The following is a 121,896-nucleotide window of genomic DNA, read 5'->3' on the forward strand; positions in this document are numbered from 1 at the left end:
AATAAACTGCAACTTAGTATTGTCGAAAGTAGAACTATTTCCGGAATCTTTTTCTCGCCTACAACCCAAACTCGCATATTATGTTTTCGCATATTACAGAGTTATCTGCACTCGTAGGTAAATATTGATTGTGACGCCATGTGTTTGCGAGCGTAACGTCATAAATTTCCGAGAAAACTTTGTGAATTGCGCTCACAAACGTCACAATGTTTACTTACTCTATAATATGCAAATACGGAATAATCTGTAGGTAACGGTGTCGCCTCCGTGTGGTAATTCGGTATCCCTTTGAGTGATAAAACTCGGAGACTTTCCATACCGACAGTTATTGCTTAAGGTTGTTTCCAATATTAGTTATTCATTGTTCTTAAACCTATAGTTTTCTATTCTACGAGGGACAAGATAATTCACCTTCAATAACTTTGGATGAAATTTTAAGTAACTACAAAAAGTAACGAAAGAGTATTTTTATGCATTCTAACGGTACTTTGGTGATTTTTGAGTATTGTATCATCGGTACACCGGATATTGCTACTTTGGTAAGTTGTGAAGGGTGCTGCCTTGGGCTGTCGAGACATCATCACATTTGTAGACAAAACATATCTATTTTTTCTGCGAAGTGCCTAGGAATTTTTTATAAGCAAACTTCAATTGTATCGAATTGCCGCGGTCCCTTACTTCAGGATCGTGAGTTCTAAACCCGCAGCGGCTGCCAGGTACTAACCGGCTTTCAGCCAACTCCTAAACCTGGCACGTCCTCCATTGGCACTGGCGTTACATCAAATAAACAAGTATATGGATGTTTGTGGACATTGTGTAAGTGTGTTGTCCAATACAGCATCATCAGCATTGGCATCCCCTAAAATATCATACACAGTAAGATAGGGGTCAAATTTGTATTGACTCAAGTTAATCATCTGATTCCGTGACTTTGTTTTTATGTGTTTGAGACTTGGTTCACATACACTGTGATTTATGACGCTGTTATCAGTCTTAATCATTCTGTAGTAGTTTTAGACGCCAGTCTTTTGAAGTAGTAAACACCTATATATAGATGTATACAGATTGCCTGTATTTATACATACATATTTTTGTTGTTGTGTACATAAACACATGCCATCATACGTGTCATTTTGTTGTAGTTGTTGACGCATGCACAGACGGTACCAATGGCGGATGTGCCCATACCTGTGTGAGTACCAGGAGTGGGGCCTATGTGTGTCTGTGTAACACTGGGTATGGGCTGGACTCGGACGGACACGACTGTTCCGATATCGACGAGTGTACGGACTACGGACCTTGTGAACAAATCTGCACGAATACAGTGGGAAGTTTCCAGTGCAGTTGTCGATCTGGGTTTACACAAGATAGTATCATCACCAGCACGTGCATTGGTAAGGCGCATTGAACACATGTAACGGTAAGGCTCACTAACAACGTGTAATGGTAAGGCGCATTGAACACATGTAACGGTAAGGCTCACTAACAACGTGTAATGGTAAGGCGCATTGAACACATGTAACGGTAAGGCTCACTAACAACGTGTAATGGTAAGGCGCATTGAACACATGTAACGGTAAGGCTCACTAACAACGTGTAATGGTAAGGCGCATTAAACACGCATAAAAGTAAGGTCCAATGGACTATGATAAATAACTCGTTATAACAGAAAAAAGATAAAGGTCGTAGGCTGAATTCACCCTGACGTAAGACATAACAACATCCACACGTTACACACTTTTTATAACATAAAATGTATCGTTTATTTTCTAATAACATATATTTATGTTTTTAAAAAAAGATTTGGTATCTTTTTCAAGCAATCTGTATTTTAACCTGTTTTAAAACAAATAACGAAAACCAGGCCTGGTACTTTATTATAGACGCTAATATTGACTTGACGGGGCAACGCAATCATTTGATATTAATTGGTAATTCGTTATATGCGAATTAATACATGAAACGTGAAACGGTAAGGCCCACTAAACACGTGTATTGATAAGGCCCACTGAGCACGTGCAACGGTTAAATACATATAACGGTGAGACAAACAAAACAGATATAATCGTAGGCACTGTTACCATATGTAACGGTATGGCACGCAGGCGTAAAACACGTGTGTGTATAATGTTGAGGTGCATTAAACACATGAAACTCTTAGAAACTAACCATATATGAGTTAAGCGTTTTAAACAAGTGATCGTATTATAGACTATCGGGTAACGTAGTCGAACATTTTGATCAAGTAGCTCAGACGTGGCAAAAACCATTATCTTACCCATGCCGAACAGCTACAGAGCTCCTTTGTGTTGTTACAGACGTGGACGAGTGTACCAACACCAGTCTGTGTACAGGGGGACAGACCTGTGTCAACTCCTATGGGAGTTACCACTGTTCAGCGTCCGCGTCTGGTATTGCCCCGGGGATACCGGGGGAGGAGGTGGAGGAGGAACAGGAGAGCAGAGTTTTCCTCACATGTATGTATACACACAGTGTAATACGTGAATTTGTGTTTTATTTTAAGGTGTATATATAACAACAATATTTCAAATAAAAAAATCGAATACCTGTAGTATTTTGAGCAATTCCCCATTATTTACACTTTAATGCAATCCCACTTTGTAACCTTACCAAACGCAGCTGGCGTTCATCAGTGCATGGATTGCCATCCGCTTATTTTGACGTTGTTGTCATTGTGACGTCACAATTTTCTGCCAGCGATCACGAAGATGGCTGAAATTGAATGAAGTGCTAGTTTGCAGTTATTATGGTTATGAGAGGATGAATGCCAACTGGATAACTGTAAATTCAACATAAAGCGCTAGCGCACTTCATTGAATTTGCCGTTGTACAGTTGGCATTAATCCTTCAATAATTGTCAACTGAATGCAGTTCAACGCTTAATCGGACAGCACTGGATAAGATTTCTAAAATTTCATCTGTGAAGCGTTCGTCTGTTTTAGTTGTTGACGCATGCTCAGACCGCACCAAAGGCGGATGTGAGCACGTGTGCGCCACCACCAGAAATGGCGCCTACTACTGTCTGTGTCACGTGGGGTACAAACTGACCAGTAACGGACACAACTGTTCGGATGTGGACGAGTGTACGGAGTACGGACCATGTGACCAGACGTGTACTAACACCCCCGGGACGTACACGTGCGGATGTCGGGAGGGATACGTACTGGACACAGACAACGTCACGTGTAACGGTGAGTAAACAGAACTTATTGATGTCCATTTTAGTATAGCTTTGACATCAAAGAAATTCCGTATAACTTCTTATTACATCACATATCTATAAAACGATATAAGGTTTAAATGCTATGAAAAAACGTTCTACCATAAAGACTACTGTTTCTGGATACTTCACAATGATACATACTATATCTATATTTCTTGCATCCATGATTTTAATAGCTATTGACGCATGCTCAGACGGTACCAATGGCGGATGTGAGCACGTTTGCGTTACAAACAAGAATGGCGCCTATGACTGCGTATGTCACTTGGGGTATAGACTAGCCAATAACCTACGTAACTGTACGGACGTGGACGAGTGTACGGAGTACGGACCATGTGACCAGACGTGTACTAACACCCCCGGGACGTACACGTGCGGATGTCGGGAGGGATACGTACTGGACACAGACAACGTCACGTGTAACGGTGAGTAAACAGAACTTATTGATGTCCATTTTAGTATAGCTTTGACATCAAAGAAATTCCGTATAACTTCTTATTACATCACATATCTATAAAACGATATAAGGTTTAAATGCTATGAAAAAACGTTCTACCATAAAGACTACTGTTTCTGGATACTTCACAATGATACATACTATATCTATATTTCTTGCATCCATGATTTTAATAGCTATTGACGCATGCTCAGACGGTACCAATGGCGGATGTGAGCACGTTTGCGTTACAAACAAGAATGGCGCCTATGACTGCGTATGTCACTTGGGGTATAGACTAGCCAATAACCTACGTAACTGTACGGACGTGGACGAGTGTACGGAGTACGGACCATGTGACCAGACGTGTACTAACACCCCCGGGACGTACACGTGCGGATGTCGGGAGGGATACGTACTGGACACAGACAACGTCACGTGTAACGGTGAGTAAACAGAACTTATTGATGTCCATTTTAGTATAGCTTTGACATCAAAGAAATCCCGTATAACTTCTTATTACATCACATATCTATAAAACGATATAAGGTTTAAATGCTATGAAAAAACGTTCTACCATAAAGACTACTGTTTCTGGATACTTCACGATGATACATACTATATCTATATTTCTTGCATCCATGATTTTAATAGCTATTGACGCATGCTCAGACGGTACCAATGGCGGATGTGAGCACGTTTGCGTTACAAACAAGAATGGCGCCTATGACTGCGTATGTCACTTGGGGTATAGACTAGCCAATAACCTGCGTAACTGTACGGACGTGGACGAGTGTACGGAGTACGGACCATGTGACCAGACGTGTACTAACACCCCCGGGACGTACACGTGCGGATGTCGGGAGGGATACGTACTGGACACAGACAACGTCACGTGTAACGGTGAGTAAACAGAACTTATTGATGTCCATTTTAGTATAGCTTTGACATCAAAGAAATTCCGTATAACTTCTTATTACATCACATATCTATAAAACGATATAAGGTTTAAATGCTATGAAAAAACGTTCTACCATAAAGACTACTGTTTCTGGATACTTCACAATGATACATACTATATCTATATATTTCTTGCATCCATGATTTTAATAGCTATTGACGCATGCTTAGACGGTACCAATGGCGGATGTGAGCACGTTTGCGTTACAAACAAGAATGGCGCCTATGACTGCGTATGTCACTTGGGGTATAGACTAGCCAATAACCTGCGTAACTGTACGGACGTGGACGAGTGTACGGAGTACGGACCATGTGACCAGACGTGTACTAACACCCCCGGGACGTACACGTGCGGATGTCGGGAGGGATACGTACTGGACACAGACAACGTCACGTGTAACGGTGAGTAAACAGAACTTATTGATGTCCATTTTTAGTATAGCTTTGACATCAAAGAAATTCCGTATAACTTCTTATTACATCACATATCTATAAAACGATATAAGGTTTAAATGCTATGAAAAAACGTTCTACCATAAAGACTACTGTTTCTGGATACTTCACAATGATACATACTATATCTATATTTCTTGCATCCATGATTTTAATAGCTATTGACGCATGCTCAGACGGTACCAATGGCGGATGTGAGCACGTTTGCGTTACAAACAAGAATGGCGCCTATGACTGCGTATGTCACTTGGGGTATAGACTAGCCAATAACCTACGTAACTGTACGGACGTGGACGAGTGTACGGAGTACGGACCATGTGACCAGACGTGTACTAACACCCCCGGGACGTACACGTGCGGATGTCGGGAGGGATACGTACTGGACACAGACAACGTCACGTGTAATGGTGAGTAAACAGAACGATATACATCATGTATCTAAGCTCAAGGATATAGTTAAGAACTTCGTATATGATATAACTAAAATGGAAATTCCAACATTTAAAACTTGTTCTGTTATTGATATATCTATATACGATATGTATTTCTGATCGTACCTAACATTGCACTTTTTATTACTTTGTCGCCAAGTTATCGATGCATGCTCAGACGGTAACAATGGCGGATGTGAGCACGTGTGCGCCACCACCAGAAATGGCGCCTACTACTGTCTGTGTCACGTGGGGTACAAACTGACCAGTAACGGACACAACTGTTCGGACGTGGACGAGTGTACGGAGTACGGACCATGTGACCAGACGTGTACTAACACCCCCGGGACGTACACGTGCGGATGTCGGGAGGGATACGTACTGGACACAGACAACGTCACGTGTAATGGTGAGTAAACAGAACGATATACATCATGTATCTAAGCTCAAGGATATAGCAAAGAACTTCGTATATGATGTAACTAAAATAGAAATTCCTACCTTTAAATCTTGTTCTGTTATTGATATATCTATATACGATATGTATTTCTGATCGTACCTAACATTGCACTTTTTATTACTTTGTCGCCCAGTTATCGACGCATGCTCAAACGGTAACAATGGCGGATGTGAGCACGTGTGCGCCACTACCAGAAATGGCGCCTACGACTGTCTGTGTCACGTGGGGTACAAACTGACCAGTAACGGACATAACTGTACGGACGTGGACGAGTGTACGGAGTACGGACCATGTGACCAGACGTGTACTAACACCCCCGGGACGTACACGTGCGGATGTCATTCCGGATTTTTATTGAATACAGATAACACGACGTGTAAAGGTAAAGTAAGATGAAAGCGATAAATTTTATAATTCTACTAAAGCTGGTGAATATACAATAATTTCAAAGTTCAGAGTGTCACCATACTGATATCAACTAGCAAGACTATTAAGCTTATATTCCAATTATTTTGTTAGAATATCTGCCCAAAAAGTTATGTTATAGCTATGCATTATAATCAAGGATGCCATAAATGCAACTTTTGTAAGGAACAAAAAGTGTTTCCCCTTTGTAGTTAACATCACAGAATAGTAGGTCATGACATGTTTTTTCATTAAATAACAAAATTAAAGAGTTCTTAGAGTGTATTTTCGGTAAATAATCACTATACCATAGTCTATTCAGCTTCATGGAAAGAATTTATTTTCAAATGACGATATGATTATAGAACTTCTTCACGAGAGGTATTTTGATTGGCTATATAATTTCTTCACAAGAGGTGTGTTTTGTGATATCATGTCTTGCTTTCAAGAACATACGTACAGTTAGTGTTAACTAGTGTATGCCTAAATTTGATCAAACCGTATAAGGTACCATCTTATGTATCCACCTTTAACTGTGTTTTCCAGATGTAAACGAATGTGATAATTCGTCCGCCTGCCCGGAACCGGAAGTAGGTGTACCTATATGTATAAATACGCATGGTTCTTACTACTGTCTCACCTTTAACGAGAAGTCATCAGTGGTCCACGGGGGAAAACTCGTGTCGGACCAAAGTGAAAACCAAGAAACATTTAACGATGATCATTACTCAGAACAGGAAGGTAAACCTCTTAGTTCCATCAACACCCGTACATATAACATAATAAATAAATATATGGATATGAAAATTAGTTACAGTTGATATTTATTTGACCCATAGACTGATTAATGTTTATACATTATTTAGGTCTATACCACAAATCGGTACTCTGCATATTGTATAACAGTTACTGTACATGTATAAACTGTAACTTATTCCCAGATCCCTGTGCCACAACCCTTTAACATTAATAAACACCTGTACCGTCAACTCCACCACTCGTCCAAACTAAACTTTATCACCATTCTAATATCACATTTCGTTTAAAAATATTGGTTTGCATTCTTTCTACCTTTAGACGTTTCTTTTAAATGGAATCACTTTAACCTTCAAAATCATGAGAGATGATCATGAATATAATATGGTTTTATCAACAATGTACATAGTATACTAATATATCAATTAGAGAGAATCATATGCGTGTTCACCTACGATCGTGAGAAATGGTACTTATGTACTACTGTCCAAAATAGCACCATTTTGCCCTGTATACATTGACCGAGTATAATGTAAATTGAAAGTAATACCACCAAACATAGACATAGCCAAGCTATTTTCATTGTGCTTGAGGTCGCGGTGGCCGAGTGGTTAAGATGTCCCGACATATTACCACAAGCCCTCTACCTCTGAGTCACGAGTGCAAATTCCATGTGGAGCAGTTGCCAGGTACTGACCGCTGGTTGGTGGATTTTCTCCGGGTAATCCGGCTTTCCTCTACCAACAAACCTGGCACGCCCTTAAATGACCCTGACTGTTAATAGGACGTTAAACTAATAAAACTAAAAACCGATGCATTGCACTTTGATAGACTCTCCGAGAAAATTACGTCATTTCCTGTGTAAGGTGATTTACGTCAGAATTTATGAGGTTGATTAACACTCTCACAAACTAATTTCGTCACAATGCTGCTGAAAACGGCAAAAAAAGGAAATACGAAATTTGTATTTACTGGTTTTTTCCAGATTACGAAGAATATTCGTCTCTTGAAAATGAAGATCACATTCTTGGAGAAATAATGGAATTCAAAAAAGAATCTACCACAATGAGTTATCAGATTTCTACACCGGAAGTCGGGGGGTACCCTAAACCTGAGAACATTGGCGATCTAAAAGCCGTGATTGGTTTCCTGGCCGGGGCGTTGTGTGTAATAATGTTCGGTAGTTTTATTGTTGTGTTACGTAAACGATGTCTTCTACGACGTCGAGGAGAACTGGAGAGGATGGAAGAATCACAAGCCTAACACAATCGGTTAAGGAGCACTTGAAATGTATTCTGGCATCACAGGCGCAATTTTCAAACTATGGCTTCTTATAATGTATCGAAATTGTTGAATTTGTCGATGGAAGAACAATAGATATTTTCGTTACATTATCATTATTGCTGACACGAAAGTGACGGTTGTACTTCCGGTTGGGTTTCAGTACACGAAGATAGAATGCTTCCGGTTATATGTTACATAGTGAAAAAATCTCATAACATTCCCTTCCCATTGCCTCCTGTCTGGTGTACACCGAAGTTACACATCTGGTCACGTGTTAATATAGTATATGGGCACGTGCTTCAGGTCACATGATTTTTTTGCAAGTATGCAGGTCAGATGATCATGCTGGTTTCTAAATTGTAAGAAGTTTACTTATATTGTGGCACAAACGTTAGTTGTAGAAGACAATTTAAAAATCAATCATTTCTAGTACTGCAAGATGTCCAAGTTTTTGTTTTGTGTCTATGTATATACATATCATACATATCTTTCTATTTATATGTTATATAAATTATATCATGTGATAAACAGCAGACATTTGTTTGTGTACATCTTTATATATTATGTTTATATGTTATATATCGTTTAATATAAGATATGCATGAAATCTATTTAATGTACAGTATAATGTATTTCTATATTTTTGTATAGAGTTAACAGAAGTTCTATATTATTAAAACAATACTATGAAAAGTCGGTGCTATAGTCAGTGCTATATTGTTAATCGTATAGTCAGTGCTATATTGTTAATCGTAAAAATACATGTACATAAATTGTTAAAGTGTATGTTTAGAGTTGGAGAGTAGTAGTTATATTTCTACCATTAGTAAGGATATACATGGTCTTTGTTAAATGTGAGTTGTTTGCAAAAGAATAACTTTTTTGCTATTTGCTAAGATGTTATTTTGTTATTTACTAGTATTAAAGTCCCTAAATAATAAACAAAGTCTGTATTTTTGTTTTCATTAATTTCTTGATTGACAACACTAAATGAAGATAATTACATGGTCAATGATTAATATCTAACTTTCTTCCACTAAAGTCCTAATATGAAGGATGGAGTTGATTACATGTTATACTGCGAGCGTGTGTGGTACAGTATGACGTTTTGTTGACCCTAGTTAGTTTTGAAGTATTTTTATTTTTATAACTTTCCATGTAAAAAATAACAAACGGCAGCGGAAAAACCCCATCACAAACAATAACAGTCTAAAGTTTATTTTACCTATTTGTGCTAGCATACTTCCAATTCTTCCGCGCATGCGCCTCCATATATTATCCGATTTCCACGTTGATGAGAGTGTGGGACTGACTGTGCAACATTCCTGGTTTCAAGGACACACTAACCTTCCGTTCATGTCCATTTCAGTTCCCAGTCCTTTTCTCTGTGCCACAGAGATGCTGTAGCTGAATTAATATTTTCCGTTATTTTACCTGCACTTACAAAGAACTTTTACCCCGGTTGTTGACTTTAGACACCTATTCCTTTCTTGGTCCACCGTTACAACCAGACTGCTGGAGTTACCTTCACTGTCGGCACTCTTTATATTCATCCCTTCGAAAAAGCAATTCTGAAGACAAAACATACCAAATACAGGCCAATGGATCGAGACTTCTTTAGATATTACAAAGGAGAAGCGTCCAACATCGAAACTAACACAAATAAAAGGACTAAGTTATGCTGTCTGCATATATTTCTGCAAAAAAGAGCTTTTCCAACGATACAAAATACCAATAAGAAGTATTACCATTTCTATGTTTGATTGGTACGTAGGATTGTAGCTAGATAACGTCAAACTACCAAGATAAACTTGAAATGCCTAACGGTCCCATTGGACCACGCAACTCACAAAGATATTGTATTTAATAATCACTAAGTGCAGTTAAAGGGACATATTGTGCTTCACCCGTTTGTACTAGTCTTGTCTTAGTAGTTGAGGCCTTGAATCGCTTTAATGTCAAATCAAATCAGGCTCATCAGATTCCTACTATAAGGCATCATTTCGTGAAGCAGTGATGTAAAGGTGTTAGCTATTAAAATTGGCATATCATAATAACACAATGCATTACAAGATACAACTTTATTACAAGTAACATTGATTTTTAACAGATTCCTACATATATAAAGTACATGTATGTCAACCATTCCACAACATCAGTCCATAAATATCATCAAATATTTCCTGTTTTACATTTTACAGAAAATGTCGTCATGGATATGGTACGTGTTTGTTGCATATAGTTAATTGAATCATATTCTAAATGTTAATTGTACATGATGAAAAACAATCATAAATTCTTTGCTGTTAATCTGCGATCTTATTTTACACATGTTAATCATTGCAAACGATTGAAAACCTGATATAGCGATATTTATGTAATCACTAGATGAAGCAGTGCAAGTCATATTATATTATTCAATATCATACTTCACAAGGACTTGGCACGGCCATTATCAAGCTACTATATATTTAAAGAAAAATCCTTACGGACGAAATCTACTATATATTTAAAGAAAAATCCTTACGGACGAAATCTATAAGAAATAAAAACAATAACGACTGACTAGTGAGCGCTTTCGCCCCATTCAATGGAGCTCTTCAGACTGTTTATATATATTGAACGTTGGTTTGAAATTCTTGCCATGTCACCATGCTTAACATGTGAAACGGCTTCCGATGGGCTCCCTGATAGAACTCCCAGTCCAAAAGTTAAAAGCACTTTAGAAAATGATCCTAACAAAAAGCCGGTACTGCATTGAAGGATGGGAGGGAGGATATCATATGATTATAAAATTGTGATTTTCTTTATTTTCTTGCTGCATAACAGTAAAATAAATGCATCATGCATTGGCGTCTACCAATCCAAAAGTAAATAAATTCTTTTTGGAAATGGTTTCAGGTTAGGTCAATTCTTTTCTTCGAATAAGTGAATTGGTTAATAAAAATGTGAATTTATATCACATCACTAGAGTAATACATAAACTACATTTTAGCCGCCGCTTCCTCGAACGTTTGCAGCCACTCGGCCAGTTCTTCAATATTGTAACCAATAGGTCCACGTTCACCTGCGTACACAATAACACCATCTTGGATTACATATAATCTCTCGAACAATGCCCCGTACATTGCGTTTGCAGTGTTCGACATTTGATCAACAAAGATAGGACACTTTGTACCAATGGTCTCAAGCTTCCTGGCAGCCTCCAGTCTATCCTCCATGCGTCTGTGCTTTTTAATTGGAACGTTATTATTGAAAAACCAACCGTCGGACGGATGGGCTTCCTCGATGTAAACTACTGCAAAGTCTGTTAATTGTCCGAAGCGAGCGGTTAAAGAATTAAATCGCTCAAGCTTCGCTAGAAATGGGGGTCAGGTGCAGCTACCGAAGTTGAGAACAAGAGGCCGACCACCAGCTTGGATGTCTAACAAGTTCACTACCTGATTCGTGCGCAGATTGACGACTGCAGCATCTGGTGCCTTCCCTCCTAAAAATGCTTCTTTGAAACAGTCCAGATACCTCGATCGCCAGATCGCCTTGACGAAGTGCAAGTTATACACAGAATCGGCATAATCATCCACTTTAAATGGAGTGTCGTACATAACTTGGCCCATGTGAGAAGTCATTCGAGCTTTCATTGAAGGAAAGAATTTCGAGGCAACGAGCATAATTGTCAGCCCTAGGGTACTGTATACACATTCCAAGAGTCTTGTGATCTTTGTTAACAAACCCGGCATCTGTAAATAGGGAAACCAGAACTTAAGAACGAGCTAACCAGCTCGGCATTTGTAAATGGGAAAACCAGAACTGAAGAAAGAGTTAACTAGCTCGGCATCAGTAAATGGGAAAACCAGAACTGAAGAAAGAGTTAACTAGCTCGGCATCAGTAAATGGGAAAACCAGAACTGTAAAAGTATTACCTCTAATGGATGGAGTTAAGACATTTATCTGTAAAGGAAAGACTTCGATTTTAACGAGTTATAATGCAGTTAGATTTGATTTGTATATGATTTAACTGTTAATTTCAATTTATTTATTATTTTGCTTGCTAAACATTTAACTTCAGTTTGTCGATTGTTTTTGATGATTTAAATTTTAACTTCAGTTTGTCGATTGTTTTTGTATGATTTAACATTAAAGTTCAGTTTTTTCGAATGTTTTTTTGTAAGATTTAACATTTAACTTCAGTTTTTCGATTGTTTTTGTATGACTTAAGATTTAACTTCAGTTTGTCGATTGTTTTGTGTGATTTACATTTAACTTCAGTTTGTCGATTGTTTTTGTATGATTTAACATTTAACTTTAGTTTGTCGATTGTTTGGTATGATTTCGATTGATTTTGTATGATTTAAAATTTAACTTCAGTTTGTCAATTGTTTTTGTATGATTTAACATTTAATTTCAGTTTGTCAATTGTCTTTGTATGATTTAATGTTTAACTTCAGTTTTTCCATTGTTTTTGTATAACTTAAGATTTAACTTTAATTTGTCGATTGTGTTTGTATAATTAAACATATAACTTCAGTTTGTCGATTGTTTTGTATAATTTAAAATTTAACTTCAGTTTTTCGATTGTTTTGTTTGAATTAACATTTAACTTCAGTTTGTCGATTGTTTTGTAGGATTTTACAGATAACTTTGATTTGTCGATTGTTTTTGTATGATTTAACATCTAACGTCAGTTTGTTGGTTATTTTTGCTTGCTCAACATTTAACTTCATTTTGTAGATTAATTTTCTGGTTTAACATTTAACGTCAGTCTATCGATTGTTTTGATTTGTTTGACATTTAGGTCAGAGTAATGTCGATCCACGATGTTATTACTAGCAGTAGGTAAACTACCCTCTGACGTCTGCCTGGCCACCAGCCTCTAGACTATAAAACTTATCAGCTTAATAATGTCTCTTCTAAGTTCTAAACTAGATAGGGGAGAGGTAATATAGTATAAGAATTCTGCAGTGAAAATCGATAACTTAGGGTCTGGTGGTCAGTTTAACACCTGCCTATAAAAAACACTGCACCAAGTACATCACCACAAGTTCTCTTACCTTTTCAATAGCTTTCTGCAGAGTCCCAGTTTACCGATCGATTGAGTATATCTTTGCTTGTCATGTAACACAAGGTGTACAAAGTCGGTGGATTAGATAGACTTGCTATAAATAGCTGCCCGTGTTCAGGCGATTTCACTTTACTGCCGTCCTAACAAATGGATTAGTGTAAAGTTTAATGCTTTCACGGCTTTTGTATGATTTTGCTTTAGTACTCCGTTTTTAAGGTGTTGCAGTGGCGTAGGAAGATGACACGTAGTGAGGGGGGGGGGGGGGTTCCTGGGAAAAATTGTATGATTTAGAATGGCAGAGATGAGTTTTACGATGCATTTTGTTGAATTTGCGAATTTGCGCGTTCTTTTGGTGTTTGGGGGGATCCGGGAGTCTCCCTCGGGCAAATTTTTTTTAACGATTTAGAATGGCTGAGAAGAATTTTACGGTGATGCATTTTGTTGAATTTGCGAGCGCAGTAGGCGCGAGAGTTTGGTGTTTTGGGGGTTCGGGGGTCTCCCCCGGGAAAAAAATACGATTTAGAATGGCTGAGATGAGTTTTACGAAGTTATAAAAAGGCACAATTTTAGAAAGTTTTGAAGTGAAATTTTGTCTATTTGGGGAAATCTGTACGACATCCCCCCAGCAGCCCCAGAAGTTGTCCTTTCCCTGCCTCTATGGTTCAATAAAGAAATAAAAATTAATAGAAAAACAATATTTTCAAAAATATTATGCAATGAAGGCGTTTTCTATTTCAACGACATAATAGACGAAAACGGAAATATTAATCTTGTTCAGAAATATCATGTAAATATCAATTTTATGTGTTATAATAGTATTATTAGCGCAATACCTAGAGACTGGAATAGAATGGTAAAGAACTATGGCAAAACTATTGAAAATGTTTTACATGATAATTTAAAACGGATCAGAATACTTGAAAAACCAAGTAGATATTTCTATCACAAAATATTGTCCTCGGTGTAAATGGCATGTTGTTTTAGATGTTTCCCTTAGTAAAGATCAATGGGAAAGCATTCATGCTCTTCCATTTCAGGAGACAAAGGAATCAAAATTACAAACTTTACAATTTAGAATAATACATAGAATCTTCTTCACAAATTCCATGCTTTTAAAACGAAATATTTTAGAACATCGGGAATGCAGTTTTGGTAGTGGGGCATCTGAAACAATATTGCATCTTTTCTGGAATTGTCCTTATAGCCAAGCACTCTGGACAGATCTAATAAATTCTGTTAATCTTAAAAATAATGTTGTATTAGAAAGAAATCCTGTTATTTTCCTATTTGGTAGAAAACATTCAATTCACAGGTCTAAATGTATGCATATTATTGGTTAAAAAATATATATCTTTAATGCGACAATATGATAATATTCCAAATTGGGAAATATGTAAGACATTTATTAGAAAATAATTCAATTTTGCTTGTTACGAGCATTTTCATTGGCTTAACAATTTACTTTATCAGCCCATAAAGGAAAAAATGGCGTCGCCGTTTGTAACGTCGCTTCTGATTGGCTGAAATGACGGCGTAATCATTTCATAGACAAAAGAGTCCCAAAATGAATTTTAAATGTTGAAGAGATTATCTTTAGTAAATTGAATTATAAGGATTAATTTGAATAGATTTTTTATGTTATGGAGATATAACACAAAAATCTGAGTGTACTCTCATCATAAACCGCTTCGCGTTTATTTAGAGTACACTCAGATTTTTGTGTTATATCTCCATAACATAAAAAATCTATTCAAGTTAATCCTTAATTACAGAGCCGTTGATCAGTATTCGACCTATATGCTTACTCCAAACGCAGCAAACAAGAACCGACAGAAATGGTATAGTATCAAGCTTATTTTAGAATGAAATATTATCATAACTTTATTAACATATATTGTATCTGTGATACATGTTTTCATGGAGAGCATTTAGAAAATTGTAACTTGTATATGTGATTGATGCAATAAAAAATATTAAAAAAAAGAGTTCTACGATGTATTTGATGAATTTGTGAGCACTGAAGGCGTGAGACTTTGTTGTTTTGGGGGTCCTGGGTTCTCCCCCGGGGAAAAATACGATTTAGCATGGCTGAGATGAGTTTTACGATATATTTTGATGAATTTGCGAGCACCGAATGCGTAAGATTTTGTTGTTGGAGGGTTCTTGGGTTCTCCCCCGAGAAAAAAAAAGATTTAGAATAGCTGAGATGTGTTTTACGATGTATTTTGATGAATTTGCGAGCGCCGAAGGCGCGATAATTTGTTGTGTGTGGGGTCCGGGGGTCTCCTCCGAGAAAAAATATTACGATTTAGAATGGCTGAGATGAGTTTTACATTGTATTTTGATGATTTTAAAGCGCTCTCAACACGATATTTTTTCCATTAAAAGTTAGTTGCATTTAGAAATGATAAATGTGAGTGCCGCCAGCTCGATCTGAAAATACTGGATTCACACCATCGGCACATTGTTGTGTAGCTCAAAATAATAATAAATTGGTTTTCTAGCTAAGACATATAAACAAATTAATCTTAAGAAGCATTTTTTGAAATAGTTTAATCCCTTGATGGACATTTTAGTCTAGTTCGTGTGTACTGAATTTTCATTACTAAAGTTTGAACACTACGTGCTTGAACATTTTAGGAAACGCGCCGCGCAGCGGCAAATTTTCTAAAATGAAGTAAATATGGAGGGTTGAGTTTTCGTGATATTGAATCGCACATCGCTATGTTTAACGTTAACTGGGTTAAACGATTAATAAGTGACTCTAACGAAAACTGCAAACTTATTTCCAAAGCAATTTATAACACATTCGGACAAAACTTACTCATATTTAAGATGAAAATGTGAAACATAAATAATATTCCTGAACATATGAATATTTCTGACTTCTATCAATCAATTTTGAATTCGTGGTTGAAATTAGGAGGAGGTAGTAAAAAAGAGTGCTTAAACTTTGCAGATATTCGAAGAGAAATTATCTGGGGGGCAACAAAAATATCAAATTAAATAATAAAGTGCTAATTAACAAAAATTGGGCAGACAGTGGACTAATAACAGTTGACGATGTCATTAATGAAGAAATGAGGATAGACGAAGTTATTATTTACACAAAATTATTGGATAAACGAAACTGGATTAGTGAAATAACCCAAATAAAGAAAGCAATCCCAGCGGAATGGAAAATAAAATTAATCAATGAAAACTCTGTAAAAACAGCGGTAAATCATCAAGCAAAATATACCCTGTTTCAAAAAAAATACCCATGCCTCATCATACTTACAGTAAAACAGCTGAAATTTCAAGTCTAAAATATAGAGAAATATATATGAGATAGGCATTTCAAACAAATTCATTCTCCCTATAACTAATGAATTATGGAAAAGAGACTTTAATATTGAATATACACAAGAGATAACAGTAAAACTTCTGTAAGAGGGAGATAATCTAGTAGTAAAAAACATGCGTAAATAGGAGAATAATTACAGTAAAAACATATGTAAGAGGAGATTATACAGTAAAACATATGTAAGGGGAGATCATTACAGTTAAACATCTGTAAAGGAGATACCAACAGTAAAAACATATGTAAGGGAGTGATAATTACCAGTAAAACTTCTGTAAGGGGAGATAAAACAGTAAAAACATGTGTAAAGGGGATATAAATTTAGTTAGTAAAAGCCATTATGTAAGAAGGAGATTATACAGTAAAAACATATAGTAAGGGGGAGATCATTACAGTTAAACACGCTGTAAATGGGATACCAACAGTAAAACATTATGTAAGGGGAGATAATTACAGTAAAACTTCTGTAAGGGGAGATAATAACAGTTAAAAAACTGTTTGGGGTAGATAATTGTAAGGGATAACAGTAAAACTTTTCCTGTAGAGGGAGAGATTAGAGTTAAAACATCCTGTAAAGGGATAACCCATATTGCAGTAAAACATTTAGTAAGAGGAGATAATTACAGTAAAAACTTCTGTAAGAGGGAGATAATTACAGTTTTAAAAAACTTTCTGTTAGGGAAAGAGGTTAATTACAGTAAAAAAACTTCTGTAAGGGGGAGATAATAGAGTAAAACATCTGTGTAAGGGAGATATATCTGCAGTAAAAACATCTGTAAGTAGGGAGATTAATACAGTAAAAACATATGTAAGGGGAGATCATTACAGTTAAAAAACATTTGTAATGGTATAGGGGAACAATATAATAAACAGTTAAAAAACATTTGTATGGGAGATAGATTTACAGTAAAACTTCTGTAAAGGGAAATAATTACAGTAAAAGCATCTGTAAGGGGATATTCAATTAAAAATGTAAAGGGCGAGATAAAACAGTAAAACATAATATTAATGTAATGGGATACCAACAGTAAAACTGTAAGAGGATACAAAAATTATACAGAATTTATAAAAACATATGTAAGGGAAAGATAATTTACAGGAAAAACATATGTAAAGGGGAGTATAATTTACAGTAAAACATATGTTAAGGGATTTACCATCAAGTAAAACATATGTAAAGGGATACCATCAGTATAAAATCATGTAAGAGAAGATAAATAGAGTAAAATTTATCTGCAAGGGAGACAAATTACAGTAAAAACAATATGTAAGGGGAGAGGCAGGGAGATTAATTACAGTAAAACATCTGTAAAGGGATACCAACAGTTAAAATAACTGTTAACAGGGGATAGATAATAACAGTAAAAGCATAATATTTATGTAAAGGGATACCAACAGTAAAACATATGTGAGAAGGAGATAATACAGTAAAATATCCTCTGCAAGGGGGGAGACAATTACAGTAAAAAACATATATAAAGGGGAGAATAATTACAGCAAAATATATGTAAAGGGATACCAACAGTAAAACATATGTAAAAGGGACACCATCAGTAAATCATGTAAGAGAGGAGATAATACAGTAAAATATCTGCAAGGGGAGACAATTACAGGTACAGTAAAACATATATAAGGGGTAGATAATTACAGTAAAACAAATGTATAAAAAGATACAGACAGTAAAAAACAAATGTAAGGGGATTACCATCATTTTAAATCATGTAAGAGAAGATAATAGAGTAAATATCTGGTAAACGGGTACCAACAATAAAACATCGTTTGGTCGGATGATATTAGAATCTGAGGGGAGGATAATTACAAAAACAATAACACAGGTGATAACCTCTCTAACACCTGTAAAGGGGATATAATTAGAGTAAACAACTGTAAAGGTGAGACACACATATATATAACTACAATAAAACAGTACTAAGAAAAGTGGGGAGTCATATTATTATTTGATTTGTAGAGAAAACGTGGATCCTAGTAATTCTCAGATATATAAATGATTTCTTTTCATTAACAAAGAGTGTGAAAATAACCAAAATACAAAGCAAAATGATGAACAATTAAGACAATAGAAGCCATGATAAAAAGGTCTTTTTCATTCTAAATTGCCTGAAAAATCAATAAATACCTTATCCACAACAAAATCCTTTCTCTTCTTGAGACAGCTCCCTCATTTTTGTAAGACACACCAAAGTTTTTTCCAGGGTCTCGTCGGGTTAATGAAATGGTCTCTCCATCAAAGTCTGAAAATTAAAGTTATCATATTAAAAAATACTTTTTTACAGTATATTATGTTATAAAGTAAATTAATGAAGCACTGTGCTATTATTATAAAAAAAAAAAAATTAATAAAATCTTTTTGAATCTGTGAATACACTGTAATCTTTATGGTATCAATTATTATAGTGTTTACAAATGAAATATCTTTAGTGTCTACTTTGAGTGATCAAAGATTGCTGTTTCTACCTATTATTTTAATGAAAACATCAAATTTTCATTAATTGTTCGACATATCTTTCAATACACTTTCTATGGAACATTGTTTTCTTCCCTATTGATCAATGTTTTTCTTACCATACAATCCTTAAAGGCATCACACTGTTTTTATGTCCCCTGGGAGCAGCATTCGGACTAGTACAGAAAACATATCCAGGAAATCATCAAAACGACATATCTCCTGTTCCATCCTCTGAAAACACCTGGCAAATAGTCGCTGTCGGAAAGGGTTTTCCTGAAAGGTTTTCACAAATAAATGATAAGAATCCAGACTTGACCTAATGTTACAATATGACAAAATTAATTTAACCAGGTAGTTTTAAACATGTTTTCTTCGAACGAAAATGATTGGGTACAAATTTTTTTAACTACGATAAAAAGCCCTCTCCATGTAGCAAATTTCATAAGGTAATTAAAAAATACCTGAGGATTTATGGGAAAAATTCCACACACATTTCTTTCCTAAATTGATTATAGAGCGTCTTCACCTTGATGTTCAGGGGCATTTTTTCCAGTTGATGTAGAGGAATCTTCACAGAGATGAAGCCTGGCCTCGCTTCATGTCAAGAGGAACATGTTTCAGGGTACAGAGCCTGGAAACGTCCCCCTGAAAATCCTACAAATAAACATATAAACAATAATTATAAATGGATATATATATTAAGAAATCTAATCTTTGGATTTTTGAAATCAATTGTAAAACCATATTGTTTTTAAGGGATATCTCAGGTAATTTATAGGTGATGAGTAGTTATAATCATTACATAACATAGATTTTTAAAATTAAAATTTCACATTGTACTTTCATAAATTTCATAATATATTTAATGGTATTTAAGATAATTTGATAATGCTGATTAAAAATCTTATCTTGATTTTCACATGGTTCTGGTAAAACCTTCTCACTGTTGTATCAAGATCTTGATGCAACAGAAAGAAGGTTTACTGTAACGACGTGAAAATCAAGATAGTGATTTTTAATCCGATTGAAGGCGCATAAAGATTAGTGAAAGATCATACACAAGTTATGGCAAGTAATCAAGTTTTTAGAATACTATTGTTTCTATTGTCCTATGTATTCATTATCACTATGGGTGATCTTATATGTGTGGCTTATGTAACATGATATTGCGATTTATTAAACAAGTGTTAATGATTTTATATGCCACTTAAAACTTAAGCCAAGTGGTATATCAAAATTATTTAACAAGTTTAAATCGTTACACAGTCACAAGTATAGATGTATAAGATTATATTTATTAATTTTGTTTATATTTCACATTAAAAACTAGCTTAACTGAAAAAAAACCCTTTTAATATCGATTCAATATAAGAGAGGCAAAATGAGACTCAAAATGTGACGTTTCCATCAACCGAGACAGACAATCACATGGATGTCATACAGGTATTTTGATTATGCTGTTACAATAGGGTAACCTACACATGTGCCTTATGATATTCAAATAATAGGACAGTGATTTTTCAGGGTATTTTGGGAAAAAGTTTTTGTAACAAATTGGGGAATTTTTAATTGCAAAAAAAGCAGTTTTGGGAAAACTTACCATTTACTGAACATGGTATAATAAGTGATTAGATATTGTAAAACAGTAAACTGTTTCATTTTATGAAAAGGTGACGACCATCACAACAGTTTCAGGGTAGTTTGTTTTTTTAACATTAAAAAACAAGGAGGAGAGATTTTCGTGTTTTGTTTGTTTTTCAGAGATTTTGATTTTGAATTTTTTCATTGTAACTGGGAATTAAATACGCCGATTCCGGATACAACATTCAGTCAGTTTAGTCATTTCAATCACCAACGTGACTTATTTAAGGGTTGAAACAAAATGGCGGCATATGTTGTAACACGGTTTACATATCATGACAGATTATTGTATTAAATTATGCACGAAAATGTTGATTTTTAAGGAAATGAACATGTTGCATCTGGGCCTAGCAGTTGAAAAATTAAACGTAGCTGACGTCTCACTCCACATTTATTGTATAAATATTACACTGGGTGCATTTTTTCCAAAACTCAAATAACAACTAAGAAACACAAAAACCTAACAGTTTTATCTTTAGTTAGTTGATTATTTCCGTTATCGAGCAAGTATTACCGACTAATGACCCTATACCCGACTGATGATATTCTCTGCCTATATAAGCGTCCCACCGCCATGGACAGAAAAATGAGGCCCTAAATTTTATCGGCGATCCACAAGACCAAAATCAACGTTTTTCTACCTCCTACCCAGAAGAGTTTCCCATTTATCCGCTGAATCTGGCGTAATTGGGGGAATGGGGCTCGATATACCGACCTCCAATTATATAAGGGAGAAAAAATCAACTGTATTATAAACATGATTAACAGAGGGCTTAAGCAGGCTAGTTTATGATAAATGATGGTTTTGACAATCAACAAAAACAGTACAGAGAGTAAGGGCCGTGACCAAAACTGTACAAAATAACTGAAACTTTTCAAAATATAAAGTGTCTGATAAGGTAGTTTAGTTCTTTTACCGAGTCTCTGGATTTAAAATTAACTCAAACTTTTATAAATTTTTGTTTACATACCTCAGCAATCTCCTTTCTTGTGAAGAACGTACAGTCCTAAAACAAATGTGAGAAATAAAAGTTAATACAGTAATGTTACTGTAACCCTCAAAATTACAGACTGAATATCATAGAATAGACATCTGTTGCAATGGATCAACTTTAGCAGCATTGAGATAAGCTGGAGGAATTTTGTAGTCTTGTACAGCATTGGTCTTAGTCAGGTATAATTTGGTAGAGGTAGCAAACCAGAGAAGAACAGCCAGGCCCACGGTCCTATATTTTTTATTAAGTGGGGAGGCCCGCTGTTTTTAGCCAATGCAAAAACAATTAAAAATCAAATATATTCTAAATTGGTACATCCAATATGGAGGGTTTTTGATATAATTTCAGTTTTTTCAAAAATAAACATAAACAAAAATGTGAATAGATATTACCAATACAGTGTGCTCCTCCTCCTTAAGAGCGTCTTATTGACCAAGGAAAAATGCTAGCAATAAACTTGAAGGAAAAATGCCATTGGCGCGGTTTTAGAGGCAAAAATAGTTGAAAAAATCCCACCTAATCTAAACTACACTATGATATTATTCAGCGTTTATTTTATGTGTGCAAATTGAGAGTAGAGAGTTCACTATTTGATGAAGGTCATAATAAAAAAATTGAGAACAGATATTCTAGACAATCATTCTCTTACTCATGCAATTTTGGGCTAAATATACAAGATATTTTGCAATTATTTCAGGTATTATTTTGTGTTACCATGGGTATTCTCTCATGCATGGAATAAGGCGCAGAAATATTGCCAGAGATTCTGTATCACAATAATCAAATTTATGAAATAGTGTCAAAAGTTGTGCATATTAATCATATATATACTTGTTGTACCGGTATTTTACAGTTAGAAATGCACTATATCTAATATTTTTTTTTTTTTTTCTTTTATCTCTTTTCTAAGGCGTTGCTGCCTTAATTTCATAGATTGACCAAATCTACTGTTTTATCTTCTACCGATAATATACTTCATTGAAAAAAGATATTTTCGAGAGGAAGTGGCAAAGTGACAGATTGTAAATAAGCCAGCGCCACTGTTCAATATAGCTGGGAACCACAAGAAAACAGTGTCATGATACAGGGATAAATCATGACATTTTCACATGGGATGGTGTAAGGGTGAGGTTTAATTGGCTAATTTTAGGCACTCATTTTTCATTGTCATTTTTATAACATGCTTCTTGTTAAATAATTTGTGCTAAAATATCATAATTGCATTCAAGATGTTTGAAAGACAAACTCCAATAAAAACTTATTGGATGTTAAACTCAACCCATAATATCATGTAATTCCTGAATAAATTTAACCTGATTAATTGCCCCGGATAACCCTATGGAATCTTAAGAGCAATAGTGTTATTTATGTGATTTGTTTTCTGAAAAAAAAAAACAACACTATTATACATTGTCTAGATCTCAAAAAATGCATGTATTGTTGTCCCAAAAATTGATTGTGCGGTAACGCAAGGCCGTTAATTTGTCTATTATAACGCAATATTCATACTTATCATGAGGAAAAGACAGTCAAATTTTTGATAAAAAATAGGTTTGGCAGGATGACTTATACAGATTATTCACAAGTAAAATGCATTAATTCCTTGGTTAAAGAAATATCAAAACCATAATGTCATATACATGAAAATTTCCAAAATCCAATGATGTCACTGTCATTTAATTAGGAATCACATAAACCGTTTATAATCAGTTTGGGGCAAGAGGCAACAGTATAAGTAGGGTTGTATTCTGACCTTATTTTTATTTTTGACTTCCATAGAGAAATTTTAATACGTCATATAGATACACAATCTGGAATAATGACAGTGGTTGACTTGATTACGTGTTCATCTTAAATTAGATACTTCATACCGTAGGTTCAAATATTGAAGAAATACTTGATTTGAGTTTTTCCACTGCACTGTCATAGAGAGAAGTCTCAAAAAAACAACGATTCAAATATTCAAATCCCTTGTTAAATCATAAAATGTACATAGAAAAAGGACTTTTAAAATTTAAAATAATTACCATCCCCATTATGGTTAGCTTTTTATGAGAGGAAAATTCAATCGAAAATGTACCTAATCATTGTTGGGAGGAAATTGTGGCAGTACTCGCTTACTCTGTGACATAAAAGATAACGCGTATAATCGTATATATGTCATTTTTGTTCGTGGGCAATCATGTTCCATGAGACAATAATTTGGTTTGTGTTTTCGAGAATGTCTTATATGAAATTTATAAACTTTAGTGTATAAGGAAGCAGACAAACCAAGGAGTGAAGAACAGGCCAGCCGCTGTTCGCTATATGTTTTATTAAGTGTGATGAGCCCCTGTTTTGAGCCATGCAAAAACAATTAAAAATCAAAATATATTCTGAAATATTGGTACATCCAATATGGAGGGTTTGATATAAGATTTTTCATTTTTTTTCAAAAATAAACATAACAAAAAATGGGGTTAGAGATTACAATTCTGGGCCACCTCCGGAAGTGCGTCTTGACCGGAAATGCTAGCTTTACTTGAAGGAAAATCCATGGCGCGGGTTTAGGCAAAAATATTGAAAAATCCACCTAATCGACCTATGAAATGAATTAGCTTATTTTGCCATTGTGATAGAAGTGCTCAATTTGAGGTAGGGTCTTAAGAAAAAAATTGAGTAACAATGTACAAATTTATCTGCAATTTTGAGGCTAAAAAATCATGATATTTTTGCAATTTTTCAGCAGGTATTTTTTTTGTTGTTACCATGGTATTCTCATGGCATGAATAAGCGCAGAATTATGGCCGGAAATCTGTATCCAAATATCAAATTGTAATTGCAAAAGTTGTGCTGATTAATAATATATCATACTTTTTGTACAGGTATTTTTTACAGTTAAATGACTATATCTATATTTCTAAGAAAGGCGTGCTCCTTAATTTCATAGATTGTCCAAATTCTACTGTGTTTCTGCTAGGGACCATTGAGAATAGAGTTGTGTGGTACTGTGTACATCTGGGTGGGTAGAGTTGGATAACATTGGTAGAGTTGAATGGCATTGGACAGGGTTGGGTGGCATTAGGTAGAATTGGGTGACATTGGGTAGAAATGGGTGACATTGAGTAGCATTGGGTAGTACTGGGTAGAGTTAGGCGACATTTGTACAGTTGGGTGACATTGCATAGAGTTGGGTGACAGTGGTAGAATTGGGTGGCATAGGACAGGGTTAGGTGGCATTAAGTAGAATTGGGTGACCTTAGCTAGAGTTTGGTGGCATTGTGTAGAGTTGGGTGGCATTGGGTAGAGTTGGGTGACATATGGGTACAGTTAGGTCACATAGGTGGGTAGAGTTTGCTTGGCATTGGCTAGAGTTGGGTGGCATTGGGTAGGGTTGGTTGACTTTAGGTAGGGTTGAATTGGGTGACATTGGATAGAGATAGGCATTATTTGCAGAGTTGGGTGACATCACGTAGAGTTGGGTGATAGTGGTAGAGTTGGGTGGCATTGGACAAGGTTAGGTGGCATTGGTTAGAGTAGGGTGGCATTGGGTAGGGTTAGGTGGCATTGGGGAGAGATGGTGAGATTGGGTAGGGTTAAATTGAGTTGCATTAAGTAGAGTGGAGTGACAGTGGTAGAGTTGAGTAACATTTGGTAGAGTTAGGTGGCATTAGGTAGGGTTGGGTGACATATGGGTAAAGTTGGGTGACAATGAATAGACAGGAGTGAGTATGGTAGAGTTGGGTGGCATTGAGTAGATTTGGAACTCATTGGGTATGTTGGCATTGGATAGAGTTGGTGAATTCATGTTGAGTAGGTTGAACATTTTATCAAAAAAACTAGAGTGATAAAGTTGAATGACATAAGGCCTAACAGCTATAAACATAACTGTAACTGACAATATTAGTTGTTAGGTTACCAGCATCAGTACCATCACAACATGCACATAAAATCAGAAGCCAATCATACAAAGAATACCTGATATGCTTCCAGCTGGTCTTCCGTAAATGTGGTTACCTTATTTCCCATTGTTACATTCAACTTCTACGCACATATGCGTAGAAATTGAGTGATCATCTCTTGTCTATTTTTGATATGTTGACAGTTCATGTGATAACATGTGACTTCCGGTTTTTCCACAGTTGACATTAAATTTATTAAAAACATTAAGAAAAGAAATATTATATGGTCATTATTAACATCTCAAATGAATAGATATGCGTTTAGATATAACAAAAATTCTTGACAACACTATTGTGAAGGAAAAAATGGAACAGAAATTTAACAAATACTCGGAACTAAATATTTGGGTATTTAACTTGTCCTGTACCGGAAATGAATTATCTCCCTTGAACTTAGGGAGGAGGACAGATGAAAATGAAAACAAACATCGGTTTAGGATGTGAATAGAGCGAACTTCTTGTTATCTCAGTTCATATTTTTTTAAACAGTAATATGTCGGTCATGGCTGATCGTTTCAACTATGTTTATAGTTGCGATCTGGACGTTAATGTGGAAATCAAAATGTAAGTTTCAGAAGTTAGAATCAGCTGATGATTCAGGCTTGTTTACATGTCATTTCGGACCTTATATCGTGAAACGGTTACACTATGCGCACTCCAGGTTTTATCTTCCATCATTCTTTCATGCATTCTATTACATATGGAATAAGGACATCTTGTTATCATTGATTGGATACCTAACATATTCTGATATTGCTTAAGTTGACGCTGGAATTTTTACATTTAGCATCGAAAAATTCTCAATCTTCTTCATTGAAGACCAGACCGTCGATGATGACGGTTGGTGGTCTGTGGGAATTGGCGCAGTGGCGTGTAAAAAGTTATATACAGGGCCTGAAAGTGAAGGGTGTTTTTTGTTAATTTTTGTGAAGCTTTAAGATGACAATGGGATAAAAGGTGTAGAATTTAGTTATTTGTGAAGGCTTTAAGGACTGTATATGATGAGTGCCTTGAAGACTTCAAGTGTTGTGTTTTGTACATGTACAGTACTGCTGCTACCAGTATAAGGTTCCATTGTGTTTGATTCATTTCATTTCAAAATATTTTTATTAAATCGTTAGATTTAAAGTGAACAGTCGGGCAAGGATGGCTGAAGTCGGTAAAAATGGTGTGAAAATAAAATCTCTCGTCAAAATCTGTCTGCGTACGAAGAAATTAATTTAAAGTATGGGAATTCTAAAACGTCCTCCCGGCTCACTATGTCCGTGGTTACATTTCCACACAGCCTCGCTTTCAATTCTTTCAACTTTTCTTTACTTTAATGGTAAGAACTGGGAAACTAAGCAGAACTTGACCGTTCGTATTAATATGTGAGAACTTTGGAAGGCATGAACGCATTTAGACTGGTTTTCTTTGGCTTTAATAGGGATTGGGCAGGCTATGCCTATAAGCCCTCTCCCTGTGGATACATACATGTACATCTCAAAATCATATATATAATATACGTTATTTTACAGACAATATTGAAATTAAATATATATTTAGGATACACTTGTAAGTAATACTATGATAACACTCCAATAATGAGCAGGTATAAAAAGCATGTTAAGTATATATATATACATGTATATATGCATACCAATGTTTTTGTTTATAGTTAAAATTTGGATACTGTATAGCCAGATAATGATAAGTTGAAATTTATAATGGATTCATATCAGTTCAATATATACAGTTCCTTGATTTAAATCAGTTGATATTGATTTGAATTTAGTTTAAATTTGGATCCCTCAATATCACTCCCACACAAGCCATTCCTAGTGACCGGGCAGTACTATTATTGTGTGTGATATATGTGGAAAAAGGACTCTAAGTCTCTTAGGAGTATTTGTACAAATTAAATAAATAAAATTTATTTGTCATTGGTAGCAGATATGTAAGGGTATGTGGGTGTGTGTGTCTAGTTCTGCAATCTGTTTTGATGAGGAGTGGTGTGTTGACTATATATGTATGATTTTGAAGAAAAGTGTAAGTCTTGACTGTAATCTGCGTGTGTGTAGGTGATGATAGTTGGAGTTCATATATCATGTCTGTAACTGAGCTTGTGTTGTGGTATCTATTTTGGATGTACAGTATTATGTTGCTCTGTACTGCTATTGAAATACAGATCATCAGTATACACTATACATGTTATGGATAAGGTAGTGTATATTACGGTGATCTGTATTTTAATCAGATTGACAATTTCTGTCTCCAAAAGCTTGACTTATTTTTTTTCATGCACTCCCTACAAACTAGGAATGTCTTGACATCATGCATTGAAATGGTCTTTTAATGTACAATAGCTTAAAGTAGTTTTTTTATTCAAAATCAAATCTATGGTTTAAATATCATGTTGCTTTTAGACAAGCAAATAAATTAATTAGCTACCAGTATATATACCCTATGTAAGTTCTTAGTAACTTTGGGCAGTTGTAACTTACATGTATAATAAATTAGTAATGGCTGTATGCCAGAGTCACATCCACATTTTTGAAGACATTACAGTAACTTGTACTTTAATCCAGGTTTTCTGTCATTTCAGTGGAACTCTGGAGGGCGAGAGGGAGCGACCAAGTTATACAGAGCTACTAGAAGACTCCATGCTGAAGTTTTCTGGTGCCTACACAGAGGGATGTGCTGATCTTTATGTAACATGTCAGGTTTTCTCAGACGGCCGACCACTGTCTCTCGCTGTCAGTACATCTTACAAGGCCTTCAGTACACGCTGGAAGTAAGTTATTTATGGTCTAGAAGTTGGAGAATTAGATGTCCTGGAAGAAGTTGAATTGGGACTCCTTGCATTTGTCTCATCTCAAAATGACAGAAAATTTTCTCAATCTTTGAATCTGTGCATGATTTTACTTACAGCTGGAACGAGTGGCTTGTATTACCTGTGAAATATAACGATCTGCCGAGAAATGCTGTGTTGGCCTTAACGATATGGGATATCTATGGTCCAGACAAAACCATTCCAGTAGGGGGGACAACTCTACCACTTTTTGGGAAAAGAGGGTAAGTATGTCAACATTTCAGATAGAATTTGCTGATGATTACTAATGAATAAAGTTGTTTTGTATCAGATTGTAGATTCAAATATTTATATAGACATTTGGGCAATGAGGGAATTATTAACTTGCTCACTGAATCCTAGCAACTGAGCCCATTTTCATTTTTATTCTGTAACTTTAAAGAATTCCTTAACTTTAAAGTTCTTCATAGGAAAGCATTATAGAAATCAAAGAAAGTTTTTTAACTGAAGATTTTATAATCTATAATGCTTTTGTATTGATAATTTTAAATTAAGAAATTCCTTAAACCATTAGGAATGTTGAAGAAACTGGTCCCAGGTAACAGATACTTGCTTTGAATACATTTAATTTTATTCTTAATTTCTAAAATTTTATTGAGACTCCATAGCAGATCCTTTTAATGAAACGCCTGACTTAGTTTGTTAATGGATTAAAAGCAGATCATCTTTTGCTTGTAGGACATTCCGCCAAGGCATGCATGATCTAAAGGTGTGGCCTAAAATTGAGGCAGATCCACAGTTCAACTCGAGCACACCAGGGAAAACCAAGGACAAGAATGACCAGATGAGTCGCCTAGCTAAGGTAAACTTATAGGTTTGGTTTGATGTCTGGTAAGATGTTACCCATGTTAGTTCAGCACCACCTCTCTTCTGTGGTATTCTGTACCCATTCTAGATGGAGACAGAAGCTTACAGACATTTTCTAGTTTATGCCCCTTTTACAGATACATTTATTTGTATCTAGTATTTTTAGGTCACCTGAGACGAAGTCTCAAGTGACCTATTCTAATCGCCTTTTGTCCGTCGTCGTCCGTCGTCCGTCGTGCGTCGTCCGTCGTGCGTCGTCCGTCGTGCGTCGTATGTCCGTAAACAATTTACATTTTCGACTTCTCTCTCCAAAACTGCTTGAAGCAATTTCAATGAAATTTTGCACAAACCTTCTAAGGCATAAGGCCAATCAAAATTGTGAATTATATGGTCCCCACCCCCAGGGGGCTGTGGGAGGGGCCAAAAGGGGTAAAATTGAGTAAAATTTCAAAAATCTTCTTCTCTACTCACAGATGTGGTAGAATCAAATACTCTTCATAGATAGAAAGGTCTTAAAGGTCCTTTACAAAACTTGTGAATTATATGACCCTGGGGTCTCTAGTTTCCCCCTGGGGAGGGGGTTAAGTTTACTATACTTTATATTGAGAAAACACTTTTTTGCGCATTATTTGGTCATTTGTAATAGGAAATGAGTCAAATGTTGTCAGAATTATCAGTATGAGATGGCCATTTAATCCTATTAACAAATTTTCTATGACTGACCCCCAGGGGCCTTAGGGGCGGGGTCAAAAGGGGTCAAATAGGCTAAAACTTCAAAAATATTCTTCTGAAATTCTTGAAATGGTAGAATCAAATACTTTTCATAAATAGAAAGGTCTTAAGGTCCTTTAAAAAAATTGTGAATTATATGACCCTGGGGTCTCACGTTTCCCCCTGGGGAGGGGGTCAAGTTTACTATAGTTTATATAGGGAAAACACATTTATGAGCATTTTTTTGCTCAATTTTCATTGGAAACAAGTCAAACTTGGTTAAAATTATTAGCCTGAGATAGCATTTTGATATCATATCCACATTGGTTCTGGCCGACCCCCCTGGGGGCAGAGGGGCGGGGCTAAAAAAAGGGTCAAATAGGCTAAAACTTCAAAAATCTTCTTCTGAAATTCTGGAAATGATAGAAACAAATACTTTTCACAAATAGAAAGGTCTTAAGGTCCTTTACAAAAATTGTGAATTATGTGACCCTGAGGTCTCACATTTCCCCTGGGGAGGGGGTCAAGTTTACTATAGTTTATATAGGGAAAACACATTTTATGAGCATTTGTTGCTCAATTTTCATTTGAAACGAGTCAAACTTGGTTAGAATTATTAGCCTGAGATAGCATTTTAATATCATATCCATATTGGTCCAGGCCGACCCCCTGGGGGCAGAGGGGCAGGGCCAAAAAAGGTCAAATAGGCTAAAACTTCAAAAATATTCTTTTAAAATTCTGGAAATGGTATAATCAAATACACTTTATAGATAAAAAGGTCTTAAAGTTTGTTTATAAAAATTGTAAATTATATGACCCTGGGATCTCCTGTTTCCCCTTGGGGAGGGGGTCAAGTTTACTGTAGTTTATATAGGAAAAACACATTAATGAGCATTTTTTGCTGAATTTTCATAGGAAAGAGTCAAAATTGGTCCTGGCCGACCCCCTGGGGGTAGAGGGGCGGGGGCTAAAAAAAGGGTCAAATAGGCTAAAAATCTTCTAAAATTCTGGATATAGTAAAAGTAGGAAAAACACATTTGTGAACATTATTTGCCCAATTTTCGTAGGAAATTAGTCAAACTTGATTAGAATTATTAGCCTAAGATATAGCATTTTAACATCCATATCTGTCCTCGATGACACCTGGGGGACCAGAGGGGCAGGACCAAACAGGGTCAAATTGATTAAAATTTCAAAAAATACCTCCAAGTTCACAGGTTTGATGGAAGCAAATACTCTTCATAGTCTAAAAAGGTCAAATTTATAAATCACTGACCAACTTCAAGGCCCAGCAATAGAGCATATAGTGTTTTTAATGTCTTTCGTTTGTTTTATTATTTGTTTCATTATATATTCTAACTCAGGTGACCGTTAAGGCCCATGGGCCTCTTGTTATTTACTAAAAGTCGCCAGGTGGTTCGAGGGAAAAATGAAAAGTGTAAATGGCAGAACAGTACACTCCAATTACACACCTATAGCTAGCTACCCAGGGATGGAGGACTAGAGAGTACAATGTCAGGTGCCTTGATCACTTGGCTAGCCCAGTCCATTAATGGCAATATTAGAAACCAATTCAGATTTAGTGTATAAGAGTAAATAAATTCCCTTATTAATGTATACCACTGCTTAAACTTTGACTTATTTCAGCTGAGTAAGAAACATCGAGACGGTCACATGCTGAAAGTTGATTGGCTGGATAGGCTTACATTTAGAGAAATAGAAATGGTGAATGAGAAACAGAAACGGGACTCAAACTTCATGTACCTGATGATAGAGTTCCCCTTCATACATTACGAGGAGATGGAGTACACTGTTGTCCACTTTGAAAAGGTATTTATTGGGCATCATATGAAATACCATGGTAAAACCTGATGAATCATCTTGTTGTAGATATAAGGATTTTCTAAAAATCTGAAAATGTTTGAACTCTGTGGTTGGGATGAATTGATAGCTGTGATTTAATACACTCTGATATTACTAGGTATAAGGCCAAAAAAAAATAATACGTCTGTTTAGGGTTACCCGAAATACCCTAATTTCTTTTATCCCCGACCCTATTTTTTCCCCACTTTTCTACGAAAAAACCCCAACAAAAACCTCCAGTTCCAGCCATTATTTTAGAGTGAAAGACACTAAAAAAAAAAAGAAAAATCTTCCCCACCTACAGACCCTAAACAGACATATTTTTTTTGGGCCTAAGTAATATAGTTTGGGTTGATTAGACAGACTTCAGAGTAACTTTATTAGAGGACATATATATACCTGATAATATGAAAATAGCTACGATACAATACACATACAAAGGTGTATCCTTCAATGCTATATAAAATATATCCTACGTCACTAATAAAGGAAATATTTTGTTATATTTGAAACTTTAGTGTAGTGCATGAACCTTTTTCTCTCAGACTGTGTAAAAGATGTGTGTCCTTAGTATGATTAATAATAACCGTTAATAGTGATTCTATGTGTACTTTATAGGATGGTGATGAGGTATTTAACTACAGAACTCATGCAGACATTGTTACCATACCAGATCCAGAAATACTGGCTGTAAGTCTATATCTGTTTGTATGTTACAATTTAGTGTGTGACTTATCTGTATGATGTATACATAGCTACACTAAAACAGAGACCAACAAAATCACTTTAGTATAAGCATAGCTATTCAGATGATCCCTCAATTCATGAATTGCATGTGACCAAACAAGCAAGTGATTTATTGAAGTTGTATAATATGTTTCCTGACAATGGTATTATATCAAAATAAAATATAGGTTATTTTAGATTTGAGGATTGAATAACAGTAACATATGCACAATTCAAAATCTTTTGTTACCAGGAAAATCTTGTAGAAAATAAACACCATAAACTGGCCAGAAGTTTACGGAGTGGGCCCACTGACAGAGATATGAAACCTGACGCTAAGACCAGAGATCAACTGAATGTTTGTATCTAATATCCATATGCTTTATATATATGTACATGTGTTGGTTTTGTCAGGGAGTGTTGGTGTAACATTGGGTCATAACATTCTAGTGCTAGCACTCCACTATTGAGTTGCAAGTTTAAAACCCTTGTAGGGTTATTTACAGGCACTAAGCATAAGTTGATGTTTTAAGGGTACTCTGGTTTTCATCTACCTAACAAAAACTGGCACATCCTTAAAAGACCTTGGTGTTATATAGAATGTAATTACAATAGATATAAAACCAATATAACTGTGTACACACTATCATCTAGTCAAAATCAATGGTCAATTTCCATTCAAATTGTCAAAAATGTAATTTATATTACTCTGATAAAAGTAGCTTTTTCCCTTCTGAGTTTGTTATAAACCTGTTTAATAAATCACCCTGTATTATGTGTACTCTGTGTTCCTAGGCTATCTGTACCTATCCTTGTATCATGTTTATTTTTGTATTTCCAGGCTATCTGTACCTATCCTTGTATCATGTTTTTTTTTTGTATTTCCAGGCTATCTGTACCTATCCTCCTTTCAAACCTTTGACCTCAGAAGAACAGGATCTCATTTGGAAGTTTCGGTTCTACCTCTGTAATCAGAAAAAGGTGAGAAATATTCCACAATGTGTAAAATTGAATTAAGTTAATTATACAAAATGTGCTATAAAATTCATTTTAATGATATATGATTATCTCCTATGATATAACTCACTCCTTTTTGCTTTCCACTACTCCTACATGTGTATGAGGCCTTATTCCACCCCGATTATATGGGATGGATATGCATGTTAAAAAGTATCTCGTTGTGTTTAACCTCTTACATTGTTTGAGTAACTATACACATACTGTAGATCCAAAATGTCTGAGGGGTGTCAACTAGATTACTTCATAATTATGTAACTCTCCTTTATGCTCTTTAGTATTTACCATGTATTTTTTCATCAACTTTAGTTATATTTTACCGGTTATATCTATCCACATGGCACAGGCCCTGACAAAGTTCCTGAAGTGTGTGAACTGGAAGCTGCACCTTGAGGTGCGCCAGGCCCTGGAGCTGCTGAGTCGCTGGAGTCCTATTGATGCTGAGGACGCCCTGGAATTATTGTCTCCTGTCTACCAGCACCCTACAGTGAGGAAGTACGCTGTGTCACGACTGAGGCAGGCCGATGATGAGGTATTCCAGAATTTAAATATAGTATTGATTAGGTTAAATGTACAGTCAGGCATACTGTTGTGTCTTTGCTGTCAGTACTTAGACTGGTAGTGTAAGCACAAGCAAATTTGTATATGGTATAAGTCATTGAAGTCTTGTTTTCCCGAAAGAATGCATTTCATGAGCATTTTTTTACGATGAGAAATAATTTTGTGTAAATCATATTAAACCGTTTCTCCCACTATAAACATTAATGTGGTGTTAAGTTTTTGTGATTTACCAGGTCTGATTCCTTTTGTTTTTAGGACCTACTGTTGTACTTCCTCCAGCTTGTTCAGGCTTTGAAATATGAGAACTTTGAAGAGATAAAGAATGGTCAGGATAACTTAAGTACACGACGTGATTCCATCAGTACAGCCGATACAGGCACCACCTACCCAGATAAGGACAGGTATACTACATCACTTTAGTTATCTAGTTTTTATGTAATAATACAGGTACCATATGTTGTTATGCATCTATTGTGTATTTATTACAATGGATTGTTGTATTTTAATATTGTATCCCCACCTTCACCCTAACAGAGTATGTTAATTTAGGTTTTTCAGTCAGTCTATTAATTATTTGTCTGTACAGAATTTGCAACAGTTGTCGACCAATTATCTTCAATGTTTCCAGTTTTTGAGTTTGATTACCATGGTTTTGGAGGACATTATTTGCTGGAGTTATGGCCCCTTTTGCTATAACTAAAACAATTGTAAAGCAATTTCTTCAAACTTGTTACAAGGTTATATGCCTTCAATACCTATTGAAGTTTGAATAGTACATTCAACCGACAATATTGGTTGGAGTTAAGGCCCCTAAAACAACTAAAATTATAATTTTCTATTGTTTTCCATGCATACTATTTTCCTTAAACTTAAAAACAAGATTAAACACCAAAAAGGATCAGCAAATAGTTTGTTACCACCTTAAACTGACATTATCTAAAGGGAAATATCGTTTACTAATTCAGCTGATAGGTTAAACTTCAGTCATTTCAAGATGAATGTCTGTAAAACACTACAACAATCAGAATAATTGCAAATAGAGAAGGTTTTTGTTTCTGTACTGTTTCCTTAGGTCTACGAGTATGTTGTCGCGAGCGTCTTCTCATGACTCTATACTTGATGCACTTGGAGGGATTTCGCCCAAGTCTGAGGAAAGTCCTGAATCTAAGTTAGAAAAGGAGGTGAGTTCACACAACATTAAAGTACTTTAAATAATTCAATTGAAAGAAGAAATTGTATCAGCCTTAATTCACAATTTGTTTAATCTATTAAGGCAAAAGAAAACCTAATGCTTATGTTATAGATTCTTGAAAAGTCCTCTGTCTAATTAACAGGCAATTGTAAATTCTTAAATATGTCATAATAATTGATTAAAGTTAAATTATGATTTGGGGAAGGTGATATTTACCTCCTCTATATTCCTTTTAGGTTGGTCAGAGTGATAGCGTCTCATATTCTACCTACCCATGGGCAGTAGCTCTAGGTCTGTAGTTTTGTCACCTGCCAATTCTCAGTGGCAGAGCGGTGTTTTGGAATGCAATCGCTAAAACTTGTTTTATCATTTGATAGCTATAAAGCTGTTGATAGGTTGAAAAAAATACTTATCTGTTTCAGATGGACCTTGCTACATTTCTGATATCTCGGGCGTGTAACAATTCTAACCTAGCCAACTTCTTCTACTGGTAAGATCTTGCTAAAGTTTATAGATTCAGTGGTTGGTTTAGTATAGTCATGTTTCATATCAAATCATATGAAACAAGATGTTATGAAAGTCAAAGATCACTTAAGTCAAGTTTCACTGTAGTAGTGTTTTCCAAGTTTATCATAATATTTATTTTGTATGTATATCTCTCTGTATTTCCTCTTTTAATTCACGATCAGTAAAATCAAATCTCGTTGTACTGATCTACTTAATATTTACTTTGAATTCATATTCTCTTTTATACACAGGTTTCTTTCTGTGGAGAGTATAGACTCGGACAGTTCAGCTAAAAACCAAAAGGTCACAGAGATGTATCATGTTGTAATGAAGCGTTTCAGTCAGGCTCTCTTCAAGGTAAGATTCAGGTCAAAAGTTGTAACTCTACATATAATATATTACCCTTATAGCCACCTATCTCTTGGTTGTGAATTTAGAAATTTCAAATTAGGGCAGTTTTAAGATAATGACTGCAGGTCAATGTTTTTTCTTTTGGCTCTATGGCCTTCCAGGCACTTGTGTCTGCTTACAGGATGTAAAACAAAATCCAAGTACCATGCATGAGTATTCAAAGATTTACTTCTGACAAATAAACTTATCAATGATAGTGAAAATTGACACAGACGACCAGGCTCTCATTTAAAGTTATATGTGCTGTATTTTTCATACTAAGGAGAATCAGGATGAGCATTTTATATGTTAGTCATCACCAAAATTTATCAACATTTTGTGGATTACAGTACGTTCAATGCATAGGATTTAATTTTACAAGTACATGTACAAATAAGAGCTGAAAATGATTTTTGGCAGTACTGCCAAAAGTCATATTTACATCTATAGTGAAGTGACATGAGTACATACGGTCAGACCATGAAGCTACGCTGTGATCTACAATTACATTGAACATTTTGCTGTGTTATTAGAAATGTAAAGTGATTCCTACCGGTATGTTTCCATCTAAACATTTATAAGGAATAAAAACAACTATTTTTACAGTACATAAGTTATACCTAATGTTTATAAGGCATCTGGAGCCATTTGAATGAGTTTCATAGCTTAATTCATCAAACTTTATGGTTTTCAATAGATAATGAAGAAAAAATAGCATGTCAAAATTTTCGTCCAGTTACGGCACATACAACTGTAAGTATTAATGTTATAATAGAAAATACATTTGTAGATGTAACAGGGAAATCTAGACTCTCTATTGTTTCATTAATAAATCAAGCTGATGTTACAGGGGGGGCCAGACTCTCGGTTGAGAAGGGCAACCATCTCCAGGCAACAGATGTTTATAGATAAACTGGTGGATCTGGTCAAGATGGTCAGCAGGGAAAGTGGAAACAGGAAGAAAAAGGTCAGTAATCTGTAATGAATTTATCACCACACATATACAGTAATTACTACACTGTTGACCACTTAAATGTTTGACTAGGGAAAGTGGTAACAGGAAGAAAAGGTCAGTAATCTGTAATGAATTTATCACCACACATATACAGTAATTACTACACTACTCACCACTGAAATGTTTGACTAGGAAATGTGGTAACTGGAAGAAAACAGTCAGCACATATGTACAGTACTCGTAATCAGTTTGGAATTGATTACTACACTACTCACCACTGAAATGTTTGACTAGGGACGTCAAGGGATCACAGATAAAGCACTGTTGTATACCTAAGTCTTTGTGACCTACATTTTGTGTTCCGATTTATAAAAAGATATATTGAATAGGTATTGATGTTACATTTTGCTACAGATACTTTAGTTTGTTTTATAGAGGAAAAAAAATCGGAATAGTATCAGCGGTTATGAAGTTTTTAGGTTTTCATATTTTTTAACCGTTTTTGAGTGACATATTAAATGTACTTGTTGTTTTTTAGATTGAGAGATTACAAGCCTTACTCCAGGACCCTGAAGTCTGTAAGATTAATTTCTCAGACTTTGAACCCCTTCCCCTGCCGCTGGATCCAGATGTGAAAGTTTACGGAATTGTACCCGAAAAAGCTGTACTATTTAAAGTAAGTCAAGTGTATACATGTATATCGAACAAGTACCTTAATTGGTTTACACAATGCATTTATTTGATATATCCCACATTTTCTTGTTATAAACTGTTTTCTTCTTCTTTGCCAAGCCCATAATTAGTTTTCAGCTTATTTAGTTGTGGAACAGTCTACCCAAAGATGTTGTTTCAGTACCCATCATAAACTGCTTTAAAGTGAATAGTCGGGCAAAGAAAACCAGTCTAAATGCGTTCATTGGCCTTCCAAAAGTTCTCACATATTAATAGGACGGTCAAGTTCTGCTTGGTTTCCCAGTTCTGACCATTAAAGTAAAGAAAAGTTGAAAGCATTGAAAGCGAGGCTACGTGGAAATGTAACCACAGACATAGTGAGCCGGGAGGACGTTTTAGAATTCCCATACTTTAAATTAATTTCTTCGTACGCAGACAGATTTTGACGAGAGATTTTATTTTTCTATTTCATAAGAAATAATTCTGGATACATTCACACCATTTTTACCAACTTTAGCCATCCTTGCCCGACTGTTCACTTTAAGAATAGACTGGATAATAATTGGAAAAATCAGGACATAATATTTGAATGTAAGGCTTCCATAACTGGAATATGAACTTAACCATTTTAACTATATAATTTCACGAGTCTAATGAAGAGGAATTATATAGTTACTGTACTAGAAATTTTGTATATCGTTATTCTATTGTATAGATATATTCGATAACAGATGAATTGCTAAGCTCTTAATTTTCTTGCCCCCTCAATTTCCAACTCTTTGTTTCAGAGTGCCCTGATGCCCTGTAGACTGACCTTTAAGATTATAGATGGACCAGACTACGTAGCGTTATTTAAACATGGTGACGACCTTCGACAGGACCAGTTGATTTTACAAATGATCTCACTGATGGACAAGGTAAGATGAACATTTTAATAGCTTTATTTCATGTTTCAATTTAGTCATTCTCTTGTTATGATAGAATTCTAAGGCAATCCTGTTTGTTCAATTGCCTCTGTCCAGTTGGCATTCATATTGGCTATGAATGCCAACTGAAAGACATTCAATGCTTAAGTAAATTTAATGAAATTTAAACATCGAAGAAACATTTGAGTTTTTAGTTCACCTGGCCAAAAGGGCCGGTGAGCTTATGTCATGGCGCGGCGTCCGTCCGTCAACGTTTCCTTTAAATCGCTACTTGTCATAGAGTTCTGCATGGATTGTAACCAAATATGGCCACAAACATCCTTGGGGGAAGGGGAACAGAACTTGTATAAATTTTGGCTCTGACCCCCTGGGGGCAGGAGGGGCGGGGCCCAATAGGGGAAATAGAGGTAAATCCTATAAATCGCTACTTATCCTAGAGTTCTGCATGGATTGTAACAAAATTTGGTCATAAACATTCTTGGGGGAAGGGGAACAGAACTTTTAAATTTTGGCTCTGACCCCCCCCCGAGGGAGGAGGGGTGGGGCCAAATAGGGGAAATAGAGGTTAATCCTATAAATCGCTACTTGTCCTACAGTTCTGCATGGATTGTAACCAAATTTGGCAACAAACATCCTTGATGAAAGGGGAACAGAACTTTTAAATTTTGGCTCTGACCCCCACGAGGGACGAGGGGTGGGGCCCAATAGGGGAATTAGAGGTCAATATTCAAATTCCTTCAGAAAAGAAACAATGAACCTGTATTCACGACAGTACTTGGCATTACAAACCAGGTGAGCGATACAGGCCCTCTGGGCCTCTTGTTCAAAATTAATCAACTGATTTTTTCTTCAGTTACTAAGAAGAGAAAATTTGGATCTGAAGTTATTACCTTATAAGGTATTGGCTACCAGTAGTAAGCATGGTAAGTTATCTTTGGCTAGTTTGATTATTACAATTTCACAGCTTTGATTGTTGGGAACGTACACAGGCAATATTTCTTCATGTAAATTTCACGTGAAGGCCCTTTCACGTGAGATATTGATGGTCAAATGGTCAAGGTATTTGATAATTCCTCTTTATACTAGCCTTCCAATCTTGGTCATTTGTACAAAGCCACCGAATGTTTTGTTTAAATAGAAACACTGTGGAAATCTGACATATTTAAATGGTATAAAATGCATTAAAAAAGTTTTCAACATGTTGCATGACATGCTGATAATCTACATTATAGGAGGCATATTTATAAAATATGTTCTGCTAATCTCCACAGGGTTTGTTCAATATATCGATTCCATTAATGTTGCTGATGTTTTGGACAAAGATGGAAGTATTCAGAATTTCTTTCGTAAGCATGCACCAGCAGAGGGCGCTCCTTTTGGTATATCTCCGGAGGTCATGGATAACTACATCAAAAGCTGTGGTGAGTAAATAACATCATTTTGATATTAAATAAATTAATAAATTCTCAATTAATAATTCATATGCATTGCACTTCTTTCATGAATATTTATATGCTTTCATTTGCTTTACCAACTATGATAGTATGTAGATATTATGTGAAAAAGTGTATTAAAATTACTTTAAATCAATTTAACTGGAATAAACAGAAAAGTTTTTTATATCCTGTCGCCATGTTAAGACATTAAAGTGAATTTGTTTCTAAAACAAGTGTAGGATTTATTAGATTTACTCTGGAAACAACTTAAGGCTGTATGGTATATTTGTTTCCAGCTGGATACTCTGTTATAACATACGTGTTGGGCGTGGGAGACCGTCACCTTGACAACTTGTTACTAACTAAGACAGGTGAGTACCTGTCCTGATAGTCATGTGACTATCAACTGGTAGTTGTGAATAACTAAAGGTTGTTGGTTATTTTTCGTTAATGGCAAATGAAATACATGTACTCATAAAAAAACTCTAGAAAGAATCTTCAATTAGACATAAGATTATGTTGGTATTAAGTAACATCATGATGGTTATCTTCCATGAAATGATTGTCTGAATCATAGCCATGTTGATTTTGGTGGTATGTTGGTAAATTTTCACCCACAGGGAAGCTGTTCCACATAGATTTTGGGTACATCTTAGGTCGTGACCCTAAACCCATGCCATCTCCAATGAGGCTGAGTAAAGAAATGGTAGAAGCTATGGGAGGGACGTCCTCTGAACATTTCCACGAATTCAAGAAACTCTGTTACACATCATTCCTGGCTATCAGAAGGTATGACTGCTTAGTCCAAGTGTATATCACATTAATGTTCCTTACTGTATGTCTTGGAGATGTACATTACTGTCTTGGAGATATACCTTACTATCTTGGAGATGCTAGAACCAGGGGAAAACTATTAGTTTAAATATCTGAAGTAAATTTACAAGGTTCAGATATTTATATTTTGAGAAAAACAGAAATGTTCTTCTGACATGTTTAAATGTGAAAAATGGATGTTAATATGGTACTGACAGAATTGTGCTAAACCTATTAATACATTTCCTTAGCAAGTGTAAACTCCTTGTTGAATATGTATGTATAGATGTTGTTAAAGTCATTAAGTTTATGTATAACAATTCATAAGCTCTAATAAAAACAAATCTTCTGTTTGTTTTCAGATCAGCCAATTTAATTTTAAATTTATTTTCTCTGATGGTGGATGCCAACATACCAGACATAGCCTTGGAGCCAGACAAAACAGTTAAAAAGGTTGGTAATTTATATCACTGGTTTTCATAGAGAGAGAGTAGAGGTATGGGGCATTAGAGGTGTCGGATCAACTTTCTTGTTTTATTTGAAAAGAATCTGAATTTATCTTTGACGTTTTCTGTCAATATCATGCTTTAAATAAGATGCATCAGATTTGATATTATTATCAGCAATTTATATCATAATAGTAACTTGGATTCAAAAAGCATTTAGAAATGAAAATTGTTAAGATGCTTTGGGTGCAAATACCAACAATTACCGCTATCATTGCATGTGAGAAGAATAAAATGTTTTAAAATGGTTTTTATTTTAGGTACAAGATACATATGTGTTGTATCTAACAAATGGAGCTGTGAATAATGTGGTAATTTAATCTATACTTGTTGTTTTTAACATTTTAGGTACAAGATAAGTTTGTGTTACACCTAACTGATGAGGAAGCCGTACATTACATGCAGAATGTGATAGATGTCAGTGTGTCGGCCATGATGGCTGTCATCGTAGAACAACTACACAAAATGGCTCAGGTAGGTACACTTGTTATATGTTGATTATCCAAGAGTAATTGGAGCCATACTTATAATCAAAAACTTAATAGATATCCCATTCATCTGTCAAAGAATGTCAACAATTACTAGTATGAAATTGAATGTTACAAGCTAGCTAAATAGTTTCTTTGTTGGAGATACAATTAATTAAACTGATAGAAAAAAATGCCTTTTTTTATATTTCATTGCTATTTTGTAGGGATTTTTTTATGTGGAAATTCATTCTTGATTTTGATATTGATGTAGAAGATACACTGTATAAGCTGTGATCAGTCAACATGAAGATTTTGACAATATAAATATTTCTTTTCTTCAGTACTGGAGGAAGTAGATAAAGATTTCATAATATAAATGTTTCTTTTCTTCAGTACTGGAGGAAGTAGATCCATGTTTATGGAGCTTAGATACGACACATCCACATGGACCTCCACATCAGGAGACTGATCAGACTGGCCTGGAATCACAATTTCCTTACTTACAAAGCTCAGATACCCTAGCAATGTGATTGACTGGTAGAATTCATAAGCGAGAAAGTTTTGTTCCATACCGATGAAAGCATGTTAGGGATCGTGCTGTACATGGAATCTACCGAAATCCATTTGTCAGGCAGGTGACAACATGTCTTCTCACGTCACATCAGGAAGCCATGATAATTCAAGTTCAGTTTTTGGTACACATATATAACTAATACTGAAAAGTTTCCATAAACATAGCAACTTCAGGAGTGCAAACTCTGAAACACATGCCTGTTATCAAATGGAGACTGGAGTTTTCTCCCCTTTAATGTGCAATATTTATAACAGCTGTCAAACAGGTCTGTTACATATACTGTGTACCTCCATCATAAATCAGGTGCCAGTTGTGATTTTACTGGACTGAGATGGAGGAACGTGTCATCATCAATTGATGTATTTCTGTTGGCAGGATAAGGAGACAATTAATTTAGTGCATACTTCAAAAGCATCAATAGTGCTGTTGTTTTCTTGTTCATTTAATAGTTAATGATGATACAAGGCTTATATGAATTTGTTTTCTTTCTGCAAGCCTTGATACCATCATATTGTATGGTTGTCTGCTGTGCATGAGAGACTGAGCATTGCTGGTTGTCTGTGTCGTAGTCCAGTAATATAACAATCATGTATGTGAAATATCTGGTGTATGAGAGCATTCCATTTTATCCACTATTTGTAATGCAATGAAATGAAACTATTTCTATTGCGACTAAATAAAACGTGATACCAAATTTAACTCTACTTCTGCTTTCTTTATCATTTTAATTCTGATAACTGATGTTATCATTCCTTTCCCAAGTGTAATTAGGTAATATACAGTATATGCCACATGACCTTTACAGTACGTAATAGTTGCTATGTATTGGCTGCAGGTCTGTTTTAGTCACAGAACTTTGAATTTCCTTATTTCAGTAGATCATCATACTGTCAAGCACATCATTTTAGACATCTATTAAAAGAATTTTCCAAAATAAAACTGTTTTTTCAATTCCTGAAGTTTTCAAGAGTCAGACACTTATTCTTAATAGCCATAGCATGCCAAGTTTAGTATACGATTACTTCACAATAATCACATGAAGTTTTATCAAAATAATGGGAATATATTGGTAATTCAGCATGGTAGCAGTTATCCTTGATCCATCACTGTTGATATATCCAACCCTGATTCACAATCAAGATTACAGAGACAGCGACACCCAAATCCAAAGTCACATAGTCAACCCACTATGGTGCCATTATTCAATTCTTTTGACCAAATTACCTTCTCATCTGTGGTCACACAGAGAACCTTCAGTTTTAATCAGGGGTGGATATAGTGACAGTGATAGTAAGGCCTGGAATATTGAGGCTGGGTAGCAGTTGTCATATATGTTTCTTAAAACCAAGTCTCATTTAAGATTACTGGGTGTTCCAATTGCAAAAGCTAGGAAAATAACAACACATAGATTGCAATTCAACATGATTTATTCTTAATAAAATAAGTGCAGCCATGAAGATGAACAGTGATGATAAGATTCTTGCAGAAACTGAACATAACAAAATGTTTTAGGAGGAATAACATGATTTTATCCGTAGATATTACAATAATCCCATGTCCAGCCCAGCTGGTCTTCAGTCGTCAAATTTGATCTTTTTCCCTTGGAAGGCCTGAATTCCACCTTGTTCCTTACGTTTCTTGCTGGCTTGCCACGATGGATGTAGTGAAGCATTTTCTGCAAATAACGAAAAAGATGTTTGCTTTTCAATTGTTTTTGTCATATGGTAATTTCAACAAGTTAAAAAGATAATTTTTAACATAAAATATACAGCACACAACAAAGAAATACCTTTCAATAATAAATTCGCTCAAATTTTGAACTACGTCCATACTGATTTAACTCAACAACAGTCACTTCAGTTAAGATAGAATTTGAGATTTTCTCTCTCAATGTCATGGGCAAGTGTGCACTTTACTGTTGCGTTGGTCTAACGGTTGACGATAGCAGTGATATACTCGCCGCACAACTTGTGCAATACCTATTGTATACTGGGTTACAATGTAATGCTAGATGCAAGTTGATTGGTTGGTGGCCGTGGCTGATATCGTGTGATATGTGTGACCCACGTGTGATAGACCTATCCTGAACTCATTGGGTGTTACCGTATTCATTAGAACTGCAGGGTTTGTCCTTACTTTCTATTATCTGTAGTTTTTACAACAGATGTTTCTTCAAAGAAGTGCAACTGTTGTGGAATGAAGTTCATAGCTCTGGCAATAAATGCGATAACACAGTTTGCGTGAGCTGCTGTCCGTGTTTCAGCCAGGATAGACTGGATAACTTTTCGCATCATACGCTAGCATAATTCACCGTAGGGAATGTACGTCACAAACGTTAGAGAACAACATAATGGCTGCCTTTTTTCTACTAATCTCATGAAAAGATAATCCTTTATAATGAAGATCAGGTATTTCATGACAAAGTTCACCGTCCGTCAGTACCCCGTTAGCATAACATCTTCCACACACGTTTTTCTTATCAGGTACAGCCATATTGCCTTTCAAACTGTAGAACATTGCCAGATAAACTCTGCCCACTTGTTCTATCGCCTGACGTCGGGCAGGCCATGTAAACTCCGCCCCTCCAGACGATTGACAGAACCACTCGACCAGTTGATGTCGCTTAACATACTGAGGTATTACATCGTTTATTTTGTCAATGGTTAGACCGACACGACAGTAACAGTCATAAAACATGATTATACCACAGTCCCCCAAAACATATTACACAGCAATTACATCACCATACACAACACATCTTATACAGGGAAGCCTATCCTTAAATGAACAGTCTCACATTACTAATCAAGATGTACGCATTTCTGTATTTTCTTCCAAGACTATGTTATTACAAATAAGCGGTCCATTTAAGCCATTACTACTATCTATCCATCTATTAGATAGAGTATCGTACCTATTATATTCTCAATTACCTTCAGACTTTGGTGGAATATTCATTGATGTACCATGATTTGATGAAAACCTGAAAAATAATTGCAAGTCAGAGGTAAGAATATTTTTTTGATGATGTAAAAATCAATTCAGTACCATTTGCCTTTGATTTGATGAAAACCTGAAAAATAATTGCAAGTCAGAGGTAAGAATATTTTTTTGATGATGTAAAAATCAATTCATTACCATTTGTCTTTGAGACTGATTTACTTTTAACTCTGTACTTAACGGTGATTTCTGTATATAGAATATAGCAGTACTTTATCGTTTATAACAATAATTGACTACAATCTAGCCAAAGTGAATGCTAACTAACCCTTGCTGGGGTGATTTCCAGTCTTGTCCTCCTCTACTGTCGAACCTTCCTCCTTGGTCACTCCCAAAGTTTCCTGATCCTCTACTCCTATCAAAACCTCCCCTTCCTTTACTTTCATGAAAACTGCCCCGCCCACTATTTCTATCAAACCTGCCACGCCCACTATTTCCATCAAAACCTCCCCTTCCTTTGGTCCTATCAAAATTCCCACGCCCCCTATCCCCACCGCGTCCACCTCTCCCCCATCCCTGATAACTCCCTTGTTGGGTCTGGACACCTTTGTATGATCCCTGATCCTCATTCCTCCCCCACGACTTTCCGCCCCTTTCTGGTCCCTCTCGTGATTTCCCCCTTACACCATATTTGGATTTCTTCTTAGAGTCACTCAAAGAAAACATAAAGGTGGATCTTAGTGCAGTTTTTCCTTTAGACGCTGGATTTCCAACAGGTTCATTCAGTTCATCCTCATATTCATTAGAATTGTCATTCTCATTTCCATCATCTTCATAACTTCCTGTTTCCTCTTCCTCACTACTCGAGTCACTCCTGACGAAGAAGGAATCTGAAGTTTTTTTGCGTTTTAATTTTGTTGTTGTAGTGGCTGGTGTGTCATCACTAAATATATTAATATTTTCATCTTTCATGAAATTTTCATCGACAACATCGTTGTCCAGCTCTAGCTTCTTCACCACCATTTCACCGCACACTTTTTCTACATTTTGTTTCTTGGGTGATGCGTTTCCACTACTGCTAGGTTCATCATCACTATCCTGTTCAAAACTTATATCACTTCTGGATTCTTCACTATCCTCTATCTCAGAATTACTGTCATTGTCGCTGATCCCTCTCAACTCTGACACTATGTCTCGTTTTTGTTTCGAAACTTCAGATAAAGAATGAACACGTTCAGGTCCGTCCATTTCCTTAGAATTAAACTCCACTACTTCTACTTGCTTTTTTTCACTCTTATTCTTTTTAATTGGTGATTCTTTAACTTTTGTCTTTGCAGATTTAGAAACTTTTGTGGCGTCCTTTTTGGTGGTTTTAGAACTATTACTGTTTTCCTGTAGATCTTCAGACACAATGTTACCTTTAGAGGCGGAACCCTCAGAATCACTGTCTGGAATGTTATCTTCCTCCAGAATCTTTTTCTTCTTTTTGATATTTTTGTCCTTTGGAAGATCAACATTTCTTTCCAGTTTATCCTGGAGGTAGGTTTTAACCATTAGTTGGCCTGTCGTAACATTCGTTATCATTTTTTCTATAGGTGTTTGACCACGTTGCTTTTTTATTCTACGTCCCGATTGTTTTGTAAGTAGAAATGCTGCCAGAGATTTCCAATCTTCATGCTCTTCTCTGAATCGTTTGATTGACAACTGCATCAGTTTGTGTTCTGCAAGTCTTGTCAAAGCTCGGATCTCAACAGACACATCATTCTGGAAATACAGATTCAAAATAAAAACAGTTCTTCGCACATTTCACATCTAAAGCTTAATGTTAAATATAGCCCAAAGTATATTAATTGTCTGCATTTTTCAGCATGAATATGCATATTTGACATCATTAACCATTAAAATGGTCTGATTAATTTCAATTGTTTAAATCAGTACACCAAAACACAAAGCTTAATAATTTTACATCAATAATGTATTATGAACTAGAGACTTTTTTGTAAATAAGGTGGTATTAAATGGTATAGTAGCAAAATCCTATATACTAAGTTATGTAAGGGGATAACAAATATATTGTATACAGTGTTAATGATATCATAGTTTTAATTGTATATGAGCAGACATGAATATGAAAAAGTATTCACTATTACATTAGATAATTATTTACAAAGGTACATGATGCATCATTTACTTACCTGTTTCTTACAAAGTTCATGAACTGTATCTGTACAACCAAGAGCATACTTGGAAATAAGGTCCTTCTTCAGATGCTGTAAAATATCATTATATGTCAATTAAAACAGAATATAATTGACGTGTTCTTGAGACAAAACAATTTTTCAAATAACAGAATGAAGATCACAGATCTAACATAGGCTAAATACATTGTAGATAAATACAGAAAATTCCACCTATTAAATGTAGGTAAAAGGTTAAAATGTTCAGTGGCACGATTTTCATACATGATACAGACTAACCTATAGCTAGGTGAACTGTCTCAGTAGATATACAGCGCAACTTCCCGAAACCGAACCTTCTCAAAACCGATCACCTCTAGAAACCGAACATGGATGTCATGTACTGCATGAATTCCTCTTTATTAATAGTAAATAAAACTTCCCAAAACCGATCCCTCCCAATTGTGAATAGCGGACCGATTTTGAAATCTGAATAGTCAAATGTAACTAAAATACACGCGGTTTTTTTACTGTAGGAAAACAAGCGGAGCTAGTAATTAAACAGAAAGTTAAGTATTCAATTTTGAAAGTCTCACACGGGTTATTGTTTACTTATGTAGTTGTCTGATAACGTAAATTATCTGTATGAAGAAGCCGAAGCCATGTATTGTTTTGACATATTATGCCCGGCAACGACTGATCATCATATTTAATTTGATTCTTGACGTAACCAGAAGCGATCGGCTGTATGTAGGTTAGTTCAGACGAGAACATCCCCAAGAACATTCACGAAACTAACTACAGTTATAAGCGGTAACAAAGTCAAGATTGTTGTAATGCATTCCTTTTAATTATATGATTTTTTCTTTTGTGATAACATTTCCATTAACAATTAATATTGGTCGGTTATAACGAACACTAAGCAGTACAATGTAGTGTAGAAAATGACTTCCGAACGATTAAATCCTGATCGTAATGATCGATATTCAGTTCACTTCTCCAAACCGAACCCTCTCTAAACCGGCCGTGATCGGTTTAGGGAAGTTCCACTGTATATATATATATGGAGACATTGCTATGCATAAAAAGAACCCTCTACCGACAGGTGCCTTGTTACTCACCCTTATTACATGAAGCTCTTGTTTAAATCTTTTTAATCTTCTCTGGTCCTTTGCAATTTCTTCTGGACTACCTCTGTTAAAAAAATAAATACATATCAAACATGACATACAGCATGTTTTTGTTATGGTCATCTATTCATTTTGGCCGAACTTGTTAACACAAGAACAACTCATTATACCGCGACTTACATTTAAAATTACTAAAATAGCTCTATTCCAGATTTCCACTGATTTTCAGGTGACAATCTGTGACTGATCTTATAATTGACGACTAAGATTGTAATGTATTACAGCCAGACCAATTAACTGTCATATATTGACATCATGGATACTAGTCAAAGACAGTTAATTGGTCTGGCTGTAATATTCATACATACTTGCGATCCTTCAATTGCCTCAGGCGATTTTTCAACTTTCGAATTGTGTAGATCTTTGCTTTCTTTACGGTGCTCCTCATACAGACAACCTACGAAAAAAAAAGATAGATTTAATGATGGTACATTGCTGGGTTTAAGTTGACTCAATTAACAATGTGGAGTAGTCAGCACTCGATGTTGCTTAGCTATGGTGTATGATACACAGATACCGACACTTGTTCACACAGCCACAAAAGCTGTTGGTCTTATATATACAACTGAAAATTTCTGAATATTGCTCATATACATGAACGATCATACTACCCTAAATGTTGACTAATTTTGTCCCAGATGGGGTTCAACATGGCACCTTCAGTAAACATCAACTGTCTCTGCTGTTATTGCAATCTAATCAAAATTAGACTCATAGCACAAACAGTCAATATGAATCTTTATGCTGTGTCTTGGACTAATAAGAAGATCATTTGTATACATAGATGAAATAGCATTTAAACAACTTTTCAAAGCATTAGTAAGACCATATTTAGAATACGCTGCAAGCGTCTGGAATCCATACAGAACAAAGGACATCAAATCCATAGAAAAAAGTACAGCGGAGGGCAACCAAACTAATTCCAGGGTTTAGAGATCTACCATACAGCGAGAGATTAAAGCGACTAGGTTTACCTTCACTATCCTACCAGAGATTGAGGGGAGACATCATAAATGTATACAAGATAATGAACAATTTCCATGACGAAAGGGTTACCATTGGAATATTTGAGCACGATACCGCATCCCGGACGAGAGGTCATTCGCAAAAATTAAAGAAAAAACATTGCAAGTTAGATATACGGAAATATTCCTTTGGATTTAGAACTGTCGATATATGGAACAGTTTGCCAGAAAATATCATAAACTCAACAACAATAAGAGACTTTGAGATAAGTCTGGACAAGCACTGGGCTAATTTGAAACTTAAATACAACCACTTGGGGGAGCTATAAAATGGAACACCGACGTGCCAATTAACCAACTTCATTTAATAATTGATATCACTTAATTACTAATTGTACATCATGGATATCATTTCATTGTATTTCATTGTATGAGATATGGACATAGAGGCATGTTACTTGCCTGCGTCCATAAAATATCTTATTAAATTGACATCCAGAAATATCTCAGTGTTGTGCAGCTAATATTGTAGTGGGATTGGACTAGCTGGGATGACGTAGCTATGAACGAAGGGCGGAAGATTTCTGACAGAGAACGGAGTGGAGGCAGGGTATTATTTATATTCGTTCTAGGATTGGACTGGTGACCAAGTAGCTCAGTGATAGAGCATGTGGCTAGTGTTCAGAGGTACCAATTACAAACCTCGGTCTGGTCATTACATTCTCTCCTCTCCTGTTACAAAATTATTGGAATAAGGGATAGTAGTAGGCCTAATCTTAGCATTTAATTTGTAACAGTATCCGATCGAGTTATCTCCCTCTTTCATTATGCTCCAATTTTAATACAAAATGAAATTCTGATTTGATGTAAATTTCAATAACTTCAAAATAACTCCAATCTTAAACCGTTCACCAGAAACCTCACTGTACACTAAATCTACATAGTATATTAGACAGTACAGTACCCGACTGACATTATTTTTTACTTCCCACCACTCTTGACATTTTTGTCATCAGTTGGATGAGACTAAAATGTTTCAAGTACACCTATATTATGTATACAGACAACGTAACCAGTGTACGTTAAGCACTAGTTGATTCAACTGATGGCATGCATAATGTATGATTATCAACAGACAACACACATTCTGTGAAACACATTTACTTGAGATTTTGAGCGCACCTTGTTGTTGAGAGCCACCATATCAATGCTCGCCTTGAGAGCATTGTCGAGAGTTCTTGTTTCGTCCCCATGACTTGTATCATCTTCATGTTCCTCCATCAGGATAGTGAATCAAGCTCCTCCGTAAATCAGGACGGACTCATAAAATCGATTTCGTCGTCGCCAACTTCGTCAACACATGGAGACACGTCATTGAGACGCTTGAACATGCCAGTCAAATCAAAGCGTGTCTTAAACGTTGAATTTCCGGTATACGTGGGTTCGACCCGCGAAAGGCACGGGTTATTTTTATAATAGGTGTATTAGTAATAACTTACCGTATTTTCATAAAAATCTTTTTTTTTGCAAGAAATTCTTCTTAAAATGCAGATTCATTTATTTGAAAAATTACAATTTTGAATCATTGATAAATTTTGTTACGTCAAGATTAAATCAGAAATTATAACAGTTTTCCTACCAATCACTTATCTCATACTGTAGCAAATTAAATTAATTCATTTGAAATGGAGATATCTATATAATGAAAAGGATTTAATATTGAATTGCCGATTAATTATTTATTTCCGATTTATTATTTATTTCATGTGTGATTGAATTTTGATTTGATTAAACTTTTTAATCACTTTGCGGGTAAATAAACAATTAAAATTTTCTGATTTCATGCTTGACAGGTGCTGGGTTTGATATGTGTCTAAGCATATTATGTTTCTGGATTAAAAAATATCAACTGTATGTTAATTATATACTTGATGCAGCTTCGCGTATCCTTTGACTTTTAGGGAAATACTTTTATCATAATTTTCTCTTATCTGCTGTACTATTTATTTCAATTTACTATATTACAAAGAAACACCATTTATTTTAACAAAGCATGACAATTTATTGACTCGTGCCCTATCCGGGCCTCGAACTCACAATCTATAGCATCCAATCGCCTAGCCAAACATACCTCTGCGCCTTCTACCACTGCATGCACCACATCCACATCCCCAAAAAAGGATGTTTCTATGAAGAAGTGATAGTCGGTTCGATATGCTGACATGATCATTGTCAAATTGTCAAATTAAATCTTTGGATCAACAACACATAGTGAATATGACACATTGTGTTTAGTAAATATTAAATATCAAAGAAATACAATTTAAAGATGCTCCACCGCCAACAGACCATAAATTGTATTAATTACTTGAACAATAATTGGTGTTTAATCGTGTATATATGTGTCTAATTCACACAAAAAAATAATATAAAATAATTTATTTTGCCTTTGGTGCATGCGCAATCAGTACTTCATTCCATATAGAATATATTGCCACAGATTTTTTTCGGGATGCAATTAATTATTAACTTGAAGTAAAATTAGAAGCTCAAACTTTCCAATGGTGGTAATGGTGTAAAGTAAGTAACTTTTGTAACTGAAATCGTCTTCTACTGTCAGTGGTGGAGCATCTTTAACAAAGCATGACAATTTATTGACTCGTGCCCTATCCGGGCCTCAAACTCACAATCTACGGCACCCAATTTCAATTTACAATACATATTCTCAGATCTGACTGTGCTAGTGTAATAAGGTATATGATGTAACAATTTTGTAGCATCAGCATATCATTGGGTCATAGAGGCATCAGCTCAGCAAATGAAAACAACCCCAAGACAACAGGTAGCAGATAAATTCATCAAGCCATTCCCTGACTCTGAATCATCCAGATATTTTTTGGTAGACATTAAATACATTCAAGTTAAGTCAATCATTGACGATGGCTTTTTATCCTTTCTTTGACCTTGACTTGAACATTAAAGTGTTGTTTGTCCTGATGTGCATCATCATAAAACATCCTATAAGGTCTGAAAGAGTTTCATTGCTCTAATTCCTGTTAGAAAGGTGTACATGGTGTTTGAACATGATTGCAAAGGACAGTTTGTCACAAAAAACCACAACCCTTCGGTCTTGAACAGGAACAATCTCAACTATGTTATTTCCCTGAGTTGCCTATGAAGTTTGATATCCCTGGTATTATTACAAACTTAGTGAATTTTATTGAATATACATAAACACAATTTCTATTTTAGGAACTTTGAACTTGACCTTTGATTTTAAGACCTTGACAACAATCCCATGCAAGTGCTCCCCTAAGAGAGGTGTTCATTAATTATAAGTTTGAGTTTGATCACCAAAAAGATTATTGCATCATTTCACATAAAGGTATTTCTAGATGACAATGCTCCTGTCTACCAGGAACATCAATGTCCCCATAGTCATGACTATTTATGTAGCTAGGACTGGATATTACCAAGAAAGAACAAGAAAACACCAGGTACATTTACAGTGGTATTACCATACAATTTATTGCATGTAAAGATGAAGTAACAATTGATGGCTATAACAACAAGGATTCATTGTTATTTTACTGATATCTGTGTTATGTCTTCAGTTTTCCCTACCTCCCTTAAACAGTGATGGGTGAAACATTTTGTTCCTTCAATTTATTTTTTCAATGATTTCTTCTTTGATCTGCAAACAATATTAACTTGTTCTCTAATCACCAGTGTTACATTGTGTGTGGTGTGTAATTATTCTTCCATATATGCCATGCATACACATGCAATTTCATCAGATATGGAAATGTTATATATACACACATCTTAATCACATATGACAATGCCATGTATACACATTGACTTCATCATATATGAAAATGTCATGTATACACATAAAATTCATCACAAATGAAAATGTCATGTAAACACATAAACTTCTTCCTATACAGAAATGTTGTGTATACACATAACTTCATCACATATGAAAATGTCATGTATACACATAAATTCATCACGTATGAAAATGTCGAGTATACACATAACTTCATCACATATGAAAATGCAATGTATACACACATCTTCATCAAATGGAATATCACATATACACATAACTTACTTTATCACATATATCATATGAAATTTGTACAATGCAATGTATAGGTTTACAGTTGTGTGTATACACACATACCGTCACACGCATGTCTTTATAGAACTTCTGCTTCACAAGGGAAACCATAGACATTAAATAGCACTTATTATTTAAATCTCATTTGTAATGATGCAATTACAATATTGGGATTTCTTTACCATGTTTTCGATTAATTCAAATATGTTTATTTTAACTATTAAAATGTATATTTAAAATGAAGTTTTCCATTAAGTGAGATTCAACACTTCAAAATATTTCAATAATGAAATTACTGAAAAGTTCTGCATCCATCAAAATCAACATTTAAATCAAAATCAGCATTTGTAAATTCATTTCTACCAGTTATACCACAAGCTTGTGTTACCTTCATCAAAACATGTATACTTCTCAGGTACAAAAGGCCCAAGGGACCTGAACATCTTTTACATGACGGTCTGAACATAACATGATCCGTTCAGAACTTCACAATTTACTGTTATGACAATGAATCAAACTTAAAATGATGACAAATGAAACCAACATAAATAATTGGTATATCTATCCTCTTGTTCAGAATCACTTATTGTTTGATTTTAACATGACAATGTGACAGAGATACATAGACAGGTGGAGTAGGACCAAGCCCTTTTGATAGACTTAAATAGTCCTTACATGTGTACATCTTTATATATCTTTATGAAAATACTCGTACTCATATTGAATAAGTTGAAACATGTGCGATGCTGCCTCAGTGTTAACGCTGAACTGCTTTTGTTGTCCAGGTAACTTTACATACAAACAGTTTTTACAGAAATCTAAACAGAGATTTAGTCAACAGACATGTCACATATAAAATTAGCATCAGGTAATGCAGGAGTTGATGTACATCTGAATCAGGTAATTGTCACCACCTTTAGTCACACAATGTAAAAGCTCCACGTAAAAGCTCCAGTTTCATATCAATGAAAAATGATTTAAGTCCAGAATCCAGTCAATGTTTTAGGTGGAATCACGAATCTTTTGTTCATCACGAATACTTTTCTTTTTACTGATTTCACTTTGATTCTCTCATTGAATGAAGTCCAATGAGAATTGTCTAGTCTTTTTGTACAGTTCTAGTTCTGATCAATCAAGTGTTTTTGTAATTTGTGTTTTAGATCTTCATACCAAGTTGAAGACAATGTGTCCAGGATAGGCATTCCTGATACCAAATTACAACAATACCTGTCATAATCAATAGACTACCTTTGGTATTTTAAGAAAGCTGGTTGATGCTCGAACTAAATGTTGGTTGTGGGTGTTCCCTTGTATTTGGTGCACATATCCTCATAGCTAGAAATACCCTTTAATATCAGTGAATATGGATCAGTGGCAAATGACTTGTAAAGTATCGCGACTATTGTTTACTAAAAATAATGCTTTGGCAGTCCAGGTGACCAGTTTTGTTTTATTGACTTGTCAGACTACTAATTATAATGGCTCAGTGGAGCTGTTGTTTTCCCATTGTAAACATAGAATTTAAACCATTAAACGAGTTCTCCAGACTTAGTTGATACTCTAAATGTCAATGGTTGAATCATTCAGAAAAGATGCCACAGACACTGAATTCTGTTTCGAATTGTAGTAGAAAGATTCATTCCAAAAAAAATAGTGAATATCCACTGTGTAAATCAGAGACACTGCTGGATGTCAGAGAGAAACTTGATCATCACTATAAAATAGCACTCTCCGACAGTAAACGTTTATGACCAGAGGCACCGTTATCACAAAGTTCAGGTCCCACTAATCACTGTCTTCATCCACAGGAATCACCTTCTTTCTTTTCTTCGCTCTTGGTTTTAGATCTTCATCCTGGGGAAGAGAGATAAAGGAGTTACAAGTACATTTAAGCACTGGACTGCATACAGATGGCCATTATGCGAGTATAAAAGTCAACTTGACAGCCGCAAAGTTAATTAAATGTGCGGAAGAGATTTTACATCTGTAACAAATTAACAATTCATCGTTGTCAAGAACTGAACAGCTATTTGACAGCCATTTTCCATGATTGCTGGCATGACAATTGTGACATCACAATGATAATGACATCAAAATGAGAGGACGGCAGTTCATGCACTGACCAATGCCAACTGAGTTTGGTAAGGTTACATAGTGGGGTTACAGAGAAAATGTAAACATACCAAAGAGTTGTTCTCCTAGCCACTGTTACTGTTGTAAATAATGAAGCTCTTGATATCTTCTGACAAATATGCATAATATTATCATCTTAGTGATGGTTCTTATTTCTTGTTCTATCAAAAGTTTGAATTCAAATTTAGGTATATTTTGTTATATATTCATAACAGCCAGGGCTATTTCAGGAAGTGCTAGGTTTCAACGATTCCAAAGTCTGAAGCCAAAGTGATGAATTACAAACTCACCTCACTACTTTCTGTAGCACTATCACTATAATCCTGGGCCTGTTTTTTGGATTTGTTGCCACGACTAATTCGATTGTCAATGCCCATGGCAGCACTAGCACTGGCAGCTTTCCGTACAGGAAGTCCACGTAACACACGTGTTGTCCTCACATCTTCAATGTCCTCCGCCAAGGCCAGGAGGTCACCGTACCTAAAGTTATTCAAAATAACAGCAACGTTTACCACTACACCAACATGTCACCTTATGTAAAGCAATTTAACATTGAACAACTGTATTTAACATTTTTTTTAATCAAAACTCAGCAACAAAATATTATATCTGATTTTTAAATCGTGCCAAAACAGTCTAGTTTTGTAAAATATTTATTTTTGTGATCCTAAAATTTGTAATAAAGACTTTCACACAATGTTGAAAGGTGTTTACCTTGTCTTGAGAGATTCACTTGCTGACTGTTGTATCTGTTGTAAAGCTTGCTGGATATTTTCATTGTTCAAAACTGAAATGAAAATTAGGCATTATTCACAGTTATAAAGAAAACATGGTTGATGAAGACTTGCATTACAACATTATATTGTGACACATCAGCATATGTAAGCATAAATTACAAACAAAATATATATCCTGACACATGCTTAGCCATTTCTTTAATACGTAAAGTCAAGTTGCTTCCCTGAAGTTGGGCAGGGTCAAGCTTCTTCTTTATGTAGTTCTATACTTAGAGTCAAGTCGCTTCTCTGGAGTTTCGACAGGGTCAAGCCTCTTCCAATTCTCTATTTATCATTTTAGTTATGTAAGAGTATGTTATGAATATAGCTATGTATTGAGTGAGTAGCCCCTGATTGCCAAAATTTATGTCTACTGAAGTAATAAACAGGTAAACTGTTGATTGCGTTTTTGTTGTATATGAATGATAAGATATGACCATCGTGACCTAGTAGTTATGGAAGTTAACTTACAGGATATGTTGCAATACACCTGTCACATATGACCTAAATAAGATGGTTTTACTTACAAGATATGTTGCGACACACCTGTCGCATATGATCTAGATGTGAAAGTACTTGTTCTACACTGGCATTCTCCTTCTTTGATGATGCTGTTGACCCCGTCCTTAGAACACAAAAGAAATTATCATTAAAAGCAAAGTACCCGAGATATTTATATAACATATTTAATCATAATGATACTATGCTCATATTATGCTTTAGAGAAATAAATCACCCTTCTCAATATGAAGACAGGACAGAATAATGGTGTGTGGCATCTCACTACAATTCAGTTTTTTGACAGTGGATTAGTAAATACAGTATAACTTGTCTAAACCGGATGTGAACGGGACCATTCTATTTGTTCGGTTTATACAGGTGTCCGGTTTATAGAGGATAGAACCATATGACAATATGTTCACATGAAAATCATCATAAGATTTTTTTTTATTACAGCACAAACATTTATTCTCACATATATACATGGTAGAACACAGAATTCCATCCTACGTTTTCTTGTTTTCTGAGGTACGATCCATTTCTCTCAGTGTGCTACATTCAAATTAACTCTCAGAATTTATGTGTATGTTTTATTGTCAGAATTGACTGTGAAAAGTATTCACAAATACAATGTACATGTAACAAAACCGTCGAATGGAAAGTGAAAAGTTGTCACTATCTAGGCCTTAGTATACCGGTACAGGTAAATCCCCTTAGACGCCTCATGATCAGTCCCATGTTGTGAAAACATTGCGTCCGGTTTTCCCAAGTTAATTTTACAAAGAAAGGTAAAGTAACATTACCTAGACAGTTCCGGTTTTCAGAGTAGACAGGTTCCGGATTATGCAGGTTTTGGGTACTATATTTTATTAAGAAATTTGCCGGGACCAAACAAATTAATCGGTATAGACAAGTTTCCGGTTTATACAGGGTTCGGTTTAGACAAATTATACTGTATACTAAATTTTATTATTAATTAATTTTATTTATTATGTTAGTAAATATAAACGATTTTTAATACAGCATAGCCGGTTTAAGAGAATTAAAATTTTGCCATTTGGCTTGGAGTGTATATATATATTTCTACTGATATACACGGATAAAAAATTTGTCAATAACATTATGGCCCATGAAATACGAGAATATCATCCCCACAAAAATACCCCTATACAGTACCAACTTAATTTTGCATTTTCATTCAAAACACTTCTTTAGCGATTTTTGAGTCTTAGAGTTCTACTTTACCTGTTTCTTGATATATTTTTTGGGAGATAAATTTTCACGGTTTCGCTTTGCAGATATGCAAAATTGAATCGTCTATGGAAATAAATCGGATGACAGTAGCAGATTCTCTGTTTTGTTTGATTACAGGAACATAGTTAGAAGGGATTGCAGGGACTGTATTGTTATGGCTCACTTACCTTTGCCTCTTTTTGGGAGTGCTGCTGAGTTTGTTCACCTGAGACAGGATGAGATCGGCCAATTTGTCCTCAAACTCCTGGGCCCAATATTTAAGTATAGATACCGTGAAAAAGTCATGCTTTTTACAGTCGCGACACAAGACTGGCCGAAGTAAGTCTGCTGAAGGTCTGCAAGGAAAGTCATTACCAGATGAATTTTAGCTTTTTCATTCTATGTGTCACTTTGTGATGCTGTACACCTTTTGAAAAGTTACTAATAAGTTCTTATCAATTTATCTACCTTGATTAGATTCCATACTGCATTAAAAACTAGTAACTTTATATCATTAATACATAAATTCTCTCAGATTCAGAAGCTCCTTATCAGCAAAATGTTTTAACACCTCCTTTTTAATGTCCCTTTTAGATTCTTGTAGCATATTATCATCTAACTCACACTTACCCTTCCATCTTCAACAGTACCAGCATACTGGACATAGCTTCTGCATGGCCTGAAATTGGAATGGTTTAAAACCAAAATTGTATTATCACAAGAACATGAATTGTGTACATTAAATATGTAACAATAAATGTATGTGTGGAGTAATTAAAATATATATACCCGGTATAACCCATTAGATAAACACTATTATACAACACACAATCCTTATCTCAATAAAACAGATATACAAGTAAAAGACTTTATCCCACCCGTAAAGACAACAGAATAAATGACTCAGGCCAAATGTCATCCCCCTCACCCTCTGAAGTTGGGCGGACAGCTGTGTTTTAGTCAATAAGACATGTGTATTGTAACTTCTTATTTTCCTACACAAGCGCAGAATATGCCACCATACTAGGATTACATTAATTATAGAATATCACCTAAATTTGGTCCTTATTTCATCCTAGCATACATACTCATGAAGTCCAGTTTAGGCAGTATCGGCATGATGTACTCCACAGGGATGTTATGGGCTGTGATAAGCTGCCACAGGAAGTACTGCTCCAGGGTCTCCCAGTCCAGGCTGGCATCTGTAGGACGGAACAACATTTAAATTTAAAGGGAAAGGAAACAACGTTAACACATGAAACATAGTTCATCTATTAATTTCTGTTTTAAAGTATGCAATTTCTCACTATTCCTTTTTCACCTCCTGCTTTCTTTTTTCATTCTTATAATTATTTTTTTTCTCGCTTTCATTTTAAGATACATCTATTGGAATACCCCTATACTAAACAGTTTTGCCAAAGACAATTATTACTTACTCAAAACAGACAAAAACGAATCCTTCCTGAACATTACTAGGTGTCCCTGGAGAATTTGACAAATCAGATCTTGGAGCTGAAAAGTATTAAGAATACATTATCTGAAATGTTACATTAATATTTGAGAAACAAAAATTTTCAGACTAGTAACGCCAGATCCGTTTGGTTACAGTGCTCAAAGTCAGAAAACAAAATACAGTGGACCCGCGATAATGCGGACGCCGATAGTCCGGAAAACTCACAATCCGGACGGAAATATCAGGGAACGGATTTCTCAGGGAACGGATTTCCGTAACGGTAATTATACTCACTAGTCCGGAAATTCGTATTCCGAATCCGGAACTCCATTTTGGGAACGGAATGTAATTTTCGTTAATAAATTCCCGCAATTATCCGGACAATTTGTTGTCGCGACGTGCCGAGAAAATCCAAGGCCAGCTACAGTCATGTTTACAATACACACTATCACTTGTCACTGACTGTGTTGTCATAACGACGGCTGCCAGGTCATAGCCACGGGCGTTTACCTGAACACCTTTCCCACACGGGTACATGCAGTCATGTAACGGTTCATTAGTTTTCTATAGATCAAACTTCAGTGTTGTAATTGAGATACGCAATATATTTTTAGCCACACGCTTTTAAAAATGCAGTTTGAGTTTGGGTACGGGTACGTATGTTGTAGATACCTTACTTGTTTCGCATGCAGAATATATCGCTATGAGTATCGGATACAATAAAGTGAGATAATACTCACAAAATTAATAATAATTTTAAATGTATGTGGATCTATTCGAATTCATCGTCTGTGGTATAAGATATAAAGGCTACGGCATATGCCATTTACACGTGTGTGATATTGTGCACGAAGTTAGACGTGAACGGCAGCTGAGGACAGGTTCCAACTGAAATGACTGTGTAAATTGTTATTATTATTTCTTTTTTTTTCCGCGATAACGTTATGTGTTTTCTTTCTCACTCTCTTTTTGAATATATTGAACATATATTGTATCTCTTTTAGAGGAAATAAAGAATGAATGAATGAATGAAAGTGAACGTGCGCGTGGTTGTTACACGTCTGTAAGTCAGAAAGCAAAGACTTGTGGAAATGGTGATCAAAACACACATTATATAAAAGAGCAATTATATAAGTTCATAAAATGTTCACAACTATTTGTTATCATAGTTTTTTTATGCCAAGAACGTAGATGATATTGATCCTTGGTTAGGCAATTTGCCGTACGACAGATCAAGAGTGGGATAGGTAGTTATATGCATACATAGTGCACAATAAACGACGTCACGGCCTTATGTTTCGTATTTTGAAAAAGAAATATGTTTATTTAATATTCTTAACGTAATGATATAAGAATACCTATAAAAGGTATTACCTATAACAAACAAAGTATTAAAGCCTATCATTGATTACAAGGTCAAGGGGAGTAACTCGTACGTGACAATTTAATTGACTAAGAACACGGAATTCGTCTGTCTGGAAAACTCGTAATCCGGACAGTTTAGGCTGGGAACCAAGGTGTCCGGATTATCGAGGGTCCACTGTAAAGAGCCTTCAATAATTCAATATAGATTATATTAAATTGATCGTTTAGGAAAAATGAACAGGTTAACGTATTACTTGAAAAATGGAAAACATCCAAACTTTTTTTGAGTAGTTTTTAATTGAGTTTTGAGCATGACAAATTAATTGCAATAAATGTTCCATCTGCTGAACTTAATACAATGTACTAGTTGTTGTTGTTGCTAACAGCACTGATTAGTGTAAGTTACTTCCTACCTGTGTCCCATCAATGGCAGAAACAATCATATTCAACAATTCTGAATTCCCAATGGCTATCCTCGGAAACTGAAAAGAAACATAGACTTTTATCTCTTTTTTGTCACATAACATTTATCATGTTCCTTTCAAGATTGCAATCATATCAATATAAATTTCCCATATATTTCACACATCATATGGATGAAAATTAGATTACAATTTTTACAAGGAGATCATATATACCTTATCAACTTGTTGATAGGATCATCGTAAAATTTGGAGGTATCAAAGATTTCAAGAAATGAAAGAGCACATTTGATCAGGATAAAAAAAACATTCAAAATGAAGTTCAAGATAATGCTGTGACCAAGGACATAAATATATTATTTTCAAAATGCCTTCAATAAAACCACATTATCTGTGTCTGTGCAGACTTACATTCGTATAGATGTCTGGCATAATGAACGTAAAAAGTCGGATATCATCTTCTTGGGCCAACTAAAACAATTAAAATATGAATTACTTAATAGCAAATTGAAAGAAGCTAATCTTTATATTAGGTAAAAAAATATTTTGAATTCTGATATGAAAATGCATTAATATCCTTTCAACATCTGTGACCGTTACCAAATATTCCTGATGATTCCAGAAGCTTTTCTTTCCAAGCCTATGATAATTCATTTTTCTTACAAACATTTGTTGTAGACACTGTGCTGCCTTTAGATTCAGGGCAATTCTACAGTTACATTTTATTACAACAATATAGACATTTAAACATTTCTTACAAACAACCATTACAGAGATTCAGTTGTGGACAGGACAGTATTACCTTTAGGTCCGACATCAGACACGACTCCAGATCTTTGTTGTCCAAACTCTTACAAAAATCTTTGTAGGAGCTCATCTTCTCATCATTCACTTTCCTGTAACCATGACAACCACTTATAGCCCAATTTCAAATAGCTTCCAATGAATTTATCAAATAAAAGAAAATATGAAAATTTGGTAGTTAATCAGACAAATTATGAAAACTACCGTTATGTTTTATTCCTGAGACCTCCAAATCACCAATATCTCTTTATTTAAGTCTATGGAATCGTGATGTCGTGTGTATAATTCTCACTTTACTTTTTCCAAATAAACTTAAGTCTCAGACACAAGGAAATGCATCTTTATATAGTACATCCCCTTATTAGAATATGATACCTACCCCACTTTAACGAAGTACAGTAGGTGATAGCCTATCCGAGGCTGTTTACCATACATCTCCCCTAACAACTGTAACACAGGCTGACGACTGGGGTCCTCTTCTGACAGAGTACATAAAAACCTGTAAAACAATGTATCACAGATAAATCACCTTCTATGTGAATGTGGAGAATAATGAAAAGTTAAGGTTCTCTTTACCAGAAGACAACATGTCAGACAACTTAACCGGCATGGCCAATTATTGTATAGCGTTCATTTGTTTTCACTTGTTCCAATTTACTAAATGGATTGAACAATGATATTAGAAATGCCCCCAGTGTTGCTGTTTTTAAACAAAAATATTTAAAGGATGTGTTTTCACAATTTTAGTTTTATACTTTCTACCAATATTTTAGAAAGCAACCCTATTTACATGTTGATATGAATGTATATGTCTTTTACATTAAGGTATTGTCTGTATTAAACTGTTGTCTCTGATAACTTTAATATTGATGCAGGGCCATATTGTAAATTAGACTTGTCTAAATATGTAACCCTGGTTAAATAAAAGATTTTATCATTATTTATTATTATTATTATGGACTGAGAAGAATGTATGGATCAATTATAAAAGTAAACATAAGCCATGTACTAAATACCATGATAGGAAATTAACAATCAACCATAACAAGAAAAGATCAATATTTGAAAAGAAAATTTGCAAAGGCATCATTGAATGCTAACTTACCTAAACATTACAAATAATGGTGATCCTACAGAATCTTCTAACGACCTGTAATACAAAAACATAGAATTAATATGTGTATACCAAACAGAATCTTCTAAAGACTTGAAATACAAAAACATAGAATTAATATGTGTATACCAAACAAAAAGATTTTCTAGTTTTATTCAAATCACATCTCCATTCTTACATAGCTATATATTTTCCTTAAATTCACACAAGCAACAACATTTAGCCACTTACTCTTCGTCTGTCTCCTGAGGGAATATAGAGGTGCTGAAATGGCTGCTGAGGATCTCACAAAGACATGTGGCTAGCGGCGTGGCTGTATCCTGGTCAAACTCATCCTGTTAAATTGATACGACAAACATTTTATATAAAATATATTTTTTTGGTAAATTTGTATATTTATTTTTCATTTTGAGCTTCTTTATCAATTATACGCTATTACATATGTATTGGAATGCAAATGGGCCAATAATCTGAAATAAGGTAGCAAATCTGGCTTGTGTTTGGAGGTCCTGGTTCACCCAGGTTGGGCTGCTTTATTATCCTCTCTCCTATTACATATTTAAATACTGTACATAGACTCACTCAATATGACTCTGATATCCTTTTATATGTTGTTGAATTTATAAAGCTAATTAATGCATATGGTGACATCTTTCATTGAATGTTTACTGATGACAAATTTTATGTAATTGATGAGAGAACAAAATAATTTACCTCATTTAGCACTGTCTGCATAATTCTATCCATGATCTCACACTGGATTTCTGGGTCCCTAAAACAAATGTAAAGCTGTGTATAGTATCCAAAACAAAATAATTTGATATCAGCCATTTTTGACTTAAACCAGGCACAATAGTTTTTAAGGCCAGGTAATTACCAAAAATGGTCATAACTTTTTATTGTAATAAGTAAGAATTTGAAAAAGAACATTACAACTTAAATCGTGCCTATCAGCCAATAAAGACTTGTTTTTAAAGTCATAATCTAAACACTATTTAATGTCACATAATGTGTGTTCTGGCCTTACTTCTCGGCTTGAAGCTGTTCTGTGAAGTCCTGGAGGTCACCGCCCAGCTGTGGTAAGATGTCCGTGATATCCACATGTTGGTAACGTGAGTCTTGTATTGGCTGGAACTTTGTTTCTGATGGTTTTAATTTCCCTGCATAAGTAAGATCATCTTATAACTGTGATGTTTATTTCATATATTGCCCTATATAAACTGATGTTTTTCAATATTGTTAGAATTCCACTTCAAGTTATCATACATTTGATATTTAATATCTCAATATTTATCACTTGTTTGAAAGAATAACATCACAAAATTTGTGAAAATATAACATAATTTTCCAATGTTGATGATGTAACAATCATTACATGACTGTACCTGTGATGATTTGCGCCATCATGTTTCAGCACCAAAAGTGATAAATATGATAAATGTGTACTTTTAGAGTATAAACTGAAAATATCAAAGGAAACTAAAAGACAAACCTATTGGTACGTCATCATCCTCATCACTGAAGGCAGCGTGGTCGTCCGACAGATTGTTATCCACATGGTTACCATTGTCAATCTCTATCACATCTTTGTTGTTAAGTGGCTCCTCTTTAACTGAATCAAGTATAAAGCCAAAGTAATAATTCTAATTCAATCTAAATACATTCCAAAGTATATCTAAAAAGCATGGGGCACAATTTTTCATAGTGTAAAAACTTTAAGGTAAAATGTGTTTGCTTGATCAAATGTTCATTAGGACAGGTTATATTCATTCATAAATATCAAATTAGCAACTCCTTGAATAATGATTTGAAAGAACCAAAAATGATACATCATACATGTATCACTATTCCCAGTGAAATTTTTTTTAGCGACTCTGGAAGTTAAAGGATAATTCAAAACTTCTTTATTTCTGATCAAGATGATTATATCACAGACAGTGAATACAAATTTTACCTCAATGTAGAGACACAGTAACAAATACTGACCTTCTTGTGAACAGAACTCCAGAAAGTTTTCCCTGATTAAAGCTCGTAAATCTCGATCTAGCTTTGGGTTATCAAAAAGTGGCGACAAAGATCTGCAAAACAAAGGTCTCCATATATAATTCAAAATTGAAAAACAGTAATGCTTGAATCCACAAACTATTTGTTTATCACAAATTGATTACTAGAATTTACATTACATCAACACTCTTAATGTGCAGCCTCAAGTCAATGTCATGTAATGAAAAAGGATACTTACTGCAAAACTCTTTTGTCTAGAATGGTCTTGAGTGATGTGAAGATCCCTTGTTTTACATGAACTTTTAATGGTAAACTGAAGTGGGGCATTATCTGCAAACAAAACATATTGTATATCTGTAACAATGCAAACATTCATCAGTGACCATTCTTATCAACATCCCAGAACCTAAATTGTCATTACATAGTACATCTTACAAACAGTGATCTTTCTAATCTTCTGTGTTACTCATAGTGTAAATCTTTTTGTCACATACCATTAATGTAGACAGCTCTAGAGACCAATCCCTTCTGGAGCTGATAGGATAATGCTTATAGCTACATATGTATTTCTCAAATTATTCATCTAAAAGTTACTTGATAGTGTTGACCGCCAGGAATTCAGTCAGATCATATTTTTAGATGCACTATTTGCTAAGACAATTTTGGTTATATACCTAGTAATGTCTGTATTACATAAATATTTCTACCTCCATATGAAATTTAGATATGATGAAACCGGACAGGCAGGACGGTTCTAGGTACCAGTAATAGTTACCATTAGCAACTTCCTATTTCAAGGTAGACACATAATACGCTGCAATAAATCAACACTGTGTGATTTATTAAAAATTATGACCTATTTCTTTATTGTCATTGTTACAAGTAGCAATGATATAGAAGAGGATACTTACGCGACAGAGAAAATCTAACAGGGTGGCTGTGATGGCAGGGTGGGGACGGATGGAGTGGAACATCACAAGAATCGCAGGTTCTGTAACATAAATCATCACCATAACGGATTGATATCTACCAATCAAGGTCACGGTGGTCAAGTAAAGCTGGTATATATGCATATTACCACAAGAATAGCAGGTTCTGTGACATAAAAATCACTAAACAATATATATAAATGGATTGATATAAAGTAATTAAGGCCATGGTGGCCAAGTAGTTAATATGTACCAATATGTTACCACCTCTGGGTCACGAGTTCAAATCCCACAAATCAAACTAAGTAATCAAGTACTGAGAGTACAGTGAATACAGCGCATAGAGGAAAAAATAAATTCTGAAACATAAATCTTCTACAACCAATACATTCTAGGTAAAGAATAAGAATGCTCCATTAAAAGGTTTACTGATTTTTACAACAGAGTTTTACAAATTTCTGAATGTCCTGCAGTCTGCTATGATGTGCTTGTGTTCTTGACCAAAATATTTAAATGTGATTCCAGTATTTCTTTCAGTCAACATGTAACAGGTCTCCTTTTAAGTGAGGTTGCCATATACTACAACATAGGAACCCTTCCCCAAAACAACTGGATGGTCAAAAAACAAATAAGGCTGTTAATTCTTCAGAAATCAAAGACTGAAAAGCTCCTGTCAATGTCAACATTGTCTTATACTATCCATTAGGAATAATTCATATCATACAGTATGAACACCTTTACCTATCATACAGTATGAACACCTTTACCTATCATACAGTATGAACACCTTTACCTAACAAACTCACCTATGTTCATAATGCTGTCTTTTTCTGGATCGAAGAAGAGCCAATCATAAAACAGGGCCAGCTTAGCATTGGTGGCAGCAACATTGGACTGATGTAAAGAATTATATCACCATTAGTTACAATGTAAATCATGCATAAAATACTTTTCTCATAATGACATTGGCATTATGTAAAACAAGTTACTTTCATGGATTTCATAGACAATAAAAAATTGCAAAAAAAATAATCTTCTTTAATCTGAATCAAGACTTTCCAAAGTTGCAAAAAAATGATCTTCCTTAATCTGAATCAGACTTTCCACAGCTTAATTAACATTCTGTCATTGTGGTTTTATTTCACTTTGGAAAGGAATGTTTATACTTAGTTTTTGAAAAAAAAACCCAAAATATGCAATTCTTCAGTTTTTGAAGAAAAAGGATGACGCCATTTCTACAACTAACCATTTAGTCACAATAGGTTTATTTCATTTTGGGTTGAAAGGCCCACTACCTTTCCGAAACGGCTTTTAATTTTTAAAATGGGAAAGTAAAACAAGATCGATAATTTTGTAGAGTCTTAAAAATTATTAACTTACCACTAATACTACATTTATCATCACCTTCAGAACGATTTGATTAAAATAAATAAAATGTTTATTTTCATAACGCGGGTCGTATTATGTTTCCCACCGTCGTCCTAAATACCGCGCGGTAGTTGACTATCACTGCGCCAGATGGCAAAACAGCGAATGGACTCTCCACTGTTTTCATATATTACGCAGGAAATCTTGCATATGTTTGGTGTCGTAACCTTATTTTAGGTCATCGGTATGCATTTTCTGATGTTATTAATGTTCTTTAAGAAACCTATATATTTTGCTCCGGAAAGGTTATGGGCCTTTAAGTGAGTACTTACGGTACATGTAGTCAGTAACCAGCCAATCACAGCCCAGCGTGGAATGATGTCCGAGCAGATCAATTCATTTGGAGGATGGAACACAGCACATATGTAACGTATCAGGTCACATCTTAATGACTGGCTCTCTGGGGTCGACAGATACTGGAAATAACATCAAAATACTGGAAAACCATGTAAAACAAATCTCTACAAACACATGCATAGGCAAATTATAACTCTTGCTTTTTTACAAATGGAAAACAGTTCTAAGATATATATATGTATTACATTAAATCACATTTGATGGTATAAATTTTAAAGAAAAATGTATCAAAGCTAAAACTACAAACCTGTCTTTGGAACCAATCTTGAAATCTTTTATGCTGCCCAAATTTCACCTGTAACAAACAATTAATTACAGAATTGTAAATCCAAGTACTGATCATTAGATCAGGTATTAAACAAGAAATACACACTTTGTTGAATTCTTATTTTTCTTATTCCCACATTTTTAATTAAACTCAATATTAGCTTATATCAACCCTCAGTTTTATTAATGCTAAACAAAATTATCGGGGGAAAATGATTGAAATACTGTCAAATGAATGTTCGCAAAAAGAAATTCAGGTATGATTTAATTTTGTTGACTCCCAAAGGTAACCTTCAATAAAAATTAGTAACAGCAACTATGGTAATGATCTTTACCTTGGTAACGAGAAATACAAGCTTGGTTTCCATGTCTGGTGTTAATCTACTGATTAAAAACTTCCTGGATGTTCTCATTAACATCAACTGCTGAACACCTAAAATAAAACAAATTCAGAGTCTAAATTATTTATTATTGGCATTTGACCAGAGAACAATTACAAGTAATCGAAATAGCCTTCGATTACCGATTACTGTCGATTACTTGAGAAAATGTTATTAATTACAATCGATTACGATTACACGATTACGATTACCCCATACCTGATGTCAGAAATAGATTAGAATACCATCGGGGTGTAACAATACATCAATCTATCAATATAATGTGATTGTTTTACTCGATAAATCAATGGAAAATTCAGCAAATATTTCCTACCTGTGAACTGTGCATGGATTGCTGAAGGGTTTTGTACCATGTCTTTCCATAACTTCTCAAAATCTGAAATCCTTGCAACATTTTGTAGCAGCCTTACAAGGTCTCGTCCGATGTGGATACAGTCTGTCCACTGTTAACATAAACAGACTTCAGCGTCAGAGGCATGGGTTTACACATAACAAAGACATCTTAAAGGGAGCTAGTATAAATCAGAATACACATAACAAATACATCTAATAGGGAACTAGGATAAGTTGAAGTTGTTAACAATGATATTGGTACAAATTTCAATGAAATCCAATCACTGTTACTGGTCTTACTGTGAACCAGGTTATTTTCACAGCAACTTACCTCGGGGAATTTCCTTTTTTAATACCTTATAAATTTTTACGACAATTTGATATCCTGATTTTGACCCATATGGTTCTATTGTACAAGCCCTTGCAATATTTAAATCACAAAACTTAATACAGAGTCAATTAAAGCTGCTTTGACCTGATAAGTATCAAAAGAAATATGACTCTTAATTTTTTGAATAAGCCGAAATATTCTGAATTCTACCGACTGATGGAAATCTAGTGTTTGAACAAATTAATTTTAAATGTAACATTTTCCTGATGATATCCTTTTACCTTTTCTCGCAGTAGACCAATACAAAGTTCAACCTCCCGTTGTCGTAAAGTGACAAACAATGGACCGTTGTGGTCCTCAATGACTCGAAGATATGTGTACACAACAGTGGCTATTAGGGATGGGAACTTGTCCAACCATGGTCTGAAAACAAAAACAGTCTGTTCTTTAAAACAATTTGAACATATAAATATATTGATACTGATTTGACAAATGTCTGTCACAGAAATTTGGTTTTATTAGTTAACATCTTACTATAAACAGCCAGGGTAATTTAAGGACATGCCAGGTTTAGATAGTAAAGAAAAGCTGGAATATTCAAAGAAAAATCACCACATGGACATTAAATTTGTGACGCAGTGGAAAACGGTTTATGATAATATTTCAAGACATCTTAATTCTTAAAGACCCGCTACCTTTCTGAAACAGCTTTTTATTTTCAAAATTGGAATGCAAAACAATTTTGAACATTTTGTAGAGTCGCAAAAGTTATTAGCTTACAGTTAGTAATTTCCTTATAATCACATTTTAAGCAATTTAATTAAAAATAAATCAAATGTTAATATTCATAACGCGGGTTTCCCTCCATCGTCCTAATTACTGCGCGTTACTTGACTATTACTGGGCCAGACGACAAAACAGTGAAATTAATCTTCACTGTTAACATGGATTATGCAAATGATTTCGCATTTGTTTGGTGCTGTAACCTCATCTTTGGTCATCGATATAATCCTTATTATGTTATAATTGGTTTTTAGAAACTTTTCATTTTTGTTTCGAATGGTAATGGGCCTTTAACCACTCCGCCATCACAGCCCCCACCTCAACATGACATCTGGATGGTACAAACATGGAAGTGATGTGAGAGGTTGCAATGAAGTGGACGACCAAGGGTTACATTAAAACAAATTTTATCATTCACAAACATAATATTATATATAAATGGATGAAATAATAAACATGGAGGGCAAGAAAATACATTGTCATGATGATTTAAAATCACTAACATGCCTAAATACATGCATGTCATTGTTTCGCAGTAACATCATATGGTTTCAACTTGATAGGTCTTACTATAATTGTGACATTTTGAACAAACAGTTTAAGAATACAATTCCTTTGTCTTAAGATATCCTAGACTTACCTGTTTTCTGTGAATACATCAAGCATATTCTCTGTCAGCCAAATGTTCTTCTGAGAAACATCCCCACCTGCATGAGTAAATGAATACATGCATTACATGATGACAAATAAACACTGTTAGACAGATTTTTTTACAGGTATCTGAAGTTATTTCTTAAAGATTGAGTAAAAGCTAATAAAAAGTGTATACAAACAAATATTGAGGAATAATCACAAATTATCCAAATTACATTAAGTTCTAGTATTACTCACCTGCTCATGAGAAGTTTATAAAAACATTAATAAAAAACTATTATTTTTGTTTTGTTTTTACTCACCAGCTATCTGTCGGAGAAGACTGAGACACACACTCTCTGTTCCATTTACTGAACTCTTCACTAGTGATCTCAATAACCATATAACCTATATCAAATAATACAGTCATGATTTATTTTAGATTTTAGTAAACATTTTAGATTATATCGAAACAATCAGATTTCAGTAATTTAGACAACTATCTTCATCATTTTCCTTCTCTTTTACAATATGGTGATTGTTGTAATATTTGAATAAACACAACTCTTCAAAACATCTTTGAAATAAGAATAGAATATAATTGTGCTGAATGATACATTTTTAAGTGTGAACAAGTCAATGAATTGACACCTACAATGTATACATGTGCATGTACTGTAAATATGAACTCACCTGAACCTTGGTATTGTCCAAAAGCTTCAACCATTTTTCAAATATCAGCTGGTTTGTATGTCTGAGAACAAGTGACATGGCATCCCTACTGATCAAGGTCATGTCCCGATAACTCTGAAAATGGTAGTCAGAAGATTAGTCATGATGAATAACTTATACAGAGTTATTGCCCTTTGTAATGATTCTTCATTTGCTAACCTCCCTAAAGTGAAACTTATGTAGATATTTTTCAATTGTTTCTTTGAACATCAGGGTAAGGTAGTAAGGCTAAATATTTTTTAACATTTACATTGATTGAAAGACTCCAACACATCGAAAAAATTAATTTCTAGTGGAATGTATCCAGTTGATTTTTTTTTCCAAATGAACCAGTGTATTATCAAAACTAATGAACATGGCAGTATGATATGACAGAACAGACCAGTTACATGATATCATATACATGTACTGTAAATACTGGAAATACCCTTTTATAAGTTTACCTCATTGTGACCCTTTTATAAAATTTAGAACTGTACACAAATTATTGCTTCAAAGACCGCTAAAAAGCTTTGAAAAAACTTATACTAAAATGAGTATGCGTGTTTACAGTAAATATAAATGTAACAGGAGAGGAGAAAATGTAGCGGCTCGACCAGGATTCGAACCCGGGACCCTCTGAACACTAGCTGAGTGCTCTACCGACTGAGCTACCTGGTCACCGATGATCAACCCAGTCCAATCCCGCTACATAAATTTGTATCAGAAGACCTAAAAGCTATAAACACCTTGACACATGCTGTGGGGTCAGTAAGGATTGCATACAGTAGTCCCAACTGTACTTCCTCATGCTGTAATGGTCCTTTTGATACCTGAAAAATCCACAAAAAGAACAGATAAATTCTAAAATCATTTTATTATATTGAACATGTGATATAGATTTAAATTATTAATTACATAAAAATTTTTCCTTTTTGAACTTCTCATTTTTTTAAAAATTGCAATCTTTTCTTCTTAAATCTGTTTATTTTTAAGTTGATAAATTATAACTTACATAGGAATTGAGGGCGTCATTTGCCTCCCTGTCTGACATTCCATTTCGGATATTGTTAACAACATTGTAACACTGTTCAAATCTCTGAAAACACATAATGTACATCAATAAATTAGAAACAACAATTCATTCCATAAATATCATTATCCCTAAATTGTTTTTTGTTCATATCATGTCTTGTTACAAACAAATAAATGTCTTTAATGTATAGAAGAAAGCTGAGCATATGTTGTATATACTTGTACATCATTTTTTTTAAAGAAAGCCAGTCATGATTTTAGTTGTAAGTTTTAACAATAGTGCCCACTTAGAATTAATTACTAATTAGATTTAAATCTGTGTATTTCAACAAAATGTTACATCCAGAAGTTTAGCATGAGATAAGTTGACTTATTTTTATATAAATATTTGAAGGAAGTTTCATATTCTAACAGTCACACATAAATAAAACTGTCATTTGCTAAGAAATACATGGAAAATAACAATCAAAATACAGGAAAAAAATAAAGTGCAACCCAAAATTTTACCTCGTTCAAATCATCCTTTGGTTCCAAAACAGTTGTTGCTACAAGTTTAGATTGCGTCAACTTTGCCGTTTGTTCCATTTCTTCATCTGAGTAAAATATTCTCCTAGTAATGAAATCATTTTGTTCCAACTAACACTGTGCATTGCACTCCATCCCCATTCTCCAATGGGGTAAGGGGCGGTAACTCTAAAAGTTTAAATAGACCGCCATGTTGACACTCTTTCGTTATAAAACTGTCGTATTGTTAGCTGCAGCGGAGATCAATAGCACATATTGATGGCTTAAAATATCCCTTGTATGATTATCACGTTAGTAAATTGTACCATGGGGCAATAAATTAGCCAATTTAGAAGAAATCAGAGTTTTTTCTTCTATGCAAAATCTCTCCGCATGCAGGGGCCGTAATTAGGACAAATAATGTCGCTAAAATAAACGGCGACATGGTTCTTTTAAGAAATGATCAGACGAATAATAATTTATGATATTATAATGCTAAAATGACATATAAAAATGCTTACATTTACTGCTAATTATTATCAATAAAGAAACCGATATAGAAATAGATATTTCACGACATCTTATTGACCGGCATTTTCCGGGAATATTACATTTGCATTGCATGCGGCCCATGCCCATATGATGATGCAATATTGTGATCTGTAGCCTCTATAAAACAGAAAGGGAGATTTTAATCACGACATAAGTTTGTTTTGTATGATGGCTGAAGAAGCAGCGGCAAAGATGGAAGGCATAAGCTTAGGTGAGTACGGTTAAACTTCTCGGATTCACAGGTACCGAAGTGACACGTGCACTGATCACAAATAGTAACTTTACACATAACGTTACACATATGTGTCCATAGAATGGATTGGAAACAAAACTATACTTGATAAAGTGATATAAAATTCACCTGATCATTATTTTTATTTTCAGGAGAATTATACACGTCTGAAAAACGTGGATCAGATGAAAGTGGAGATGGCACAGAACAAAAACCCTTCAAAACTGTCATTCAGGTATTAGGCCTAGCCTTATGAGTGATGAGGTCTCTTCAGATATGTCAAAATAATATCATCTAGTATTCGGTGTGATGGAATAATTTTTTGAGTAAGTGGTGGGATGATGCAACCCCAAAACAAAAGTAGATCATAGTTTTTAATTTATTCTTTAAATCTCAAAAATGAAAAGGTTATACCGTAGAACCAGAGATTTAAATAGTATTGGGATAAGTAACCAGGGCTGTTCTCGCGATATCACGTACACACCTATTGTTATCGTAAACGGATGAACGGTTACCGCGAGACCAAGCCGTGCGTCTGCGCACTAATAGCTGGAGGCGAGTTATCATAGTGTTAGCCCGTGAAGCTGTGTACGGCATATTTGACTACAAACCAATAAACATCGAAAAGTATCTCATAACTTTTTTACTGTTACATTAGAGACGCTCATCTCATGCATGTATATATATTTTACGTGTTGTTTTTTTATGAAAAATTGTAAAATTAAAACCTATGTATTGAAAATTCTGTAAGTAATGATCATAATGTTAGTAAATTTTGGTGATTAATGACATATTATAAAAGCTTTTCTTGATTTGTTAGAATGAAAAATACGACACATATAAATTAAATGAATTAAAACCTGGAAATTCAATTCGGCTTTAGTAAAAAAAATTGCTTGGTAAAGTAGGATAGTTAAATAAATTATATTCAAATCTCTGTTGAAGCGGAATATTTACATTTCACTTAAAATTGACTTTTATTTCAATATGGTTCTATGCATTATAAATAAAGCTGTTTGGGAAAATTAAGATTAGAAAAATATTATCTATTTTACAAACTTAATGTATAGCCTTCAAGACTCAGACACAGGTAAATGGACCCCCGTTGAGTTAGTGAGGCGATGACCTGGGGCGGTGGCCAGGTGTTCTGGCCGACGGTTCACCTGATGACAGTATGACACCTGTACATAGCAGTTGCAAATCACTTTCCGTTAATTAGATATCAAATTACGCTATCTATCACAGCTCGATCGACACTATCTCTTCGCCATGATACATGTATGTTGGGTACCATCGATAATTTGTTAACACTTGTACTTGAGCTTTTAAAGTTTCCATATGTACAAACTCAACCAATAGAGAATTAATATTTGAAAACGTAATGGAAATCAGTCAATTATTGAATTCAGAGTATGTGGTTTTAATTGTGCTATCTTTCACGACCCTATCTGAACAGTATCGTCGCCATTATAAATTTAGGGTAGCTTCGATGATTTGTGTACAGTTTTACCTCCGAAAATTCAAAAGGTTCAATATGTTTAAATTAGATCAATTTAATATATTAACATTTAAAATTTACCAAGCAACAAATATTTGAAAACTAAATGGAAATTGGTCAATTATTGAAATCAGAGTATGCGGGTTTTATTATATTAATATTTCAAGGGGCGATCGATTGTACCGATGGAGGAAGTAATCATGTCGGGATGAGGACATTCACAGTTAACATTACGTTTATTTAGTGTAACACCTCTACAATTATGAAAATGTGATGGATTATTCAAATAAATTACATTTTCAATAAAGAGCAAACTTTAAGCTATTTGGTGTTTTTTTCTGTTCATCTCCTGTTATAGCCTAGATAGCTTCATCGGAAGAAGCGTAGTTTCAATATGGCGTCGTTAGACTGTACTCGACTAATTTAGACACGCGATGCACTCTGGGATAACTTCCGCTGCGGGCGTCGTTAAGTAAGGCTATGAGCTACCTTCTTATCCCTACTATTTAAATCTCTGGTAGAACGAATAATCATACCCTGCCTCAACTCTGTTCTGACGATGACTATCTGTCAGAAATCTTCCGTCCGTCGTTCAGATCAACGTTATCGCAGCTAGTTATACCGTTGATAATAAATTCTTGAAATTCTTAAAAGAGTTGGGCTGCAATTGTGATTAAAGTAGCTATAGAACCGTTGACCCATTGAATATTAGGATCCAGTTTATTTTGGCTATTATATATATTGATTAAAAAGAACCATATAAAAAAAGCCATAGATTGACGACTGTCGGGGTAATATTGAATATACTGATTGATATCTGATGATATGAATTTTTTTTTTTTTTTTTTTTTACGTTACGTTAACAGGCGATGAGACATGCAGGAAAAGAACCTTTTCCCAACATCTTGGTTGATGCTAAGGAAGAAGGAAAGGTAAAAAATGGAAGACATACGATTTCAACTTCTGATGAAACTGTAAAACATGCTTTCAGTAGCAGATATATAACTCAATGAATAAAAGGATGCATGTACAGTGAAACATGCCTAACCAAACACCTCTTTATAAAGATCACCTGCTTATTAAGACCACTTTTTATGGCCATTTATAACATGATTTGACCTGTGTATAAAGACCACTAGTTATCCCTTGTGTCTTTGGTGGTCTATATGGACAGGTTTGACTTAAGTTGATGGATTAATGATTTATAATTACTTTCAAACCGGATATTCTTCTTCCTTTGAAACAATTCTTGTATATGTGAATAAAAAATATTCCTATGAAACTTTAATTGATGTCCATTTGTCAAATAGCTCCCATCCACACTATTGTAAGTGTCTTTGTAGGGAACTGTTTTGTACATTGTTGATTAATTATTTATTTTTAAGGTATGGGAACCAGTTGCCAAAGCTCAGCTGAAGAAGCAGCAGAAAATTTGGCAGAGAGAGAAGAACAAAAGTGCAGATAAAGAAAAGAAAGAGGTGTGTGTATTTTACTAATAATAAGAAACTGACTTTATTTTGACATTTATGACAAATCCAGAGCATGCTTTCCATTAACCCTTATCCCAGTTGGAGATTCATTTGTGCTAATATTAAGTGAATTCTCCATCATATGGGTACCTCATCAGAGTGACTTGAAATTTGTAGCGAATGAATATTATTCTTGCTTCTTCTTTAAAATATTCTGTTGTAAGAAATATTCTGATTCTTCGTACCTATTAGCTGAATAATTTGCATATCTAGAAGGATTTTGTATTATGTGACAGGCAGAGGATGCAGAAAAGCGAGAGAAGAACCTGGAGGAGGCCAAAAAGATAGTGATAACTGAGGATACCAGTCTGCCAGCTGCTAAACAGGTCAGTATAAAGGGGCTACCCAAATAATCAACATTTGCCATTTTAGGATATACTTGGTTTGGTCAGGAGGGGAAAAAAACCCAACCTACTGCCAGTACCTTGCAACTGTCCGATGTTGGACACAACTGTCTGATGTTGGACACAACTGTCTGATGTTGGACACAACTGACACAACTGTCTGATGTTGGACACGTTGGACACAACTGTCTGATGTTGGACACAACTGTTTGATGTTGGACACAACTGTCTGATGTTGAACACAAACTTGTGACAAATCACAAACTACAGTTGAACCTCTTTAAATCGAACTTTAAATATAACTTCAAAACTTCTGTGTTATTTGATATATTTTGTTGGTCTCATTATTTATTTATGTACTGAACTTGGCCTTAATACTTTGATACGTCCATTTCAACAAAATTTGGCCTGTCACCTTTGAGATTACAATTTATGGCTTGGTGCATGGTTCTAGATAACTTCTACAAAATGAAGTGTCATAAAATTCTTCTTATTTCAATTACATGTATATTTACAATAACAAAATAACTTGATTGGACAAACAATACTGAAAGCCCATGTATTCCTGTCTTTTCAGATTAAGATTAGAGATTCTGTGGCCAACAGAGATATACGGGTAAAGGTTTATGGCTGGGTTCATAGGATGAGGCGACAAGGTTAGTGTTCACCGCAACTATTCTCCTGTCTCTCTTATTTCAGGGTATATAAAGACAAAACAGATTCTAGCGATAAAGGAATTTTTTAACACTTATGATATGACAAAAATGTATTTTTACATACAATATATTTGATTTAATGAATTAAAGTTCATAAAAAAAAAAATAAAAAAAAAATGATCTATTAAAGTACTAGTATTACAGCTTTCATCTTGAATAGATACTTTCTGAAGATTGAAGTCAATACAGTATGGCATTTTGATGTGTATATATAATAACGTTAATATCTGACAGCAGAAAATTGATAAAATAATTAGCAGGTATGAAATTAATTACATTTTTTTTGAAAGGTAAGCTAAGTATTTAGAATAATGCTTTCTTTAGAATTGTAGCTATGTAGTAATACATACTTACGTATTTACATACTTATGTATTTGTTTACAGGCAAAAACATGATGTTTATTGTTCTCAGAGATGGTACAGGATTTTTACAATGTCTGTTATCTGATAAATTGGTAAGTTTTATTCAGGTTTAATTAAATATGTATTGTTTTTTTAAAACTTTTTTGTTATTTTAACTATTCTGTCTTTACTTATTTGCGATAACATTGGTTCATACAGTTGAATGTTGTTTAGATTTTAAGAAAGGGATATTTTTGTTGCAAAAGAAATTTAAATAGGTTTTTATGTAAGCAAAATTAAATAAGTCAAGAATTGAGCTCATTTTTTTTTTTTTTTTTTATAAAGTCTAGAGATTAAAGAACATTTTACTGGCTATTTAATGTAGCATTGTGATTTTACTATATAACAGTGCCATACTTACGATGCCCTACTGTTGTCTACCGAGGCTGCTGTTTGTATCTACGGTCAAATCTCAGTCGTTCCTGAGGGCAAAACTGTAAGTAAATGTATCTTATTCCTCAACAATATTATGTTTTTTGGTTTAATTAAATGTGCTGTATTTAGTGCAAAATGTTTAAAGTTTCACAACATTGTTGAAATTTTCCATATCAGTCGATTTCATGATTAAGTTTATTAATCAAGATAAAAATGAGACATTTGATGAAGATCCAAAAGTTTTTGAGAAACTTTTCAAAACTAAATATCAGTGTTCTCCCTTAAGAACATTTTTCAGCTGGTCCTAAGGACATTTTGATCTTCTTTCTACAATGCTACTGCTATTTTTGCTTTGTGTATCTTTAGTAGTCTATCAGAACTAGACCAAAACGTTACCGGTCAAAGGACCTGTTGCATAGCAAAAATTGTCTGCCCTACTATAAAGTTGCCGGTCATGGGCAGACGGACAGACGTTAATTTCGAACTCTACTAAATATCTTATTTTAGGCTCCTGATGGACATGAACTGAATGCCGATTTCTGGGAACTAGTTGGTGCCTCGCCTCCAGGCGGTGCTGAAAACGTCCTCAACGAGGTTGGCTTACTAGCACTTGGTGATATATCTTGGTCAATTCCATATTGAATCTGTGTGTGGGTTCAGATGTGGATTTCTGAATAGTTCCTTGTTTCATTTTAAAATTTGAGCTTTGAGCATTTCTTTTAGAGGTGAAAAGCTTGTGTTCAAAATTTAGTTCCAACTTTATATAATTTATTGGTTAAACTATATATACCATATATAAAAGGATGGTTTCAAAATCATAAATTGAAATGTATTTAAGTTTTATATTATTGAGACTACTGATAGGAAATTACACTCGTAATTCATTAAATTAATATATTTATATTATCTCCCAAATATCCTGGAACCACAGAAAACTATTTTAAATTGAATCAGTAAATAGTAATATTGATTGAGTGAGTAGTTCTTTGAAGTTGAGAAATTGCCCTTGTGTTTTACAAAACCAATGTGTTACTTGTAGGATGCCCATGTAGACGTTCAGCTTGACAACCGCCATATGATGGTGAGAGGAGAGAACGTAAGTAGTCTTACTTATCTGCATGTATATATATATATATACCAAGTAATTTGGAGGTCAAAATATTCAGATATGCTGACATTCAGTCCTTTCTTTAATAATACCAAAAACCAAAATTACATTATTAAAAAAACCGGATAGTTTATTCTGAAATATGTAGAAAATTAAAACATAATTTGGCCTTTTTATGATCGATACTTAAAAAAAGAAATAAAGTTTATTATTTAATAAACTAAATTATTTTAAAGCACATGGGATTGAGTTGGTGCAGTAATGAATGAAGGCACAAAAAAGCAATTAAGATATTTTAGCAGATTAATGCTGAAATATGTAAGTATATACTATTGCATGACTGTAAACTCTATTGTATGTACCTGTTATAACTTACAGACGTCTAAGGTACTTATGATGAGATCTGTAGTGATGCAGTGCTTCAGGGACCACTACTTCAACAGGGGATATTACGAGGTGAGCTATATTGTTGTTTTCTTGTTAATTAGTGGAACCATGTGAACTGTTATTCACAGAGGGGGTTTACATTGTTTGGAGCTATTATTATCTGCTTTTGTAAACAGGTATGAATGGTTTGATTTTGAAATTAATTATGCTGATTTTCATTTAACGTACTATTTCGTTCACATTGTCTAATTTGAGATTAATCTTCTTTATCTCCACAACTCCATATAATAAACATGTTTAAATTTAGGATACGTTAAGAGTCTGTCATATATTATTATGAAAACTTAGTAAAAAGCTTTATTTGTAAATATCACATGAATAAACGGTACTGTAATGATGACTTTTGAAGGAAGACTATGTGCATTTGTCACTAAAAATAAAATTTTCAGTAGATGTGATATATTATAACTTAATGTTTCTACAGGTAACTCCCCCCACCCTTGTACAAACCCAGGTAGAAGGAGGATCCACATTGTTTAAATTGGATTATTTTGGAGACATGGTAAGACTGAAGTCCATATAAGCTGTATGTTTTTAAAGCTTGTTTTCCAATGTCATATTTATATAGTATTAGGTATTCAAAATGTGAGTGAAATATTAAAATATTGTTTGAACTGAATTTCTAATGTTTTGTCATATCTGTAAAGATTATCATTTTATTAAGAATAAAAAAAAAAATCAAACTTTGATAAAATGATCTTTATCTGATGAAGCCTGCCAATCACTTTTAAAGTTCCTAATATACCTCGAGCATTTTCAGGGACTCAGCTGGATAAACATAAATTTCTAAACTGTTCATTTGCTGGCAATTTTTCCTGCAGGCCTATCTGACCCAGTCCTCACAGTTGTACCTAGAAACAGTTATACCTTCCATGGGCGATGTGTTCTGTATAGCCCAGTCCTACAGGGCCGAGCAGTCGCGCACCAGGAGACATCTCGCAGAGTGAGTATAATATCTGTACAGTAGGCACAGTCCTACAGGGCCGAACAGTCACGCACCAGGAGACATCTCGCAGAGTGAGTATAATATCTGTATAGTAGGCACAGTCCTACAGGGCCGAACAGTCACGCACCAGGAGACATCTTGCAGAGTGAGTATAATATCTGTACAGTAGGCACAGTCCTTCAGGGCCAAACAGTCACGCACCAGGAGACATGTCGCAGAGTGAGTATAATATCTGTATAGCAGGCAGAGTCCTACAGGGCCGAGCAGTCATGCACCAGGAGACATCTCCCAGAGTGAGTATAATATCTGTAAAGTATAAATTATCAGTCACATACCAGAAGACATCGAGTGGTGGACTTGGTATAATTTCTATTATACAGGCATTCAGTCACACACCAAAAATAAAATCTGGCAGAATGGGTTAATATTGTAACTTTTCAAAGTAACTCAAAATCTGATTCATTATTGCTCTGGCTAATTGTTTTAACATTTCTGTCATCCTGCCATTATCTTTCCCCACTGGGTTGTGAGTTTGATGGCTACATGAACCAAGTGTTAGGTACTAGCCATTGATTAGTAGTTTCTATTGGTTTTCTCCAATGTCAAAATATGGGACACACATTTACACTGAATACATAGATTATCAGTTCCTATTGTCACTTTGCCAAATGGGATGACTTTATTTTATATAATTAGATATCTATTTCATCTCTTCACATAAATGTAATACACATGGATATTCAGCTTTATCTATATCATGCAGAGTTAACTAAAACAAAATTTTCTTACAAAGTCCTGAAGGCTGAAAATTAAAAAAAGTTTATCATTGTATACGTTTTGCTTTAGGACTTTTCCAGTAAAAAATCTACCCCACCCAAGGACTCCAGCTTTTTTAGGGGGACCATGCATAGAAGCAATTTTATTTGATGTGGTACCTGGGATAGAAGCAATACCTTATGTGCTGAAATTTATTATTTGACTTTTACAGGTACACACATATAGAGGCCGAGTGTCCTTTTATCACATTTGACGATTTGTTGGACCGTCTTGAAGACCTTGTTTGTGATGTCGTAGACAGGGTCCTCAAGTCTCCCTATGGAAAAATTGTCCAGGAACTCCACCCTGTAAGTATTGAGAAAGGATTTGTGATGTTTAAGATAGAGTTCTCAACAAGATATCAGAAAAATGATAAAAATAGCTTGCCTTTCACCTAGTTGGCCAAGGTTCAATCCCTGCAACAGATGTGAAACGACAGAGGTTATCTGCCCAATCACATGGGTTTTCTCTTGGCATTACGGTTGCTCCCACTCTTAAGACCCCTTGCGTGCTTGCATCAGGGCCATAAATATAAAGTTTATAGAAAAATACACTGCAATGTATATGTTATCAAGTTTTAATGAAGGTATTGGTTATGATTAAACAAATTGTTGTTATCTTTGAATAATATGATGGAAGAGAAATGATGTTCACCATGTGTTCTTCAGGAATTTAAACCACCTAAGAGACCATTCAAGAGAATGCCTTATGCTGATGCTATAAAATATCTCCGTGCCAACGACATCAAGAAGGATGATGGCACATACTACGAGTTTGGAGAAGTAAGTGTAATGGCTGTACAATAAATACTGTAAAGCAATGTATAAAGAAAAGGTACATGCTAGATGTAATTCAAGTAACATTCAAGGAGAAAACACTATTTTATATTGCTTTCAGGCACAACTTGATAGACTCATTGAATCAATATCTGTTTTCTGGTAATGTTCCAACTTCAAATATATGAATCAATGTTTTTATTAGCTCACCTGGCCCGAAGGGCCGGTGAGCTTATGTCATGGCGCGGCGTCCGTCGTCCGTCGTCCGTCGGCGTCCGTCTGTCCGTCAACATTTCCTTTAAATCGCTACTAGTCCTAGAGTTCTGCATGGAATGTAACCAAATTTGGCCACAAACATCCTTGGGGGAAGGGGAACAGAACTTGTATAAATTTTGGCTCTGACCCCCCGGGGGCAGGAGGGGTGGGGCCCAATAGGGGAAATAGAGGTAAATCCTTTAAATCACTACTAGTCTGCATGGAATGTAACCAAATTTGGCCACAAACATCCTTGGGGGAATAAGAACAGAGTTTGTATAAATTTTGGCTCTGACCCCCCAGGGGCAGGAGGGGTGGGGCCCAATAGGGGAAATAGAGGTAAATCCTTTAAATCACTACTTGTCCTAGAGTTCTTCATGGAATGTAACCAAATTTGGCCACAAACATCCTTGGGGGAAGGGGAACAGAACTTGTAAAAATTTTGGCTCTGACCCCCCGGGGGCAGGAGAGGCGGGGCCCAATAGGGGAAATAGAGGTAAATCCTATAAATCGCTATTAGTCATAGAGTTCTGCATGGATTGTAACCAAATTTGGCCACAAACATCCTTGGGAAAAGGGGAACAGAACTTGTGTAAATTTTGGCTCTGACCCCCTAGGGGCAGGAGGGGCGGGGCCCAATAGGGGAATTAGAGGTATATATTCTCATTCCTTCAGAAAAGAAACAATGAACCTGTATTCAGAACATTACTTGGCATTACAAACCAGGTGAGCGATACAGGCCCTCTGGGCCTCTTGTTCATTTTAATAAACAGGTCCCTCTTGAAACATTCCTTTGTTGATAAGACTTGTTTATCGCTGGTATTAAATGCAATATTTTATTGATTTGCAGGACATCCCTGAGGCCCCAGAGAGGAAGATGACCGACATGATCAACGAGCCGATACTGTTGTGTAAATTCCCTACCAACATTAAATCTTTCTACATGCAGCCCTGCTTGGATGACCCGAGATTAACAGAGTCTGTAAGTATGGTCTCAGGAAATTACTGGACATTTTAAAAGAGAGACTAGTCAAGAAGCAGTATTTTGTCACCTGGATTTAGGGAGTTATTAACCCCCCTTTACTGTATCACTTAGTGGAAATGTTTGTAGGAAGTGCTTCATTTTATCAGATATCTACAAATTAAGATAATCGAGTGTTTTTATTTGTATGGCATTTACAACAAAAATAAATAAATTGTTCATGAATATTTAAATTTTATTTATGGTTTGGTAATGTAATTTGAAAAAGAAGGATTATTATTTAGAAGAAAAGTTCTGCAGGATTTCTGCTAAAATACTTTCAATGTATATGTACTTGTCAGATTAATAAATGTAGGGTACATGCAATGTTTATATGAAAGTAAAAGTTGTCTTCTGGTAATGATAGAATGTGGACAAATTGTAATTTTCAGGTGGATGTATTAATGCCGAACGTAGGAGAAATTGTGGGAGGATCAATGAGGATGTGGAAACATGAACAGTTGATGGACGGCTTCAAGAGAGAGGGGATCGACCCTACCAACTATTACTGGTACACTGATCAGGTATGGTCATACGGCAATATTCTTGTTTTAATTTCACGGCGATAACGTTTTGCGATCTCCTCTTTGGTACTAATTCACTGGGAGCCTTGTTCACGCATTTACCAATATCTATCAGTAATAAGATGCAAGGCTTACATTGTCATTATTTCCATTTTCTTAGTGAATATAGTGAAAATTAAAAGCGAATAAAAGCAACTATATATTTATTGAAGGAACATGTAAATCTTGATATATTTTTGTTTGATAGGTGTTTCTATATAAGTTTTGTAATTATTTCAAAAAAAATCTCAAATCAAAAGATATTGCAAAAATCCAGTGTATCTGTGTACACAATTTATTTCTATTGACCATTTCATAGTGGAGTTAAAGCCCTTGTTTGATTGCCTGTGTTTTGTTTCTAGAGGAAGTTTGGCTCTTGTCCACACGGAGGCTATGGACTTGGACTTGAGAGGTTCTTGTGCTGGCTGCTCAACCGTCATCACATTAGAGAAGTTGTCCTATACCCCAGATTTGTGGAAAGGTGTAAACCGTAGAGGGACAAAATAAGGAATAAATTATTTGAAATTATTATAAAGTGCACAATATCTATCAGACCACAAACTTGGTGGCGGACATGTATTCCCATGTTTTCGTTTGCTTCTTGTGCTTCAGATGGAAATTCTTTTATAGAATTTCGGATGATTTGAAAATACATTATAAGTGCTTTTTGGATCCAGTCTGACTACAGTTCATCTTGCATGAGGTGATAGTGATAACGTGATGAGGTCCTTATGTTAAGTAAAACCATCGTGAATGATACCATTGTTTTGGAATTAAAGACAGTACATGACATTTTTAGGAAAAATTATGCAAATGTGATCAACTATCAACATTTTCTCCATTTCCTTTACAACGTATGAATACAAAACAGAAAGTTGTGTTTGCCATGTGTCATATTCCCCACCTATTTGAATGTAACTCCCATTAACTTCATAGCAATTTAACACTGATGAAATATTATTATGATACTGGTAATTGTAATTGAATTGACTCATGAATTGCTGTTTGATGATCTTTTTTGGACCAAACAATTTAACAATTAATAACATTAAATTGCATGAAGCCATCATTGCTTTACTATGTAATTGAAATAATACCTCATTTTCAATCTCTCATGATCTGCTCCCTTATTGTTGGAATAGTATGCCATCCAACAATTCATATTATGATGCTATTATAATACTATAGGGTTATACATATATCTTCATTTATTTATTGAACATATTTTTAAGACAGAGATACCTTTTCTGTCTGCTGAATATGATTTTAAAGATGCTCCACCGCTGACAAATGGTATTTTTTCACTATCAAAAATAGCAGCAGACGATTTCGTATTTTTCTTCAGTTACAAAAGTTACTTGCTTTACACCATTACCGCTGTTGAAAAGTTTGAGCTTCTAATTTTACTTAAAGTGAAAAATATAAAAAAATAATTAATTGCATCCCGAAAAAATTCTGTGGCACTATATCCTATATGGAATGAAGTACTGATTGCAAATGACCCAAAGGCAAAATAAATTATTTTATATTATTTTTTGTGTTAATTAGACTTATGTATACACGATTAAACACTAATTATTGTTCAAATGATGAATATCATTTATGCTCTGTCGGCAGTGGAGCATCTTTAAAATACATACAATTTACTCTTTAAAACGAAGTTGGGAGTATCCTGAAATGAAATGATATCATTACAGTAGTTGTAATATTAAAAGTGATAACACTTGAAAGTGTTACCGTGTATCAGTTATATAATATTCACTAGTGCTCATGTTTTTATGTACTGCTTTTTACAATCTTAACTTAATAGTTCATTCGATTTAATGAGATTACTCCTGTTGTATCACAAATAGAATGGATGCTTAAAAATAAAAGCAAGATGTGGAAGAATTATTATGTTTTCTCCAGCTCTGTTGTGATCAAAACTTGTGTAAAATTGAGAAAATTAAGATGAAGAAATGTCCTTGTGTTACGAGACAGACAAAATTTGTATAACTATGAAGTCTTTCCAGATGATCTTTGACTACTGTAAACCAATTTTTTTTTCGCAGTGTCTCAATTTCGCATTTTCATGCCTTACAACTTTTTCACAATTTAATTTCACAATTGAGTCCTTTTTGAGACCTCTTTGGTTTTACTTTAGTTTCCCAATTTCTTATCGTTGGTGAAATTGAATTGCACACAAAATAAGTTAGTTTACAGTAATTGATCTGGACAAAGAATTACAAGGCTTTAGCTATTGGCAACACAAACTTAAATAATAACAAAGAAATTTAAATTATTAGTAATGTATTTAATAAATGAATAACACTTCATTAAAACACATTGATTTTTCTTTACATTTCATCATACATAAATTGAAGCTATACAATATCTTACACCCATATTAAGTTACTGGTCAGGAGTGGTTGTATTAAATTTATTTAATCTAAATTCTCCACATGGTAAAACTTATATACCAAGTTGAATATCAAATTAATTTAAAGAAATTTCTTTTTCATTCCATTATAACATTTGAAGTTAATTTTCTTGCTTGTAATAATTTAATGTACACACAAATATTAAATAGAGATTTTTATAATGAATTCAAAAGCATAACTGAAGAAAATCAGATAATTGGCCCATTCTTTAAGATAGTCTCTTCCACTTCATATTTTCAAAAGAAATGTTATCAGATTCCTGTTAAGGACAAATCAACTATTAAAGAATGCTTATATATGGGTAAACACAAATGAAAGTTGGGACAGGTACACTGATATCAGCCAAACACACCATGTAATGCAAGCATCCATGCCAGCCACATTATATACAATAACAAAACAAAAGAAATGTTCATTCATTGGAGTTAGAAATGAATATGAAACAGAACAGTGTCTGTATTATCCAGTGGTGTCACAAATTTGAGACAGCCACTGTATCACCCAAAGATTGATAATAAACAGTCGCCAAATCATCCAAAAAAGACCAACTCTTGGGTAAATCACAGAATCATGCAAAGAAGATCTAAAGGAGCCCCCAACTCGGGACAGTCGCCATATCTAAGTCATCACTGACTTTGGAGTCAGTCATGGTATCACCCAAAGAAGGAGCCTCCGGTCCCACCTAGGAAGGAGCGTTGTTTGGGTGTGGGTGCAGGCAGAAAGCCAAGTGGGTTCCCTCTGCCACGGGATGCTTGTCCACCGGATTTACCTCCCCTCTTCGATGAAGATGATGATGAAGAACTTTGATAGCTGAACTGACTGAGTCCCCCACTGCTTCCAGAATTCCTGTAAAAAGACCATCAACTTTTTACTGAGAAGAAACATACCATGAAATCATTAATTTTTGTGGGGGTTTAATTTTCGTGGATTTCGTTTTTTGACCAAAATCAACAAGTTAACATCCCAATGAAAATAGATCTTTTTAACCTTCTGATCCAAGTATTTAATATTTAATCATAACCCTATCACGACAACATGTACCAAATGTTACTGCACACTTTAGCTAGGACCTGCCTGTCGGTGATCATGACCCAGGTCCTGGCAATGCCTTAAAAATACGGTAATTGTTTGATGGACACGTCTGTAAAAACACTGGTTGAGTACCGACTCTAGCTTGTGATTGTAACTGTGGTGTGTGGTAGAACTTAGTTCTGCTTGAGTGATCACGCAGTACAGGTGACAGTGTCGACTGAGTATTTTAACAGTAATTTGTAAGGTCTTCTTCACGAATTTAAATACCAACGAAATTGTAAAATTTTATAATCCACAAAAATTGTGCCCAACGAAAATAAATAATTTCACATTAGGGTTTCAGTTATTATTATTTTAAGTATTAATGCCTTGATATAAACTAGAAGTGTAGAGCTAAACATTTTACCTCTCAAACTACATGCACAGTGAAACATGTCTAATCCAACTCCTGTCAAATACGACACTCACAGTGTATTCCTCTATACCAATTGTAGCCAACAATACCTGACTTTTCCAACAACCTGTCTAATCTGACCCCTGTGATGTCATTTTACACAGGTTTCATTGTACTTGGTTATTCAGTCATGGTGTTTTGAGTACCTTTCAACATTACAAACAAGAAAGAAAACCTGTCCAATGGAAATGCAAATGAATAGATGTTTTCTTATGAATGAAAATAAATTGGAATCTTGTAAAAATTCAAAAAGTATTTTTACTCTTGTGGATATTGATTGATGAAATCAAGTTAATCCTTTAAAGGATTTTTTAAAAAAAAGTCTTCTACCGCATATTCATGGAATGAACAAGGATTCATACTTTAAAGTAGAGTTCTATAGGTCAGAGCCTTGTATTCCCCATATTTTTTCGAACTCAATAAATGGAATTATATATTAATGATACATCATAAAACTTGGTATAAGTTGTATATATTACATTCAAACCCAGTTAACTTAGCCATATTTGTTAACTTACGAAAGTATTCAAGCTATAATTAATTATTTTTTTTTTTAAATTATGAAGTGACCATTAAAGTAGTTTAAATTAAACAGTCTTCCAGTTGATAGGATAAAACTCTACATATACTACAAAGAACAAGAGGCCCAAGGGCCTTAACGGTCATCTGACTATCTTGGCAATAGCTTTATAGGAAAATAATTAGATATGGTGTCATGGTAGCCATCTTCAATCTGGGATCAACCAGAGATATAACAACACTTTGACAAGATCATATCAGCCGCATTTCATGTTTCAAGTTTCAGTTAAATTGCACTGGTAGAACTTGAGAAGAAGTTCAAAATGTGTTTTCAAGATGGCATCTGTGGCAGCCATCTTGGATCATCTGTGGCAGCCATCTTGGATTTTGGATTGACATAAAATATAACAACACTTGGTCGGGACCATGTCAGGATCATTTCATGCAGGTTTCAGCTTAATCACACTGGTAGAACTTCAGAAGAAGTTCAAAATTCAAGATTTTGGAATATTTGACTCTCGTGACTTTGAAAGTAGGTCAAGGTCATTCATTTCCACAACTTTGATAGCCCTTTATCTCAGCATGCTACTGACTAAATATGAATACCCTGGACCTTTCGGCTAATTAAAAGGTGTAGTTAAAAGATTTTAGCTTAATTGACCCGTGACCTTGAAAGAAGGTCAAAGTCATTCATTTTTATAACTATGGTAACCATGCATCCCAGCTTGCCAGCAGCAAAATATGAGTACCCTGGATTTAGGGTTAGTTAACAAAAATCGTTCAAAGAATTTAGCCTGTTTGACCCCTGTAACCTTGAAAGAACGTCAAGGTCATTAATTTTCACAAATTTGGTAGCCCTTCATTCCATCATGCTACAGGCCAAATATGAGTACCCTGAACCTTTCGGTTAGTTAGAGGAAGCCATTCAAAGATTTCAGTCTATTTGACTCCTATGACCTTGAAAGTAGGCCAAGGTCATTCATTTTCACAACTAAGGTAGCCATTTATCCCAGCATGCTACAGGCCAAATATGAGTACCCTGGACCTTTTGGTTAGTTAGAAAAAGTCGTTCAAAAATTTTAGCCTATTTGACCTCCGGTGACCTTGACAGTACGTCAAGGTCATTAATTTTCACAACTTTTGTAGCCCTTCATCCCATCATGCTACAGGCCAAATATGAGTACCCTGGACCTTTTGGTTAGTTAGAAGAAGTTGTTCAAAGATTTTAGCCTATTTGACCCCTGTGACCTTAAAAGTAGGTCAAGGTCATTTATTTTCACAACTTAGGTAGTCCTTCATCCCAGCATGCTACAGGCCAAATATGAGTACCCTGGATATTTCGGTTAGTTAGAAGAAGTCGTTCAAAGATTTTAGCCTATTTGACCCCCGGTGACCTTGACAATAAGTCAAGGTCATTAAGTTTCACAACTTTTGTAGCCCTTCATCCCAGCATGCTACAGGCCAAATATGAGTACCCTGGACCTTTTGGTTAGTTAGAAGAAGTCGTTTAAAGATTTTAGCCTATTTGACCCCTGTGACCTTGAAAGTAGATCAAGGTCATTTATTTTCACAACTTTGGTAGCCCTTCTTCCCAGCATAATACAGGCGAAATATGAGTACCCTGAACCTTTCGGTTAGTTAGAAGAAGTCGTTCAAAGATTTTAGTCTATTTGACTCCTATGACCTTGAAAGTAGGCCAAGGTCATTCATTTTCACAACTATGTTAGCCATTCATCCCAGCATGCTACAGGCCAAATATGAGTACCCTGGACCTTTCGGTTAGTTAGAAGAAGTCGTTCAAAGATTTTAGCCTATTTGACCCCCGGTGACCTTGACAGTACGTCAAGGTCATTAATTTTCACAACTTTTGTAGCCCTTCATCCCATCATGCTACAGGCCAAATATGAGTACCCTGGACCTTTTGGTTAGTTAGAAGAAGTCGTTCGAAGATTTTAGCCTATTTGACCCCTGTGACCTTAAAAGTGGGTCAAGGTCATTTATTTTCACAACTTAGGTAGTCCTTCATCCCAGCATGCTACAGGCCAAATATGAGTACCCTGGACCTTTTGGTTAGTTAGAAGAAGTCGTTCAAAGATTTTAGCCTATTTGACCTCCGGTGACCTTGACAGTACGTCAAGGTCATTAATTTTCACAACTTTTGTAGCCCTTCATCCCATCATGCTACAGGCCAAATATGAGTACCCTGGACCTTTTGGTTAGTTAGAAGAAGTTGTTCAAAGATTTTAGCCTATTTGACCCCTGTGACCTTAAAAGTAGGTCAAGGTCATTTATTTTCACAACTTAGGTAGTCCTTCATCCCAGCATGCTACAGGCCAAATATGAGTACCCTGGATATTTCGGTTAGTTAGAAGAAGTCGTTCAAAGATTTTAGCCTATTTGACCCCCGGTGACCTTGACAATAAGTCAAGGTCATTAAGTTTCACAACTTTTGTAGCCCTTCATCCCAGCATGCTACAGGCCAAATATGAGTACCCTGGACCTTTTGGTTAGTTAGAAGAAGTCGTTTAAAGATTTTAGCCTATTTGACCCCTGTGACCTTGAAAGTAGATCAAGGTCATTTATTTTCACAACTTTGGTAGCCCTTCTTCCCAGCATAATACAGGCCAAATATGAGTACCCTGAACCTTTCGGTTAGTTAGAAGAAGTCGTTCAAAGATTTTAGTCTATTTGACTCCTATGACCTTGAAAGTAGGCCAAGGTCATTCATTTTCACAACTATGTTAGCCATTCATCCCAGCATGCTACAGGCCAAATATGAGTACCCTGGACCTTTCGGTTAGTTAGAAGAAGTCGTTTAAAGATTTTAGTCTATTTGACTCCTATGACCTTGAAAGTAGGCCAAGGTCATTCATTTTCACAACTATGTTAGCCATTCATCCCAGCATGCTACAGGCCAAATATGAGTACCCTGGACCTTTCGGTTAGTTAGAAGAAGTCGTTTAAAGATTTTAGCCTATTTGACCTCCGGTGACCTTGACAGTACGTCAAGGTCATTTATTTTCACAACTTTTGTAGCCCTTCATCCCATCATGCTACAGGCCAAATATGAGTACCCTGGACCTTTTGGTTAGTTAGAAGAAGTCGTTCGAAGATTTTAGCCTATTTGACCCCTGTGACCTTAAAAGTGGGTCAAGGTCATTTATTTTCACAACTTAGGTAGTCCTTCATCCCAGCATGCTACAGGCCAAATATGAGTACCCTGGACCTTTTGGTTAGTTAGAAGAAATCGTTCAAAGATTTTAGCCTATTTGACCTCCGGTGACCTTGACAGTACGTCAAGGTCATTAATTTTCACAACTTCTGTAGCCCTTCATCCCATCATGCTACAGGCCAAATATGAGTACCCTGGACCTTTTGGTTAGTTAGAAGAAGTCATTCAAAGATTTTAGCCTATTTGACCCCTGTTACCATAAAAGTAGGTCAAGGTCATTTATTTTCACAACTTAGGTAGTCCTTCATCCCAGCATGCTACAGGCCAAATATGAGTACCCTGGATATTTCGGTTAGTTAGAAGAAGTCGTTCAAAGATTTTAGCCTATTTGACCCCCGGTGACCTTGAAAATAAGTCAAGGTTATTAAGTTTCACAACTTTTGTAGCCCTTCATCCCAGCATGCTACAGGCCAAATATGAGTACCCTGGACCTTTTGGTTAGTTAGAAGAAGTCGTTCAAAGATTTTAGCCTATTTGACCCCTGTGACCTTGAAAGTAGGTCAAGGTCATTTATTTTCACAACTTTGATAGCCCTTCATCCAAGTATGCTACAGGCCAAATATGAGTACTTTGGGCCTTACGGTTATTGAGAAGAAGTTGTTTGAATGAAAAGTTTACGCACGGCGCACGGCGGACGGCGGACGGCGGACGACGACGGACGGTGCATGATGACTATAGGTCATCCTGACCCTTTGGGTCAGATGACCTAAAAAAGCTTACCCATAACTCTTATTCCCGGCTGCTTTCCCGGACCCTCTCTTCTTTTTACCCCCAAATTTCTGAAAAAGACAGGATTTAATGTATACACAAAATATATTCAGTAATTTATGACATGGACAGACAAATAAATACAATCTGGTGGTCTTTTATTTCAGGAATTTAAACAACATTTTAATGGGAAGTAGCAACATAATACCATCAAAGTCTCATAATTCGTTAGCTTACCATACAGATCAGTGAAAGTAACATAGTCTGTTAACCCTTTACCACATGCAAACTAGTAGACTGCATCACCAGGCTTCCATGAGGAAAGTATAAAATGTTCAACACGAACATTGTTGCAACATCTGTCAAGTGTGTGCACCATCTCAATGGCACTTTTTGAAGTTTTCAGTCTGGATTGATAATACGTTTTTAAAGTCGGATTTATTTACTTTCATGTTTATTTTTGAGAAATGTTTTGGTAATAAAGTTGCTTCAAAATGAATCAAACTACACAGTGATGCTATCATTTCCAAATATTATTCGATATGAGGACTTTAAAAATTATTAAAAACGTTAACAGGTCAGAAAATGGTTGATTTTCTCTGTCGGAAATACTCAAAATATTGCCGATTTTTTATAACTTTTAGAAAAAAATTTGCACAAATTACTTGAAATATCGTAAACAAACTAATATATATCTGAATCATGGCTCAGTCAATATATTTGCTCTGAAAAACACTGTTATTTCTGCTTTGTCCGTGCCGGTTCACGACCCGTTCACCGCTACTTTCACTTTCTATCGTTCCAAGTAGTGTGTTTGTTGTGGGATGTTTGTACATTATTTGCCGTTGAAAAATGCACAAAAATAATCTATCAACTTTAAATGAAGTATATTAAAGGTTTATTGAAGTTTTGACAACAAGTTTCTAACAAAATTATCAACACTCACGGCTGTAAACTCGCCAGTCCATTCCAACACAGCGTCAGGTAATGGCGATAGTACGGGACCTCGCCGTTCTTCATGACCGTGAGATTTTCGATGGGTCAAATTGAATAAAACATCATCTAAATCATTGTCAGATTATTTGCCTTTAGGCCTCTGATATTTAAATATCATGACATCGTACTTATAATTACAAATATCTGCCGTAATATCAACAACAGAAGCCATGATGGCGTCCCCGTTAACATGAGTGAAGCAGTGAACACATGTGTGATTATCTCGGTTAATTTATTCAGAGTTTTATATAGTAACACTGTGCCGATTTTTGATTGGTTAGAAATCTGGTCACGTCTATAATTAGATTGTAAAGTCTGAACACAGGTGGCGCTTTTATCACATGATACGAAGCTAGCAAAACATTGATAGTCAAAATGGCGTCCAGAGTCGCTTGTATTGAGATCATGTACGGGCGTCCAGAGGCGCTTACATTGAGATGGTGCGGGGGCGTCCAAAGTCGCTTAAGGGGTAAAGGCGTCTAAAGGCGCTGACATGTGGTAAAGGGTTAACAGACATCACTTTAGAAGGAATCGTAAGGATTCTGAGGCAAATGAGAAATTTAATTTACTGTCAAAATTATCCAAACTAGATTGGGAGCTACACCAAGTCACAAACCTTCTTAAAGCCTCCTCTCCCGCGTCCTTTGCCCCTCTTTCTAAATCCACTAGATCGAGGGGTTTCTTCCTCCCCAAAATATGGCGACTCCCAGTCTGGATCAGGACCAGAAGACATGTTGTTGGCACCAGATTGGTTGGCGTCACTTTCAGCTGCAGCTGTACACACAAACAAGGTACAATGTACATGATTTCAAATACTGTTAACATGAGTATTTTCGCTTGTGGATATTCTCGCATAGTCAGCTTCAAAAGTGTTTGTTTAGTGATAATTTTCACTTTATATATCTATAGTCTAATAAGTTACATATCAAGATTTACATTGTTAATATGTAACTTTTTCCCTTGCATAATATTTTTTTTAAATGTGATATTTTCGATTTACAGTCAATAAGCTCCATTAATCTTTAATTTGTAGCTGAAACATTTTTTTTATTCGAAATGGAATTACCCGCAAATACATCACACTTGATTGCAAGAGAAATTGAATTTGTTTATAGCAGACTGAATCAATGTGTTGGGAGTTGGTGTAGACACAGCAAGTCTGATGTGAAGTCAGGCGATACCAAATGTTGGTAGTAAAGACAGATGCATGAGTAATTAAAAGTGAAATCTAATGACCGGCATGGGTTGACAAAACAAAGATAATTGTTATCTCTAATTATACTTACTGGACATGAGAACACAGTATGTAGTGGTGATATCCAGGAAACGATGAGCTCCGTACGTGTTCACCTTATATGAGGTCAAATTGTCTATTTTACTTGTCATCTCATCCACAGTGAGAGGAGTTTCTTCTGCCAACTGCCGAAGCATGGCCAAGGGGAATAATCGATCCACATTTTTGAATCCATGCTCTTGGGCTAAAGATTAATATAATAATGTATATTGTACACAATTCATTTACAATTTCTTATTCAGTAAAACTACCAAATCGGGGTACCGAGGGGTAATTTTCACCATAGTACTTATCACTGAACATTATTACATGTAGTAACTTATCATACAATAGTTCAGTATCTAAATACCAGGCAATATGAAAAGAGTAATTTTTATATCACACAAGTAACAGTTAAAAGAGGGCAATGAGTCCTAATTTTTTTACCAATTTCCTTTGCCAGTTCCAGCAGTTTTGTGTAGCACTCCTCCACCAGTTGATCTCGTTTGGATACTGTGTCGCGGCCAATCTTGGTTGCCTCACTCCTTGATCGATTACCCTGGACCTGTAACTCTATCTACAAACAGAAAACTACAAATCAAAATTGGAACTTTATAGCGTGATCCCAATGTAAGATATCCAGACGATAAAGCAAAGTTGAGTGTGAGGTCTCTAAAATAACAGCTGTTACAGTCATTTTGACAATTTTTTTTATTCAAACTTGTGTACAAATTGTCTATAATTCTAGACTTAGACCATCTTGTTCTCTATCATGTCCAGGTTAACATACAGTCGAAATTGTTTTAAGAGACCTTCCAAAGGAGATTGAAAAATAGGTCACATATGACAGTTGGTCTCTTAATTGAATCACCCCTTTCGAAACAATTAAATACATGTATCAATGTATAATGTGGGACATGTCTTGACAGCTTTGTTGTACTAAAAACAGTCACAATAATAGGAAATTATTAAATATATAATATATCACATAATTTAATACACCTTTTAATTATGTATTTAATTTTAGGCACTTTTATTTTTCAATTATCTATTTATTTTTTATTTATCTTTCTGTTTTTATTCATGAATAAGATTAAAAATTTCTAAAACAAATATTTGTTTAGGCCTACCACTTATATATCATAATTAGCTACAAAATTACAATATATTTAAAAGCAGAAAAAAATAACAATTATAGTTTTTAATGTTTCTTTTTTATTTTCTTTCATCATTTTATTCACTTATTTTATAGATAAAAAAAATAATTTAAAAAAAATCCGGAAATCAGCTATTTCCGACTTCTCTGTTACTATCTCCCAAAATGGCTGCCATCATGCTTAGCTACACTGATACATTTTCAGTACCATATTTCTACATTCATGTCGTTCTTATGTGAGTAAATCATTGTTCATCATTATTTTAGTTGGTTTTGGAAGTGATTATTCTTGATTTTTATCACAAACATCGTGAATAAATAGCACATTTTCCTTGCAATATCCAGCTCAGACATGCAGACGGCTTCGGCCATCGGTACCGAAGCCGAGAGACTTCATGCATGAATAAGTGCTAATTTATGTCAAAGTGAACACCTCGTGTATATAACCAAGCCATATGGATAGCTCTTTTGTCTTGCCTTAATGGGGCTGGGTTGGAAGCCCTACAGGATAGTTAACTGGCTTGGCTTTATATATGAATAGAAGACAAATGCATGTGTGATTTGGGTCGTTAAATACAGAACATCGAGTGTCGTTGGATCCTAAAAGTATGGTCGCTTGTCGCATAAGACAGACGGTCGTTTAATACAGATAGATTATATAGTAATTTTCGCTGGGAGGAATAATTTAGGTCGTTTAAGACAGAAGGTCGCTGAATTCAGAAGGTCGCTAAGGCAATTTTGACTGTACATTCTTTTAACATTTGGCACAATACCCACCTTTTTGTTCCCCATCATGACGTCGTTAGCAACGCGTCCGATCTTTATATAACAGGCGGTGTGATCCATGGCCGTTATCTGTAGGTCTTCCATCAGGATCCCTTCTATAACCAACTTCCTCAGCAGTCTCTCAGCATCATGGCGGCTGTAGCTCTTACCTCGGCCGTGAAGGGGCAACCTGTCATGTCCAAACTCCTTGATTTTACTGTTGCTGGAACCTAGATGAACATGTAAGAAGGGATGTTTTAGATTAGAAATTCAACCAATTTTTAGGACATTCCACTTGGTATAACCATGATTAAAACACAAGTGGAAATAATTGTATCAATTATATGTCTTGTGTAATGTTTTAAAATTTCTTCTTGAAACATCCTGATAGATGATAAAAATTAGAGTATTATAAGTCATTAAATAATAAGCACATTGGTAGATTTGTATTATTGGGTTCATGATTTGTAACTGTTCTGATTGTCAACGTTTTCAGAGTTTTGAAATCCCCATATGGGCATATTATCTAATTGACTTGGTGCAAGAACTACTATATGGAGGCAATAATTGCCTAAATGACTGATCTGGATTTACTGCCTAAATGGTAACTTTTGCAGCTAATGATAAAATTGCAGCTCTGTGTATTCTAAAAAACAATGACTAGTTATCGTAAATCCTAAGTAACTATGGATGATGGTATTTGAAACACTTAGAGATTATGTATGTACAGTAAAACATGTTTATAAAGAACACGCTTACTACAAATTTGTGGTTATAACATAGTAATCTTCATTCCCCATTAAGGTTCCCATGATATATCTGCATTATCAGTATAACAAGCTATGCTTATAACAAAGTGATTTTGTTGGTCCCCAGAGTATCATCATAACCGTGTTTTACTGTACACATGTGTAAGTATCTACAATGTATTAAATACTGATACATAATATAATACAGTAACAAAATCTGCGGTTGATACAATATGCAATATTCTAACAATTCATGTGATCAAATCATTTTTCCAGTTAGCAGAAATGCATTTTTCAACACAATTCCAGGAACCAATAAAAGTTGACATAACGTTCTTGCCTCTGAAGATCTCCACGAAGTGAAGAAGTGTAAAGTCAGAGCCTCTCCTGCCCCCTGTAGAAGTGATGGATCTCACACACTTTATGATCTCCTTCACATCGTCCGTGACATCCCGCAACTGGAATATGTCCTGTAATATACAAAGTTATGTCTTAAAATCTGTTACAATCAGTTTTTTTTGCATTAAAAGTAAATTCTCATACAAAGGCCATAACATTTTTGGAGACCTCACTTTTCTCTTTGCATAGTACAGAGTTACCTTTCTTGTGGGCAGGTATTCATTGTGACAACGTTAATTTTCGAGCGATGCTCACATCATTTTTCTCTGTAGTATAAAACATGATGTCAAAATTAATACCTATTGGAAAGGGCAGATAACTTTGTAATATGCAAATCTTATTCAGTAATTTTCAAACAGTACTGAATTAAACAAGAGCTGTTGGAGAACAGCAAAGCTCGCCTATTCAGAAGAAAGTGATGTTCAAGTATTTACTATTTAAACATGGAAATATGACAATTTAACAGACTCAAAAACCCCCTAAAGGGACCCAAATTGGATGTATTATCACGTTCAGCATCCATACACATTAGGAAAATAAAATCATAAACATTTATGATGACTTATGCTTAAACAATTGACAAAATAGAAACTTGTTAAAAATCTTTAACATGGAAATATGACAAATTAACAGACTCAAAAACCCCCTAAAGGCCCCCAAATTGGTTGTATTATCACGTTCAGCATCCATACACATTAGGAAAATAAAATCATAAACATTTATGATTACTTAAGGTTAAACAATTGACGAAACAGAAACTTGCTCAAAAACTTTAACGTGAAATGGGACACCAACGCTGATGCCGACGCCGTGGTGACAACATTAGCTCCCCCTATTCTTCGAATAGGCGAGCTAATTACAAAAACATACAGGGAAAAAATTAAACGTGCTGAACGAAAATTGAGCACAAATATGCAACAAGAGGCCCATGGGCCTTAACGGTCATCTGAGTACCTTGGCAATAATCATATAGGAAATTAATTAGATATAGTGTCATGGTTGCCATCTTCGATTGGGGATCAACCAGAGATGTAACAACACTTTGTTGGGACCATGTCAGGCTCCTTTCATGCAAGTTTCAGCCAAATCGAACCGGTAGAACTTGAGAAGAAGTTCAAAATGTGTTTTCAAGATGGCAGCTGTGGCGGCCATCTTGGATTTCGGATCAACCCGAAAAATAAGAACACTTTGTCGGGACCATGTCAGGATCATTTCATGCAAGTTTCAGCCAAATCGCACTTGTAGAACTTGAGAAGAAGTTCAAAATGTGTTTTCAAGATGGTGGCTGTGGCGGCCATCTTGGATTTTGGATCGACCCGAAAAATAAGAACACTTTGTCGGGACCATGTCAGGATCATTTCATGCAAGTCTCAGCCAAATCGCACCGGTAGAACTTGAGAAGAAGTTCAAAATGTGTTTTCAAGACGGCGGCTGTGGCGGCCATCTTTGATTTCGGATCGACCCGAAAATAACAACACTTTGTCGGAACCATGTCAGGATCATTTCATGCAAGTTTAAGCCAAATCGCACAAGTAGAACTTGAGAAGAAGTTCAAAATGTGTTTTCAAGATGGCGGCTGTGGCGGCCATCTTGGATTTCGGATCAACCCGAAAAATAACAACACTCTGTCGGGACTATGTCAGGATCATTTCATGCAAGTTTCAGCCAAATCGCACCGGTAGAACTTGAGAAGAAGTTCAAAATGTGTTTTCAAGATGGCGGCTGTGGCGGCCATCTTGGATTTCGGATCGACCCGAAAAATAACAACACTTTGTTGGAACCATGTCAGGATCATTTCATGCAAGTTTCAGCCAAATCGCACAAGTAGAACTTGAGAAGAAGTTCAAAATGTGTTTTCAAGATGGCGGCTGTGGCGGCCATCTTGGATTTTGGATCGACCCGAAAAATAACAACACTTTGTCGGGACTATGTCAGGATCATTTCATGCAAGTTTCAGCCAAATCGCACCGGTAGAACTTGAGAAGAAGTTCAAAATGTGTTTTCAAGATGGCGGCTGTGGCGGCCATCTTGGATTTCGGATCGACCCGAAAAATAACAACACTTTGTCGGAACCATGTCAGGATCATTTTTATGCAAGTTTCAGCCAAATCGCACAAGTAGAACTTGAGAAGAAGTTCAAAATGTGTTTTCAAGATGGCGGCTGTGGCGGCCATCTTGGATTTCGGATCAACCCGAAAAATAACAACACTTTGTCGGGACCATGTCAGGATCATTTCATGCAAGTTTCAGCCAAATCGCACCGGTAGAACTTGAGAAGAAGTTCAAAATGTGGTTTCAAGATGGCGGCTGTGGCGGCCATCTTGGATTTCGGATCGACCCGTAAAAAAAACAACACTTTGTCGGAACCATGTCAGGATCATTTTTATGCAAGTTTCAGCCAAATCGCACAAGTAGAACTTGAGAAGAAGTTCAAAATGTGTTTTCAAGATGGCGGCTGTGGCGGCCATCTTGGATTTCGGATCAACCCGAAAAATAACAACACTTTGTCGGGACTATGTCAGGATCATTTCATGCAAGTTTCAGCCAAATCGCACCGGTAGAACTTGAGAAGAAGTTCAAAATGTGTTTTCAAGATGGCGGCTGTGGCGGCCATCTTGGATTTCGGATCGACCCGAAAAATAACAACACTTTGTTGGAACCATGTCAGGATCATTTCATGCAAGTTTCAGCCAAATCGCACTAGTAGAACTTGAGAAGAAGTTCAAAATGTGTTTTCAAGATGGCGGCTGTGGCGGCCATCTTGGATTTTGGATCGACCCGAAAAATAACAACACTTTGTCGGGACTATGTCAGGATCATTTCATGCAAGTTTCAGCCAAATCGCACCGGTAGAACTTGAGAAGAAGTTCAAAATGTGTTTTCAAGATGGCGGCTGTGGCGGCCATCTTGGATTTCGGATCGACCCGCAAAATAACAACACTTTGTCGGAACCATGTCAGGATCATTTTTATGCAAGTTTCAGCCAAATCGCACTTGTAGAACTTGAGAAGAAGTTCAAAATGTGTTTTCAAGATGGCGGCTGTGGCGGCCATCTTGGATTTTGGATCGACCCGAAAAATAACAACACTTTGTCGGGACTATGTCAGGATCATTTCATGCAAGTTTCAGCCAAATCGCAACGGTAGAACTTGAGAAGAAGTTCAAAATGTGTTTTCAAGATGGCGGCTGTGGCGGCCATCTTGGATTTCGGATCGACCCGCAAAATAACAACACTTTGTCGGGATCATGTCAGGATCATTTTTATGCAAGTTTCAGCCAAATCGCACTTGTAGAACTTGAGAAGAAGTTCAAAATGTGTTTTCAAGATGGCGGCTGTGGCGGCCATCTTGGATTTCGGATCGACCCAAAAAATAACAACACTTTGTCGGGACCATGTCAGGATCATTTCATGCAAGTCTCAGCCAAATCGCACTGGTAGAACTTGAGAAGAAGTTCAAAATGTGTTTTCAAGATGGCGGCTGTGGCGGCCATCTTGGATTTTGGATCGACCCGATAAATAACAACACTTTGTCGGGACCATGTCAGGATCATTTCATGTAAGTTTCAGCTCAATCCCACTGGTCAAACTTGAGAAGAAGATTGAAATGTGAAAAGTTTACGGACGGCGGACGGCGCACGGCGGACGGCGGACGGCGCACGGCGTACGACGACGGACGAAGCATGATGACTATAGGTCATCCTGACCCTTTGGGTCAGATGACCTAATAAATATTAGAGCTTGATTGTTTATTATCCAATTATAGAACCCCTAACTTATTCATTTCCTTGGTCATCATTGCATGACATTATGAACTACCTTAGAAGCACAATTGTCACAGATTGAGCCTCGGAAGCTGCCACATCCACTTCTGTCAAAGTTGTGTTCTCCTAGGTAGTTCAGCAGCTGTGCCCGCCTACAGTCTGTCACATTCTCACAATACTGTACCATCCTAAACAGATTGTCTATGTGCACTTTCTTCGAGTCATAAGTTGCATTCTGGTCCACTGAAAACATTAATTGTATATTTTATCTTATAAATAAGGTTCTGATTGGCAAGTGGCAATAGTCTAGAGCACAACATTCTACCACCAGCCCTACAACTATAAATCGTTAGCTTGAAGTACATATACGGTTGAAGCTTGACCTCTACTCATCCACCATTGGGGGAAAATGTGAGGCCACTTGGTTATGATTCATAATTAAGTATATTTGGGCAAGCAGTTTTAGAGTAGAAGTCAAAATGTAAAATGATTACAAATGCATGATGAAGAAAACATGATAGACATACTTTGTTTAATTTCTCACATACTTCATTACTTTTCAATCCAGTGGAATCAAGATACCAAAATGATGTAGGTGAAGACTCACATTCTAGAATGCGTCGGAGACGTTTGACATCCTGATAGGTGTAGTAGAGGAGACAATAAGCCAGTTGTCCGTCCCTACCGGCCCGACCAGCCTCCTGGTAGTATCCCTCCATAGACTTAGGTAGGGAGTAGTGGACCACGAACCGTACATCAGCCTTGTCTATACCCATACCGAATGCTATAGTGGCACATATCACCTGTAAGTACATAGAATTACATAATCACAAACCATACATCTGACAGCCTTGTCTTTTCCCATACTGAAAGATATAATGGCACATATCACCTGTAAGTACATAGTACCACATAATCAAATTTATTTTTATTACATATTGCTTAAATCATTGTATTCCAACCCTGGACATGCATCTTTCTTCTATATGAATCTTATTATATGTGTGGCATCTACATCACATAATGCCTTTACATTCAATTTGATGCCTGTAGTTAACATGTGGGTATTATTATATCCCACGCGTATATTACCCCTTCCATATATCTTAAAAGATATTCTCCTGTTTGAATCTGTATTATATGCTGAAATGAAACAATATGGGAAATGTGTATTTTTCTGATATCCAAATGATGGAATGACCCCTTAACCTTACATGTAAGATAGGATATGGCCTTATCTTACATGTGGGTAGTATTATGCGCTTACCTTACATGTACTATATGATCATGTCCTTATCTTACATGTGCTATACGATCATGTGTTTACTTTAAATGTGTTATATGATCATGTGCTTACTTAAAATGTGCTATATGATCATGTGCTTACTTTACCTGTGCTATACGATCATTCCCTTACCTTACATGTACTTCCGTTGAGCCACTTTTCCTGAATACTGATCCTCTCCCCGTCCCCGAGGCCAGCATGGTAGGACACGGCCTTGATACCGACCTTAGAAAGGTCCTGGGCTACACTGTCACATTCCTTCCTGTAATATACCTAGTATTGTTAATATATTGTTCTTAACCTGTAATAGATAATTCTATAAAACAATGAAGGTAACATCTGCTGAAATTCATTCATCTGTTTCAATCTTTGATGGAATCTTTCATGAAGATGCAAACATTTTATTAGCTATTTTTTCCCTCAATCACCTTTAATGAACTTGATACTATCCCCAGTTTTGAAAAAACACTAATTCTGAAAATAAGAAATTGAAATCTAGAGTGAGACAGAAAATGTGCACTAACCTGGACAGACAGTAGACAATGCCACACTTCCCAGAAAACCTCTCCTTGATCAATTTAATGATATCAGCTGTCAAAGTTGATGGCTTCTTAGGCTCCACTGACAGCCGGAGATTCGGTCGATTAAAACTTTGCACAAACCTGAATCATTCAAAAAATTTTTTTTGGAAACATTTATTAATGAACCTAATGCAGTTGGTAAATATTATTACTGGGTATATTGTATCAAAATATAATATATATACAGATAATACTTTCGGTAACAAACTTTGAGCTATTCCAAAACAAAATCTACCTGTTCAAAAACAGGTCACCTTTATCATTAGAATGGTTTCCTTCCTTTTACTTAACCATTTTGTACCATGTAAGCACTAATAAAAAGTTTACAGAAGAGAAAATATAGTGGATTTGAAACTGGGACAGAGGTTCTACTGATTGAGCTGATAAGTCTAGTCTCAGTGCAAAAGTATTCAGACAAAGATTACATTTATAATTTTAATATTTGTGAGAGATTTTTATTTTAAAACAATGTAAATACCATTTAGTATCCTTCATCTTGAGTTGGTGAATGATGTCTTTCCTGACACGGGGTGTTGCTGTAGCTGTCAGGGCCATCACGGGTACCTCCGGGAATCTCTCTCGTAGGATGTTCAGCTTCTTATAGTCCGGTCGGAAGTCATGACCCCACTATGTGTCAAGTATAGACAGAGTTATAGGCATTGGAATAGATTTTTTTAAGAATGTAAAGCTTAATATATTGTATGAAATCAAAAATAACTTTTCAAAATTTATATTGTACGGGTGAGAAGAAATTAATAGTGACAAAAGTCATATTGAATGGTTACCACACAATAAAATCTTAGAAAAGGAAATTGAATGAATCATTTTTACAGGGTGATTAAGTGATGCAGTGAATTATTTGGTGAAGGATTGGAAATCATACATTTGATAGATCATATGTTTAACTTAAACCCCTCAAAATAATCATATTTGTTTAATGTAGATGATGTGTCAAAAACATGTCCAACGATGGATGAAAGCGAAAGTATCATTATTAATAGCCATTATTAATAGTCTTTATTTAGAGGTTAAATTCAGTAATATAAATCTAATTGAAATAAAAATATAAGTGACCCTTCGTGCATGTAAGACAAGTTCATGACATCTTACCTGACTGACACAATGAGCCTCATCAATGACAAATCGAGACAAGATCTTCCTACGGTACAGGTTATCCAAACAGCTATTTAACTTGTCACTGGCCGATATCTACAACATATATACAACTATAATGGGAAAGAGTGATGAAACTAGAAATGTCTGTTAGACATGATTGTTCCTGCTACAATTTGAAATCAGACACCAACCCAATATGTTTTCCAAGAATATAACTCTTCTGCTTCTGGAAGGTGTTTATACCTTTTTCTATCCATGAGATGAAAGATCTCACATGAAGATTTTCCTTCTGAGAAAAGCAGAAAATTAATTGAGTTGGCCACTGAGTCTAAAGCAGTATTGGTAATATATAGGTTATACTAAGTAGAGATATCCAATCAAATATTTCAAGGAAACAGTTCTACCTAATTCCTATACCCCCAAAGTTAGCCATATTATCCAATTTTACACCATAAATCCACTACTTTCAAATACACAAATAGTTGCGCTTACCTTTTCTGGGGTAACATAGAGGAGAGTGATCTCTGGTTTCCTGAACGACAGCTTGGTGTAAATGAAGTCTGACTGGGTCTTATTTTGATCTGAAGAGAGCTGTGCTGCAGGAATCTACAATTAAAGCAGTGAAGGTAGTTTTAGTACTTCTTTTCTTGTATTTTCTATTATTATATGAGTCTATATCCTGTGACCTTGTTTGTTTTATGTGTCTTAATAAAGGGACAGACTGCGTTGAAAATTTGGCAATCTATTGCCTAATATACCCAAACACTGTTAATAGCAAAACTTTTTAAGCACAAGCAGTAATTCTAGTGCTCCAATGGTACTCACCATCATGGAATTAAGTCTCTGTACTTGATCCTGAATGAGAGCTCGGAGAGGAGATACAACTATGGATACACCTCCAGACACAAGGGCAGGCAGCTGGTAACACAAGCTTTTTCCTCCTCCTGTCAAATGATAAATCAACAGATTTAATATACATTTTTCTTGTATTTACCAATTGAGCTAATTTTAAAAGATCTTTCTAGCCATACTAAGAGTTGTATTGCAGCTATTATTTAAAAGGACTAAGTCTGATATAGACAACCATGTACTATTATAAATGCATAGAATAATGACTGATAGCTATTATTTACTTTTCTTTTGTATACATGCATATTAATTTCCTTTTCTTGTTTTGGTGGGAATGGTAATGTTGATTGGGGTTTTGGGAGAGTTATCCATGATTTTTTTGACTTCAGGGGACCAACATGATTTGCGCTCTTCTAAGAAGAAAAATATTCTAGCTTGAAGAGCTTGCCAATACAGAAAAGCAAATTGAGTGGTCGGAAGCATAAGAATGCAAACTGAGTTCACCTTGGGGAAAAGGACAACCAGAGTTATGACTTTAAACTTTTGATTTTGTACCTGTACTAGGGGGAGACAACTGTACATGTACTCAGAGGAGAATACTATACCTGTAGGCATGAGGATGAAGCAGTCATTGCCCAACAGAGAAGCATTGATGGCCTGAAGTTGATGATGTCGAAAGTTATGCAGACCAAACACTGATGTGAATGCCTTCATCATAGCCTTGCTGTGGGCAAACCCATATCCATCAAACTGTTTGTTGGGGTCCTCAGGCTGTTTTTGACAGCTATTAGGCTTGGTAACTATTATAATATAACAAAGCCATGACAAACTTTTAAATTAAAAATAAAACATTAAATACATTGCAAAACATAAACATTATTTCTCTCAGTTGCAAAAAATGTTTTCAGTAAGATTTACTTTGGATTTATGATTCTGAACCACTGACAACAGTATTATCTAATATTCTAATATCAATATATTTTTTTGTAACTGTATCAAACAGTCTGGTTTTATATCTAATTATATGTGTAAGTCAGGTATGGTAAAATAATGCAAGTCAATTTCAAAACCGAGCCACAAATAATGTACATCATATTAATGTGTTAATTGGCAAAATGTCACTTGCAGTTTGTATGTTATATCAAATATGTAAATTATGTGTTACCTGGATAATTAGAAGACTGGAAACTTCCATTTTTATTCTGAACAGTTTTACCTATATAATTAAATGAACAGAGAGAAAAATGTCATTGAAATAACAGGTAGAAAATATAGTAAACATTTATATATTTGTTTAAATGTTGAATTTAATTAAATGCATAAACATCTTCTTTTTCTAAATTCTATAATTGGAATAAAGTACGAAATATACTGCAAAAGTTACATCTTCAAATGAAAATTCTGAAGAATCATTTCTGTATGAAATCTAAAATATCCAAGTTTTATCCAACTTTATTTTATAACAATTACATTTGTATATGAAGTACCTGTTTGTCGATTTCCTCTAGGAGTATGGTTAAGGGAAGGCATGTCAGATTCCTCATTCTGATCCTCAATACCATCCTCACCCTCGTCATCAAATTCAAAATCATCAATATCCACAAACATATCATTTTGATCAGTGTGCTGGACTGTTTTGTTCTCTGACCTCTTCACAGAACTTGGTCCTTCCCTCTGTGCGATGTTGTAATTAAACTCAAAGTTGGATGTGGACTCTTGATCTTCCATTGCCGTGGGGAAGGTGAAATCTACAGGATCATATCTATTTCCTGAACTTTTATTCAGACTCATGACAGGGGGAGAGGGAACCACTGTAGCACTTTTACTGAATGATGATGGTGTACCTCCTGGGGACTTACGATTAAAGTTGGCCATAAAGTTTGCATGTGACTGTGTCAACTTGGCATCATCCTCAAAGAAGCTTTCTCCACATGGTATAGGGGAGCTAAAGGCGTTCACAGAGCCAGTGGACATCCTTTTGTTATTATCAGAAAGTCTTTCGTCAAGCTGTGGAGTCCGTACAGGTGTTGAAGTGCTGGCCGGGGATAAGTTTACGCCTGAAGGTGGCCGAGAGATATTGGTCGACACCGGTAGTGGCCGAGAGGTGTTGATTGAGACTGAAGTTCTGTCTTCTCTCTTTTGTATGACTGATGATTTATCAACAGGGGAGGTGAAACAATCAGCCTTGTTCTTTATACTCTTTCTGGAATGAAAATGTTTTCATTTTGTAGAGGAATGATCACCACAGTACATGTATATCTGAAGGATGGGGATGGGGTTGTCCAGATTCATACAAACCATGGTTCTCTTCCCTAAGAATGTTTCTGGCAAAATTGGCTGAATTTTACTTATCATATTCCACCCAATAAGCATCCCTGTCACATAAGCCACCCCTACCCCTTTATGAGGCCACATGCTCATTTGCCTCAATTCAAATGCGATATTTAACTATGAAACCTGTGTTTCTTTATTTGTTTCTTTTGTAAATTGATTAATGGCTTACACTGTGCAATAAGTTTGTGAAAGGTTAGACCTAATTTGTCCTATGAAGTCATCCTCAATAGTTTCTAATTTTTATATGCCCTGGGCATTTATCGGGTCAAATACAGTATTTCGTTATGGCTGGCTAGCAGTGATTTAAAGGAAATGTTGATGGACAGACGCCATTCCATGGTATAAGCTTATCAGCCCTTCGAGCCAGGTGAGCTAGCATTCTTATTACTGTATATCAGAATATCATCTCCATGCAGACATGCGTATCTTTTCATTAGAAAAATTAAAGTGATATAAGAGATGAGTTAAGGTAGTAGTATTATGAGGAATACCTGAATGTAAGAAGTTTCTGAAGTCGCTCATAGTTCTGCCAAGCAATGACCATAAGGTCATCGGTACTGACTTTACAGATGATGTCACAGATCTCGTCCATGATACGCAGTAACACCGTCCTCAGTTCCACAACATCCTCACCAGTTAACTACGATAAAACAAGAGGCTTACACTATATACTGGTAGCTGTTCTGATTTTGAAAGTGAAATAACTCTTTTCATTAAATTATTTGTATTGTTCTTTGAAAAAATCAAATCTTCTGAAAGTTTGTTGCTCAAGTTCATTAACATGGTCATTTGGTTATCGTTTATGTTTACACAGCCCAGTAAGTAAACACCTACAGCATTTCCCATTGGTCATCTCTAATCTTCGTTGATTCTGATTAGCTTTCAACTTCGGATTACTTTTCATATGCATACATGCCATACCTCCCGGCGTGAGACAAAACCTCCCGTATTTTAAAGCCTTTTATTGTCTCCCGGCAGGAGAGTCTAAATTCCCGATTTCTATAAACCCCTCCGTTTTATTTTCGTTGCCACATTTGTGTACATGCTAGGTTAACTTTAGCACGAGAGTAACCACTCCCTGACCCCCTGATCAACACCCAAGTGGCCCTAATTAGCAGCATGGGGCTATTTCCACCTTGGCTTGTGGTGTCACTTTCACTCACGTCTGTGTATTACGTAAACTGAAGTCAAGCAGCCGATTAGCCGCCTAGAAAACAATCAGCTGGCCTTTCAATAATTCTTATGACTACAGCTAGTGAGCATTACAACAAAACAAATACTGCTTACAACTGTGAATGATTTACTCACGTTTTTAATGTTAAATAGGCCTATCTGTATTTGATGGATGTCACAAACTTTGCAATCGTAATGGCCGCCATTTTGGGTAATTGTAATAGATGATCCGGATTTTATAGAATTTCTGGATTTCCTAATAACCACGTTTTTAAAAATGGAAAAAGTATTATTTTTTTAGAATTTCTGTGCGAATTTATTTTTAGAAAAAAATATATTAATAATAAAAAATAATCAGTAGTAACTGAATTTAAATGAATACAATTAAAAAGAAATTTACTTTTTTTTTCTCTCTCAGATTAAATTACATTTTGAATACTACTGCAACGATTCTGGTTTTTTTTCAGTAAAATTCAATATGAATGCAGAATTTCATCATAAAAAAGTAGATATTCAATTTATTCATATATGTCGCGCGTATACCTCCCTCTTTTGAGACCAAAATCCCTTAAAATGGTCAACAATCTCCCTCTCCACCCCTAGAAAAATATGGCATGTATGCATATGACATTTTTTAACTGCATTTTATTTTCCATATTACAGGTAGTTGCCTACTTAAAGTATAAACAATGGAGTATATTGCGACATATTGGTTCTCTATTTAGGGACTAGATTTCTATATGATGGAAAAATATCATGTGCTCAAGAATGTGTCATTTCGAGTTTGATAACATGATAAACAACAGTCACTTGTAGAGTAACCCAGGGCTCGACAATTACATTTGTCCGATTTGTCGGTATCAGTGCAAATCTCTGTCTGACAAGTACATTATGATACGCACTTGCCCGCTTGGACAAGTGATATTTAGCTGAAACTAATTTTTCAGAAATGTTAAAAAAGGTTTAAAATGCCTGTCTTGCAAAAATCAATAGTTGTTCATGTCGTTTTTCTAATAAAATATGACTTAAAAAAGATCGATTGAACTACATGTACATTGATTTCCTGGAGGTACATTACTGATACATTAGGTAAAAGGCAGAAGTGTTCCGATCAAGAAAACCTGGATCACTGTTGCGTGCAACTGACTCAACTTATTTCAATAGTAATATGACATTATGCAAATATTTCATTTCTCTGCAAGTTAGTGGTTGAAGTTTGGACAAGTGGATTTAGCTGTCAGACAAGTGGATTTTAAAATCACTTTAAAATCCCCAATGGACATGTGTGAAAAGATGATATTGTAGAGTCCTGTAACCTCTATATATAGTTTATACCTGTGCAGCTGGTTTCTTCAGCAGTGGGTGTAGTAAAGGGTCTTGTTTTTCTTCACTCTTACCCTGCCTGGAACCCTCTGTCAACCAAAGTAACAATGACGATAAATGATCATATGTTATACTAACAAGACAATCAAGCAATTGTTCTGGTTTCGCAATGAACACTGAAAAGATTGACCACCAAACTGTAGGTTACCTCTACCGTATCAAAATATTTAGGATTGTAGACTAATGTAAGATTCTATTTATCGTACCTGAACTGAGCCTGTTTGAAGAACTTTGGACCACTAATGCTGAATTATCCTCACTGTTTGCTGGAAATGTGTCTGTTCTTCTTCGCTTCTGCTGGTGAACTAGTGCATCTTCATTCCTATCAGTTATATCCATCTCCTGTACATCAAAATTTTACATAAACTTTACCTGTCAGACAATCATTTTTACACAAACCTTACCTGTCAGACAATCATTTTTACACAAACTTTACCTGTCAGACAATCATTTTTACACAAACTTTACCTGTCAGACAATCATTTTTACACAAACTTTACCTGTCAGACAATCATTTTTACACAAATTTTACCTGTCAATCATTTTTACTCAAATTTTACCTGTTGTACAATCATTTTTACACAAACTTTACCTGTTGTACAATCATTTTACACAAACTTCACCTGTCAGACAATCATTTTTACACAAACTTTACGTGGCAGACAATCATTTTTACACAATTTTTACCTGTCAGACAATCATTTTTACACAAACTTTACCTGTCAGACAATCATTTTTACACAAACTTTACCTGTCAGACAATCATTTTCATTGATAGTTTGTTACATGATAAGATTTTATTGACATAGCGAACAAAAGTTATGCAGTATCAAATACCAGGTAATGAATAATTTAGAAATTCACAAATTGAACTATAATAAAGCATTATCATAAACATAAAACAAAGGATTGTTGTAATTTTCTTATTCTATACAACTTCTTCTTTGGTTCACATGAACGCAGACAAAAAATGACAATTATGTCACAGTGATCTGTAGGGGTGCAAGAGAGTGAAGGGATTAAATTTGTGATTTTTTTAGTATATAGATAAAAGTTGTGTGCAGAACTAATGTGTAAGGGCTTCAAAGGCTACGTTGGAAATATGTGCCCTGAAGTCCTCGAGAGTAGTGCATTGTACTGCTGCTACAGGGAGGAGATTCTATAGTGTGTTATTGTTTGTGGGGAAAAATGAATATTTGTATGTGTCCTTTGTAGCAGAGATTTGTCTGAAGGAGTGTGGATTGGAGTGTCTGGTTTTGTGGTCTACTTGTATGAGTATGGTCTGGTATTTGACGGCAACTATATTGTGTATTATTTTGTAGAAAAGTATTAATCTTGTGTGTAGTCATTGTATCTGTAATGTTGGCCCGTTGAGATGATGTATCATGTTTGTAACTGAACTGGTGTCGTGATATTTGTTGTGAACGATGGTGTGTGTTGTGGGGATCCCATATGGAAGAGCAGTACATTGTATTCCAGTTTTGGTCGAACTAGTGCTTTGTATGCATGTGCTTTTATATGTGGTGAATTAATTTTTAAGTTACGCTTTAAAAACCCTAGTGATTTGTTTGCGTTTGTGGTGATATTATTTATGTGCATGTCCTATTTTAGGTTTTTTTGTAGCGTTAGTCCTAAATATTTACTTGAGTTTACTTGCTCGAGTGTGTGATTTTGGAGTGTGTAGTTGTGACGTATTTTGTTGAATTTTGGTGTAACATTGATGATGTTGCATTTATCTAGATGAAATTTCATTAGCCAGGCTGTTTCCCATTGTGCTGCTGCATCAAAATCTTTCTATAGTTTTATTGTGTCGTCTTTGTTGTTTATTGCTTTGTATATAATACTGTTGTCTGTGAATAACCTTAGTGTGCTGTGCTGCATGTATCGATGGAAATCGTTAATGTATATGAGAAACAGAATTGGGCCCAAACATGTTCCTTGAGGGACTCCTGAAGTTACTTGTACTTTATTTGATTTTCATGAGAACAAAACCATATATTGTACACTTATTATTCTCAATATCTTTTGGGTTTATGAAGTCATAGACAAAAAAGAAGGGCATTCTCGTGTCTATGACAAAGAATGTGTGCTAGTTTTTTTCTTTCTTTTTCTTCATAAACCCACAAGAAATTGAGAATAATTTAATTTGAATAACTCAGTAACTAAGGTACTAATTAAGAATTAGTTGGGTATTTTTAGGTAGTTTTACAATAACACAATTTGATTTGAGGCGCACTGATAGCGAATACCTTTAGTCAATAGTTTAGTTTAGCCAATGACTGTGCTGCTTTTAAAATTTTCCGCGAAAAGGTTCTTCATGTTTATGACTTCATTTCCTCGACGTTCAATTCTCTTCGACTATGGAAAGATAACCTCAAACTTCTAGCCAATAGAAATGTCAGAGTGTAACACATGGAATTTAATTATATCTAAATATACCATACTATATCCCTTGACAACATAAGCAAGCTTTTCCAAATCAGACAAGCCAAAATTCAAAAGCAAAATTATCATAAACCTCCCCAGTCATTTTAATCCCAAGGTCACCTCATGTGTCATTCCTAGGCTTGTTTTATTATTGGTAACATACCAGAGTGCGATATGGTATACTATACCTGGGCTGTGCTGTCTTTAGATTGGGAACTTTTACTAGGGTCATTCTTAAATCTGAAAGGCTTACTCTGAAACAATGAATATTTAAACAAGTTAACAAGAAAAATAGAAGACAGAAGATAGGACTAATCAAACTTCAAGGACATTTTCCAATATCAAGTGTTTCAGTACACTTACTTGTATATTGTTCTCTTATTGAAAACTAGTATGCTCTTATAATTAATGTAACAATTGTTTAAAAAAATATTCCTAGCAATACTAACCCGTTTTAGTGACAATACTGTTTTAGGCTTTATAATTGGAGAAACTGAAATGAAAGAAAACATTTATGTACAGAAGGGTACAGGATATATATATGCAGTTTAAAAATATGAAATTTTCATAAAGCAAACACTGCAGTTTATTTTTGTTTTTCTTGTTATCCTCAAAGAAATAGGGTAGTTATGTATCCTCCTTATTGCGAGATGTTTAAAAAAATCTTTTGGTATTTTGTTAATTTTATGTATATTTCTTTTAAAGAAACAAAAAAAAACCCTTGATACACATAAACATGCAGTACCTGAGGAGAAGTCTGATAGATCCTCATTGTCACCAGCGGGAACGATACTTGTACTTGGAACGATTGTTTTAGGGTGTGTCTTTGTAGAGTTGAAAGTGCTATGCGACAAGTCTTTTGGTGACTGTGGTTCAGAAAATGATGGACCAAAGAGGTCGTCATCATCATCATCTGTTTGGTTGCTATTTCCAGAATACAGCAGTCGGCCAGCACCTGTACTTAAGCCAGTTTTCGTAGAAAAATTATTGGGTTTGGATGCTTCCATCTGTCCTGGCACACTACAAAGTTAAAAACATTGTTATTAAAGGTATCATACAGTCCATCTTCACTATATATCAGAGTTTCTCAGAAAACAAAAAATGCCAAATAGTTTATTTTCTACAGAAACTAACCATAATACCATAAAACATTACTCAAAACTACAATCCTCAGGTATGCCTAAAAATGCATTTGGCATTTTAGGTTGGGTTAGATGTTAAACATTGGATTTTATCACAAAGAAATTGTATGGGCTATCAAAAGCTTCAATATATTGTAAATTACATACTTGTAAAATCTATACATTTCCAACAATAACCACTGGGGTACCTACCTATGTGGTGCCACAGTAGCGACAGGTTTGGAGAGTTTAGCATCATTACCAGTAAACGCAGTTATTGACATCTGCTTCCCAGCTGACTGTAAAACAAATACAGATTTTACAGTCAATGCATCTCTAGGTTTCCATTTACCTAGATTTGCTTCCAAACTTTTTGAGTATATTTAAACATTTCATTTCAAAATATTTTATTAAACAATATAAGTTATACAGGAATTACAGAGAAAGATATTATATTAGTGTATTGATAAATGGATTAGACAACAGGAAAAGCCTATATAGGTCCTCTCCAGTAATTTAAACATATGGCTGTAAGTTGTAATTAACTAGTAATTTGTAATCCATTGGAAAGTCATGACAAATGATTTCAACAAAAAAATAAAAAAGATCTTGCAGTATAAAAATTTTCTAATTCATACACATAACATTATTATTCAATCTGTAATTAACTAATATTAAAGTTTCCTATCGTTTATAACTTTATAATCACGAAGTTAATGAACCAAACCTTGGATGTTTTAGGTACAAATTTAGTTGAAGTTTTGGCAGCACTTTGTAATGGCCGAGTAGTAAGCCAGTTGTCATCCTCCTCAAACTCATCAACACAGATTGGTTGTATCCGGGTACTGGAGGATTTCAGGTCTGTAGCAGGAACAACTGTTATCGGAGGTTTACTGTTTGTTATCGGTTTAGAGAGACTAAAACTTGAAGACGACCCATTTTGTATCCGAGAACAAACATCAGAGTCGGACCCAGTTTTATTTTCTTTGCCAGTTCTTTTAAATTTAAAGCCACTGAAAATGAGAAAAAAATTCTTTTTATTAATTTAGCAGCAAATTGATGAAATAAATTAAAATGAAATCAACCAAAAATTGTTGGGTACATTTTAATAAAGAAGATTATGATTAAGGAAACATCCCATTCCTAATTACTATTCAAACATCAGGGTTTGCATTTACACCGTCCCCATGTCCTTTTTAAGCATAGAAAATCAAAACGACCCCACTTTAAGTGTCATTCCATCACCAAAAGAAACAATAAGTCCCACAAAAACCTTATAAGGTATCATGAATTAGTCCCCATAAAATTAAGTTTGCTTCTTACATATGTACTAGCTAGAGCTCAGTTCAGATTCTTTGATGGATTTATCTCTATGTGTGAACATAAGACAACCAGCGTTATGAAAATTAGCATTATATTTACCTTAATTTTTTTTTTTTTTAGAAATTGATGATGAGTATAGCATTAACAGTATGTTGATAACTTTTGCGACTATAATACTTAAATACTATATACCATCACAATTTGTGACTTATACATATAAAGGGAACTACAGTCGGATCGCCCCTCCGAGTCTCTTGTGGAACCTGATGGTGTGCTGATAAACACCTGGGGAAAACCTCCCTATTACAACTGTATTAATTATTGTCACTTATATACCTACTTTTTAGTGACAACACTGGAACCACCACTGCTGGCTTCTGCCATGGTAGAGTAGTTAGATCCTTACCAGATTACTGCAAAACTCTGCAATGGTACAATAATTATAAATGGATGTGCGAGTATAGCTGTGCGTATGACCTAGTATGATGCAGATGCTATATATACCATCGGGCAATGTCAATAACATTCTAATTTTACACTTTCATGCATCTATTTTCTATTTAATTTGTCGTAAATCGTTAAATAATTTGAGTTTTGACACCTACTGTTTACCACTGTGGACAGGTAACAGACAGCAGACGATCGATGGGGTTACTTTGTGATGTAATTTGTACACAGAATATAAAGATCATTATAACATATTTCTTTTCTTGAAAAACATAAGTGTTACTGAAAAGTAAAATATATGGTAAGTTTAGCGGCCTTACGTCACTTAATTTCGTGTTTACATTTCTTCCGAATCAAGTAAGGCGCGCTTTTCTAAACCGGAAGTCTTGTCTTCATTTTGTCTATCTGGAGAGTTCCTTTTCCGGTTGCCATTTTAATCGTCAAAACACGGTGAATATTATTGCTAAGAAATCCGGTGTAATCTTACTATCACGAAGACTTCTTTCTGTCCAAATAATTATATTGTACAGAATAGATATGCATTAAAATCTTGGAAATCTATTTGAAGCCACATCAAACCAGATGACCCATAATTTCGATTATATTTACATCCCGTATCCTTTCTCATGTGTGTAATATCTGTTTACTTGGTCAATGTTTACCGACTTTCTCTAAATAGTATGAAATTTAAAATTGGGGTCATTGTTCTTTACATCATGTGCTTTCTTTTTAATTTACAAAGTGAGTCCATATGGTTCAAAATTGCTTTTATTTGAACTGCGAACCACTTTCTAATAAATGGGACAAGTGTCTCATTGAAGATAAAATGCCTGTCACACCAGTTAGGGGTTTCTTTGAGTTAGAAAAGTAAATATCGATAGCTCTTCATTATATGTGTCTAAGACCTTAACTATTCTAATTGATGCACCCTTGATCTTTTTGTCAGGGTGGGATGGGGATGTCGGAATATCTGTCTACTCGAGTACTGTGTTTGTAGCTATATGTAGAAGTTTAACTATCTGATTATCATCATTCATGTAATGAAGTAGCCTTTATTACAAATGAAATAAGAGGCCAACAACATCAGAATGTATCAATATTTGACTTTCTGAAAGAATACATAAAAAATTACAAAAACAATCGCTGATCTACGGTTATGGGCTTGTTCAATTAACATTGCTTATCCTGTGTACATCATATATTTATAAAGATTTAAATATTCCTGGTTTTAATTTCAGAAATGGCGATTCGTCACGAGATGTGTGTAGGCATCAATAAAGGTCACAAAGTGACCAAGATTGAAGCTGGACGAAAGACTAGGCCTACCCGAAGGAAGGGAGTAAGTAATGGCCAACTGGGGCAGGGTATTGGTTAATTAAAGATTACAATTAGTCATCTCTTTCATTCCCTGCTTCATGAAAATGGGGAATATTAATTTGGGTTAGTCTGTCACTCTAGGTCATGAAGCATACTACGTATACCAAGTGAAGTCCATAGTACTAGTGTTGTCAACCAGGAGTGATGCAAAGTTTTGTCATTTTAGTGCAAAACTAGTAAATTAAAACATATATTTTAAGCCCAATGATCTTTAAATAGAACTGAGAGATGTGTAGTGCAAAAACGCTGAAATAAAACTTTCCTGTGCTTCCTGATTTTGACTGTAACAAATATTGTTGTTTGTTCCAGACACAGACCGCCCATGTGCGACGTGTCCGTGACCTTATCCGTGAAGTGACAGGCTTTGCTCCATATGAGAGGAGAATGCAGGAGTTGCTGAGGATCTCCAAAGATAAGAGGGCCCTCAAGTTTGCCAAGCGAAGGGTAAGCATTAGAGCCTCTGTTCATTATGTTTTCATGACCCTGCTTTCACCAGCAAATCAATATAAGTAAATGAAACAAAAGTCTGTACTGAGGAGTTGTCTGCATTTGTGGCAGTATGCGACTTTAAGCACTAGTCCGATGCCCATGACTAGTAATTTTACGGCCGGACTGGTGCCAATTGTAAAGAACTAGTCCAATTGGACTAGTGGCTCCTCAACCGGTTAAAATCGGTAAATACCATATTTACAAGAGCAGTGGTCAATTGCATTTTTTGAAACATTTTAAGTTATTCTGTATATGCAACTCTTTCTGTCCAAATACATCATTTTGCGAGAATTTGCATTCATGAACGCATCCGGACTAATTTGAGTAAAAAATCCAAACTGATCATGACTGAAGTCGGGGCATCCATTAACCCGAGACCTCGGGTCATTGACGCAGCAAAATTTATTTTGACGCACAGTCTTAGCATGCCGTGTGTTAATCTGACGCTTCACATTTTACCACCACTGCCCATCAAGCTGAAGGCACCTATTGTCATTTAAGGACAATCATGGAAATCAGGAGAAAATTAAACCTGGAAACTGTCCATGAGATTTGAATTCGCTACCAAGAGGTTTTGGTGGTAATATATTGGGCATCACTGCAGACACAGGTCAATAAATTTCTCTTGTATTGTAAAGGATGGTGTATAAGAATTAATGCTTACCACTTACTTAAACATGCTATAATTAGCGCCCACTGCACTTAAATATTATAAGGAAACCAAAATGTAAGTCGTGGATGAAATAACTCAATATCATCCATATTTCTTTAGGTACTCCTTGCACATTAATTTGTTAAATTAAAGATGCATATGCCTTTCTTTAAGGGCTGAAACGATAAGTAATTTTTGTATTCGATTATTTGGTCACATGTAATCTGATTACTAATCGATTAATTCCTTGAATTGAAGGCACCTATTGTCTCACTACTGATCATGACTACTGAAAACCTCCGCCATGTTTTACTGATACCAAAACATGGCGGAGGTTTTCAGTAGTCAGTAGTGAGAAAATATAGTTGCCTTCAATTCAAGGGATTAATCGATACAATACTGTACGATAGAACAGAGAACATGGCCTACATAACATAAGCTTACCAATATATAAGAATAGATTTATTGACAAAACAAACGTATTTTATCCCAAATAAGCTCTGAATTCAGTTCCTGTATTATCTTCTGTAGCATCGTTTAAATCCAGTCTGCTAACCCGCTGTTTTGACGTGACCTTCACACGTACAACTAATCAACCAAATCTGGATCGCCACTGAGCGACATGACCAAATTTTCGTCAATGAACTTTTTTTTCCGTGGTAAAAAAAGAAATCAACAACTCTCATCTTCAATTAGAATATGAACAAAAACATTCTTTTTATATGATAAAAACATGCAATAGTAAAACTAAAATGTTCAACTCTACTGCTCCTTCCGCTCCCAAGTGTCCTGGCAGCGATCAGGCCTCCCTGACGTAACAACATGGAGCCGATCGCTAGTGAAAATTGGCGATCAGCGTGTTGCAAGCTTTCTCACGACATCCACTTTCTCATTGATTAATGACTTTAATTTCCACAGATAAGTAATTTAACAAGTATTTCTCACATCATGTATGCTTTGTTGAGTTCTGACAACTTCAAAACGTGTACATAAAGAGATAAAACTACAGTTGGAATGGCTTCCTCAGAAATCCATGATCTGTCATCGTGTTTATTCGGCTTACAATGCACTTGCTATGCATGTTATGATTAACGATTGATAAAATCTTTTATCGATTATCAGCGATTAGTTTCATTAATCTAATCACCTCCAATTATTCGACTAATTGTTTCAGCCCTACTTTTTTTGGAGCCCCATTCAGCAATTTATGTAGTTTTTTTTAAGGCAAGTTCAGAAGACCAAATTTTGATGAGTCCCAGTACAAAGAAATGTAGAGGGTTCTCAAAATTTTTGCGAGTCCCACAGGAAAATGACGAGTTCAGGACTCATCTAGTCTAGTCCTGTAAATCACTGTCCATTATTACTTCATTATTTATATGTGAAAGACTCCCAAATTTTATCGTATGTTATACCATGTTGATGTTATAATTTTAGCATCACACAGGTGTAACTTGTAATACATTGTTAAATCTATGGGAAAGGGGTGTTTATACAACTTCAACTCCTTTTCCAGAAGAGGGAAGAGAGCTTATAAGGAAAGGGGCGATAATAACAGTGAATACAGTGCTAGTTTAGTATGGATTTTCACTGTAATGTGACAGGATGGGGTGTGCTTCTCTGGTGGTCATAACCAACCAATTGTGTCTATTCCCTTGTGATAGTTTTTTTGAAAACTTCTTAATGCAAATCTATAGTTGACCTATTGCAATTAAAACCAACAGACTTAATTCTCCCAGGTCTCTAGATTTAAAAGTCTTAAAAAATTATGTGATTGATGATAATTATGTATATGGCAAAACCCTTCTCATTGTTTATTTTATATCAATATTTCATTTTACTAATTGTACTACTGTTGATACAAATGGCTAGAAAAATGTTATCTCGATTTTCCAGCTGGGCGCACATGTAAGAGGAAAGAAGAAGAGGGAAGAAATGCAGACAATCTTACAGAAGATCAGGAAGGCGCAACAACAACAGAAGTAATAACATTCTTGTAAATATTAAAAAAAAAATCCTCACAAAAAATTAGTGTTTGTGATTTATCAGCTGGTAAAGAACGCATTAGAAATATTTAGGGAAGGTGTTATGAAACTGAAGTTTTTTGACATACTGTATAACACTTGTATTTCACTCAGGGTTTATTTCGTTGTTATTGCATTTCCACTGACATTCTGAGTAACGGTTAACAAAAAACACTTTGGTGATAATATGACATTACAACTATAACAGGTTGTGTAGCAAGTACCTTAGCATATAAAACTATCGACAATTTCACTGGGCACTATGCTATCTAAAGCTCTAGTACATTGACCCTGGTAGTGAATATTATACAATTATCGACCTATTTTCAGGTGGATACCGTGAGTTATCAACCCGAGTAAGTGATATATCCCGAGGCTGGAGGCCGAGGGTTATATCATTTTTGAGGGTTGATAATTCTCCGTATCCACCTGAAAATAGGTCGATAACTGTTTTATTATATGACACTTACATGATATTAACCCGGCTCTTCAAAAAGACTTTAAAA

The 121,896-nt window shown here is 35.2% G+C and overlaps 8 protein-coding genes across 11 annotated transcripts in view; 4 read left to right on the forward strand and 4 right to left on the reverse strand.

Annotated features, from left to right (window-relative positions):
• Nucleotides 1–9,158, forward strand: part of LOC138332608 (collagen alpha-2(I) chain-like) — a 15,129-nt gene extending 5,971 nt beyond the window's left edge. The window contains exons 5-16 of the mRNA XM_069280607.1: nucleotides 1,143–1,394; nucleotides 2,319–2,477; nucleotides 2,964–3,212; nucleotides 3,421–3,669; nucleotides 3,878–4,126; nucleotides 4,335–4,583; nucleotides 4,794–5,042; nucleotides 5,252–5,500; nucleotides 5,685–5,933; nucleotides 6,118–6,366; nucleotides 6,936–7,130; nucleotides 8,131–9,158. Of these exons, the coding sequence (XP_069136708.1) occupies nucleotides 1,143–1,394; nucleotides 2,319–2,477; nucleotides 2,964–3,212; nucleotides 3,421–3,669; nucleotides 3,878–4,126; nucleotides 4,335–4,583; nucleotides 4,794–5,042; nucleotides 5,252–5,500; nucleotides 5,685–5,933; nucleotides 6,118–6,366; nucleotides 6,936–7,130; nucleotides 8,131–8,408 (2,876 nt within the window). The 3' untranslated portion in view covers nucleotides 8,409–9,158. The remainder of the gene's footprint in view (nucleotides 1–1,142; nucleotides 1,395–2,318; nucleotides 2,478–2,963; nucleotides 3,213–3,420; nucleotides 3,670–3,877; nucleotides 4,127–4,334; nucleotides 4,584–4,793; nucleotides 5,043–5,251; nucleotides 5,501–5,684; nucleotides 5,934–6,117; nucleotides 6,367–6,935; nucleotides 7,131–8,130) is intronic.
• Nucleotides 9,159–10,495: 1,337 nt separating this feature from the next.
• LOC138333409 (thyroxine 5-deiodinase-like) lies at nucleotides 10,496–13,606 on the reverse strand. Its single transcript, XM_069281763.1, has 2 exons — nucleotides 13,478–13,606; nucleotides 10,496–12,166 (listed from the first exon to the last, which is right to left on the reverse strand). Exon 2 carries the CDS (start codon nucleotides 12,164–12,166, stop codon nucleotides 11,414–11,416), a length of 753 nt encoding a protein of 250 aa, XP_069137864.1. The 5' UTR covers nucleotides 13,478–13,606; the 3' UTR covers nucleotides 10,496–11,413.
• A 12,639-nt stretch (nucleotides 13,607–26,245) lies between these two features.
• LOC138333410 (phosphatidylinositol 3-kinase catalytic subunit type 3-like) lies at nucleotides 26,246–43,681 on the forward strand. Of its 2 annotated transcripts, none has more exons than XM_069281765.1 (23): nucleotides 26,246–26,439; nucleotides 28,460–28,648; nucleotides 28,786–28,929; nucleotides 29,405–29,528; nucleotides 31,892–32,074; nucleotides 32,726–32,797; nucleotides 33,087–33,191; nucleotides 33,722–33,814; nucleotides 34,197–34,382; nucleotides 34,667–34,812; nucleotides 35,484–35,592; nucleotides 36,026–36,093; nucleotides 36,362–36,467; nucleotides 37,351–37,467; nucleotides 37,994–38,131; nucleotides 38,916–39,044; nucleotides 39,907–39,976; nucleotides 40,325–40,474; nucleotides 40,786–40,860; nucleotides 41,110–41,278; nucleotides 41,665–41,755; nucleotides 42,157–42,282; nucleotides 42,620–43,681. In XM_069281765.1, the coding sequence occupies exons 1-23, from the start codon at nucleotides 26,369–26,371 to the stop codon at nucleotides 42,632–42,634; spliced, it is 2,676 nt and encodes an 891-aa protein (XP_069137866.1). In that variant the 5' UTR covers nucleotides 26,246–26,368; the 3' UTR covers nucleotides 42,635–43,681. The 2 variants fall into 2 exon arrangements, with proteins under 2 accessions (XP_069137866.1, XP_069137865.1); XM_069281764.1 differs by having other exon boundaries at nucleotides 26,247–26,439; nucleotides 42,672–43,569.
• Nucleotides 43,682–44,261: 580 nt separating this feature from the next.
• On the reverse strand, nucleotides 44,262–51,507 carry LOC138333411 (serum response factor-binding protein 1-like). 2 transcript variants are annotated; one of them, XM_069281768.1, is made up of 7 exons: nucleotides 51,307–51,507; nucleotides 49,468–49,556; nucleotides 49,091–49,163; nucleotides 47,988–48,062; nucleotides 46,126–47,556; nucleotides 45,786–45,837; nucleotides 44,262–44,527 (listed from the first exon to the last, which is right to left on the reverse strand). In XM_069281768.1, exons 1-7 carry the CDS (start codon nucleotides 51,403–51,405, stop codon nucleotides 44,427–44,429), a joined length of 1,920 nt encoding a protein of 639 aa, XP_069137869.1. In that variant the 5' UTR covers nucleotides 51,406–51,507; the 3' UTR covers nucleotides 44,262–44,426. The 2 variants fall into 2 exon arrangements, with proteins under 2 accessions (XP_069137869.1, XP_069137868.1); XM_069281767.1 differs by having other exon boundaries at nucleotides 45,786–45,835; nucleotides 46,121–47,556.
• Nucleotides 51,508–53,622: 2,115 nt separating this feature from the next.
• Nucleotides 53,623–74,173, reverse strand: LOC138333413 (integrator complex subunit 3-like). Its single transcript, XM_069281771.1, has 32 exons — nucleotides 73,771–74,173; nucleotides 73,244–73,327; nucleotides 72,978–73,061; nucleotides 72,211–72,324; nucleotides 71,841–71,925; nucleotides 71,525–71,591; nucleotides 70,383–70,524; nucleotides 69,751–69,880; nucleotides 69,372–69,469; nucleotides 69,017–69,064; nucleotides 68,685–68,828; nucleotides 67,791–67,878; nucleotides 66,967–67,046; nucleotides 66,294–66,385; nucleotides 66,038–66,129; nucleotides 65,544–65,663; nucleotides 65,079–65,211; nucleotides 64,766–64,823; nucleotides 64,283–64,386; nucleotides 64,043–64,087; nucleotides 63,317–63,436; nucleotides 62,936–63,029; nucleotides 62,545–62,604; nucleotides 62,125–62,193; nucleotides 60,330–60,405; nucleotides 59,982–60,095; nucleotides 59,524–59,572; nucleotides 59,082–59,249; nucleotides 57,687–57,784; nucleotides 57,098–57,170; nucleotides 56,674–56,863; nucleotides 53,623–56,104 (listed from the first exon to the last, which is right to left on the reverse strand). The coding sequence occupies exons 1-32, from the start codon at nucleotides 73,846–73,848 to the stop codon at nucleotides 56,036–56,038; spliced, it is 3,066 nt and encodes a 1,021-aa protein (XP_069137872.1). The 5' UTR covers nucleotides 73,849–74,173; the 3' UTR covers nucleotides 53,623–56,035.
• A 179-nt stretch (nucleotides 74,174–74,352) lies between these two features.
• Nucleotides 74,353–87,240, forward strand: LOC138333414 (asparagine--tRNA ligase, cytoplasmic-like). Its single transcript, XM_069281772.1, has 18 exons — nucleotides 74,353–74,530; nucleotides 74,704–74,786; nucleotides 76,916–76,981; nucleotides 77,435–77,527; nucleotides 77,815–77,904; nucleotides 78,500–78,578; nucleotides 79,023–79,093; nucleotides 79,390–79,476; nucleotides 79,923–80,009; nucleotides 80,455–80,511; nucleotides 80,902–80,979; nucleotides 81,395–81,472; nucleotides 81,792–81,913; nucleotides 82,905–83,040; nucleotides 83,401–83,514; nucleotides 84,614–84,745; nucleotides 85,177–85,308; nucleotides 85,710–87,240. The coding sequence occupies exons 1-18, from the start codon at nucleotides 74,485–74,487 to the stop codon at nucleotides 85,839–85,841; spliced, it is 1,683 nt and encodes a 560-aa protein (XP_069137873.1). The 5' UTR covers nucleotides 74,353–74,484; the 3' UTR covers nucleotides 85,842–87,240.
• A 391-nt stretch (nucleotides 87,241–87,631) lies between these two features.
• Nucleotides 87,632–117,268, reverse strand: LOC138333412 (recQ-like DNA helicase BLM). Of its 2 annotated transcripts, none has more exons than XM_069281769.1 (28): nucleotides 117,172–117,268; nucleotides 116,745–116,827; nucleotides 115,809–116,094; nucleotides 115,295–115,380; nucleotides 114,706–114,980; nucleotides 114,410–114,453; nucleotides 114,149–114,214; nucleotides 111,740–111,875; nucleotides 111,486–111,562; nucleotides 109,469–109,617; nucleotides 108,131–108,846; nucleotides 107,809–107,859; nucleotides 107,249–107,443; nucleotides 106,620–106,738; nucleotides 106,287–106,400; nucleotides 105,789–105,887; nucleotides 105,157–105,305; nucleotides 104,622–104,759; nucleotides 104,230–104,359; nucleotides 103,420–103,615; nucleotides 102,868–103,055; nucleotides 98,992–99,121; nucleotides 97,915–98,132; nucleotides 96,429–96,558; nucleotides 95,995–96,186; nucleotides 95,325–95,482; nucleotides 93,725–93,783; nucleotides 87,632–88,613 (listed from the first exon to the last, which is right to left on the reverse strand). In XM_069281769.1, the coding sequence occupies exons 2-28, from the start codon at nucleotides 116,786–116,788 to the stop codon at nucleotides 88,421–88,423; spliced, it is 4,338 nt and encodes a 1,445-aa protein (XP_069137870.1). In that variant the 5' UTR covers nucleotides 116,789–116,827; nucleotides 117,172–117,268; the 3' UTR covers nucleotides 87,632–88,420. The 2 variants fall into 2 exon arrangements, with proteins under 2 accessions (XP_069137870.1, XP_069137871.1); XM_069281770.1 differs by lacking the exon at nucleotides 117,172–117,268 and adding an exon at nucleotides 117,010–117,162.
• LOC138333415 (large ribosomal subunit protein eL36-like) lies at nucleotides 117,237–121,394 on the forward strand. The gene is made up of 4 exons (XM_069281773.1): nucleotides 117,237–117,301; nucleotides 118,090–118,190; nucleotides 118,538–118,672; nucleotides 121,263–121,394. Exons 2-4 carry the CDS (start codon nucleotides 118,092–118,094, stop codon nucleotides 121,350–121,352), a joined length of 324 nt encoding a protein of 107 aa, XP_069137874.1. The 5' UTR covers nucleotides 117,237–117,301; nucleotides 118,090–118,091; the 3' UTR covers nucleotides 121,353–121,394.
• The last annotated feature ends 502 nt before the right edge of the window (nucleotides 121,395–121,896 follow it).

The sequence above is a fragment of the Argopecten irradians genome, chromosome 10 (genome assembly GCF_041381155.1).
Source record: "Argopecten irradians isolate NY chromosome 10, Ai_NY, whole genome shotgun sequence".
NCBI lineage: Eukaryota > Metazoa > Mollusca > Bivalvia > Pectinida > Pectinidae > Argopecten > Argopecten irradians.

Excerpts from the sequence above, each read along its gene's own strand:
- LOC138333414 (XM_069281772.1), top strand. The coding sequence starts at position 74,485 with ATGATGGCTGAAGAAGCAGCGGCAAAGATGGAAGGCATAAGCTTAG. Across the intron at positions 80,010-80,454 it reads CTGAAAACGTCCTCAACGAG|GATGCCCATGTAGACGTTCA; the intron begins GTTGGCTTACTA and ends TGTTACTTGTAG. Across the intron at positions 84,746-85,176 it reads ACCCGAGATTAACAGAGTCT|GTGGATGTATTAATGCCGAA; the intron begins GTAAGTATGGTC and ends TGTAATTTTCAG.
- LOC138333411 (XM_069281767.1), bottom strand. The coding sequence starts at position 51,405 with ATGGAGGAACATGAAGATGATACAAGTCATGGGGACGAAACAAGAACT. Across the intron at positions 48,063-49,090 it reads AAGAGCTTCATGTAATAAGG|CATCTGAAGAAGGACCTTAT; the intron begins GTGAGTAACAAG and ends GATATTTTACAG. Across the intron at positions 47,557-47,987 it reads ATGAACTTTGTAAGAAACAG|AATGATGTGTCTGTTGAGAT; the intron begins GTAAGTAAATGA and ends CTGTATTTCCAG.
- LOC138333410 (XM_069281765.1), top strand. The coding sequence starts at position 26,369 with ATGTCGGTCATGGCTGATCGTTTCAACTATGTTTATAGTTGCGATCTG. Across the intron at positions 40,475-40,785 it reads TAACTACATCAAAAGCTGTG|CTGGATACTCTGTTATAACA; the intron begins GTGAGTAAATAA and ends ATTTGTTTCCAG. Across the intron at positions 41,279-41,664 it reads TCATTCCTGGCTATCAGAAG|ATCAGCCAATTTAATTTTAA; the intron begins GTATGACTGCTT and ends GTTTGTTTTCAG.
- LOC138333415 (XM_069281773.1), top strand. The coding sequence starts at position 118,092 with ATGGCGATTCGTCACGAGATGTGTGTAGGCATCAATAAAGGTCACAAA. Across the intron at positions 118,191-118,537 it reads GGCCTACCCGAAGGAAGGGA|ACACAGACCGCCCATGTGCG; the intron begins GTAAGTAATGGC and ends TGTTTGTTCCAG. Across the intron at positions 118,673-121,262 it reads TCAAGTTTGCCAAGCGAAGG|CTGGGCGCACATGTAAGAGG; the intron begins GTAAGCATTAGA and ends TCGATTTTCCAG.
- LOC138333413 (XM_069281771.1), bottom strand. The coding sequence starts at position 73,848 with ATGGAACAAACGGCAAAGTTGACGCAATCTAAACTTGTAGCAACAACT. Across the intron at positions 69,065-69,371 it reads TTGTATTTCTCGTTACCAAG|GTGAAATTTGGGCAGCATAA; the intron begins GTAAAGATCATT and ends TGTTTGTTACAG. Across the intron at positions 64,387-64,765 it reads TGCAGACAGTGCTAAATGAG|GATGAGTTTGACCAGGATAC; the intron begins GTAAATTATTTT and ends TCAATTTAACAG.
- LOC138333412 (XM_069281769.1), bottom strand. The coding sequence starts at position 116,788 with ATGGCAGAAGCCAGCAGTGGTGGTTCCAGTGTTGTCACTAAAAA. Across the intron at positions 106,401-106,619 it reads AGAGACTTAATTCCATGATG|ATTCCTGCAGCACAGCTCTC; the intron begins GTGAGTACCATT and ends CTTTAATTGTAG. Across the intron at positions 98,133-98,991 it reads CTTCGTGGAGATCTTCAGAG|GTTCCAGCAACAGTAAAATC; the intron begins GCAAGAACGTTA and ends ATGTTCATCTAG.